At 51.6% G+C, this 136,708-nt stretch overlaps 1 pseudogene; it reads left to right on the top strand.

Annotated features, from left to right (window-relative positions):
* Nucleotides 1-450: 450 nt before the first annotated feature.
* Nucleotides 451-66,776, top strand: LOC142485589 (uncharacterized; annotated as a pseudogene).
* The last annotated feature ends 69,932 nt before the right edge of the window (nucleotides 66,777-136,708 follow it).

Raw genomic sequence — 136,708 nt, forward strand, 5'->3', positions numbered from 1 at the left:
TGTATTCTTTGATTAGTTAAAGTGGAAAACCAATTATCAACCCCTCCAGCATTATCCTCCTCCTTGCTCCCACCCCCTGCCCTCACCCCCCTCCCCCTTCCCCCCCCCCCTCTTCCCCCATCCCCCTTTCCCCCCCCCTCTTCCCCCATCCCCCACATGTGTATCTAATACACTGAGATTTTAATTCTTTTTTATCCATATCCTTTTATTTCATTCGGTTCCATCGACATCGGGAGGCCCGTGAGGTTTGCGCTGACTATCTTCACACCACAACTGTCCCGGTAGCCTGCCTGTCCCGGAAATGTCCCGGGTTTTGGCCTTTGTCCCGGTACTTAGATGTGATGTGGAGCGGGCGGCGGTGCGCTAGTCTGCGGCGGCGGAGCTGCGCGAGGAGGGTGCGGGACTCAGCTGGTGAGTTTTTTCACTTGTAGAATAGAATGCGGGGGGGGTTGGGCTTTAGACATCCTTCAACCAATCCCCTGCGTGCCGGCCGGAATTCTACAAAGCCCCGCCCCGGCATACTCCTTCATAGTAGAATGCTAAAATGCACGGGATTGGGTGAGAATGCCGAGAGCCGGGGGGCAGAGTATGAGCAGAGCACACCACACTACACTACCAGGGAGTAACGGTGCAGGAGATTGGTGGCCATTTGAGGAGGATAGGAGCAGCTCAGCAAGACGGCAGGGGATTGGACAGATGCCGGGTGGGAGGGGCCGCAGTGATCCATGGGATGGCAGTGATATCACTGACCTGTGACAGTGACTGCCACGAGGAGCACAGGAGAAGGTGTGTCAGACAGTCTGGAGCTGCTCAGAGGCAAAGCTGCCGCTGCACGTGTGACACAGTCTGTACAATAAGTACTGTAAGTGTAAGTAGCAACATATATATTTATAATAATGCACAACCATATTTCTGCTTTCCCCTGCTATTTATTTAGCACATTTTTATATTATATAAACAAGCCCCAAGGTCAGGTCAGGAATGACAATGAGGAATGTCCAATTAATGTCTTCATTTTTTATTTAATTTTAATTAATGTCAATAAATTATTTATATAATTTTCTGGGTGTGTGTCTCTGTCTGGGTGTGTGTGTGTGTCTCTCTCCCCCTCCCTGTCATCCTCTCCATACCTGTCACCTCTTCTCTCCACCTCCCTGTCACCTCTCACTCTCTCTCCCCTCCCTCCCTCCCTGTCACCTCCCTCCCTCCCTCCCTGTCACCTCCCTCCCTCTCTCCCTGTCACCTCTCTCCCTTTCACCCCTCTCCCCTCCCTGTCACCTCTCCCTCCCTCCCTGTTCGCCTCTCTCCCTCTCTCTCTCCCTCCCTCCCTGTCACCTCTCTCTCTCCCTCCCTGTCACCTCCCTCCCTTTCATCTCCCTCCTGTCACCTCTCTCCCTCCCTCCCTGTCACCTCTCGCACCCCCTCCCTCCGTCAGCTCCCTCCCTCCCCCCTCCCTGTCACCTCCCTACCTGCCTCCCCCCCTTTCACCTCCCCTCCCTCCCTGTCACCTCTATCTCTCCCTCCCTCCCAGTCACCTCTATCTCTCCCTCCCTCCCAGTCACCTCTATCTCTCCCTCCCTCCCTGTCACCTCTATCTCTCCCTCCCTCCCTGTCACCTCTATCTCTCCTCCCAGTCACTTCTATCTCTCCCTCCCTGTCGCCTCTCTCCCTCTCTCCCTCCCTCCCTCTCTCCCTCCCTCCCTGTCACCTCTCTCCTCCCTCCCTGTCACCTCCCCCCTCCCTGTCACCTCCCTACCTGCCTCCCTCCCTTTCACCTCCCTCCCTCCCAGTCACCTCTATCTCTTCCTCCCTCCCAGTCACCTCTCTCCCTCCCAGTCACCTCCCTCCCAGTCACCTCCCTCCCTCCCAGTCACCTCCCTCCCTCCCAGTCACCTCTATCTCTCCCTCCCAGTCACCTCTATCTCTCCCTCCCAGTCACCTCTATCTCTTCCTCCCAGTCACCTCTATCTCTCCCTCCCTCCCAGTCACCTCTATCTCTCCTTCCCAGTCACCTCTCTCCCTCCCTCCCAGTCACCTCTCTCCCTCCCTCCCTCCATCCCAGTCACCTCTCTCCCTCCCTCCCAGTCAATTTATTAAATATTTGAAAAATTGTGCTAATTATGCTGCTCCATACAAAATGTTCCTAATATTTCACTATACTGAGATAGATCCCTTAATTTCCCAGCGTTCTCGTGTGGTAACGGGGGAAGGGAGCAGCGCTGATTGAGACGACCCTAGGGAGCGATTCATGGTATGTTTATCATTTAAACTTTTACATCCTCATAACCTTTTATAAAACACAGAACAAATGCAAAGAAAGCTGCAGAATGGCCGGTGTGGGGATCAAACCCACGGCCGCGGCATTATTATCCCCACAACTGTGCTATCCAGCAAGCAAGCAACTGTATGTAGGGAAGGGGGAGAGAGGCACAGTGAGGGGAGGAGGGGATAGAGGCACAGTGAGGGGAGGGGGGGAGAGAGCACAGTGAGGGGGGGAGAGAGGCACAGTGAGGGGAGGGCCGGAGAGAGGCACAGTGAGGGGAGGGGAGAGAGGCACAGTGAGGAGAAGGGAGAGAAGCACAGTGAGGGAGTGGGGTGAGAGGCACAGTGAGGGGAGAGAGGCACAGTGAGGGGAGGGGGGAGAGGCACAGTGAGGGGAGGGGGGAGAGGCACAGTGAGGGGAAGGGAGAGAGGCACAGTGAGGGGAAGGGGAGAGAGGCACAGTGAGGGGAGGGGAGGGGGAGAGGCACAGTGAGTGGAGAGAGGCACAGTGAGGGGAGGGGGGAGAGAGGCACAGTGAGGGGGGGGAGAGGCACAGTGAGGGGAGAGGGGGAGAGAGACACAGTGAGGGGAGGGGGAGAGAGGCACAGTGAGGGGAGGGGGGAGAGAGGCACAGTGAGGGGAGGGGGAGAGAGGCAAAGTGAGGGGAGTGGGGGGGAGGAGAGAGGCACAGTGAGGGGGGAGAGGCAAAGTGAGGGAGTGGGGAGAGCACAGTGAGGGGAGGGAGAGAGGCACAGTGAGGGGGGGAGAGAGGCACAGTGAGGGGAGTGGGGGAGAGAGGCCACAGTGAGGGGAGTGGGGGAGAGAGGCACAGTGAGGGGAGAGGGGCAGAGAGGCACAGTGAGGGGAGGGGGGGAGTAAGTAAGGGAGAGAAAAAAATTAAGGCTGTGCCTATAGTGCCGTCGATGGCGACACGACGGGTGACGTCGCCGTCGCCACCGGCAAAAGTTATGTTTCGCCGGGCGGCGGGCAGTGCGGGATTCCGGCAATTTCATTTGTTCAAGTGACGTGACGGCCCTTGAAAAATCTAATTTTGCGGCTACCAGTTTCCGAACCGGCGACGTCGCTTTGTCGCCGTAGCGCGCACTATAAGCGCACGCGGCGGCAATGCTTCTGTTTTCGGCCGACGTCGCCAGTACTATATGCGCGGCCTAAGAATGTAGATTAAATATTTGAAAAATTGTGCTAATTATTCTGCTCCATACAAAATGTTCCTAATATTTCACTATACTGAGATAGATCCCTTAATTTCCCAGCGTTCTCGTGTGGTAACGGGGGAAGGGAGCAGCGCTGATTGAGACGACCCTAGGGAGCGATTCATGGTATGTTTATCAATTTAAACTTTTACATCCTCATAACATTTTATAAAACACAGAACAAATGCAAAGAAAGCTGCAGAATGGCCGGTGTGGGGATCAAACCCACGGCCGCGGCATTATTATCCCCACAACTGTGCTATCCAGCAAGCAAGCAACTGTAAGTAGGGAAGGGGGAGAGAGGCACAGTGAGGGGAGGAGGGGATAGAGGCACAGTGAGGGGAGGGGGGAGAGAGGCACAGAGAGGGGAGGATTGGATAGAGGCACAGTGAGGGGGGGGGGAGAGAGGCACAGTGAGGGGGGGGAGAGAGGCACAGTGAGGGGAGGGCCGGAGAGAGGCACAGTGAGGAGAGGGGAGAGAGGCACAGTGAGGAGAAGGGAGAGAAGCACAGTGAGGGAGGGGGGAGAGAGGCACAGTGAGGGGAGGGGGAGAGAGGCACAGTGAGGGGAGTGGGGGAGAGAGGCACAGTGAGGGGAGTGGGGGAGAGAGGCACAGTGAGGGGAGTGGGGGAGAGAGGCACAGTGAGGTAAGTGGGGGAGAGAGGCACAGTGAGGGGAGGGGGGGGAGCGATGCACAGTGAGGGGAGGGGGGGACAGAGGCACAGTGAGGGGAGAGAGGCACAGTGAGGGGAGAGGGGAGAGAGGCACAGTGAGGAGAAGGGAGAGAAGCACAGTGAGGGGAGGGGGGAGAGGCACAGTGAGGGGAGAGAGGCACAGTGAGGGGAGGGGGGAGAGGCACAGTGAGGGGAGGGGGGAGAGGCACAGTGAGGGGAAGGGAGAGAGGCACAGTGAGGGGAAGGGGAGAGAGGCACAGGGAGGGGAGGGGGAGAGGCACAGTGAGGGGAGAGAGGCACAGTGAGGGGAGGGGGAGGGAGAGAGGCACAGTGAGGGGAGTGGGGGAGAGAGGCACAGTGAGGGGAGTGGGGGAGAGAGCACAGTGAGGGGAGTGGGGGAGAGAGGCACAGTGAGGGGAGTGGGGAGAGAGGCACAGTGAGGGAAGAGGGGGAGAGGCACAGTGAGGGGGGGAGAGAGGCACAGTGAGGGAGGGGGGAGAGAGGCACAGTGAGGGGGGGAGAGAGGCAAAGTGAGGGGAGAGGGGCACAGTGAGGGGAGGGGAGAGAGGCACAGTGAGGGGAGTGGGGAGAGAGGCACAGTGAGGGGAAGGAGGGGAGAGAGGGCACAGTGAGGGGAAGGAGGGGAGAGAGGCACAGTGAGGGGAGGGGGAGAGAGGCACAGTGAGGGGAGGGGGGAGAGAGGCACAGTGAGGGGAGGGGAGAGAGGCACAGTGAGGGGAGTGGGGGAGAGAGGCACAGTGAGGAGTGGGGGAGAGAGGCACAGTGAGGGGGAGGAGGAGACAGGGAAGAATGGGGGGGGGGGAGGGGGCGCAGGGGAGGGGAGGTGGGGGGAGAGGGGAAAAGTGGGAGAGGGGGGTGAGGGGGGGGAGCGAGGCACAGTGAAGCAAGGGGGGGACAGAGGCACAGTGAGGGAGGAGGGGAGAGAGGCACAGTGAGGGGAGGGGGGGAGAGAGGCACAGTGAGGGGAGGGGGGGAGAGAGGCACAGTGAGGGGAGGGGGGGAGAGAGGCACAGTGAGGGGAGGGGCGGAGAGAGGCACAGTGAGGGAGGGGGGAGGAGGCACAGTGAGGAGAAGGGAGAGAAGCACAGTGAGGTGAGGGGGGAGAGGCACAGTGAGGGGAGAGAGGCACAGTGAGGGGAGGGTGGAGAGGCACAGTGAGGGGAGGAGGGAGAGGCACAGTGAGGGGAAGGGGAGAGAGGCACAGTGAGGGGAGGGAGAGAGGCACAGTGAGGGGAGGGGGGAGAGGCACAGTGAGGGGCAGGGAGAGAGGCACAGTAAGAGGAGGGGGAGAGTGAGGAAAGGGGGGAGAGACACAGTGAGGGAATGGGGAGAGAGAGGCACAGTGAGGGGAGAGGGGAGGAATGCACAATGAGGAGGGGGAGAGAGGCACAGTGAGGGGAGGGGAGGGGAAAGAGGCACAGTGAGGGGAGGGGGAGAGGCACGGGGAGGGGAGAGGCACAGGGAGAGGGAAGCGAGGCATATTGAGGGGAGCGAGGCACAGTGAGGGGAGAGGGGAGAGAGGCACAGTGAGGGGGAGAGAGGCACAGAGAAAGGAGGGAAGAGTGAGGAAAGGGGGGAGAGGCACAGTGAGGGGAGGGGGAGAGAGGCACAGTGAGGGATGGAGGAGAGAGAGGCTCAGTGAGGGAAGGGAGGAGAGAGGCACAGTGAGGGGAGGAAGGGAGAGAGGCACATTGAGGGAAGGAGGAGAGAGAGGCACAGTGAGGGAAGGAGGAGAGGCACAGTGATGGGAGGGAGGAGAGAGGCACAGTGAGGGGGGGAGAGCACAGTGAGGGGACAGGGAGAGGCACAGTGAGGGGAGGGGGGTGAGAGGCACAGTGAGGGGAGGAGGAGAGAGGCACAGTGAGGCAAGGGAGGAGAGAGGCACAGTGAGGGGGGATAGAGGCACAGTGAGGGGGGATAGAGGCACAGTGAGGGGGATAGAGGCACAGTGAGGGGAGGGGTGAGAGGCACAGTGAGGGGAGGGGGGAGAGAGGCACAGTGAGGGGGCAGAGGGCACAGTGAGGGGAGGGGGAGAGCCACGGGGAAGGGAGAGGCACAGCGAGAGGGGAGCGAGGCATATTGAGGGGAGCGAGTCACAGTGAGGGGAGAGGGGAGAGAGGCACAGTGAGGGGGAGAGAGGCACAGTGAAAGGAGGGGAGAGTGAGGAAAGGGGGGAGAGGCACAGTGAGGGGAGGGGGAGAGAGGCACAGTGAGGGAAGGGAGGAGTGAGGCACAGTGAGGGGAGGGGGGGAGAGAGGCACAGTGAGGGGAGGGGGGAGAGAGGCACATTGAGGGAAGGAGGAGAGAGAGGCACAGTGAGGGAAGGAGGAGAGGCACAGTGAGGGGAGGGAGGAGAGAGGCACAGTGAGGGGGGGGAGAAGCACAGTGAAAGGAGGGAAGAGTGAGGAAAGGGGGGAGAGGCACAGTGAGGGATGGAGGAGAGAGAGGCTCAGTGAGGGAAGGGAGGAGAGAGGCACAGTGAGGGGAGGGGGGGAGAGAGGCACATTGAGGGACGGAGGAGAGAGGCACAGTGAGGGGAGGGGGGGAGAGAGGCACAGTGAGGGAAGGAGGAGAGACACAGTGAGGGGAGGGAGGAGAGAGGCACATTGAGGGGGGGAAGCACAGTGAGGGGACAGGGAGAGGCACAGTGAGGGGACAGGGAGAGGCACAGTTAGGGGAGGGGGTGAGAGGCACAGTGAGGGGAGGGAGGAGAGAGGCACAGTGAGGGGGAGGGGAGGGAGGTGAGAGGCACAGTGAGGGAAGGGAGGAGAGAGGCACAGTGAGGGGGGGATAGAGGCACAGTGAGGGGAGGGGGGAGAGAGGCGCAGCGAGGGGAGGGGGGAGAGGCACAGTGAGGGGACTGGGGGAAGGGGGTATAGAGGCAGTGAGGGGGAGGGGGAGAGAGGCGCAGTGGGAGGAGGGGGAGAGAGGCGCAGTGGGGGGAGGGGAAGAGGTGCGCAGGGAGGGGGAAAAAGAGGCACAGTGAGGGGAGGGAGGAGAGGGACATGGGAGAGGCACAGCGAGGGGACGGGGGAGAGGCACAGTGAGGGCAGGGGGGAGAGGCACAGTGAGGGGGAGCGGTAGAGGCACAGTGATGGGGAGAGTTAGGCACAGTGATGGGGAGAGAGAGGCACAGTGATGGGGAGAGAGAGGCACAGTGATGGGGAGAGAGAGGCACAGTGATGGGGAGAAAGGCACAGTGAGGGGGGAGAGAGAGGCACAGTAAGGGAGAGAAAAAAATTAAGGCTGTGCCTATAGTGCCGTCGATGGCGACACGACCGGTGACGACGCCGTCGCCACCGGCAAAAGTTATGTTTCGCCGGGCGGCGGCAGTGCGGGATTCCGGCAATTTGATTTGTTCAAGTGACATGACGACCCTTGAAAAATCTAATTTTGCCGGCTACCAGTTTCCGAACCGGCGACGTCGCTTTGTCGCCGTAGCGCGCACTATAAGCGCACGCGGCGGCAATGCTTCTGTTTTCGGGCGACGTCGCCAGTACTATATGCGCGGCCTAAGAATGTAGATTAAATATTTGAAAAATTGTGCTAATTATTCTGCTCTATACAAAATGTTCCTAATATTTCACTATACTGAGATAGATCCCTTAATTTCCCAGCGTTCTCGTGTGGTAACGGGGGAAGGGAGCAGCGCTGATTGAGACGACCCTAGGGAGCGATTCATGGTATGTTTATCAATTTAAACTTTTACATCCTCATAACCTTTTATAAAACACAGAACAAATGCAAAGAAAGCTGCAGAATGGCCGTGTGTGGGGATCAAACCCACGGCCGCGGCATTATTATCCCACAACTGCGCTATCCAGCAAGCAAGCAACTGTATGTAGGGAAGGGGGAGAGAGGCACAGTGAGGGGAGGAGGGGATAGAGGCACAGTGAGGGGAGGGGGGCAGAGAGGCACAGTGAGGGGGGGAGAGAGGCACAGTGAGGGGGGGAGAGAGGCACAGTGAGGGGGGGAGAGAGGCACAGTGAGGGGGGGGGGAGAGAGGCACAGTGAGGGGGGGAGAGAGGCACAGTGAGGGGGGGAGAGAGGCACAGTGAGGGGAGGGCCGGAGAGAGGCACAGTGAGGGGAGAGAGAGGCACAGTGAGGAGAAGGGAGAGAAGCACAGTGAGGGGGGAGAGGCACAGTGAGGGGAGAGAAGCACAGTGAGGGGAGGGGGGAGAGGCACAGTGAGGGGAGGGGGGAGAGCACAGTGAGGGGAGGGGGAGAGGCACAGTGAGGGGAGGGGGAGAGGCACAGTGAGGGGGAAAGGGAGAGAGGCACAGTGAGGGGAAGGGAGAGAGGCACAGTGAGGGGAGGGGGGAGAGGCACAGTGAGGGGAGAGGGGAGAGAGACACAGTGAGGGGAGGGGGAGAGAGGCACAGTGAGGGGAGGGGGGGAGAGAGGCACAGTGAGGGGAGTGGGGGAGAGAGGCACAGTGAGGGGAGGGGAGAGAGGCACAGTGAGGGGAGTGGGGGAGAGAGGCACAGTGAGGGGAGGGGGAGAGAGGCACAGTGAGGGGAGGGGGAGAGAGGCACAGTGAGGGGAGGGGGAGAGAGGCACAGTGAGGGGGGGGGGAGAGAGGCAAAGTGAGGGGCAGGAGGGGAGAGAAGCACAGTGAGGGGAGGGGGGAGAGAGGCACAGTGAGGGGAGGGGGGAGAGAGGCACAGTGAGGGGAGGGGCGGACAGAGGCACAGTGAGGGGAGGAGGGGAGAGAGGCACAGTGAGGGGAGGGGGGGGGAGAGAGGCACAGTGAGGGAGGTGGGAGAGGCACAGTGAGGAGAAGGGAGAGAAGCACAGTGAGGGGAGGGGAGGGGGAGAGAGGCACAGTGAGGGGAGGAGGGAGAGGCACAGTGAGAGGAAGGGGAGAGAGGCACAGTGAGGGTAGGGGAGGGGGAGAGAGGCACAGTGAGGGGAGGGGGGGGAGAGGCACAGTGAGGGGAGGGGGAGAGTGAGGAAAGGGGGGAGAGGCACAGTGAGGGAATGGGGGGAGAGAGAGGCACAGTGAGGGGAGGGTGGAGGAATGCACAATGAGGAGGGGGAGAGAGGCACAGTGAGGGGAGGGGAAAGAGGCACAGTGAGGGGAGGGGGAGAGGCACGGGGAGGGGAGAGGCACAGGGAGAGGGGAGCGAGGCATATTGAGGGGAGCGAGGCACAGTGAGGGGGAGAGAGGCACAGTGAAAGGAGGGAAGAGTGAGGAAAGGGGGGAGAGGCACAGTGAGGGGGGGAGAGAGGCACAGTGAGGGGAGGGCCGGAGAGAGGCACAGTGAGGAGAGGGGAGAGAGGCACAGTGAGGAGAAGGGAGAGAAGCACAGTGAGGGGAGGGGGGAGAGAGGCACAGTGAGGGGAGGGGGAGAGAGGCACAGTGAGGGGAGTGGGGGAGAGAGGCACAGTGAGGGAGTGGGGAGAGAGGCACAGTGAGGGAAGTGGGGGAGAGAGGCACAGTGAGGGGAGGGGGGGGACAGAGGCACAGTGAGGGGAGGAGGGGAGAGAGGCACAGTGAGGGGAGAGGGGAGAGAGGCACAGTGAGGAGAAGGGAGAGAAGCACAGTGAGGGGGAGGGGGGAGAGGCACAGTGAGGGGAGAGAGGCACAGTGAGGGGAGGGGGGAGAGGCACAGTGAGGGGAGGGGGGAGAGGCACAGTGAGGGGAAGGGAGAGAGGCACAGTGAGGGGAAGGGGAGAGAGGCACAGGGAGGGGAGGGGGAGAGGCACAGTGAGGGGAGAGAGGCACAGTGAGGGGAGGGGGGAGAGAGGCACAGTGAGGGGAGTGGGGGAGAGAGGCACAGTGAGGGGAGTGGGGGGAGAGAGGCACAGTGAGGGAGTGGGGGAGAGAGGCACAGTGAGGGGAGTGGCGGAGAGAGGCACAGTGAGGGGAGAGGGGAGAGAGGCACAGTGAGGGGGGGAGAGAGGCACAGTGAGGGGAGGGGGGAGAGAGGCACAGTGAGGGGGGGAGAGAGGCAAAGTGAGGGGAGAGGGGCACAGTGAGGGGAGGGGAGAGAGGCACAGTGAGGGGAGTGGGGGAGAGAGGCACAGTGAGGGGAAGGAGGGGAGAGAGGCACAGTGAGGGGAAGGAGGGGAGAGAGGCACAGTGAGGGGAGGGGGGAGAGAGGCACAGTGAGGGGAGGGGGGAGAGAGGCACAGTGAGGGGAGGGGGGAGAGAGGCACAGTGAGGGGAGTGGGGAGAGAGGCACAGTGAGGAGTGGGGAGAGAGGCACAGTGAGGGGAGGAGGGAGCGAGGCACAGTGAAGCAAGGGGGGGACAGAGGCACAGTGAGGGGAGGAGGGGAGAGAGGCACAGTGAGGGAGGGGGGGAGAGAGGCACAGTGAGGGGAGGGGGGAGAGAGGCACAGTGAGGGGAGGGGGGGAGAGAGGCACAGTGAGGGGAGGGGGGGAGAGAGGCACAGTGAGGGGAGGGGCGGAGAGAGGCACAGTGAGGGAGGGGGGAGAGGCACAGTGAGGAGAAGGGAGAGAAGCACAGTGAGGTGAGGGGGGGAGAGGCACAGTGAGGGGAGAGAGGCCACAGTGAGGGGAGGGTGGAGAGGCACAGTGAGGGGAGGAGGGAGAGGCACAGTGAGGGGAAGGGGAGAGAGGCACAGTGAGGGGAGGGGAGAGAGGCACAGTGAGGGGAGGGGGGAGAGGCACAGTGAGGGGAGGGAGAGAGGCACAGTAAGAGGAGGGGGAGAGTGAGGAAAGGGGGGAGAGACACAGTGAGGGAATGGGGAGAGAGAGGGCACAGTGAGGGGAGAGGGGAGGAATGCACAATGAGGAGGGGGAGAGAGGCACAGTGAGGGGAGGGGAGGGGAAAGAGGCACAGTGAGGGGAGGGGGAGAGGCACGGGGGAGGGGAGAGGCACAGGGAGAGGGAAGCGAGGCATATTGAGGGGAGCGAGGCACAGTGAGGGGAGAGGGGAGAGAGGCACAGTGAGGGGGAGAGAGGCACAGAGAAAGGAGGGAAGAGTGAGGAAAGGGGGAGAGGCACAGTGAGGGGAGGGGGGAGAGAGGCACAGTGAGGGATGGAGGAGAGAGGCTCAGTGAGGGAAGGGAGGAGAGAGGCACAGTGAGGGGAGGAAGGGAGAGAGGCACATTGAGGGAAGGAGGAGAGAGAGGCACAGTGAGGGAAGGAGGAGAGGCACAGTGATGGGAGGGAGGAGAGAGGCACAGTGAGGGGGGGGAGAGCACAGTGAGGGGACAGGGAGAGGCACAGTGAGGGGAGGGAGGAGAGAGGCACAGTGAGGCAAGGGAGGAGAGAGGCACAGTGAGGGGGGGATAGAGGCACAGTGAGGGGGGGATAGAGGCACAGTGAGGGGGGATAGAGGCACAGTGAGGGGAGGGGGTGAGAGGCACAGTGAGGGGAGGGGGGGAGAGAGGCACAGTGAGGGGGCAGAGGGGCACAGTGAGGGGAGGGGGAGAGCCACGGGGAAGGGAGAGGCACAGCGAGAGGGGAGCGAGGCATATTGAGGGGAGCGAGTCACAGTGAGGGGAGAGGGGAGAGAGGCACAGTGAGGGGGAGAGAGGCACAGTGAAAGGAGGGGAGAGTGAGGAAAAGGGGGAGAGGCACAGTGAGGGGAGGGGGAGAGAGGCACAGTGAGGGAAGGGAGGAGTGAGGCACAGTGAGGGGAGGGGGGGAGAGAGGCACAGTGAGGGGAGGGGGGGAGAGAGGCACATTGAGGGAAGGAGGAGAGAGAGGCACAGTGAGGGAAGGAGGAGAGGCACAGTGAGGGGAGGGAGGAGAGAGGCACAGTGAGGGGGGGGAGAAGCACAGTGAAAGGAGGGAAGAGTGAGGAAAGGGGGGAGAGGCACAGTGAGGGATGGAGGAGAGAGAGGCTCAGTGAGGGAAGGGAGGAGAGAGGCACAGTGAGGGTAGGGGGGGAGAGAGGCACATTGAGGGACGGAGGAGAGAGGCACAGTGAGGGAAGGAGGAGAGGCACAGTGAGGGGAGGGAGGAGAGAGGCACATTGAGGGGGGGGAAGCACAGTGAGGGGACAGGGAGAGGCACAGTGAGGGGACAGGGAGAGGCACAGTTAGGGGAGGGGGGTGAGAGGCACAGTGAGGGGAGGGAGGAGAGAGGCACAGTGAGGGGAGGGAGGTGAGAGGCACAGTGAGGGAAGGGAGGAGAGAGGCACAGTGAGGGGGGGATAGAGGCACAGTGAGGGGAGGGGGGAGAGAGGCGCAGCGAGGGGAGGGGGGAGAGGCACAGTGAGGGGACTGGGGGAAGGGGGTATAGAGGCAGTGAGGGGAGGGGGAGAGAGGCGCAGTGGGAGGAGGGGGAGAGAGGCGCAGTGGGGGGATGGGGAAGAGGTGCGCAGTGAGGGGAGGGGGAAAAAGAGGCACAGTGAGGGGAGGGAGGAGAGGGACATGGGAGAGGCACAGCGAGGGGACGGGGGAGAGGCACAGTGAGGGCAGGGGGGAGAGGCACAGTGAGGGGAGCAGTAGAGGCACAGTGATGGGGAGAGTTAGGCACAGTGATGGGGAGAGAGAGGCACAGTGATGGGGAGAGAGAGGCACAGTGATGGGGAGAGAGAGGCACAGTGATGGGGAGAAAGGCACAGTGAGGGGGAGAGAGAGGCACAGTAAGGGAGAGAAAAAAATTAAGGCTGTGCCTATAGTGCCGTCGATGGCGACACGACCGGTGACGACGCCGTCGCCACCGGCAAAAGTTATGTTTCGCCGGGCGGCGGCAGTGCGGGATTCCGGCAATTTGATTTGTTCAAGTGACGTGACGACCCTTGAAAAATCTAATTTTGCCGGCTACCAGTTTCCGAACCGGCGACGTCGCTTTGTCGCCGTAGCGCGCACTATAAGCGCACGCGGCGGCAATGCTTCTGTTTTCGGGCGACGTCGCCAGTACTATATGCGCGGCCTAAGAATGTAGATTAAATATTTGAAAAATTGTGCTAATTATTCTGCTCTATACAAAATGTTCCTAATATTTCACTATACTGAGATAGATCCCTTAATTTCCCAGCGTTCTCGTGTGGTAACGGGGGAAGGGAGCAGCGCTGATTGAGACGACCCTAGGGAGCGATTCATGGTATGTTTATCAATTTAAACTTTTACATCCTCATAACCTTTTATAAAACACAGAACAAATGCAAAGAAAGCTGCAGAATGGCCGGTGTGGGGATCAAACCCACGGCCGCGGCATTATTATCCCCACAACTGCGCTATCCAGCAAGCAAGCAACTGTATGTAGGGAAGGGGGAGAGAGGCACAGTGAGGGGAGGAGGGGATAGAGGCACAGTGAGGGGAGGGGGGCAGAGAGGCACAGTGAGGGGGGGAGAGAGGCACAGTGAGGGGGGGAGAGAGGCACAGTGAGGGGGGGAGAGAGGCACAGTGAGGGGGGGAGAGAGGCACAGTGAGGGGGGGAGAGAGGCACAGTGAGGGGGGGGAGAGAGGCACAGTGAGGGGAGGGCCGGAGAGAGGCACAGTGAGGGGAGAGAGGCACAGTGAGGAGAAGGGAGAGAAGCACAGTGAGGGGGGAGAGGCACAGTGAGGGGAGAGAAGCACAGTGAGGGGAGGGGGGAGAGGCACAGTGAGGGGAGGGGGGAGAGGCACAGTGAGGGGAGGGGGAGAGGCACAGTGAGGGGAGGGGGAGAGGCACAGTGAGGGGAGGGGGAGAGGCACAGTGAGGGGAAGGGAGAGAGGCACAGTGAGGGGAAGGGAGAGAGGCACAGTGAGGGGAGGGGGGAGAGGCACAGTGAGGGGAGAGGGGAGAGAGACACAGTGAGGGGAGGGGGAGAGAGGCACAGTGAGGGGAGGGGGGAGAGAGGCACAGTGAGGGGAGTGGGGGAGAGAGGCACAGTGAGGGGAGGGGAGAGAGGCACAGTGAGGGGAGTGGGGGAGAGAGGCACAGTGAGGGGGGGGAGAGAGGCACAGTGAGGGGAGGGGGAGAGAGGCACAGTGAGGGGAGGGGGAGAGAGGCACAGTGAGGGGGGGGGGAGAGAGGCAAAGTGAGGGGCAGGAGGGGAGAGAAGCACAGTGAGGGGAGGGGGGAGAGAGGCACAGTGAGGGGAGGGGGGAGAGAGGCACAGTGAGGGGAGGGGCGGACAGAGGCACAGTGAGGGGAGGAGGGGAGAGAGGCACAGTGAGGGGAGGGGGGGAGAGAGGCACAGTGAGGGAGGTGGGAGAGGCACAGTGAGGAGAAGGGAGAGAAGCACAGTGAGGGGAGGGGAGAGAGGCACAGTGAGGGGAGGAGGGAGAGGCACAGTGAGAGGAAGGGGAGAGAGGCACAGTGAGGGTAGGGGAGGGGAGAGAGGCACAGTGAGGGGAGGGGGGAGAGGCACAGTGAGGGGAGGGGGAGAGTGAGGAAAGGGGGGAGAGGCACAGTGAGGGAATGGGGAGAGAGAGGCACAGTGAGGGGAGGGTGGAGGAATGCACAATGAGGAGGGGGAGAGAGGCACAGTGAGGGGAGGGGAAAGAGGCACAGTGAGGGGAGGGGGAGAGGCACGGGGAGGGGAGAGGCACAGGGAGAGGGGAGCGAGGCATATTGAGGGGAGCGAGGCACAGTGAGGGAGAGAGGCACAGTGAAAGGAGGGAAGAGTGAGGAAAGGGGGGAGAGGCACAGTGAGGGGAGGGCGGAGAGGCACAGTGAGGGATGGAGGAGAGAGAGGCTCAGTGAGGGAAGGGAGGAGAGAGGCACAGTGAGGGGAGGGGGGGAGAGAGGCACATTGAGGGAAGGAGGAGAGAGAGGCACAGTGAGGGAAGGAGGAGAGGCACAGTGAGGGGAGGGAGGAGAGAGGCACAGTGAGGGGACGGAGAGGCACAGTGACGGGAGGGGGTGAGAGGCACAGTGAGGGGAGGGAGGAGAGAGGCACAGTGAGGGGGGGATAGAGGCACAGTGAAGGGGGGGATAGAGGCACAGTGAGGGGAGGGGGGAGAGAGGCGCAGCAAGGGGAGGGGGGAGAGGCACAGTGAGGGGAGTGGGGGAAGGGGGTATAGAGGCAGTGAGGGGAGGGGGAGAGAGGCGCAGTGGGGGGAGGGGGAAGAAGTGCGCAGTGAGGGTAGGGGGAAAAAGAGGCACAGTGAGGTGAGGGAGGAGAGGGACATGGGAGAGGCACAGCGAGGGGACGGGGGAGAGGCACAGTGAGGGGAGGGGGGGAGAGAGGCACAGTGAGGGGAGGGGGGGAGAGAGGCACAGTGAGGGGAGGGGGGGAGAGAGGCACAGTGAGGGGGGGGGATAGAGGCACAGTGAGGGGAGGGCCGGAGAGAGGCACAGTGAGGGGAGAGGGGAGAGAGGCACAGTGAGGAGAAGGGAGAGAAGCACAGTGAGGGGAGGGGGGAGAGGCACAGTGAGGGGAGAGAGGCACAGTGAGGGGAGGGGGGAGAGGCACAGTGAGGGGAGGGGGGAGAGGCACAGTGAGGGGAAGGGAGAGAGGCACAGTGAGGGGAGGGGAGGGGGAGAGGCACAGTGAGGGGAGAGAGGCACAGTGAGGGGGGAGAGAGGCACAGTGAGGGGGGGAGAGGCACAGTGAGGGGAGAGGGGAGAGAGACACAGTGAGGGGAGGGGGAGAGAGGCACAGTGAGGGGAGGGGGGAGAGAGGCACAGTGAGGGGAGTGGGGGAAAGAGGCACAGTGAGGGGAGGGGTGAGAGAGGCACAGTGAGGGGAGGGGGGAGAGAGGCACAGTGAGGGGAGTGGGGGAGAGAGGCACAGTGAGGGGAGGGGGGAGCGAGGCACAGTGAGGGGAGGGGGGGACAGAGGCACAGTGAGGGGAGGAGGGGAGAGAGGCACAGTGAGGGGAGGGGGGGAGAGAGGCACAGTGAGGGGGGGAGAGAGGCACAGTGAGGGGGGGGAGAGAGGCACAGTGAGGGGAGGGGCGGAGAGAGGCACAGTGAGGGAGGGGGGAGAGGCACAGTGAGGGGAGCGGTAGAGGCACAGTGATGGGGAGAGTTAGGCACAGTGATGGGGAGAGTTAGGCACAGTGATGGGGAGAGAGAGGCACAGTGATGGGGAGAGAGAGGCACAGTGATGGGGAGAGAGAGGCACAGTGAGGGGGAGAGAGAGGCACAGTGAGGGGGAGAGAGAGGCACAGTAAGGGAGAGAAAAAAATTAAGGCTGTGCCTATAGTGCCGTCGATGGCGACACGACGGGTGACGACGCCGTCGCCACCGGCAAAAGTTATGTTTCGCCGGGCGGCGGCAGTGCGGGATTCCGGCAATTTGATTTGTTCAAGTGACGTGACGGCCCTTGAAAAATCTAATTTTGCCGGCTACCAGTTTCCGAACCGGCGACGTCGCTTTGTCGCCGTAGCGCGCACTATAAGCGCACGCGGCGGCAATGCTTCTGTTTTCGGGCGACGTCGCCAGTACTATATGCGCAGCCTAAGAATGTAGATTAAATATTTGAAAAATTGTGCTAATTATTCTGCTCCATACAAAATGTTCCTAATATTTCACTATACTGAGATAAATCCCTTAATTTCCCAGCGTTCTCGTGTGGTAACGGGGGAAGGGAGCAGCGCTTATTGAGACGACCCTAGGGAGCGATTCATGGTATGTTTATCAATTTAAACTTTTACATCCTCATAACCTTTTATAAAACACAGAACAAATGCAAAGAAAGCTGCAGAATGGCCGGTGTGGGGATCAAACCCACGGCCGCGGCATTATTATCCCCACAACTGCGCTATCCAGCAAGCAAGCAACTGTATGTAGGGAAGGGGGAGAGAGGCACAGTGAGGGGAGGAGGGGATAGAGGCACAGTGAGGGGAGGGGGGAGAGAGGCACAGTGAGGGGAGGGGGGAGAGAGGCACAGTGAGGGGAGGGGGGGAGAGAGGCACAGTGAGGGGAGGGGGGGAGAGAGGCACAGTGAGGGGGGGGAGAGAGGCACAGTGAGGGGGGGGGGAGAGAGGCACAGTGAGGGGAGGGCCGGAGAGAGGCACAGTGAGGGGAGAGGGGAGAGAGGCACAGTGAGGAGAAGGGAGAGAAGCACAGTGAGGGGAGGGGGGAGAGGCACAGTGAGGGGAGAGAGGCACAGTGAGGGGAGGGGGGAGAGGCACAGTGAGGGGAAGGGAGAGAGGCACGGGGAGGGGAGGGGGAGAGGCACAGTGAGGGGAGAGAGGCACAGTGAGGGGAGCGGGGCACAGTGAGGGGAGGGGAGAGAGGCACAGTGAGGGGAGTGGAGGAGAGAGGCACAGTGAGGGGAAGGAGGGGAGAGAGGCACAGTGAGGAGGGGGGAGAGGCACAGTGAGGGAAGGGGGGAGAGAGGCACAGTGAGGGGGGGGGGAGAGGCACAGTGAGGGGAGAGAGGCACAGTGAGGGGAGCGGGGCACAGTGAGGGGAGGGGGGAGAGGCACAGTGAGGGGAGGGGGGAGAGGCACAGTGAGGGGAGGGGGGAGAGGCACAGTGAGGGGAAGGGGGAGAGGCACAGTGAGGGGAAGGGAGAGGCACAGTGAGGGGAAGGGAGAGGCACAGTGAGGGGAAGGGGAGAGAGGCACAGTGAGGGGAGGGGAGGGGGAGAGGCACAGTGAGGGGAGAGAGGCACAGTGAGGGGGGGGAGAGACACAGTGAGGGGAGGGGGGAGAGACACAGTGAGGGGAGGGGAGAGAGAGCCACAGTGAGGGGAGTGGGGGAGAGAGGCACAGTGAGGGGGGGGGAGAGAGGCACAGTGAGGGGAGGGGAGAGAGGCACAGTGAGGGGAGTGGGGGAGAGAGGCACAGTGAGGGGAGGGGAGAGAGGCACAGTGAGGGGAGGGGGGAGAGAGGCACAGTGAGGGGGGGAGAGAGGCAAAGTGAGGGGAGCGGGGCACAGTGAGGGGAGAGGAGAGAGGCACAGTGAGGGGAGTGGAGGAGAGAGGCACAGTGAGGGGAAGGAGGGGAGAGAGGCACAGTGAGGAGGGGGGAGAGGCACAGTGAGGAGGGGGGAGAGGCACAGTGAGGGAAGGGGGGAGAGGCACAGTGAGGGGAGGGGGGAGAGGCACAGTGAGGGGAGGGGGGAGAGGCACAATGAGGGGAGGGGGGAGAGGCACAGTGAGGGGAGGGGGGAGAGGCACAATGAGGGGAAGGGGAGAGAGGCACAGTGAGGGGAAGGGGAGAGAGGCACAGTGAGGGGAAGGGGAGAGAGGCACAGTGAGGGGAGGGGAGGGGGAGAGGCACAGTGAGGGGAGAGAGGCACAGTGAGGGGGGGGAGAGACACCCACAGTGAGGGGAGTGGGGGAGAGAGGCACAGTGAGGGGAGGGGAGAGAGGCACAGTGAGGGGAGGGGAGAGAGGCACAGTGAGGGGAGTGGGGGAGAGAGGCACAGTGAGGGGAGAGGGGAGAGAGGCACAGTGAGGGGAGGGGGGAGGAGGCACAGTGAGGGGGGGAGAGAGGCACAGTGAGGGGAGGGGGAGAGAGGCACAGTGAGGGGGGGAGAGAGGCACAGTGAGGGGGGGAGAGAGGCAAAGTGAGGGGAGCGGGGCACAGTGAGGGGAGGGGAGAGAGGCACAGTGAGGGGAGTGGGGGAGAGAGGCACAGTGAGGGGAAGGAGGGGAGAGAGGCACAGTGAGGGGAGGGGGGAGAGAGGCACAGTGAGGGGAGGGGGGAGAGAGGCACAGTGAGGGGAGTGGGGGAGAGGCACAGTGAGGGGAGGGGGGAGCGAGGCACAGTGAGGGGATGGGGACAGAGGCACAGTGAGGGGAGGAGGGGAGAGAGGCACAGTGAAGGGAGGGGGGGGAGAGAGGCACAGTGAGAGGAGGGGCGGAGAGAGGCACAGTGAGGAGAAGGGAGAGAAGCACAGTGAGGGGAGGGGGGAGAGAGGCACAGTGAGGGGAGGGCCGGAGAGAGGCACGGAGAGGGGAGAGAGGCACAGTGAGGAGAAGGGAGAGAAGCACAGTTAGGGGAGGGGGAGAGGCACAGTGAGGGGGAGAGGCACAGTGAGGGGAGGGGAGAGAGGCACAGTGAGGGGAGGGGGGAGAGGCACAGTGAGGGGAGGGGGGAGCGGCACAGTGAGGGGAGGGGGGAGCGGCACAGTGAGGGGAGGGGGGAGAGGCACAGTTAGGGGAGGGGGGAGAGGCACAGTGAGGGGAAGGGAGAGGCACAGTGAGGGGAAGGGGGAGAGGCACAGTGAGGGGAGGGGGGGAGAGAGGCACAGTGAGGGGGGGAGAGAGGCACAGTGAGGGGGGGGAGAGAGGCACAGTGAGGGGAGGGGCGGAGAGAGGCACAGTGAGGGAGGGGGGAGAGGCACAGTGAGGGGAGCGGTAGAGGCACAGTGATGGGGAGAGTTAGGCACAGTGATGGGGAGAGTTAGGCACAGTGATGGGGAGAGAGAGGCACAGTGATGGGGAGAGAGAGGCACAGTGATGGGGAGAGAGAGGCACAGTGAGGGGGAGAGAGAGGCACAGTGAGGGGGAGAGAGAGGCACAGTAAGGGAGAGAAAAAAATTAAGGCTGTGCCTATAGTGCCGTCGATGGCGACACGACGGGTGACGACGCCGTCGCCACCGGCAAAAGTTATGTTTCGCCGGGCGGCGGCAGTGCGGGATTCCGGCAATTTGATTTGTTCAAGTGACGTGACGGCCCTTGAAAAATCTAATTTTGCCGGCTACCAGTTTCCGAACCGGCGACGTCGCTTTGTCGCCGTAGCGCGCACTATAAGCGCACGCGGCGGCAATGCTTCTGTTTTCGGGCGACGTCGCCAGTACTATATGCGCGGCCTAAGAATGTAGATTAAATATTTGAAAAATTATGCTTATGATGGGCTTTATTTTCCTGTTATTTTCCCTGTGCTAATTATTCTGCTCCATACAAAATGTTCCTAATATTTCACTATACTGAGATAAATCCCTTAATTTCCCAGCGTTCTCGTGTGGTAACGGGGGAAGGGAGCAGCGCTGATTGAGACGACTCTAGGGAGCGATTCATGGTATGTTTATCAATTTAAACTTTTACATCCTCGTAACCTTTTATAAAACACAGAACAAATGCAAAGAAAGCTGCAGAATGGCCGGTGTGGGGATCAAACCCACGGCCGCGGCATTATTATCCCCACAACTGCGCTATCCAGCAAGCAAGCAACTGTATGTAGGGAAGGGGGAGAGAGGCACAGTGAGGGGAGGGGGGAGAGAGGCACAGTGAGGGGAGGGGGGGAGAGAGGCACAGTGAGGGGAGGGGGGGAGAGAGGCACAGTGAGGGGAGGGGGGGAGAGAGGCACAGTGAGGGGAGGGGAGAGAGGCACAGTGAGGAGAAGGGAGAGAAGCACAGTGAGGGGAGGGGAGAGAGGCACAGTGAGGGGAGGGGGGAGAGGCACAATGAGGGGAGGGGGGAGAGGCACAGTGAGGGGAAGGGAGAGAGGCACAGTGAGGGGAAGGGGAGAGAGGCACAGTGAGGTGAGGGGAGGGGGAGAGGCACAGTGAGGGGAGAGAGGCACAGTGAGGGGAGGGGGGAGAGAGGCACAGTGAGGGGGGGGAGAGGCACAGTGAGGGGAGAGAGACACAGTGAGGGGAGGGGGAGAGAGGCACAGTGAGGGGAGGGGGGAGAGAAGCACAGTGATGGGAGGGGGGAGAGAGGCACAGTGAGGGGAGTGGGGGAGAGAGGCACAGTGAGGGGAGGGGAGAGAGGCACAGTGAGGGGAGTGGGGGAGAGAGGCACAGTGAGGGGAGAGGGGAGAGAGGCACAGTGAGGGGGGGGGAGAGAGGCACAGTGAGGGGAGGGGGGAGAGAGGCAAAGTGAGGGGAGTGGGGCACAGTGAGGGGAGGGGAGAGAGGCACAGTGAGGGGAGTGGGGGAGAGAGGCACAGTGAGGGGAAGGAGGGGAGAGAGGCACAGTGAGGGGAGGGGGGAGAGAGGCACAGTGAGGGGAGGGGGGAGAGAGGCACAGTGAGGGGAGTGGGGGAGAGAGGCACAGTGAGGGGAGGGGGAGCAAGGCACAGTGAGGGGAGGGGGGTACAGAGGCACAGTGAGGGGAGGAGGGGAGAGAGGTACAGTGAGGGGAGGGGGGAGAGAGGCACAGTGAGGGGAGGGGGAGAGGCACAGTGAGGGAAGGAGGAGAGGCACAGTGAGGGGAGGGAGGAGAGAGGCACAGTGAGGGGAGAGGGGAGAGAGGCACAGTGAGGGGAGGGGGAGGAGGCACAGTGAGGGGGGGGAGAGAGGCACAGTGAGGGGAGGGGGGAGAGAGGCAAAGTGAGGGGAGAGAGGCACAGTGAGGGGAGGGGAGAGAGGCACAGTGAGGGGAGGGGAGAGAGGCACAGTGAGGGGAGGGAGAGAGGCACAGTGAGGGGAGGGGGAGAGTTAGGAAAGGGGGGAGAGGCACAGTGAGGGAATGGGGAGAGAGAGGCACAGTGAGGGGAGGGGGGAGGAATGCACAATGAGGAGGGGGAGAGAGGCACAGTGAGGGGAGGGGAGGGGAAAGAGGCACAGTGAGGGGAGGGGGAGAGGCACGGGGAGGGGGAGAGGCACGGGGAGGGGAGGGGGAGAGGCACGGGGAGGGGAGAGGCACAGGGAGAGGGAAGCGAGGCATATTGAGGGGAGCGAGGCACAGTGAGGGGAGAGGGGAGAGAGGCACAGTGAGGGGGGGGAGAGGCACAGTGAGGGGAGAGGGGAGAGAGACAGAGTGAGGGGAGGGGGAGAGAGGCACAGTGAGGGGAGGGGGGAGAGAGGCACAGTGAGGGGAGGGGGGAGAGAGGCACAGTGAGGGGAGGGGGGAGAGAGGCACAGTGAGGGGAGTGGGGGAGAGAGGCACAGTGAGGGGAGGGAGGAGAGAGGCACAGTGAGGGGGGGATAGAGGCACAGTGAAGGGGGGGATAGAGGCACAGTGAGGGGAGGGGGGAGAGAGGCGCAGCAAGGGGAGGGGGGAGAGGCACAGTGAGGGGAGTGGGGGAAGGGGGTATAGAGGCAGTGAGGGGAGGGGGAGAGAGGCGCAGTGGGGGGAGGGGGAAGAAGTGCGCAGTGAGGGTAGGGGGAAAAAGAGGCACAGTGAGGTGAGGGAGGAGAGGGACATGGGAGAGGCACAGCGAGGGGACGGGGGAGAGGCACAGTGAGGGGAGGGGGGGAGAGAGGCACAGTGAGGGGAGGGGGGGAGAGAGGCACAGTGAGGGGAGGGGGGGAGAGAGGCACAGTGAGGGGGGGGGATAGAGGCACAGTGAGGGGAGGGCCGGAGAGAGGCACAGTGAGGGGAGAGGGGAGAGAGGCACAGTGAGGAGAAGGGAGAGAAGCACAGTGAGGGGAGGGGGGAGAGGCACAGTGAGGGGAGAGAGGCACAGTGAGGGGAGGGGGGAGAGGCACAGTGAGGGGAGGGGGGAGAGGCACAGTGAGGGGAAGGGAGAGAGGCACAGTGAGGGGAGGGGAGGGGGAGAGGCACAGTGAGGGGAGAGAGGCACAGTGAGGGGGGAGAGAGGCACAGTGAGGGGGGGAGAGGCACAGTGAGGGGAGAGGGGAGAGAGACACAGTGAGGGGAGGGGGAGAGAGGCACAGTGAGGGGAGGGGGGAGAGAGGCACAGTGAGGGGAGTGGGGGAAAGAGGCACAGTGAGGGGAGGGGTGAGAGAGGCACAGTGAGGGGAGGGGGGAGAGAGGCACAGTGAGGGGAGTGGGGGAGAGAGGCACAGTGAGGGGAGGGGGGAGCGAGGCACAGTGAGGGGAGGGGGGGACAGAGGCACAGTGAGGGGAGGAGGGGAGAGAGGCACAGTGAGGGGAGGGGGGGAGAGAGGCACAGTGAGGGGGGGAGAGAGGCACAGTGAGGGGGGGGAGAGAGGCACAGTGAGGGGAGGGGCGGAGAGAGGCACAGTGAGGGAGGGGGGAGAGGCACAGTGAGGGGAGCGGTAGAGGCACAGTGATGGGGAGAGTTAGGCACAGTGATGGGGAGAGTTAGGCACAGTGATGGGGAGAGAGAGGCACAGTGATGGGGAGAGAGAGGCACAGTGATGGGGAGAGAGAGGCACAGTGAGGGGGAGAGAGAGGCACAGTGAGGGGGAGAGAGAGGCACAGTAAGGGAGAGAAAAAAATTAAGGCTGTGCCTATAGTGCCGTCGATGGCGACACGACGGGTGACGACGCCGTCGCCACCGGCAAAAGTTATGTTTCGCCGGGCGGCGGCAGTGCGGGATTCCGGCAATTTGATTTGTTCAAGTGACGTGACGGCCCTTGAAAAATCTAATTTTGCCGGCTACCAGTTTCCGAACCGGCGACGTCGCTTTGTCGCCGTAGCGCGCACTATAAGCGCACGCGGCGGCAATGCTTCTGTTTTCGGGCGACGTCGCCAGTACTATATGCGCGGCCTAAGAATGTAGATTAAATATTTGAAAAATTGTGCTAATTATTCTGCTCCATACAAAATGTTCCTAATATTTCACTATACTGAGATAAATCCCTTAATTTCCCAGCGTTCTCGTGTGGTAACGGGGGAAGGGAGCAGCGCTTATTGAGACGACCCTAGGGAGCGATTCATGGTATGTTTATCAATTTAAACTTTTACATCCTCATAACCTTTTATAAAACACAGAACAAATGCAAAGAAAGCTGCAGAATGGCCGGTGTGGGGATCAAACCCACGGCCGCGGCATTATTATCCCCACAACTGCGCTATCCAGCAAGCAAGCAACTGTATGTAGGGAAGGGGGAGAGAGGCACAGTGAGGGGAGGAGGGGATAGAGGCACAGTGAGGGGAGGGGGGAGAGAGGCACAGTGAGGGGAGGGGGGAGAGAGGCACAGTGAGGGGAGGGGGGGAGAGAGGCACAGTGAGGGGAGGGGGGGAGAGAGGCACAGTGAGGGGGGGGAGAGAGGCACAGTGAGGGGGGGGGGAGAGAGGCACAGTGAGGGGAGGGCCGGAGAGAGGCACAGTGAGGGGAGAGGGGAGAGAGGCACAGTGAGGAGAAGGGAGAGAAGCACAGTGAGGGGAGGGGGGAGAGGCACAGTGAGGGGAGAGAGGCACAGTGAGGGGAGGGGGGAGAGGCACAGTGAGGGGAAGGGAGAGAGGCACGGGGAGGGGAGGGGGAGAGGCACAGTGAGGGGAGAGAGGCACAGTGAGGGGAGCGGGGCACAGTGAGGGGAGGGGAGAGAGGCACAGTGAGGGGAGTGGAGGAGAGAGGCACAGTGAGGGGAAGGAGGGGAGAGAGGCACAGTGAGGAGGGGGGAGAGGCACAGTGAGGGAAGGGGGGAGAGAGGCACAGTGAGGGGGGGGGGAGAGGCACAGTGAGGGGAGAGAGGCACAGTGAGGGGAGCGGGGCACAGTGAGGGGAGGGGGGAGAGGCACAGTGAGGGGAGGGGGGAGAGGCACAGTGAGGGGAGGGGGGAGAGGCACAGTGAGGGGAAGGGGGAGAGGCACAGTGAGGGGAAGGGAGAGGCACAGTGAGGGGAAGGGAGAGGCACAGTGAGGGGAAGGGGAGAGAGGCACAGTGAGGGGAGGGGAGGGGGAGAGGCACAGTGAGGGGAGAGAGGCACAGTGAGGGGGGGGAGAGACACAGTGAGGGGAGGGGGGAGAGACACAGTGAGGGGAGGGGAGAGAGAGCCACAGTGAGGGGAGTGGGGGAGAGAGGCACAGTGAGGGGGGGGGAGAGAGGCACAGTGAGGGGAGGGGAGAGAGGCACAGTGAGGGGAGTGGGGGAGAGAGGCACAGTGAGGGGAGGGGAGAGAGGCACAGTGAGGGGAGGGGGGAGAGAGGCACAGTGAGGGGGGGAGAGAGGCAAAGTGAGGGGAGCGGGGCACAGTGAGGGGAGAGGAGAGAGGCACAGTGAGGGGAGTGGAGGAGAGAGGCACAGTGAGGGGAAGGAGGGGAGAGAGGCACAGTGAGGAGGGGGGAGAGGCACAGTGAGGAGGGGGGAGAGGCACAGTGAGGGAAGGGGGGAGAGGCACAGTGAGGGGAGGGGGGAGAGGCACAGTGAGGGGAGGGGGGAGAGGCACAATGAGGGGAGGGGGGAGAGGCACAGTGAGGGGAGGGGGGAGAGGCACAATGAGGGGAAGGGGAGAGAGGCACAGTGAGGGGAAGGGGAGAGAGGCACAGTGAGGGGAAGGGGAGAGAGGCACAGTGAGGGGAGGGGAGGGGGAGAGGCACAGTGAGGGGAGAGAGGCACAGTGAGGGGGGGGAGAGACACCCACAGTGAGGGGAGTGGGGGAGAGAGGCACAGTGAGGGGAGGGGAGAGAGGCACAGTGAGGGGAGGGGAGAGAGGCACAGTGAGGGGAGTGGGGGAGAGAGGCACAGTGAGGGGAGAGGGGAGAGAGGCACAGTGAGGGGAGGGGGGAGGAGGCACAGTGAGGGGGGGAGAGAGGCACAGTGAGGGGAGGGGGAGAGAGGCACAGTGAGGGGGGGAGAGAGGCACAGTGAGGGGGGGAGAGAGGCAAAGTGAGGGGAGCGGGGCACAGTGAGGGGAGGGGAGAGAGGCACAGTGAGGGGAGTGGGGGAGAGAGGCACAGTGAGGGGAAGGAGGGGAGAGAGGCACAGTGAGGGGAGGGGGGAGAGAGGCACAGTGAGGGGAGGGGGGAGAGAGGCACAGTGAGGGGAGTGGGGGAGAGGCACAGTGAGGGGAGGGGGGAGCGAGGCACAGTGAGGGGATGGGGACAGAGGCACAGTGAGGGGAGGAGGGGAGAGAGGCACAGTGAAGGGAGGGGGGGGAGAGAGGCACAGTGAGAGGAGGGGCGGAGAGAGGCACAGTGAGGAGAAGGGAGAGAAGCACAGTGAGGGGAGGGGAGAGAGAGGCACAGTGAGGGGAGGGCCGGAGAGAGGCACGGAGAGGGGAGAGAGGCACAGTGAGGAGAAGGGAGAGAAGCACAGTTAGGGGAGGGGGAGAGGCACAGTGAGGGGGAGAGGCACAGTGAGGGGAGGGGAGAGAGGCACAGTGAGGGGAGGGGGGAGAGGCACAGTGAGGGGAGGGGGGAGCGGCACAGTGAGGGGAGGGGGGAGCGGCACAGTGAGGGGAGGGGGGAGAGGCACAGTTAGGGGAGGGGGGAGAGGCACAGTGAGGGGAAGGGAGAGGCACAGTGAGGGGAAGGGGGAGAGGCACAGTGAGGGGAGGGGGGGAGAGAGGCACAGTGAGGGGGGGAGAGAGGCACAGTGAGGGGGGGGAGAGAGGCACAGTGAGGGGAGGGGCGGAGAGAGGCACAGTGAGGGAGGGGGGAGAGGCACAGTGAGGGGAGCGGTAGAGGCACAGTGATGGGGAGAGTTAGGCACAGTGATGGGGAGAGTTAGGCACAGTGATGGGGAGAGAGAGGCACAGTGATGGGGAGAGAGAGGCACAGTGATGGGGAGAGAGAGGCACAGTGAGGGGGAGAGAGAGGCACAGTGAGGGGGAGAGAGAGGCACAGTAAGGGAGAGAAAAAAATTAAGGCTGTGCCTATAGTGCCGTCGATGGCGACACGACGGGTGACGACGCCGTCGCCACCGGCAAAAGTTATGTTTCGCCGGGCGGCGGCAGTGCGGGATTCCGGCAATTTGATTTGTTCAAGTGACGTGACGGCCCTTGAAAAATCTAATTTTGCCGGCTACCAGTTTCCGAACCGGCGACGTCGCTTTGTCGCCGTAGCGCGCACTATAAGCGCACGCGGCGGCAATGCTTCTGTTTTCGGGCGACGTCGCCAGTACTATATGCGCGGCCTAAGAATGTAGATTAAATATTTGAAAAATTATGCTTATGATGGGCTTTATTTTCCTGTTATTTTCCCTGTGCTAATTATTCTGCTCCATACAAAATGTTCCTAATATTTCACTATACTGAGATAAATCCCTTAATTTCCCAGCGTTCTCGTGTGGTAACGGGGGAAGGGAGCAGCGCTGATTGAGACGACTCTAGGGAGCGATTCATGGTATGTTTATCAATTTAAACTTTTACATCCTCGTAACCTTTTATAAAACACAGAACAAATGCAAAGAAAGCTGCAGAATGGCCGGTGTGGGGATCAAACCCACGGCCGCGGCATTATTATCCCCACAACTGCGCTATCCAGCAAGCAAGCAACTGTATGTAGGGAAGGGGGAGAGAGGCACAGTGAGGGGAGGGGGGAGAGAGGCACAGTGAGGGGAGGGGGGGAGAGAGGCACAGTGAGGGGAGGGGGGGAGAGAGGCACAGTGAGGGGAGGGGGGGGAGAGAGGCACAGTGAGGGGAGGGGAGAGAGGCACAGTGAGGAGAAGGGAGAGAAGCACAGTGAGGGGAGGGGAGAGAGGCACAGTGAGGGGAGGGGGGAGAGGCACAATGAGGGGAGGGGGGAGAGGCACAGTGAGGGGAAGGGAGAGAGGCACAGTGAGGGGAAGGGGAGAGAGGCACAGTGAGGTGAGGGGAGGGGGAGAGGCACAGTGAGGGGAGAGAGGCACAGTGAGGGGAGGGGGGAGAGAGGCACAGTGAGGGGGGGGAGAGGCACAGTGAGGGGAGAGAGACACAGTGAGGGGAGGGGGAGAGAGGCACAGTGAGGGGAGGGGGGAGAGAAGCACAGTGATGGGAGGGGGGAGAGAGGCACAGTGAGGGGAGTGGGGGAGAGAGGCACAGTGAGGGGAGGGGAGAGAGGCACAGTGAGGGGAGTGGGGGAGAGAGGCACAGTGAGGGGAGAGGGGAGAGAGGCACAGTGAGGGGGGGGGAGAGAGGCACAGTGAGGGGAGGGGGGAGAGAGGCAAAGTGAGGGGAGTGGGGCACAGTGAGGGGAGGGGAGAGAGGCACAGTGAGGGGAGTGGGGGAGAGAGGCACAGTGAGGGGAAGGAGGGGAGAGAGGCACAGTGAGGGGAGGGGGGAGAGAGGCACAGTGAGGGGAGGGGGGAGAGAGGCACAGTGAGGGGAGTGGGGGAGAGAGGCACAGTGAGGGGAGGGGGAGCAAGGCACAGTGAGGGGAGGGGGGTACAGAGGCACAGTGAGGGGAGGAGGGGAGAGAGGTACAGTGAGGGGAGGGGGGAGAGAGGCACAGTGAGGGGAGGGGGAGAGGCACAGTGAGGGAAGGAGGAGAGGCACAGTGAGGGGAGGGAGGAGAGAGGCACAGTGAGGGGAGAGGGGAGAGAGGCACAGTGAGGGGAGGGGGAGGAGGCACAGTGAGGGGGGGGAGAGAGGCACAGTGAGGGGAGGGGGGAGAGAGGCAAAGTGAGGGGAGAGAGGCACAGTGAGGGGAGGGGAGAGAGGCACAGTGAGGGGAGGGGAGAGAGGCACAGTGAGGGGAGGGAGAGAGGCACAGTGAGGGGAGGGGGAGAGTTAGGAAAGGGGGGAGAGGCACAGTGAGGGAATGGGGAGAGAGAGGCACAGTGAGGGGAGGGGGGAGGAATGCACAATGAGGAGGGGGAGAGAGGCACAGTGAGGGGAGGGGAGGGGAAAGAGGCACAGTGAGGGGAGGGGGAGAGGCACGGGGAGGGGGAGAGGCACGGGGAGGGGAGGGGGAGAGGCACGGGGAGGGGAGAGGCACAGGGAGAGGGAAGCGAGGCATATTGAGGGGAGCGAGGCACAGTGAGGGGAGAGGGGAGAGAGGCACAGTGAGGGGGGGGAGAGGCACAGTGAGGGGAGAGGGGAGAGAGACAGAGTGAGGGGAGGGGGAGAGAGGCACAGTGAGGGGAGGGGGGAGAGAGGCACAGTGAGGGGAGGGGGGAGAGAGGCACAGTGAGGGGAGGGGGGAGAGAGGCACAGTGAGGGGAGTGGGGGAGAGAGGCACAGTGAGGGGAGGGGAGAGAGGCACAGTGAGGGGAGTGGGGGAGAGAGGCACAGTGAGGGGAGAGGGGAGAGAGGCACAGTGAGGGGAGGGGGGAGGAGGCACAGTGAGGGGGGGGAGAGAGGCACAGTGAGGGGAGGGGGGAGAGAGGCAAAGTGAGGGGAGAGGGGCACAGTGAGGGGAGGGGAGAGGCACAGTGAGGGGAGTGGGGGAGAGAGGCACAGTGATGGGAAGGAGGGGAGAGAGGCACAGTGAGGGGAAGGAGGGGAGAGAGGCACAGTGAGGGGAGGGGGGGAGAGAGGCACAGTGAGGGGAGGGGGGAGAGAGGCACAGTGAGGGGAGGGGGGAGAGAGGCACAGTGAGGGGAGGGGGGAGAGAGGCACAGTGAGGGGAGTGGGGGAGAGAGGCACAGTGAGGGGAGGGGGGAGCGAGGCACAGTGAGGGGAGGGGGGTACAGAGGCACAGTGAGGGGAGGAGGGGAGAGAGGCACAGTGACGGGAGGGGAGAGCGAGGCACAGTGAGGGGAGGGGGGTACAGAGGCACAGTGAGGGGAGGAGGGGAGAGAGGCACAGTGAGCAGAGGGGGGAAAGAGAGGCACAGTGAGGGGGGGGAGAGAGGCACAGTGAGGGAGGGGGGAGAGGCACAGTGAGGAGAAGGGAGAGAAGCACAGTGAGGGGAGGGGGGAGAGGCACAGTGAGGGGAGAGAGGCACGGTGAGGGGAGGGGGGAGAGGCACGGTGAGGGGAGGGGGGAGAGGCACAGTGAGGGGAAGGGGAGAGAGGCACAGTGAGGGGAAGGGGAGAGAGGCACAGTGAGGGGAGGGGAGAGAGGCACAGTGAGGGGAGGGGAGAGAGGCAAAGTGAGGGGAGGGGGGAGAGGCACAGTGAGGGGAGGGAGAGAGGCACAGTGAGGGGAGGGGGAGAGTTAGGAAAGGGGGGAGAGGCACAGTGAGGGAATGGGGAGAGAGAGGCACAGTGAGGGGAGGGGGGAGGAATGCACAATGAGGAGGGGGAGAGAGGCACAGTGAGGGGAGGGGAGGGGAAAGAGGCACAGTGAGGGGAGGGGGAGAGGCACGGGGAGGGGGAGAGGCACGGGGAGGGGAGGGGGAGAGGCACGGGGAGGGGAGGGGGAGAGGCACGGGGAGGGGAGAGGCACAGGGAGAGGGAAGCGAGGCATATTGAGGGGAGCGAGGCACAGTGAGGGGAGAGGGGAGAGAGGCACAGTGAGGGGGAGAGAGGCACAGAGAAAGGAGGGAAGAGTGAGGAAAGGGTGGAGAGGCACAGTGAGGGGAGGGGGAGAGAGGCACGGTGGGGGATGGAGGAGAGAGAGGCTCAGTGAGGGAAGGGAGGAGAGAGGCACATTGAGGGAAGGAGGAGAGAGAGGCACAGTGAGGGAAGGAGGAGAGGCACAGTGAGGGGAGGGAGGAGAGAGGCACAGTGAGGGGAGGGAGGAGAGAGGCACAGTGAGGGGTGAGAGCACAGTGAGGGGACAGGGAGAGGCACAGTGAGGGGAGGGGGGTGAGAGGCACAGTGAGGGGAGGGAGGAGAGAGGCACAGTGAGGGAAGGGAGGAGAGAGGCACAGTGAGGGGGGGATAGAGGCACAGTGAGGGGGGGATAGAGGCACAGTGAGGGGGGATAGAGGCACAGTGAGGGGAGGGGGGGAGAGAGGCACATTGAGGGAAGGAGGAGAGAGAGGCACAGTGAGGGAAGGAGGAGAGGCACAGTGAGGGGAGGGAGGAGAGAGGCACAGTGAGGGGGGGAGAAGCACAGTGAAAGGAGGGAAGAGTGAGGGAAGGGAGGAGAGAGGCACAGTGAGGGGAGGGGGGGAGAGAGGCACATTGAGGGAAGGAGGAGAGAGAGGCACAGTGAGGGAAGGAGGAGAGAGAGGCACAGTGAGGGAAGGAGGAGAGGCACAGTGAGGGGAGGGAGGAGAGAGGCACAGTGAGGGGAGAGGGGAGAGAGGCACAGTGAGGGGAGGGGGAGGAGGCACAGTGAGGGGGGGGAGAGAGGCACAGTGAGGGGAGGGGGGAGAGAGGCAAAGTGAGGGGAGAGAGGCACAGTGAGGGGAGGGGAGAGAGGCACAGTGAGGGGAGGGGAGAGAGGCACAGTGAGGGGAGTGGTGGAGAGAGGCACAGTGAGGGGAAGGAGGGGAGAGAGGCACAGTGAGGGGAGGGGGGAGAGAGGCACAGTGAGGGGAGGGGGGAGAGAGGCACAGTGAGGGGAGGGGGGAGAGAGGCACAGTGAGGGGAGTGGGGGAGAGAGGCACAGTGAGGGGAGGGGGGAGTGAGGCACAGTGAGGGGAGGGGGGTTCAGAGGCACAGTGAGGGGAGGAGGGGAGAGAGGCACAGTGACGGGAGGGGAGAGCGAGGCACAGTGAGGGGAGGGGGGTACAGAGGCACAGTGAGGGGAGGAGGGGAGAGAGGCACAGTGAGCAGAGGGGGGAAAGAGAGGCACAGTGAGGGGGGGGAGAGAGGCACAGTGAGGGGGGGGAGAGAGGCACAGTGAGGGGGGGGGGAGAGGCACAGTGAGGAGAAGGGAGAGAAGCACAGTGAGGGGAGGGGGGAGAGGCACAGTGAGGGGAGAGAGGCACGGTGAGGGGAGGGGGGAGGCACAGTGAGGGGAGGAGGGAGAGGCACAGTGAGGGGAAGGGGAGAGAGGCACAGTGAGGGGAGGGGAGAGAGGCACAGTGAGGGGAGGGGAGAGAGGCACAGTGAGGGGAGGGGGGAGAGGCACAGTGAGGGGAGGGAGAGAGGCACAGTGAGGGGAGGGGGAGAGTTAGGAAAGGGGGGAGAGGCACAGTGAGGGAATGGGGAGAGAGAGGCACAGTGAGGGGAGGGGGGAGGAATGCACAATGAGGACGGGGAGAGAGGCACAGTGAGGGGAGGGGAGGGGAAAGAGGCACAGTGAGGGGAGGGGGAGAGGCACTGGGAGGGGAGGGGGAGAGGCACGGGGAGGGGAGAGGCACAGTGAGAGGGAAGCGAGGCATATTGAGGGGAGCGAGGCACAGTGAGGGGAGAGAGGCACAGTGAGGGGGAGAGAGGCACAGAGAAAGGAGGGAAGCGTGAGGAAAGGGTGGAGAGGCACAGTGAGGGGAGGGGGAGAGAGGCACAGTGGGGGATGGAGGAGAGAGAGGCTCAGTGAGGGAATGGAGGAGAGAGGCACATTGAGGGAAGGAGGAGAGAGAGGCACAGTGAGGGAAGGAGGAGAGGCACAGTGAGGGGAGGGAGGAGAGAGGCACAGTGAGGGGGGAGAGCACAGTGAGGGGACAGGGAGAGGCACAGTGAGGGGAGGGGGGTGAGAGGCACAGGGAGGAGAGAGGCACAGTGAGGGAAGGGAGGAGAGAGGCACAGTGAGGGGGGGAGAAGCACAGTGAAAGGAGGGAAGATTGAGGGAAGGGAGGAGAGAGGCACAGTGAGGGGAGGGGGGGAGAGAGGCACATTGAGGGAAGGAGGAGAGAGAGGCACAGTGAGGGAAGGAGGAGAGGCACAGTGAGGGGAGGGAGGAGAGAGGCACAGTGAGGGGGGGAGAAGCACAGTGAGGGGACAGGGAGAGGCACAGTGAGGGGACAGGGAGAGGCACAGTGAGGGGAGGGGGGTGAGAGGCACAGTGAGGGGAGGGAGGAGAGAGGCACAGTGAGGGGGGGGATAGAGGCACAGTGAGGGGAGGGGGGAGAGAGGCGCAGCGAGGGGAGGGGGGAGAGGCACAGTGAGGGGACTGGGGGAAGGGGGTATAGAGGCAGTGAGGGGAGGGGGAGAGAGGCGCAGTGGGAGTAGGGGGAGAGAGGCGCAGTGGGGGGAGGGGAAGAGGTGCGCAGTGAGGGGAGGGGGAAAAAGAGGCACAGTGAGGGGAGGGAGGAGAGGGACATGGGAGAGGCACAGCGAGGGGACGGGGAGAGGCACAGTGAGGGGAGGGGGGAGAGGCACAGTGAGGGGAGCGGTAGAGGCACAGTGATGGGGAGAGTTAGGCACAGTGATGGGGAGAGAGAGGCACAGTGATGGGGAGAGAGAGGCACAGTGATGGGGAGAGAGAGGCACAGTGATGGGGAGAGAGAGGCACAGTGATGGGGAGAAAGAGGCACAGTGATGGGGAGAGAGGCACAGTGAGGGGGAGAGAGAGGCACAGTGAGGGGGAGAGAGAGGCACAGTGATGGGGAGAGAGAGGCACAGTGATGGGGAGAGAGAGGCACAGTGATGGGGAGAGAGAGGCACAGTGATGGGGAGAGAGAGGCACAGTGAGGGGGAGAGTTAGGCACAGTGAGGGGGAGAGAGAGGCACAGTAAGGGAGAGAAAAAAATTAAGGCTGTGCCTATAGTGCCGTCGATGGCGACACGACGGGTGACGACGCCGTCGCCACCGGCAAAAGTTATGTTTCGCCGGGCGGCGGCAGTGCGGGATTCCGGCAATTTGATTTGTTCAAGTGACATGACGGCCCTTGAAAAATCTAATTTTGCCGGCTACCAGTTTCCGAACCGGCGACGTCGCTTTGTTGCCGTAGCGCGCACTATAAGCGCACGCGGCGGCAATGCTTCTGTTTTCGGGCGACGTCGCCAGTACTATATGCGCGGCCTAAGAATGTAGATTAAATATTTGAAAAATTGTGCTAATTATTCTGCTCCATACAAAATGTTCCTAATATTTCACTATACTGAGATAAATCCCTTAATTTCCCAGCGTTCTCGTGTGGTAACGGGGGAAGGGAGCAGCGCTGATTGAGACGACTCTAGGGAGCGATTCATGGTATGTTTATCAATTTAAACTTTTACATCCTCGTAACCTTTTATAAAACACAGAACAAATGCAAAGAAAGCTGCAGAATGGCCGGTGTGGGGATCAAACCCACGGCCGCGGCATTATTATCCCCACAACTGCGCTATCCAGCAAGCAAGCAACTGTATGTAGCAAGCGAGTCAGCGCAGGAGCTGCGGGAAAGTGTTTTACTCATCACTTAGTGCGTCCCTAGTATAGAACGGCTGGCTAACCACAGCCATATATAAGTGCCACGCGCGCACGCCGGAGCAAGCGCGCCCACTATATTACGTGCCGTAGTCTATATTTACAGACAGAAAGGAACAAATAACGTTTCCGGGCGGCAGCCCTTCCATCTGATCGCCCCTCAGTGTTACACAAATATAACATACAGACATTTATGTAACACTGACATTCGCCCCCACCCACTTGGCGCCAAAACGCCATTAAGCAGACCCCGTTCCAGGTGTGTGGAGGTCTCAAATTAGCCGGTAAGATCACGCGTGTCTGGTTGCCGGTGCTTCCGGGTTGTGACATCACGTGTCACGGCAAGGTCTGCCCCTCATAACGAGCGTCGTTGCCACGGGACCACAGGTGTATCATGCTTGTTACCATGGCAACAAAGGACGCTAGCGCACATTTATATATACAATGTAACAGACATTTAAAAGCCCATAATGAGAAATATAAGAACTGGAACCAAACTACTAGTGAAGAAGCTGGTTAAGGGATAAGAACTGAATAAACAATGTCGTGTGTGAGTGTGTGTGTGAGTGTGTGTGTGTGTGTGTGTGTGTAGGTGTGTGTGTGTGTGTGTGTAGGTGTGTGTGTGTAGGTGTGTGTGTGTGTGTGTGTGTAGGTGTGTGTGTGTGTGTGTAGGTGTGTGTGTGTGTGTGTGTGTAGGTGTGTGTAGGTGTGTGTGTGTGTGTGTGTGTGTGTGTGTAGGTGTGTGTGTGTGTGTGTAGGTGTGTGTGTAGGTGTGTGTGTAGGTGTGTGTGTAGACCCGGCGTTGCACGTGAGCTAAATTTCCAGCTAGGAGGGGGGGGGGGCAGTGGAGAGGAGGGGGGGACGGACAGTGGACAGGAGGGGGGAGCGGGAGAGGCACAGTGATGGGGACAGAGAGGCTCAGTAAGGGAGAGAAAAAATGATTAAGGCTGTGCCTATAGTGCCGTCGATGGCGACACGACGGGTGACGACGCCGTCGCCACCGGCGAAAGATGTTTCGCCGGGCGGTGGCAGTGCGGGATTCCGGCAATTTGATTTGTTCACGTGACAATGTCACTATAAGTGCACGCGGCAGCAATGCTTCTGTTTTCGGCCGACGTCGCCAGTACTATAAGCGCGGCCTAAGAATGTAGATTAAATATGTGAATAATTGTGCTTATGATGGACTTTATTTTCTTGTTGTTTTCCCTGTGCTAATTATTCTGCTCCATACAAAATGTTCCTAATATTTCACTATACTGCTATAAATCCCTTAATTTCCCAGCGTTCTCATGTGGTAACGGGGGAAGGGAGCAGCGCTGATTGAGACGACCCTAGGGAGCGATTCATGGTATGTTTATCAATTTAAACTTTTACATCCTCATAATCTTTTATAAAACACAGAACAAATGCAAAGAAAGCTGCAGAATGGCCGGTGTGGGGATCAAACCCACGGCCGCGGCATTATTATCCCCACAACTGCGCTATCCAGCAAGCAAGCAACTGTATGTAGCAAGCGAGTCAGCGCAGGAGCTGCGGGAAAGTATTTTACTCATCACTTAGGCTGCGGCCACGCTAGCGCTGAGCGTGCTGACCGCGCTGTGCTTGCCGAGTTTAGTTTTCACCCAGGCTTTAGAAAAAAGAGACTTTGAAGCGCGCTCAACTTGCCCGCAGCACTCCCCGCGTGAGCTTGCGAAATAGCCAGGACACCCGGCGCTCCTGCTTGGGGAGCTGGTGACGTCACTGCTCTGCTCATACACACACACAAACGCACACGCACACACACATACACACACACACACAAGCACACACAAACGCACACGCACACACACATATATATACATATATATATATATACAGTGTTCGACAATCCTATACATTTACACGCCCGGGGCGGGTGGATTTAACCCCTGGGCGAGTAAATATTGGCCCAAGCAGCACACGTGTTTATTTTTTTAAATTTCCCTGCTCGCGCTGAAATTTTCCCGCTCTAGCTGCCTGAAACAAACAAAAAAAAAAAAACTCCCCCTACCTGACTGCTGATTGGCGCGCGCTCCCAGGCTTTGTGGGCGCGCTGCCAGGCTCTATATGAGCCGGCCCCCAACGAATGGCCATTTTTTCTGGCCGGAGATCTGTTGGAGAGTACGAGCGTAAGTACTCTCCAATCCTCCATCCCCTCTGCTCCTTCCCTGCCTCCTGCAGTTCCCCCTTTCTCCCCCAACCCCCGATACCCGCGCGTGGCTGGATATGGTAGCGTGGGTGTTCCCCCTTCTCTCCCCGGCCCCCGCTTACCCCGGCTTCCCGCGCGGGGCAGAGGTGTCCCCCCCCTTCTCCCCCCCCCCCCCGGCTTCCCCCGATCCTTGGGTGATGGTAGTGGGTGTTCCCCGGCTTCCCGCGATACCCGCGGCGGGGCTGGTGATGGTAGTGGGGATGTTCCCCGCGATACCCTTGGGGGGCGGGTGATGGTAGTGGGGGGCTTCCCCACTTACCCCGGCTTCCCGCGATACCCTTGGGGGGCGGGTGATGGTAGTGGGGGTGTTCCACGCTTACCCCGGCTTCCCGCGCCGCTTCGCCTGATCCCCGCGCGGGGCTGGAGATGGTAGCGGGGGTTTTCCCCCCTTACCTACTTTGTCTCCGCTTCTCCACTGTCCCGTGGCTGTCCGCGCAGGGCGGGTGATGGTCGCAGGGGGGGGGGGGGGAGCGAGCGGGTCAGTGGTGGTGCTCGGTCGTGCGGCCTTTCCTCTTCTACCCCCTGTCGTGTGTGTGTGTGTGTGTGTGTGTGTGTGTGTGTGTGTGTGTGTGTGTGTGTGTGTGCGTGTGCGTGTGCGTGTGCATGCATGGGAGAGTGTGTGTATGTGTGTGCATGCATGCATGGGAGAGTGTGTGTGTGTGTGTCACCCCGTCACGGAGGTTATTTGGACTGGGGCGCTCCCTAAATTTTGTGGCTTAAAAAGTTGTTGTAACGCCTTACTCTGTTAAAAAATGATAAAATATAAAATATGATTTTGGTGTTTGTGGTGCAAAAGGGTGTGTAGAAAAACATATACTGGCCCTTTTAGTTGATTTTGTGGTTGCTGCTTGACCTTGGAGAAGGGAATCCCGTGTCCTTCTCAGCGTGGCAGTAGTGGTGTGAAGATGGTCAGCGCGAACCTCGTGGACCTCACGGATATAGTGGATCCGGATGCAGTATTAAGACAAGAATAAAAGAATAAAACACGATATTAGTGTATCATGTCCACATTGGGGGATTGGGGGGAAAAAAAGGGGAGGGGGGGAGTGGGAAGGGGGAGTAGGGGGGTGGGGTAGGAGTGGACGGTGGTGGGATGGATGGTGGGTTCCCACTAACTAATCACAGAATACATAGAATATATGGATCCAGTGACTCACACGGGCTTGTGTGGTGTCTCTCCCTCAACGCTGACTGGTGTGGGTAAATACAGACTCATATACTGGAGTCTCAGATATACATTAAACTCACACGGCCTGATGTGAGTCCTTGCCCTCAGAGGGTAATGTCCTGTATGGATGTTGTCCTGTTGTTTCAGCAGAGTTGTCCCCCGATGGGTGTGGTGTGTGAGTGTCTCCTCTCCCCGTATCACAAATGACCAAAAAGCAATGTGCAAACCAAAAGTCAAAATGAATTAAAAGGTCTTTAATGGGTTAACAGTGAAGACATGTGCATACACTATGCATACATGTTGTGGTGCTTAAAAGGTATAAAACAATATATGACGCGATAACACAATGAACTAAACAGTATGTGATGTACTGAAGCAAACACAAAAAAGGACTCTCACACTAAACGAATATACAAAATCACTTGCCCAGCATCATCCGCTCAGAGCACTCCTGCACGATCTCCTCCTCCTTTTTTTGCTCCAACTGGCGCGTCCGGCAGCGGAACCGGAAAGGGGGATCTGAACCAGATGTCCTGCAGTGTGCTGGGTCCCTCTGTCAATGAGCTCGGCAGGGAACTACGCGTTTCGCAATAAGCTTCGTCAGGTTCCTGCCGGAGGCTCATTGTGTGCTGCATTTATAGGTGCCCCCATTAGTTTAATTGGAGAAACACCTGGATTAGGGGCATGGTTTAAATTTAGACGGTTATATCTCTTTATAGGAGCTACCTTTGGAAGCCCCTAATGTCAGGGATAGTGAGATGTGCCTGTACATATAAATAATGGGTTAGATAAGCATATATTAAAATTAGATAAGCATATATTAAAATAAATCAATACATTATAAAAACTACATTTTAAAAAATACTTAGAGATGATCATTGTATTTGTCCTTAGAAGCATTTTAAGTTTAATAAAAAACGGTGGAAATTGGAATTTGATTGGGGTATTTGTGTGATTTGGAATCTTTTAGTTCCTCCGTGTGCAGTATTTTTAAAACCATTCTCTGTTGGTTAAAATCTTTACATATGTAATACAATAGTGCCACCATGTGGCTGGATGTGAAAATTACCTCAACACTGTCATAACCTAATGGTAAAAGTTAAGCAATCTTGGTAGTGTGGCACACATCCCTTTAAAGTAACTTAAAAATGTGCCAGAGTGTATTACAGCAAAAAATATATTTATGTGACAAAAGTTATAACGAATTACATATGTGACGGAAAAAATATAATATTATTATTATCAAGATGGTTAAAAAACCTTACTGTTTATAGCCACTACATCTGACATAAGGGTAGAACAACCTAGACACCCAAAATCTTGGTTTCCTCATTCAGCTATCTAAAATGTACCACTCAATATCTCCGTGTTAGTTAAAAGATATTTCATTTGTAATACAATGCTGCCACCAAGTGGCCGCATATCGAAATTGCTACTTCAAACCCCTAATATTATCTCTACCACACTCTGGATAGTGCGGTATTCAGTTAAGTGTAGAGTCATTGTTTAAAATATATTGCAAAAGTATATTCCAGCGGATGACGAGAGTATATCAAATATGCATGAGCATGGGTTTACACAGACATTTGATATTAGAAAAATACTTGTATAGGTGATTTCGACGCGGAGCTCTCATGTGGTGAAAAAGTTCAAAATGTTCAAAACGTATAGTCCAGATTCTTCATAACTCCTTTCTAACTTCAATTCATGTTGCAGAGGTTGTCGCAATGGTATGCATCATTTCTGGTCCTCAAGGGTTGGTTCGAGGTAGATTCATATTTGGGACGTGCGCCCTATTGGAGATTGGAGAGGAAGTGGATCAGTGTGTGTTAAAACAAAGAGGTAGATGTAAATGAAATTTAACAAAATAAAATAAAATAGTAGATGTTATAGAATAGTAGATGTTTATAAAATATTAAAAAATAAAAGTTGTTTAAAAATTGTTTACAAATGGGGGATTTGGAGCAGATTGATGGGTGTTCAGAGAAAGGCTGCAATGTCTATCTCTACATTGAGGCCTGTGGGTACCAGGCTTTTCAATTTGTAGATCCAAAACGTTTCTTTTCTTGATAGAGATGTCAGTCTGTCGCCTCCCCTCCAATGTGGGGGGACTACTTCACTGCCCCTAAATTCAAGGCCCGACGGATCTCCTTGGTGATGTAGTGCGAAATGCTTAGAGACACTATGTGTCATTAGTTTCCGTCTGATATTCCCTAGGTGTTCCAAAATACGCACCCGCAGGGGTCGACTGGTGCGCCCTACATATTGGAGTCCACAGGGGCAGTTTAAAAGGTAGACTACGAATTCTGATTTGCAATTAATGAAGATGCCGGTTTTGAACTGTTCTCCTGTTGTATTAGAGCTGAACTGAATTTTTTCCTTACTTCCCTGTTTGCATGCTTTGCATGTATTACATCTATGGAAACCTTTGGCTGTTTGTAGCCAGTTTGAGTCCTGGCCTGTTGTTCTATTCTCCATTCTAATGAGGCTTGGTGCTAACTTTCTTTTGATGTTATCTGCCCTTTTATAGATGACTTTCGGTTTTTCTGGGAGGTACTCTTTCAGGGTGGGGTCTCCCTGTAGGAGATGCCAGTGTTTATTCAGGATCTGTTGTATGCTTCCTGCATCCTGACTAAACTGTGTTAAGAAAGCGATGCTGAACTCTTCTTTGGGCTTAGGTGGATTAGTTTTAAGGATTTCACTACGTTCGAGCTCCCCTACTTCTCTTATTGCTATATCCATCTTATCGTTATCATAGTTTTTAGCAATGAAACGCTTCTTAAGAATATTGGATTGTTCCCTATAAATATGGTCATCGCTACAGTTTCTCCTAATTCGACGAAACTGTCCTGGGGGTATGTTCTTTAACCATTTTTTGTGGTGGCAGCTAGTGTTAAGTAGGTAGTTGTTACAGTCCACTTTTTTGAAGAACGTTTTAGTCTTTAGTTTGGTGTCTTCTATGTAAATAGTAAGGTCTAAGAAGTCTACCGTGTTATTTCCTATGCAAGTTGTAAAAGCCAAGTTCCTCTCATTAGTATTAATATAGTTTAAGAAATGGTTCAAGTTTTCACTACTACCTTTCCAGATGAAAAACACATCATCGATGTATCTTCGCCACAGCACGAGATCCACACCAAATTCATGCTCTGACCAGATGGTATCGGTCTCCCAATTGTCCATGAACAGATTGGCATAACTTGGTGCGAATTTCGTACCCATCGCTGTGCCACATTTTTGTAGGAAATATGTTCCATCAAATTTAAAAAGGTTATGCTTCAGAATAAAATTGATACTTTCTAAAATGAAGCGTCTTTGTTCTATTTTAACAGTTGGGTCTTTTGTTAATGTCCTATTGATGGCTTCAATTCCATCGTCGTGTTTTATGGATGTGTATAATGAAGTTACATCACAAGTGCACATTTTGTAGTCATCTTGCCAAATTACCTGTTCTAATACATTAAGAATTTGCGTGGTATCTCTTAGATAGGACCGCATCTCCGCAACATATGGTTGTAGAAAACCATCTATATATTCCGATAGTCGCGACGTGAGTGAGCCTATCCCAGAGATGATGGGTCTCCCTGGTGGTGCTTTAATATCCTTATGTATTTTGGGTAAAAAATAAAATATCGGCATAACTGGGAATTTTATAATTAAATAGTCGTATTCTTTTTCATTTAGGACTCCTGTTGTACTGCCTTTGTCTAGTAGGGTGAGGAATTCTATACAGAATTCTTTATGCGGATTCGTCTTAAGACGTGCATAGGTGATGTCGTCAGATAATATCCTCTCTGCTTCTCCCTTATAATATTCAGTGTCCATAATGACAACCCCCCCCCCCTTTGTCTGCTTGTTTGAATATGATATCCTTATCTTTCTCTAAGTTTTGCAAAGCGATTTTCTCTTTTAGTGTTAAATTGTTCTTCGTTATCTTTGTCGTACCTGAGGTCAGTTTGTCAAAGTCTTCCTGGATTTTTTGGTGGAACACTTCTAGATTATGGCCTTTTGCCCAGCTAGGATAGAATTTGGACTTGTTTTTAAGATTTGAATGTTTAAAATCACTCTCTATGTTTATGTTCGTATCATTACTTACTATCTCCCTAGTTTGTGCGTCTTTGGAAAGAAATTTTTTTTTAAGCGTAAGCTGTCTGATGTATTTGTGTGCGTCTATATACAGATTAAAACTATTCGCCTTAGCAACTGGCGCGAAATTCAGCCCCTTTTTTATAAGCTTACATTCATCTATGTTGAGTTCTTTTTTACTTAGATTAAATATATTGTTTACATCGCTGCTCTTTTCCTGTGTCCTTCTTCCTCCCCGCTTTCCTCGTGTGGTCTTTTTCTGAGTTTTGTGTTTGGTGTTTCTATTTCTTTCTGTTCTTCTACCACTAGAGTGCGATTCTGGGTGGCTATTGGTGGTGGTTTTGCTACTTGGGCCTGTTCTAAAAAATGACCTGTATGTGGTCTGGGTGATCGTTGTTCTCTCACGTGACCTTGCTCCTTATCATGTCTTTCTCTGTATGTTTGCCTCTGTTCCCTGTAAGGTGATTTGCGTTCCCGTCTTGGGCTCTGGTCCCTATATTGTTTGTGGGGTGACCAGTAGTGTCTCCTTTGGCTTTCTTCTCTCTCATAGCGTCTCTCTCTGTATTCCCGATTTGACCCATAGTGTTTGTAAGGTGATCTGTGGTCCCTATCTCTGCTCCTTTCTTTCTCATACCTGTTATCACGGCGTTCAAGTGGTGATCTAGTTCTGTAGTTATATGTTGTTGGCTTAGCAGTGTGATACCTTTCGTGATACTCTTTTGCTTTAGAATAGTATTTATTGTCCTGCCAATGTTCTTCTCTGTCTCTATCATTTTTCTTTGCCTCGTCCCTTTTGTGGCTTCCTGTGTCTTCAATAGTGTGCGTTTTAGTTTCTTTATTCTCTCTAGGGGTTTCTAGGACACCCGCCTCCTGCCTTCTTGGTGGAATTTGTCTAGCCTCTTTATTAAATGATACATTCTTATTGTTTTCATATTTGGGATAGTTCTTATGCCTCTCTGGATTCGTTGGATAGCTTAATGTGTTGGATCTTGAATTCTGGTTTTTATTACTATCTTCTCTACTCCTATATTTGAACATTTTCCTATCCCTTGGGGTGCTAGGTGGGACTAGTGAGACCCGTTGCCATTTGGGGTTTGACCCCACTACATAATCTTCCTCGTCTCGTCTGAATTTTTTGTTCTTTGACTCTATCAGGTTTTTTTCTATGGCGTCTATTTCATCCGCTAGTTTTCTGTCCCTACTTATGAAGGTGGGATTATCTATAGAGGTTTCTAATCTTTTCTGAATTAGTGTGACTTCTCGGTCAATTTCTATTAGTGTCTTTGTATGGTGTTTAATGATAAGTTTCATTAAAGTGAATGAACAGGCATCCATAGCTTCCTCCCATTGTACATTGTATTCTACATCTGCTAATTCAAAGGATGATTTTTTATCAAACCGTAAACCCCTAGGAATACGTTTGATGTCAATGTATTTTTCTAGGTAGACTTTGTCCCAGACCTTTTTGGTCTCCTTCTTAAGTAAATTCTCTAGTTTATCGAATTCATTATTTATTGTTTCTAAGTCTCCCATTTCCGCTGACTCAATTTCTCTCATTTTGTTCTCTATGTTGTTACTTCTAAAAATTCTTTTTGTGAAAACACTCTCCTTGATTTCGACCATATCTTCTATCTCTATGGTTGCTACTTCCATGTTGAGATTTCTAATGTGGGATGCTGCCACCAGGATGGGATTAGAGAAGTCTGGAGGTTATTTGGACTGGGGCGCTCCCTAAATTTTGTGGCTTAAAAAGTTGTTGTAACGCCTTACTCTGTTAAAAAATGATAAAATATAAAATATGATTTTGGTGTTTGTGGTGCAAAAGGGTGTGTAGAAAAACATATACTGGCCCTTTTAGTTGATTTTGTGGTTGCTGCTTGACCTTGGAGAAGGGAATCCCGTGTCCTTCTCAGCGTGGCAGTAGTGGTGTGAAGATGGTCAGCGCGAACCTCGTGGACTTCACGGATATAGTGGATCCGGATGCAGTATTAAGACAAGAATAAAAGAATAAAACACGATATTAGTGTATCATGTCCACATTGGGGGATTGGGGGGAAAAAAAGGGGAGGGGGGGAGTGGGAAGGGGGAGTAGAGGGGTGGGGTAGGAGTGGACGGTGGTGGGATGGATGGTGGGTTCCCACTAACTAATCACAGAATACATAGAATATATGGATCCAGTGACTCACACGGGCTTGTGTGGTGTCTCTCCCTCAACGCTGACTGGTGTGGGTAAATACAGACTCATATACTGGAGTCTCAGATATACATTAAACTCACACGGCCTGATGTGAGTCCTTGCCCTCAGAGGGTAATGTCCTGTATGGATGGTGTCCAGTTGTTTCAGCAGTGTTGTCCCCCGATGGGTGTGGTGTGTGAGTGTCTCCTCTCCCCGTATCCCAAATGACCAAAAAGAAATGTGCAAACCAAAAGTCAAAATGAATTAAAAGGTCTTTAATGGGTTAACAGTGAAGACATGTGCATACACTATGCATACATGTTGTGGTGCTTAAAAGGTATAAAACAATATATGACACGATAACACAATGTGATGTACTGAAGCAAACACAAAAAAGGACTCTCACACTAAACGAATATACGGGAATATAAGGGAATATCAGACGGAAACTAATGACACATAGTGTCTCTAAACATTTCGCACTACATCACCAAGGAGATCCGTCGGGCCTTGAATTTAGGGGCATTGAAGTAGTCCCCCCACATTGGAGGGGAGGCGACAGACTGACATCTCTATCAAGAAAAGAAACGTTTTGGATCTACAAATTGAAAAGCCTGGTACCCACAGGCCTCAATGTAGAGATAGACATTGCAGCCTTTCTCTGAACACCCATCAATCTGCTCCAAATCCCCCATTTTTAAACAACTTTTATTTTTTAATATTTTATAAACATCTACTATTCTATAACATCTACTATTTTATTTTATTTTGTTAAATTTCATTTACATCTACCTCTTTGTTTTAACACACACTGATCCACTTCCTCTCCAATCTCCAATAGGGCGCACGTCCCAAATATGAATCTACCTCGAACCAACCCTTGAGGACCAGAAATGATACATACCATCGCGACAACCTCTGCAACATGAATTGAAGTTAGAAAGGAGTTATGAAGAATCTGGACTATACGTTTTGAACATTTTGAACTTTTTCACCACATGAGAGCTCCGCGTCGAAATCACCTATACAAGTATTTTTCTAATATCAAATGTCTGTGTAAACCCATGCTCATGCATATTTGATATACTCTCGTCATCCGCTGGAATATACTTTTGCAATATATTTTAAACAATGACTCTACACTTAACTGAATACCGCACTATCCACAGTGTGGTAGAGATAATATTAGGGTTTTGAAGTAGCAATTTCGATATGCAGCCACTTGGTGGCAGCATTTGAAATATCTTTTAACTAACACGGAGATATTGAGTGGTACATTTTAGATAGCTGAATGAGGAAACCAAGATTTTGGGTGTCTAGGTTGTTCTACCCTTATGTCAGATGTAGTGGCTATAAACAGTAAGGTTTTTTAACCATCTTGATAATAATAATATTATATTTTTTCCGTCAAATATGTAATTCGTTATAACTTTTGTCACATAAATATATTTTTTGCTGTAATACACTCTGGCACATTTTTAAGTTACTTTAAAGGGATGTGTGCCACACTACCAAGATTGCTTAACTTTTACCATTAGGTTATGACAGTGTTGAGGTAATTTTCACATCCAGCCACATGGTGGCACTATTGTATTACATATGTAAAGATTTTAACCAACAGAGAATGGTTTTAAAAATACTGCACACGGAGGAACTAAAAGATTCCAAATCACACAAATACCCCAATCAAATTCCAATTTCCACCGTTTTTTATTAAACTTAAAATGCTTCTAAGGACAAATACAATGATCATCTCTAAGTATTTTTTAAAATGTAGTTTTTATAATGTATTGATTTATTTTAATATATGCTTATCTAATTTTAATATATGCTTATCTAACCCATTATTTATATGTACAGGCACATCTCACTATCCCTGACATTAGGGGCTTCCAAAGGTAGCTCCTATAAAGAGATATAACCGTCTAAATTTAAACCATGCCCCTAATCCAGGTGTTTCTCCAATTAAACTAATGGGGGCACCTATAAATGCAGCACACAATGAGCATCCGGCAGGAACCTGACGAAGCTTATTGCGAAACGCGTAGTTCCCTGCCGGAGCTCATTGACAGAGGGACCCAGCACACTGCAGGACATCCGGTTCAGATCCCCCTTTCCGGTTCCGCTGCCGGACGCGCCAGTTGGAGCAAAAAACGGAGGAGGAGATCGTGCAGGAGTGCTCTGAGCGGATGATGCTGGGCAAGTGATTTTGTATATTCGTTTAGTGTGAGAGTCCTTTTTTGTGTTTGCTTCAGTACATCACATACTGTTTAGTTCGTTGTGTTATCGTGTCATATATTGTTTTATACCTTTTAAGCACCACAACATGTATGCATAGTGTATGCACATGTCTTCACTGTTAACCCATTAAAGACCTTTTAATTCATTTTGACTTTTGGTTTGCACATTGTTTTTTGGTCATTTGGGATACGGGGAGAGGAGACACTCACACACCACACCCATCGGCGGACAACTCTGCTGAAACAACAGGACACCATCCATACAGGACATTACCCTCTGAGGGCAAGGACTCACATCAGGCCGTGTGAGTTTAATGTATATCTGAGACTCCAGTATATGAGTCTGTATTTACCCACACCAGTCAGCGTTGAGGGAGAGACACCACACAAGCCCGTGTGAGTCACTGGATCCATATATTCTATGTATTCTGTGATTAGTTAGTGGGAACCCACCATCCATCCCACCACCGTCCACTCCTACCCCACCCCCCTACTCCCCCTTCCCACTCCCCCCCTCCCCTTTTTTTCCCCCCAATCCCCCAATGTGGACATGATACACTAATATCGTGTTTTATTCTTTTATTCTTGTCTTAATACTGCATCCGGATCCACTATATCCGTGAGGTCCACGAGGTTCGCGCTGACCATCTTCACACCACTACTGCCACGCTGAGAAGGACACGGGATTCCCTTCTCCAAGGTCAAGCAGCAACCACAAAATCAACTAAAAGGGCCAGTATATGTTTTTCTACACACCCTTTTGCACCACAAACACCAAAATCATATTTTATATTTTATCATTTTTTAACAGAGTAAGGCGTTACAACAACTTTTTAAGCCACAAAATTTAGGGAGCGCCCCAGTCCAAATAACCTCCAGACTTCTCTAATCCCATCCTGGTGGCAGCACCCCACATTAGAAATCTCAACATGGAAGTAGCAACCATAGAGATAGAAGATATGGTCGAAATCAAGGAGAGTGTTTTCACAAAAAGAATTTTTAGAAGTAACAACATAGAGAACAAAATGAGAGAAATTGAGTCAGCGGAAATGGGAGACTTAGAAACAATAAATAATGAATTCGATAAACTAGAGAATTTACTTAAGAAGGAAGGAGACCAAAAAGGTCTGGGACAAAGTCTACCTAGAAAAATACATTGACATCAAACGTATTCCTAGGGGTTTACGGTTTGATAAAAAATCATCCTTTGAATTAGCAGATGTAGAATACAATGTACAATGGGAGGAAGCTATGGATGCCTGTTCATTCACTTTAATGAAACTTATCATTAAACACCATACAAAGACACTAATAGAAATTGACCGAGAAGTCACACTAATTCAGAAAAGATTAGAAACCTCTATAGATAATCCCACCTTCATAAGTAGGGACAGAAAACTAGCGGATGAAATAGACGCCATAGAAAAAAACCTGATAGAATCAAAGAACAAAAAATTCAGACGAGACGAGGAAGATTATGTAGTGGGGTCAAACCCCAAATGGCAACGGGTCTCACTAGTCCTACCTAGCACCCCAAGGGATAGGAAAATGTTCGAATATAGGAGTAGAGAAGATAGTAATAAAAACCAGAATTCAAGATCCAACACATTAAGCTATCCAACGAATCCAGAGAGGCATAAGAACTATCCCAAATATGAAAACAATAAGAATGTATCATTTAATAAAGAGGCTAGACAAATTCCATCAAGAAGGCAGGAGGCGGGTGTCCTAGAAACCCCTAGAGAGAATAAAGAAACTAAAACGCACACTATTGAAGACACAGGAAGCCACAAAAGGGACGAGGCAAAGAAAAATGATAGAGACAGAGAAGAACATTGGCAGGACAATAAATACTATTCTAAAGCAAAAGAGTATCACGAAAGGTATCACACTGCTAAGCCAACAACATATAACTACAGAACTAGATCACCACTTGAACGCCGTGATAACAGGTATGAGAAAGAAAGGAGCAGAGATAGGGACCACAGATCACCTTACAAACACTATGGGTCAAATCGGGAATACAGAGAGAGACGCTATGAGAGAGAAGAAAGCCAAAGGAGACACTACCGGTCACCCCACAAACAATATAGGGACCAGAGCCCAAGACGGGAACGCAAATCACCTTACAGGGAACAGAGGCAAACATACAGAGAAAGACATGATAAGGAGCAAGGTCACGTGAGAGAACAACGATCACCCAGACCACATACAGGTCATTTTTTAGAACAGGCCCAAGTAGCAAAACCACCACCAATAGCCACCCAGAATCGCACTCTAGTGGTAGAAGAACAGAAAGAAATAGAAACACCAAACACAAAACTCAGAAAAAGACCACACGAGGAAAGCGGGGAGGAAGAAGGACACAGGAAAAGAGCAGCGATGTAAACAATATATTTAATCTAAGTAAAAAAGAACTCAACATAGATGAATGTAAGCTTATAAAAAAGGGGCTGAATTTCGCGCCAGTTGCTAAGGCGAATAGTTTTAATCTGTATATAGACGCACACAAATACATCAGACAGCTTACGCTTAAAAAAAAATTTCTTTCCAAAGACGCACAAACTAGGGAGATAGTAAGTAATGATACGAACATAAACATAGAGAGTGATTTTAAACATTCAAATCTTAAAAACAAGTCCAAATTCTATCCTAGCTGGGCAAAAGGCCATAATCTAGAAATGTTCCACCAAAAAATCCAGGAAGACTTTGACAAACTGACCTCAGGTACGACAAAGATAACGAAGAACAATTTAACACTAAAAGAGAAAATCGCTTTGCAAAACTTAGAGAAAGATAAGGATATCATATTCAAACAAGCAGACAAAGGGGGGGGGGTTGTCATTATGGACACTGAATATTATAAGGGAGAAGCAGAGAGGATATTATCTGACGACATCACCTATGCACGTCTTAAGACGAATCCGCATAAAGAATTCTGTATAGAATTCCTCACCCTACTAGACAAAGGCAGTACAACAGGAGTCCTAAATGACAAAGAATACGACTATTTAAATATAAAATTCCCAGTTATGCCGATATTTTATTTTTTACCCAAAATACATAAGGATATTAAAGCACCACCAGGGAGACCCATCATCTCTGGGATAGGCTCACTCACGTCGCGACTATCGGAATATATAGATGGTTTTCTACAACCATATGTTGCGGAGATGCGGTCCTATCTAAGAGATACCACGCAAATTCTTAATGTATTAGAACAGGTAATTTGGCAAGATGACTACAAAATGTGCACTTGTGATGTAACTTCATTATACACATCCATAAAACACGACGATGGAATTGAAGCCATCAATAGGACATTAACAAAAGACCCAACTGTTAAAATAGAACAAAGACGCTTCATTTTAGAAAGTATCAATTTTATTCTGAAGCATAACCTTTTTAATTTTGATGGAACATATTTCCTACAAAAATGTGGCACAGCGATGGGTACGAAATTCGCACCAAGTTATGCCAATCTGTTCATGGACAATTGGGAGACCGATACCATCTGGTCAGAGCATGAATTTGGTGCGGATCTCGTGCTGTGGCGAAGATACATCGATGATGTGTTTTTCATCTGGAAAGGTAGTAGTGAAAACTTGAACCATTTCTTAAACTATATTAATACTAATGAGAGGAACTTGGCTTTTACAACTTGCATAGGAAATAACACGGTAGACTTCTTAGACCTTACTATTTACATAGAAGACACCAAACTAAAGACTAAAACTTTCTTCAAAAAAGTGGACTGTAACAACTACCTACTTAACACTAGCTGCCACCACAAAAAATGGTTAAAGAACATACCCCCAGGACAGTTTCGTCGAATTAGGAGAAACTGTAGCGATGACCATATTTATAGGGAACAATCCAATATTCTTAAGAAGCGTTTCATTGCTAAAAACTATGATAACGATAAGATGGATATAGCAATAAGAGAAGTAGGGGAGCTCGAACGTAGTGAAATCCTTAAAACTAATCCACCTAAGCCCAAAGAAGAGTTCAGCATCGCTTTCTTAACACAGTTTAGTCAGGATGCAGGAAGCATACAACAGATCCTGAATAAACACTGGCATCTCCTACAGGGAGACCCCACCCTGAAAGAGTACCTCCCAGAAAAACCGAAAGTCATCTATAAAAGGGCAGATAACATCAAAAGAAAGTTAGCACCAAGCCTCTTTAGAATGGAGAATAGAACAACAGGCCAGGACTCAAACTGGCTACAAACAGCCAAAGGTTTCCATAGATGTAATACATGCAAAGCATGCAAGCAGGGAAGTAAGGAAAAAATTCAGTTCAGCTCTAATACAACAGGAGAACAGTTCAAACCGGCAGCTTCATTAATTGCAAATCAGAATTCGTAGTCTACCTTTTAAACTGCCCCTGTGGACTCCAATATGTAGGGCGCACCAGTCGACCCCTGCGGGTGCGTATTTTGGAACACCTAGGGAATATCAGACGGAAACTAATGACACATAGTGTCTCTAAGCATTTCGCACTACATCACCAAGGAGATCCGTCGGGCCTTGAATTTAGGGGCATTGAAGTAGTCCCCCCACATTGGAGGGGAGGCGACAGACTGACATCTCTATCAAGAAAAGAAACGTTTTGGATCTACAAATTGAAAAGCCTGGTACCCACAGGCCTCAATGTAGAGATAGACATTGCAGCCTTTCTCTGAACACCCATCAATCTGCTCCAAATCCCCCATTTGTAAACAATTTTTAAACAACTTTTATTTTTTAATATTTTATAAACATCTACTATTCTATAACATCTACTGTACTATTTTATTTTATTAAATTTCATTTACATCTACCTCTTTGTTTTAACACACACTGATCCACTTCCTCTCCAATCTCCAATAGGGCGCACGTCCCAAATATGAATCTACCTCGAACCAACCCTTGAGGACCAGAAATGATACATACCATCGCGACAACCTCTGCAACATGAATTGAAGTTAGAAAGGAGTTATGAAGAATCTGGACTATACGTTTTGAACATTTTGAACTTTTTCACCACATGAGAGCTCCGCGTCGAAATCACCTATACAAGTATTTTTCTAATATCAAATGTCTGTGTAAACCCATGCTCATGCATATTTGATATACACTACCGACACACCTTATTGCTCATCGGCCAGATCCGCAAGCCGGGAGATTTCCCGGCTTGCTAGTGGCCGCCCCTCGGCGTGCCGCGCGGTCACGCGTCATCGGGAGCCTGCGCCCCCTGCACGCGTGTCCAGGGCTCCCCGAGGGAGCCCTGGTGTCCCGCGATGTGGGGGACGGCGGCAGGGGGTTCCGGCGGACCCGGCAGCGGGAGGGAGAGCGCCCTGATCGGAGGGCGCTCTTCCGCTGCTTCGGCGCGCGCCCGTCACCCTCCGGCGCGCGCCAGGCTACTGCTGCGGCCGAGAACGGGGAAATGCTCGAATAAACTCGGCCGCAGCAGTGCTCTCGTCATCCGCTGGAATATACTTTTGCAATATATTTTAAACAATGACTCTACACTTAACTGAATACCGCACTATCCACAGTGTGGTATAGATAATATTAGGGTTTTTGAAGTAGCAATTTCGATATGCGGCCACTTGGTGGCAGCATTGTATTACAAATGAAATATCTTTTAACTAACACGGAGATATTGAGTGGTACATTTTAGATAGCTGAATGAGGAAACCAAGATTTTGGGTGTCTAGGTTGTTCTACCCTTATGTCAGATGTAGTGGCTATAAACAGTAAGGTTTTTTTAACCATCTTGATAATAATAATATTATATTTTTTCCGTCAAATATGTAATTCGTTATAACTTTTGTCACATAAATATATTTGTTGCTGTAATACACTCTGGCACATTTTTAAGTTACTTTAAAGGGATGTGTGCCACACTACCAAGATTGCTTAACTTTTACCATTAGGTTATGACAGTGTTGAGGTAATTTTAACATCCAGCCACATGGTGGCACTATTGTATTACATATGTAAAGATTTTAACCAACAGAGAATGGTTTTAAAAATACTGCACACGGAGGAACTAAAAGATTCCAAATCACACAAATACCCCAATCAAATTCCAATTTCCACCGTTTTTTATTAAACTTAAAATGCTTCTAAGGACAAATACAATGATCATCTCTAAGTATTTTTTAAAATGTAGTTTTTATAATGTATTGATTTATTTTAATATATGCTTATCTAATTTTAATATATGCTTATCTAACCCATTATTTATATTTACAGGCACATCTCACTATCCCTGACATTAGGGGCTTCCAAAGGTAGCTCCTATAAAGAGATATAACTGTCTAAATTTAAACCATGCCCTTAATCCAGGTGTTTCTCCAATTAAACTAATGGGGGCACCTATAAATGCAGCACACAATGAGCATCCGGCAGGAACCTGACGAAGCTTATTGCGAAATGCGTAGTTCCCTGCCGGAGCTCATTGACAGAGGGACCCAGCACACTGCAGGACATCCGGTTCAGATCCCCCTTTCCGGTTCCGCTGCCGGACGCGCCAGTTGGAGCAAAAAACGGAGTAGGAGATCGTGCAGGAGTGCTCTGAGCGGATGATGCTGGGCAAGTGATTTTGTATATTCGTTTAGTGTGAGAGTCCTTTTTTGTGTTTGCTTCAGTACATCACATACTGTTTAGTTCGTTGTGTTATCGTGTCATATATTGTTTTATACCTTTTAAGCACCACAACATGTATGCATAGTGTATGCACATGTCTTCACTGTTAACCCATTAAAGACCTTTTAATTCATTTTGACTTTTGGTTTGCACATTGCTTTTTGGTCATTTGGGATACGGGGAGAGGAGACACTCACACACCACACCCATCGGGGAAAACTCTGCTGAAACAACAGGACACCATCCATACAGGACATTACCCTCTGAGGGCAAGGACTCACATCAGGCCGTGTGAGTTTAATGTATATCTGAGACTCCAGTATATGAGTCTGTATTTACCCACACCAGTCAGCGTTGAGGGAGAGACACCACACAAGCCCGTGTGAGTCACTGGATCCATATATTCTATGTATTCTGTGATTAGTTAGTGGGAACCCACCATCCATCCCACCACCGTCCACTCCTACCCCACCCCCCTACTCCCCCTTCCCACTCCCCCCCTCCCCTTTTTTTGCCCCCAATCCCCCAATGTGGACATGATACACTAATATCGTGTTTTATTCTTTTATTCTAGTCACCCCGTCACCCCAGTCAGTCACCCCGTCACCCCCCCCCAGTCAGTCACCCCCCCCCAGTCAGCCACCCCCCCCAGTCAGTCACCCCCCCCCCCAGTCAGTCATGCCTCCCCCCCCAGTCAGTCATGCCTCCCCCCCCCAGTCAGGCCACCAGCGCCCCAGTCAGTCACCCACCCTCTCTCTCTCTGTGTATCACCCACCCTCTGTGTGTGTCACCCACCGTTTCTCCCCTCTGTGTCTCCCCCCTCTGTCTCTCCACTCTCTCTCCCCCCCCACACTCTCACCCCCACACTCTCTCACCCCCACACTCTCTCCCCCCAAACTCTCTCTCTCTCCCCCCCACACTCTCTCTCCCCCCCACACTCTCTCTCCCCCCCACACTCTCTCTCCCCCCCACACTCTCTCTCCCCCCCACACTCTCTCCCCCCCCACACTCTCTCTCCCCCCCCACACTCTCTCCCCCCCACACTCTCTCTCCCCCACACTCTCTCCCCCCCCACACTCTCTCTCTCTCCCCCCACACTCTCTCTCTCTCCCCCCACACTCTCTCTCTCTCCCCCCACACTCTCTCTCTCTCCCCCCCACACTCTCTCTCTCCCCCCCACACTCTCTCCCCCCCACACTCTCTCTCTCCCCCCCACACTCTCTCTCTCCCCCCACACTCTCTCCCCCCACACTCTCTCTCCCCCCCACACTCTCTCTCCCCCCCACACTCTCTCTCCCCCCACACTCTCTCTCTCTCCCCCCCACACTCTCTCTCTCTCTCCCCCACACTCTCTCTCTCTCTCCCCCCCACACTCTCTCTCCCCCCCCAGTCTCTCCCCCCCACACTCTCTCCCCCCCACACTCTCTCCCCCCCACACTCTCTCCCCCTCACACTCTCTCCCCCCACACTCTCTCCCTCTCCCCCCACACTCCCTCCCTCTCCCCCCCACATTCCCTCCCTCTCCCCCCACACTCTCTCTCTCCCCCCACACTCTCTCTCTCCCCCCCCACACTCTCTCCCTCTCCCCCCCACATTCCCTCCCTCTCCCCCCCACATTCCCTCCCTCTCCCCCCACACTCTCTCTCTCCCCCCCACACTCTCTCACTCCCCCCCCACACTCTCTCTCTCCCCCCCCACACTCTCTCTCTCCCCCCCCACACTCTCTCCCTCTCCCCCCCACACTGTCTCCCCCCCACACTGTCTCCCCACCCACACTCTCTCCCCACCCACACTCTCTCTCTCCCACACACTCTCTCCCACACTCTCTCTCTCCCCCACACTCTCTCTCTCCCCCACACTCTCTCTCCCCCACACTCTCTCTCTCCCCCACACACTCTCTCTCCCCCACACACTCTCTCTCCCCCACACACTCTCTCTCTCTCCCCCACACACTCTCTCTCTCGCTCTCTCGCTCTCTCTCTCCCACGCGCGCTCTCTCTCCTACGCGCTCTCTCCCCCCCACACTTTCTCTCTCCCCCCACACTCTCTCTCTCCCCCACACTCTCTCCCCCACACTCTCTCTCCCCCACACTCTCTCTCTCTCCCCCACACTCTCTCTCTCCCCCACACTCTCTCTCTCCCCCCACACTCTCTCTCTCTCCCCCACACTCTCTCTCTCTCTCTCCCCCACACTCTCTCTCTCTCTCCCCCACACTCTCTCTCTCTCCCCCACACTCTCTCTCTCTCCCCCACACACTCTCTCTCTCCCCCACACACTCTCTCTCTCCACCACACACACTCTCTCTCTCCCCCACACACACTCTCTCTCTCCCCCACACTCTCTCTCTCTCTCTCCCGCACACTCTCTCTCTCCCCCCCACACTTTCTCTCTCCCCCCACACTTTCTCTCTCCCCCACACTCTCTCTCCCCCTCACTCTCTCCCCCACACTCGCTCTCTCACACTCGCTCTCTCTCCCCCACACTCTCTCTCGCTCTCTCTCTCCCACGCGCGCTCTCTTTCCCACGCGCGCTCTCTCTCCCACGCGCTCTCTCTCTCCCACGCGCTCTCTCTCTCCCACGCTCTCTCCCCCACGCTCTCTCTCTCTCTCCCCCACACACTCTCTCTCTCTCCCCCACACTCTCTCTCTCTCTCCCGCACACTCTCTATCTCCCCCCCACACTTTCTCTCTCCCCCCCACACTTTCTCTCTCCCCCCCACACTTTCTCTCTCCCCCACACTCTCTCTCTCCCCCACACTCTCTCCCCCACACTCTTTCTCTCTCCCCCACACTCTCTCTCTCTCCCCCACACTCTCTCTCTCCCCCACACTCTCTCTCTCCCCCCACACTCTCTCTCTCTCCCCCCACACTCTCTCTCTCCCCCCACACTCTCTCTCTCTCCCCCACTCTCTCTCTCTCTCTCCCCCACACTCTCTCTCTCCCCCACACTCTCTCTCTCTCCCCCACACTCTCTCTCTCTCCCCCACACTCTCTCTCTCTCCCCCACACTCTCTCTCTCTCCCCCACACTCTCTCTCTCCCCCACACTCTCTCTCTCTCCCCCACACTCTCTCTCTCGCCCCCACACTCTCTTTCTCCCCCACACTCTCTTTCTCCCCCACTCTCTTTCTCCCCCACACTCTCCCCCACACTCTCTCTCTCCCCACACTCTCTCTCCCCCACACTTTCTCTCTCGCTCTCCCCCGCACTCTCTCTCGCTCTCCCCCACACTCTCTCTCGCTCTCCCCCACACTCTCTCTCGCTCTCCCCCACACTCTCTCGCTCTCCCCCACACTCTCTCTTTCCCCCACACTCTCTCTCTCTCCCACACTCTCTCTCTCCCACACTCTCTCTCTCCCACACTCTCTCTCTCTCCCACACATTCTCTCTCTGTCCCCCACACTCTCTCTCTCTCTGTCCCCCACACTCTCTCTCTCTCTGTCCCCCACACTCTCTCTCTCTCTCTGTCCCCCACACTCTCTCACACTCTGGATCTCTTATTAACCCTATATCTGTGTCTCCCCCCTCTGTGTCTCTCCACTCTCTCTCCCCCCCACACTCTCTCACCCCCAAACTCTCTCTCTCCCCCCTACACTCTCTCTCTCTCCCCCCTACACTCTCTCTCTCTCCCCCCTACACACTCTCTCTCCCCCCCCACACTCTCTCCCCCCCACACTCTCTCCCCCACACTCTCTCTCCCCCACACTCTCTCTCCCCCACACTCTCTCTCCCCCACACTCTCTCTCTCCCCCACACTCTCTCTCTCCCCCACACTCTCTCTCTCCCCCACACTCTCTCTCTCCCCAACACTCTCTCTCTTCCCCACACTCTCTCTCTCCCCCACACTCTCTCTCTCCCCCACACTCTCTCTCTCCCCCACACTCTCTCTCTCCCCCACACTCTCTCTCTCCCACACACTCTCTCTCCCCCCCACACTCTCTCTCTCCCCCACACACTCTCTCTCCCCCACACACTCTCTCTCCCCCACACACTCTCTCTCTCGCTCTCTCGCTCTCTCTCTCCCACGCGCGCTCTCTCTCCTACGCGCTCTCTCCCCCCCACACTTTCTCTCTCCCCCACACTTTCTCTCTCCCCCACACTCTCTCTCTCCCCCACACTCTCTCCCCCACACTCTCTCCCCCACACTCTCTCTCTCTCCCCCACACTCTCTCTCTCCCCCACACTCTCTCTCCCCCCACACTCTCTCTCTCCCCCCACACTCTCTCTCTCTCTCTCCCCCACACTCTCTCTCTCTCCCCCACACTCTCTCTCTCCCCCACACTCTCTCTCTCTCCCCCACACTCTCTCTCTCCCCCACACACTCTCTCTCTCCCCCACACACACTCTCTCTCTCTCCCCCACACACACTCTCTCTCTCCCCCACACTCTCTCTCTCTCTCTCCCGCACACTCTCTCTCTCCCCCCCACACTTTCTCTCCCCCCCCCACACTTTCTCTCTCCCCCACACTCTCTCTCCCCCACACTCTCTCCCCCACACTCGCTCTCTCTCCCCCACACTCTCTCTCGCTCTCTCTCTCCCACGCGCGCTCTCTCTCTCCCACGCGCGCTCTCTCTCTCCCACGCGCGCGCTCTCTCTCCCACGCGCTCTCTCTCTCCCACGCGCTCTCTCTCTCCCACGCGCTCTCTCTCTCCCACGCTCTCTCTCCCCCACGCTCTCTCTCTCCCCCACACACTCTCTCTCTCTCCCCCACACTCTCTCTCTCTCTCCCGCACACTCTCTATCTCACCCACACTCTCTCTCTCTCCCACACACTCTCTCTCCCACACACTCTCTCTCCCACTCTCTCTCTCTCTCTCCCACACTCTCTCTCTCTCTCCCACACTCTCTCTCTCTTCCCCACACTTTCTCTCTCTCCCCTTCACTCTCTCTCTCCCCCCCCACACTCTCTCTCCCCCCCACACTCTCTCCCCCACACTCTCTCTCTCTCCCCCACACACTCTCTCTCTCCCCCACACACTCTCTCTCTCCCCCACACACACTCTCTCTCCCCCACACTCTCTCTCTCCCCCCACACTCTCTCTCTCTCTCTCCCGCACACTCTCTCTCTCCCCCCCACACTTTCTCTCTCTCTCCCCCACACTCTCTCTCTCTCCCCCACACTCTCTCTCTCTCCCCCACACTCTCTCTCTCTCCCCCACACTCTCTCTCTCTCCCCCACACTCTCTCCCCCACACTCTCTCTCTCTCCCCCACACTCTCTCTCTCTCGCCCCCACACTCTCTCTCGCCCCCACGCTCTCTCTCTCACCCACACTCTCTCTCTCTCACCCACACTCTCTCTCTCACCCACACTCTCTCTCTCACCCACACTCTCTCTCTCACCCACACTCTCTCTCTCTCCCACACACTCTCTCTCCCACACACTCTCTCTCCCACTCTCTCTCTCTCTCTCCCACACTCTCTCTCTCTCTCCCACACTCTCTCTCTCTTCCCCACACTCTCTCCCCCCCACACTCTCTCTCTCCCCCCCCACACTCTCTCTCCCCCCCACACTCTCTCTCCCCCACACTCTCTCTCTCCCCCACACTCTCTCTCTCCCCCACACGCTCTCTCTCCCCCACTCTCTCTCTCGCCCCCACACTCTCTCTCTCCCCCACACTCTCTCTCTCCCCCACACTCTCTTTCTCCCCCACACTCTCTTTCTCCCCCACTCTCTTTCTCCCCCACACTCTCTCTCCCCCACACTCTCTCCCCCACACTCTCTCTCTCCCCCACACTCTCTCCCCCACACTTTCTCTCTCGCTCTCCCCCGCACTCTCTCTCGCTCTCCCCCACACTCTCTCTCGCTCTCCCCCACACTCTCTCTCGCTCTCCCCCACACTCTCTCGCTCTCCCCCACACTCTCTTTCCCCCACACTCTCTCTCTCTCCCACACTCTCTCTCTCTCTCCCACACTCTCTCTCTCCCACACTCTCTCTCTCCCACACATTCTCTCTCTGTCCCTCACACTCTCTCTCTCTCTGTCCCCCACACTCTCTCTCTCTCTGTCCCCCACACTCTCTCTCTCTCTCTGTCCCCCACACTCTCTCACACTCTGGATCTCTTATTAACCCTATATCTGTGTCTCCCCCCTCTGTGTCTCTCCACTCTCTCTCCCCCCCACACTCTCTCACCCCCAAACTCTCTCTCTCTCCCCCTACACTCTCTATCTCTCTCCCCCCTACACTCTCTCTCTCTCCCCCCCCCACACTCTCTCCCCCCCACACTCTCTCCCCCACACTCTCTCTCTCCCCCACACTCTCTCTCCCCCACACTCTCTCTCTCCCCCACACTCTCTCTCTCCCCCACACTCTCTCTCTCCCCCACACTCTCTCTCTCCCCAACACTCTCTCTCTCCCCAACACTCTCTCTCTCCCCCACACTCTCTCTCTCCCCCACACTCTCTCTCTCCCCCACACTCTCTCTCTTTCTCCCACACTCTCTCACACTCTGGATCTGGATCTCTTATTAACCCTATATATCTTAACTGCCCTATACTGCACCGAAATAACCTATACTGCTTTCTTCCAGATCTGACTCAAGCTTCACACGGAAGACATCGGAGCCCCCCCTAACCCAGAAGACAGGTAGGGAACACATCCCCTCCAATGTATAACATTGCGGGAATGAGGGTACCTGGACATTGAGGGACTGCGGATCAGGTAAGATCCCAGGCGGGATTGCTGCTTTAGATATTGTGCAAGCGGGGACGTCCAGACACTGGTTAATGGGTTCAAGAAATACACACACGTAACAAGGACTAATTGTAGTATAATGTAATACAATAAATACATTTATGTCAAAAACGAATGTTCTGACTAGGAATTTATTAAATGTATTTTATTTATATATTTTATTTTAAAGCGGGACTGGGGGCGGAGTTGGGGGCGGGACTAGGTGGCGAGTAGATTTTTTTGTTGGGCGAGTAGATTTTTGGGTGATTTGTCGAACACTGTATATATATATATAGCTTATTGCTGCAGCAAAGGTTATTCCCACCTTTCTCCTAGGGCAGGGATATCCAAACAATGTAATTCCAGCGCACAGCAAAAAGAGAGTCGGGTTAATAAAAAATAAAATAATTTATTTAAACCGCATTAAAAAAATAGAGGGTGCAACCTTTCAAGGATGAGTTGTGTATGTATATATATGTGTGTGTGTATGTATATACAGTATATGTGTGTGTGTATATATATACTTTTATTTTATTTTTAATTATTTTATTTTTTATTAACCCGACTCTCTTTTTGCTGTGCGCTGGAATTACATTGTTTGGATATCCCTGCCCTAGGAGAAAGGTGGGAATAACCTTTGCTGCAGCAATAAGCTTGAGAAGTATATTATTTATATTTTTTCTTACATTTTCTTTTGAAGATTTTTTGCACCATAATGTATGGCACTTTTTGTTAAACTGTTTTAATTGCTGTGTAGCACAAATCAGGAAAAATGATGTAATTACGGCAGAAAACGTCGGTTCCTATTTTAATCAACCAAGTTAAGTCTACTGTAAGCTGTATATTTACCCATTTTTGGACATTAGTGGTGTCAAGTGTGGGGGTTTTGGCCCAGGATTACAGGGGTTAAACCCCATTAGGCCACCCTCTACTCTCACCTGGGAAGCAAGGGTTAACTGGGCTGGAGTCCAGTAATGTGGTTTTGCCTTGCTTCAGCCATCCAACTGTTTATTCCCCTGTATGTATGTATGTATGTATGTCTTTATTTGTATAGCGCCATAAAATGTACATACAGTAGCGCTTCACAGTAGTAATACATGTCATATAAATAACAAATATAAATAACACATCATGGGAATAAGTGCTTCAGACATACTGTAAAAGTAACATTAAGGAAGAAGTCCCTGCTCCGAGGAGCTTACAATCTAATTGGTAGGTAGGGAGAACGTACAGAGACAGTAGGAGGGAATACTAGTAAGTGCGTCTGCAGGAGGCCAAGCTTTGTATCATGTGTCCATGATTATCCAGTGCTACTCATATGCTTCTTTAAGCAGATGTGTCTTAAGGTGGGTCTTAAAGGTGGATAGCGAGGGGGCTAGTCGGGTATTGAGGGGAAGAGCATTCCAGAGGTGTGGGGCAGAAAGTGAGAAAGGTTTAAGGCGGGAGAGAGCTTTAGATACAAAGGGGGTAGAAAGAAGACATCCTTGAGAAGAACGCAAGAGTCGTGATGGTGCATAGCGAGAAATTAGGGCTGAGATGTAATGAGGGGCAGAAGAATGTAAAGCTTTAAAAGTGAGCAGTAGAATTGAGTGTGAGATACGCGATTTAATCGGAAGCCAGGAGAGGGATTTCAGCAGGGAGACGCTGAGACAGATTTAGGAAAGAGTAGAGTGATTCTGGCAGCAGTGTTTAGGATAGATTGTAGGGGAGACAGGTGAGAGGTAGGAAGCCGGACAGCAGGAGGTTGCAGTAATCGAGACGTGAGAGAATGAGGGCCTGAGTCAGAGTTTTAGCAGTTGAGTAACAGAGGAAAGGGCGTATCTTTGTGATATTGCGGAGGAAAAAGCGACAAGTTTAGAAACGTTTTGAATATGAGAGGAGAATGAGAGAGAGGAATCAAGTGTGACCCTAGGCAGCGTGCTTGGGCTACTGGGTGAATGATCGTATTTCCAATAGCAATGTGGAAGGATGTAGTAGGGCCAGGTTTGGGAGTAGTATAAGGAGCTCTGTTTTTGCCATGTTAAGGTTTCAGTCGGCGGATGGCCATCCAGGATGATATTCCAGAGAGGCATTCAGAAACTTTGGTCTGTATAGCAGGTGTAAGGTCAGGGGTTGAAAGGTAAATTTGTGTGTCGTCAGCATAGAGGTGATATTTAAACCCAAAAGATGTGATTAGGTCACCTAGAGAGAGTGTGTAGAGAGAAAAGAGAAGGGGTCCCAGGACAGAGCCCCACAGAGAGATCAATAGAGGAGGAGGAGGTGTTAGCAAAAGAGACACTGAAGGTACGATGGGAGAGGTAAGAGGAGATCCAGGATAAAGCTTTGTCCGAATACCAAGAGTATGGAGAATGTGAAGGAGAAGAGGGTGGTCCACGGTGTCGAATGCTGCAGAGAGGTCGAGTAATATGAGCAGAGTGTAATGACCTCTGTCTTTGGCAGCGTGGAGGTCGTCAGTTATTTTAGTGAGGGCTGTTTCAGTAGAGTGAGCAGTGCGGAAGCCAGATTGTAGAGGTCTAGTACAGAATAGGTGTTGAGAAAGTGTAGCAATCGAGAGAATACAAGACGTTCAAGGAGTTTGGAGGCAAAAGGCAGGAGGGAGACAGGTCGATAGTTTGAAGGACAGGTAGGGTCAAGCGTGCTGTTTTTGAGTAATGGTATAACGGTTGCATGCTTGAAGGATGAAGGAAAGGTACCAGAGTAGAGGGAAGAGTTAAAGATCTGTGTGAGCATAGGGATTATAGAAGGAGCAAGAAGTTTTAGGAGATGGGAGGGAATGGGATCAAGAGGGCAAGTGGTAGAGGGAGAAGAGGAGATCAGCAGTGATACATCCTCCTCCGAGATAGCAGAAAAAGAGTCAAGAAAGACAGGAGGAGAGTTGGGAAGCATTGTGGGATGGGAGGAGGCAACAGATGGGATGTTGTGCCGTATGGACTCCACCTTTTTCTTAAAAAGTCAGCAAAGTCCTGAGGTGAGATGGAGGAAGAAGAGGAGGCAGCTGAGGGTGGTCTGAGTAGAGAGTCAAGACAGAAAAGAGACGGCGTGGGTTAGACTTGTGTGTGTTGATTAGTGATGAAAAGTAGGTTTGTTTAGCCTGAAAGAGGGCAGAGTTGAAACAGGATAGCATAAATTTGTAGTGAATGAAGTCTGCGAGCGTATGAGATTTCCTCAGAGGCGTTCAGAGGAACGAGTGGAGGAACGCAGCATGCGTGTGTGGGAGTTTAGCCAGGGTCTGGGGTTAGAAGGGCGAGGACGGCAGAGAGAAAGTGGGGCATGAAGATCAAGAGAGGAAGATAAGGCAGAGTTGTAGTTCCTGACCAGGTTGTCAGGGTCTGAAGCGGAACTGAGAGAGGAGAGGGAGGAGCGTAAAGTGGAATCAAGAGCTGGTAGGTTAATAGAGTGCAGGTTTCTGCAAAAACGAGGGCGAGATGGAGATGGAGAGAAGCGAGAGAGAGAAAATGAGATGAGGTGATGGTCAGAGAGAGGAAAAGGGGAAATGGAGAAGTCGGAGAGAGAGAAGTTTTTAGTGAAAACCAGGTCTAAGTAGTGGCCATCCTTGTGGGTGCTGGCTGCAGTCCACTGTTGAAGGCCAAAAGAAGAGGTTAGAGAAAGAAAGCGGGAAGCCCAAGGGAGAGAGGGGTCATCAATGTGGCAGTTGAAGTCCCCAAGGAGAAGAACAGGGGAGTCTGAGGAGAGAAAGAAAGAGAGCCAGGATTCAAAGTGAGAGAGAAAGGCAGAAGGGGGATGAGTAGAGGAAGGTGGGCGATAGATGACCGCCACATGGACCGGGAGAGGAGAGAAGATCTGGACTGTGTGAGCCTCGAAGGAGGGAAAAGCAAGAGAGGGGGGAATAGAAACTGTTCTGTAACGGCAGAGAGAGGAGAGCAGGAGCCCCACGCCTCCACCCCTGCCACCAGGGCGTGGAGTGTGGGAGAAGGAAAGGCCACCGTAGGAGAGGGCAGCTTCCAGAGCAGAGTCAGACTGAGTGAGCCAGGTCTCAGTTATAGCAAAGAGAAGCAGGGAGTGAGAGAGAAAGAAGTCATGCACAGAGAGGAACTTGTTAGAGAGGGAGCGAGCATTCCAAAGTGCACAGGAGAAAGGGAGAGAGGAGGGAGGGTGGCATGGGATGGGTATGAGGTTAGAGGGGTTGACACCAGAAGGAGTAGAAGTTGCATGTGGAAGGCGAGGACGAGAGCAAGTAGAAATAAGGCAGGGACCAGGATTGGGAGAGATATCCCCAGAAGCAAGGAGGAGAAGCATGGACAGAAAGAGGATGTGTGAGGATGATTTGTAGGGGTGTGTTTTAGTGCAGGCGGCATAACTGTGTGGTGACAGAGGGCGCAGGTAAGAGAGGAGTTCATGTGAACTGAGAAGTGGTGAAGTAAGGAGAGATGGCGAAATATGAATTGAGTTAGAGACATGAGGCTGGTGGAGGGAAGTGCATAATTTGAAAATAAGTGAGGTTACAGTAAATATAAAAAGTATAAAAAAAAATGTATTGTTTCTGTTCCAGTGACTGCACCACACAAACACTGGAATCCATCCGGGAGGGCAAGGGTTAATAGTTGAATAGTGATTCTAGCCCTTTGTTTAAGTTACCCTCAAAGATGCCTGCCTACTAAGGAATGCGACCAAATGTTTAGGAAGCTGGAGTGGTTGGTGAGTGTTAAAACTCACACTTACAAACCATAGTATCCTGCCAGACACTCAATTTGGTAGACTTGCCAAACGCCCCTGATTTAGGAGTGGGGCTACAGAATGAGTGACCTTATTAAATATAAGAATATTATGAGATGTCCTCGGCTGAACATGCTATAAGTTACATATGTGTAAGCGGGGGGCCGAGCCGCAAATAATGATTACAGACACCTGCTGTTTAGCAGGTCCTATGAGACAGATATTAATATCTCTCTTAATTTTAGTATTACACTGTAATATTTAGTCTTATTGGGAGCGTCATGCGTGTCGGAATGTATTAATATGGCTCGCGTGCCAGTAAGTACCACTGAACTGAAGTTATGACGTTATTTAGATAGGAAAAGCAGTTTTTAAACGTCCTTGGGTGGGAGGAGTTTTACTCTGAGGAAAACTGTCAACCTCACCACTGATTTATGAGAGGGGCTGGGTTTAGGTTGTGTTCAATGGGAAATAATTGTATAAGAACCAGGCTCAGCCTATGGCTATTGTCTTTCGTGTCTTGATGATTATGAAGATTGCTGTATGAACTGCCAGTCCAGATGTGACTGTTTCATCATTCCATCTTAAGTGAGTGTCCATATTTTGTCTGTCATTTGTATATCTCGTGTGTTCACCTTTTTCAAGGAATAAATTATATTTTATCATATCTAAGTCTCGTCCAGTTCAACCCAGTTATATTTTGGTGTGTATTATTAATAGCCTGTCTCAAAGCTACCGTCACAAGTGGTCAGATACTCGTGGGATGCCAATGGCTAGCTGGCCCCTTGAGCCACTAAAGGGTTAATATATCACAAAGTACAACAAAAGTTATTTGATAAGAACAATATATGAAGAACATTGATACAGGGAGTAATGTGATTTCTTTTACTGGCGTGAGGAGAAAATATTTATTTCCATTTATGAGACATAATTGTAACATGATTAATTGGGGTGTTTTTTTTGCCTTCCTCTGGGTGAATGTAACGATAACAATGTAGCTTTAATTATGTTCAGTATGTTGCACGAGTAGAATTTTATAAAGGTTCAACTCAATGAACATATATCTCTCATCCAAATCTTCTCTGATGCATTGCAATGTTACATTAATACATTTTCTCACCATAGATGTATCTTCAGCACATGACTCGTCTGTGAGCAAGAAGCAACGTAAGAAATGTCCCAAACATCAAATTACATGAGGGGTTAATGGAAATATGTTTTAAGGACTTCAACATTGCATAAGTCTGTATGAGAATTGGAACAAGATTACCAGAAACTCGGCAGAGCATTCCTATACATCAACAGCCTTTTACTAAACTTACAGACACCGCAAGACAAGGAGAGGGTTTAAAGAACAGAGACATGAACCCCTACTGTGGGACATACGGTAATGTTATACCGCAGATAATCCATACAGGGAAGAAATCCTATAACTGCTCTGAATGTGGGAAAAGCTTCAATAAGAAATATCATCTTGTTACACACCAAATAATCCACACAGGGGTGAAGCCTTATAACTGCTCTGAATGTGGGAAAAGCTTCAGTCAGAAATCAAATCTTGTTAAACACCAAATAATCCATACAGGGGTGAAGCCTTATAACTGCTCTGAATGTGGGAAAAGCTTCAGTCATTAATCAGGTCTTGTTACACACCAAAGAATCCACACAGGGGTGAAGCCTTATAACTGCTCTGAATGTGGGACTAGTTTCCATGATCAATCAAGTTTTTGTAGACACCAAAGAATCCACACAGGGGAGAGACCCTATAACTGCTCTGAATGTGGGAAAAGCTTCATTAAGAAATCGCATCTTGTTACACACCAAAGAATCCACACAGGCGTGAGACTTTATAACTGCTCTGAATGTGGGAAAAGCTTCAGTAACAAATGGCTCTTGTTACACACCAAAGAATCCACACAGATGTGAGACCTTTTAACTGCTCTGAATGTGGGAAAAGCTTCAAGCAGAAATCAATTCTTGTTACACACCAAAGAATCCACACAGGGGTGAGACCTTATAAATGCTCTGAATGTGGGAAAAGCTTCTGTCAAAAATCAAGTCTTGTTACACACCAAAGAATCCACACAGGGGAGAAGCCTTATGATTGCTCTGAATGTGGGAAAAGCTTCAGTCGGAAATCGCATCTTGTTACACACCAAAGAATCCACACAAGGGAGAGGCCCTATAACTGCTCTGAATGTGGGAAAAGCTTCAGTCGGAAATCGCATCTTGTTAGACACCAAACAATCCACACAGAGATGACACCCTATAAACTGCCCTGAATGTGGAAAAAGCTTCAGTAAGAAATCACATCTTATCTCGGGAGATCTCAGACTTCTCTGCTGTCGATGCCGGCTCCATTCTTGATCAAAATCTCACTCCTACTCTGTACTCTGAACAGTCACGACTTTGGACTCCTTCCCCCCCTCGTACATAGATACACATTCTCTACTGTTTAAAATGCATTCAATTTGTATTAATTATGGGGTATATTTTAGTGCAATTCACTAAGGCTTCTTCAGGAGTTAATGTGGGTATATCTGTCCCTACCTTCTTTATAGGCACTTCCCTGTTTCTATTGGTTCCCATAAGCGCAATCCAATTGATTGAGAAACATCTTGATGTAATATTTCTCTTCTACATTGAGTTTGTATACTATGTAACATACTTTGTGTATCTGCACTATTCTATATAGATTATAAAATATAACTTGTGTGATTATAGATAACCAGATCTGTGTCTTTAACATTCAGAGATTAGTTATATCTCTATTTAACACTTCTCTTTGCATTAAGTTTATGCTATGGATTCTGTGTTATATTGTACTATTTGGGGTTTCAGTATATTCCCACTGCTATATGTATTACTCTGTGTATTAGATTTTAAGTAAAGAATTGTGCAAATTAAGATAACCCCGATCTGTGTCTTTAATTATTAGACACATTAGACAGTGAATCTCTTTCCCCTCTATATACACTATTTGAGGGACTATATGTGTCTGATTATTTAAGATGTCTTTTTTCAACAAATGTAGTTCATCAATATTTGTTGATTTAAATTCTTTCCTTTACATTCAAATTATGAGTGATATGTGTGATTTAAGATATTCCTATCTAGGTCTTTATTAGACATAGATGGACTATATATCTTTCTTTATTAAATTCAGTGTGATTTAAGATATTCCTATGTCTTTATTTATCAGACATAGATGGACTATATCTTTCTGAGGTTCGTTACTGTATTAAATTCAGTGTGTGATTTAAGATAATCATTCTTTGTCTCTAATTAGATATGTCTTTCTATACATATATAAGTGATACTTATTCCTAATGGGGATAGTAACATTCTCTATTGAATATATTCATCCTTTCTTTAAGGGTGTAATTTCCAATAAGCTGCCACTCTTAGTTTGTGAATTAAACCAACTTTATTCTAAGTAGTGATACCATGTTAAATATGCATCAAATTGTCTGCCCTTTATTAACATGGCTGCAAAGTAACAGTATACTGTATACCCAGCGGAGTTTGTATTGATTTATATGTGTGGGACAAGGAATCAGATGGTGGTTATCTTATGATATAACAGTAAATCCTTCTCCTGAATGTATACTGATTATTGTTAGGAGTACCAATTACATTTCAGTGCACAGTATTACAACTGTCACACACACGATGCACAGCTATCTCACTCCCTGACACACACACGATGCACAGCTATCTCTCCCTGTCACACACACACACGATGCACAGCTATCTCTCATTCCCTGACACACACACACGATGCACAGCTATTTCTCACTATCACACACACACGATGCAAAGCTATCTCTCCATGTCACACACACGATGCACAGCTATCTCTCCCTGTCACACACACACACGATGAACAGTAATCTCTCACTATCACACACACGATGCACAGCTATCTCTCCGTCACACACACACGATGCACAGCTATCTCTCTCTGTCACACACACACAATGCACAGCTATCTCTCACTCCCTGACACACACACGATGCACAGCTATCTCTCCCTGTCACACACACACACAATGCACAGCTATCTCTCCGTCACACACACACGATGCACAGCTATCTCTCACTGTCACACACACATGATGCACAGCTATCTCTCCCTGTCACACACACACACGATGCACAGCTATCTCTCCCTGTCACACACACACGATACACAGCTATCTCTCCCTGTCATACACACATGATGCACAGCTATCTCTCCCTGTCACACACACGATGCACAGCTATCTCACTGTCACACACACACACAATGCACAGCTATCTCTCACTGTCACACACACACATGATGCACAGCTATCTCTCCCTGTCACACACACACACACGATGCACAGCTATCTTTGACTGTCACACACACACGATGCACAGCTATTTCTCACTGTCACACACACAAACGATGCACAGCTATCTCACACTGTCACACACACACGATGCACAGCTATCTCACACTGTCACACACACACGATGCACAGCTCTCACTCCGCCACACACGATGCACAGCTATCTCTCCCTGTCACATACACACGATGCACAGCTATCTCTCCCTGTCATACACACACGATGCACAGCTCTCTCTCCCTGTCTCACACACATGCTGCACAGCTATCTCTCACTCCCTGTCACACACAAGGCACAGCTATCTCTCACTCCCTGTCACACATGAGGCACAGTTATCTCTCCCTCCGTGTCACACACGAGGCACAGTGATCTGTGCTGATTATTGAGTGACAGCTGCTCCGCCTGCAACAAAACTCGCTAATTAAAGAGAAGCATCTGGCTCAGCGGAGAGATCCTCTGCCCCTCACTCATTGCCCCGGGGGGCGGCCCGGGGTACGTCAGGCACTGCCACCTGCCAATATGTAACACCAGCATCTAATATAGAGCAGGGCCGAGTATCATTCCTGCAGGAATTCCTCTCCTGGAGACTTAACCCCTTTTGTGATATACTGTAGAGGCCATAGTCCCATTGTGAACGTTAATGCGGGGTATGCCTGTGTAACTCAGGCCTGTTAGCTTAGTCCCATTGTGTACGTTAATGCAGGGTATGCCTGTAGTTACTCAGGCCTGTTAGCTTAGTCCCATTGCGTACGTTAATGCGGGGAATGCCTTTAGTTACTCAGGCCTATTAGATTGTCCCATTGCGTACGTTAATGCGGGGTATGCCTGTGTTACTCAAGCCTGTTAGCTTAGTCCCATTGCGTACGTTACTGCGGGGTATGCCTGTGTTACTCAGGCCTGAGAGAGAGAAGTAACCCCTGCCTCACCACATAGTAACCCCTGCCTCACCCCATAGTAACCCCTGCCGCACCCCATAGTAACCCCTGCCTCACCCCATAGTAACCCCTGCCTCACCCCATAGTAACCCCTGCCTCACCCCATAGTAACCCCTGCCTCACCCCATAGTAACCCCTGCCTCACCCCATAGTAACCCCTGCCTCACACCATAGTAACCCCTGCCGCACCCCATAGTAACCCCTGCCTCACCCCATAGTAACCCCTGCCTCACCCCATAGTAACCCCTGCCTCACCCCATAGTAACCCCTGCCTCACCCCATAGTAACCCCTGCCTCACACCATAGTAACCCCTGCCGCACCCCATAGTAACCCCTGCCTCACCCCATAGTAACCCCTGCCGCACCCCATAGTAAACCCTGCCTCAACCCATAGTAACCCCTGCCTCACCCAATATTAACCCCGCCTCACCCCATACTAAACCCTACCTCACCCCATATTAACCCCTGCCTCACCCCATAGTAACCCCTGCCTCACCCCATATTAACCCCTGCCTCACCCCATAGTAAACCCTGCCTCACCCCATAGTAAACCCTGCCTCACCCCATAGTAAACCCTGCCTCACCCCATAGTAAACCCTGCCTCACCCCATAGTAACCCCTGCCTCACCCCATAGTAAACCCTGCCTCACCCCATAGTAAACCCTGCCTCACCCCATAGTAAACCCTGCCTCACCCCATAGTAAACCCTGCCTCACCCCATAGTAAACCCTGCCTCACCCCATAGTAACCCCTGCCTCACCCCATAGTAACACCTGCCTCACCCCATAGTAAACCCTGCCTCACCCCATAGTAACCCCTGCCTCACCCCATATAACCCCTGCCTCATCCCATAGTAACCCCTGCCTCACACCATATTAACCCCTGCCTCACCCCATAGTAACCCCTGCCTCACCCCCTAGTAACCCCTGCCTCACCCCATAGTAACCCTTGCCTCACCCCATATTAACCCCTGCCGCACCCCATAGTAACCCCTGCCTCACCCCATAGTAACCCCTGCCTCACCCTCATAGCACTGACAGTGACGCGGCGCATTGTGTGCGTGTGTCAGGGAGTGAGAGATAGCTGTGCATCGTGTGTGTGACAGTGAGAGATAGCTGTCCATTGTGTGTGTGTGTGTGACAGTGAGAGATAGCTGTGCATCGTGTGTATGTGACAGGGAGAGATAGCTGTGCCTAGTGTGTGTGTGTGTGTGTGACAGTGTGAGATAGCTGTGCATCGTGTGTGTGTGACGGAGAGATAGCTGTGCATCGTATGTGTGACAGTGAGAGATGCACACACGATGCACAACTATCTCTCCCTGTCACACACACACATGATGCACAGCTATCTCTCACTGTCACACACACACGATGCACAGCTATCTCTCACTCCCTGAAACACACACACGATGCACAGCTATCTCTCACTCCCTGACACACACACGATGCACAACTATCTCTCACTCCTTGACACACACACACACGATGAACAGCTATCTCTCCCTGTCACACACACACGATGCACAGCTATCTCTCACTCCCTGACACACACACGATGCACAGCTATCTCTCCCTGTCACACACACATGATGCACAGCTATCTCTCACTCCCTGACACACACGATGCACATCTATCTCTCCCTGTCACACACACACAATGCACAGCTAACTCTCACTGTCACACTCACACGATGCACAGCTATCTATCACTCCCTGAAACACTCACACGATGCACAGCTATCTCTCACTCCCTGACACACACACACACACACGATGAACAGCTATCTCTCCCTGTCACACACACACACGATGCACAGCTATCTCTCACTGTCACACACACATGATGCACAGCTATCTCTCACTCCCTGACACACACGATGCACAGCTATCTCTCCGTCACACACACACGATGCACAGCTATCTATCACTGTCACACACACACACGATGCACAGCTATCTCCCTGTCACACACACACACACACACGATGCACAGCTATCTCTCACTGTCACATACACACGATGCACAGCTATCTCCCTGTCACACACACACGATACCCAGCTATCTCTCCCTGTCATACACACATGATGCACAGATATCTCTCCCTGTCACACACACACGATGCACAGCTATCTCTCACTGTCACACACACACACACGATACACAGCTATCTCTCCCTGTCACACACACACGATGCACAGCTATCTCTCACTCCCTGACACTCACACGATTCACAACTATCTCTCACTCCTTGACACACACACACACACGATGAACAGCTATCTCTCCCTGTCACACACACACGATGCACAGCTATCTCTCACTGTCACACACACACGATGCACAGCTATCTATCACTGTCACACACACACACGATGCACAGCTATCTCTCCCTGTCACACACATACACACGATGCACAGCTATCTCCCTGTCACACACACACGATACCCAGCTATCTCTCCCTGTCATACACACATGATGCACAGATATCTCTCCCTGTCACACACACACGATGCACAGCTATCTCTCACTGTCACACACACACACACGATACACAGCTATCTCTCCCTGTCACACACACACGATGCACAGCTATCTCTCACTCCCTGACACTCACACGATTCACAACTATCTCTCACTCCTTGACACACACACACACACGATGAACAGCTATCTCTCCCTGTCACACACACACGATGCACAGCTATCTCTCACTGTCACACACACACGATGCACAGCTCTCTCCCTGTCACACACACGATGCACATCTATCTCTCCCTGTCACACACACACGATGCACAGCTAACTCTCACTGTCACACTCACACGATGCACAGCTATCTCACTGTCACACACACACACGATGCACAGCTATCTATCACTCCCTGAAACACTCACACGATGCACAGCTAGCTCTCACTCCCTGACACACACAAGATTCACAACTATCTCTCACTCCTAGACACACACACACACACGATGCACAGCTATCTCTCACTGTCACACACACACGATGCACAGCTCTCTCCCTGTCAAACACACGATGCACATCTATCTCTCCCTGTCACACACACACGATGCACAGCTATCTCTCCCTGTCACACACACACGATGCACAGCTATCTATCACTGTCACACACACACACGATGCACAGCTATCTCTCACTGTCACACACACATGATGCACAGCTATCTCTCCCTGTCACACATACACACACACACACACGATGCACAGCTATCTCTCACTGTCACATACACACGATGCACAGCTATCTCTCCCTGTCACACACACACGATGCACAGCTATCTCTCCCTGTCACACACACACGATGCACAGCTATCTCTCACTGTCACACACACACACACGATGCACAGCTATCTCTCACTGTCACACACACACACGATGCACAGCTATCTTTCACTGTCACACACACACACGATGCACAGCTATCTCTCCCTGTCACACACACACGATGCATAGCTATCTTTCACTGTCACACACACACGATGCACAGCTATTTCTCACTGTCACACACACACACACACGATGCACAGCTATCTCTCACTGTCACACACACACACACACGATGCACAGCTATCTCTCACTGTCAACACATACGATGCACAGCTATCTCTCACTGTCACACACGATGCACAGATATCTCTCCCTGTCTCACACATACAATGCACAGCTCTCTCTCACTGTCACACACACAAACGATGCACAGCTCTCTCACTAGCTGTGCATCGTGTGTGTGTGTGACAGGGAGAGATAGCTGTGCATCGTGTGTGTGTCAGGGAGTGAGAGATAATTGTGCATCGTGTGTGTGAGACAATGAGAGGAAGCAGGGCATTCTGGCAGCCAAGTGGCTTGACCTTTATTAGTGAGCCTGGTTACCCCCTCTCGGAACCACAGACTTAGAAATCACCAGCTCATATACAGTGCATAAAATATATTTATATATAAACCCTTATACACCATTTTAATAAAAAATATCACAAAATTCTTCTAAGTCCCTCGTGAAGAGTGAAAGACGCGCACGTTCATTTTCAGAGCTCCTAGACATTCCTATAAGAAGTTAGCCAAATAGTAGCTTCGAAAAACGCTTAGGTTAAGTTTGAGAGTTGCTTCTAATGTACCAAAGCTGGACTTAGACATAATTTCACTCTCACAACATTATGGCTGGTTGGAGACAGTCCGAACCACAAGTACCGGGTCCATGGTTCTGGGCGTATACTGGGGGGACGGGCGCAGAGAGAGAGAGAAATTGCGCAGAGAGAGAGAAAGAAAGAGCGCAGAGAGAGAGAGAAAGAAAGAGCGCAGAGAGAGAGAGAAAGAAAGAGCGCAGAGAGAGAAAGAAAGAGCGCAGAGAGAGAGAGCGCGCAGAGAGAGAGGAAGAAAGAGCGCAGAGAGAGAGAGAAAGAGCGCAGAGAGAAAGAGAGCGCAGACAGAGAGAGAGAGAGCGCAGAGAAAGAAAGAGCGCAGAGAGAGAGAAAGAAAGAGTGCAGAGAGAGAGAGCGCAGAGAGAGAGAGAGAGCGCAGAGAGAGAGAAAGAGCGCAGAGAGAGAGAGAGCGCAGAGAGAGAAAGAAAGAGCGCAGAGAGAGAGAAAGAAAGAGCGCAGAGAGAGAGAAAGTGCGCAGACAGAAAGAAAGAGCGCAGAGAGAAAGAAAGAAAGAGCGCAGAGAGAGAAAGAAAGAGCGCAGAGAGAGAAAGAAAGAACGCAGAGAGAGAGAAAGAAAGAGCGCAGAGAGAGAGAAAGAAAGAGCGCAGAGAGAGAGAAAGAAAGAGCGCAGAGAGAGAGAAAGAAAGAGCGCAGAGAGAGAAAGAAAGAGCGCAGAGAGAGAAAGAGAGCGCAGAGAGAGAGAGAGAGCGCAGAGAGAGAAAGAAAAAGCGCAAAGAGAGGGAAAGAAAGAGCGCAGAGAGAGAGAAAGAAAGAGCGCAGAGAGAGAGAGAGAGCGCAGAGAGAGGAAGAAAGAGCGCAGAGAGAGCGCAGAGAGAGAGAGAAAGAGCGCAGAGAGAAAGAGAGCGCAGACAGAAAGAGAGCGCAGAGAGAAAGAGAGCGCAGAGAGAAAGAGAGCGCAGACAGAGAGAGAGCGCAGACAGAGAGAGAGCGCAGAGAGAGAAAAAAAGTGCGCAGAGAGAAAGAAAGAGCGCAGAGAGAGAGAAAGAAAGAGCACAGAGAAAGAGAGAGCGCAGAGAGAGAGAGCGCAGAGAGAGAGAAATAAAGAGCGCAGAGAGAGAAATAAAGAGCGCAGAGAGAAAGAAAGAGCGCAGAGAGAGAGAAAGAGCGCAGAGAGAAATAAAGAGCGCAGAGAGAGAAATAAAGAGCACAGAGAGAGAAATAAAGAGCGCAGAGAAAGAAAGAGCGCAGAGAGAGAGAAAGAAAGAGCGCAGAGAGAGAGAAAGAAAGAGCGCAGAGAGAGAGAAAGAAAGAGCGCAGAGAGAGAGAAAGAAAGAGCGCAGAGAGAGAAAGAAAGAGCGCAGAGAGAGAGAAAGAAAGAGCGCAGAGAGAGAAAGAAAGAGCGCAGAGAGAGAGAGAAAGAGCGCAGAGAGAGAGAAAGAGCGCAGAGAGAGAAATAAAGAGCGCAGAGAGAGAAATAAAGAGCGCAGTGAGAGAAATAAAGAGCGCAGAGAAAGAAAGAGCGCAGAGAGAGAGAAAGAAAGAGCGCAGAGAGAGAGAAAGAAAGAGCGCAGAGAGAGAGAAAGAAAGAGCGCAGAGAGAGAAAGAAAGAGCGCAGAGAGAGAAAGAAAGAGCGCAAAGAGAGAAAGAAAGAGCGCAAAGAGAGAAAAAAAGAGCGCAAAGAGAGAAAGAAAGAAAGAGCGCAGAGAGAAAGAAAGAGCGCAGAGAGAGAGAGCGCAGAGAGAGAGAAAGAGAAAGAAAGTGCGCAGAGAGAGAGAGCGCAGAGAGAAAGAAAGAAAGAGCGCAGAGAGAGAGAGAAAGAGCGCAGAGAGAGAGCGTAGAGAGAGAAAGAGAAAGAAAGAGCACAGAGAGAGAAAGAGCGCAGAGAGAGAGAGCGCAGAGAGAGAGAGCGCAGAGAGAAAGAAAGAGCGCAGAGAGAAAGAAAGAGCGCAGAGAGAGAGAGCGCAGAGAGAGAGCGCAGAGAGAGAGAAAGAAAGAGCGCAGAGAGAGAAAGAAAGAGCGCAGAGAGAGAGAAAGAAAGAGCGCAGAGAGAGAGCGCAGAGAGAGAAATAAAGAGCGCAGAGAGAGAAAGAAAGCGCAGAGAGAGAAAGAAAGAGCGCAAAGAGAAAAAAAGAGCGCAGAGAGAAAGAAAGAGTGCAGAGAGAAAGAGAGCGCAGAGAGAGAGAGCGCAGAGAGAGAGAGCGCAGAGAGAGAAAGAGAACGCAGAGAGAGAGAAAGAAATAGCGCAGAGAGAGAGAAAGAAAGAGCGCAGAGAGAGAGAAAGAAAGAGCGCAGAGAGAGAAAGAAAGAGCGCAGAGAGAGAAAGAGAGCGCAGAGAGAGAGAGAGAGAGCGCAGAGAGAGAGAAAGAAAAAGCGCAGAGAGAGAGAAAGAAAGAGCGCAGAGAGAGAGAAAGAAAGAGCGCAGAGAGAGAGAAAGAAAGAGCGCAGAGAGAGAGCGCAGAGAGAGAGAGAAAGAGCGCAGAGAGAAAGAGAGCGCAGACAGAGAGAGAGCGCAGAGAGAGAAAGAAAGTGCGCAGAGAGAAAGAAAGAGCGCAGAGAGAGAGAGAAAGAGCACAGAGAGAGAGAGAGCGCAGAGAGAGAGAGAGCGCAGAGAGAGAAATAAAGAGCGCAGAGAGAGAAATAAAGAGCGCAGAGAGAGAAATAAAGAGCGCAGAGAGAGAAAGAAAGAGCGCAGAGAGAGAGAGAAAGAGCGCAGAGAGAGAAATAAAGAGCGCAGAGAGAGAAATAAAGAGCGCAGAGAGAGAAATAAAGAGCACAGAGAGAGAAATAAAGAGCGCAGAGAGAGAAATAAAGAGCGCAGAGAAAGAAAGAGCGCAGAGAGAGAGAAAGAAAGAGCGCAGAGAGAGAGAAAGAAAGAGCGCAGAGAGAGAGAAAGAAAGAGCGCAGAGAGAGAAAGAAAGAGCGCAGAGAGAGAGAGAAAGAGCGCAAAGAGAGAAATAAAGAGCGCAGAGAGAGAAATAAAGAGCGCAGAGAGAGAAATAAAGAGCGCAGAGAAAGAAAGAGCGCAGAGAGAGAGAAAGAAAGAGCGCAGAGAGAAAGAAAGAGCGCAGAGAGAAAGAAAGAGCGCAGAGAGAGAAAGAAAGAGCGCAGAGAGAGAAAGAAAGAGCGCAAAGAGAGAAAAAAAGAGCGCAAAGAGAGAAAAAAAGAGCGCAGAGAGAAAGAAAGAAAGAGCGCAGAGAGAAAGAAAGAGCGCAGAGAGAGAGAGCGCAGAGAGAGAGAGAAAGAAAGAGCGCCGAGAGAGAGAGAGAGCGCAGAGAGAGAGAAAGAGAAAGAAAGTGCGCAGAGAGAGAGAGCGCAGAGAGAAAGAAAGAGCGCAGAGAGAGAGAGAGAAAGAGCGCAGAGAGAGAGAGCGTAGAGAGAGAAAGAGAAAGAAAGAGCGCAGAGAGAGAGAGCGCAGAGAGAGAGAGCGCAGAGAGAGAGAGCGCAGAGAGAGAGAGCGCAGAGAGAGAGAGCGCAGAGAGAGAAAGAGCGCAGAGAGAGAAAGCGCAGAGAGAAAGAAAGAGCGCAGAGAGAAAGAAAGAGCGCAGAGAGAAAGAAAGAGCGCAGAGAGAAAGAAAGAGCGCAGAGAGAGAGCGCAGAGAGAAAGAAAGAGCGCAGAGAGAGAGAGAGAGCGCAGAGAGAGAAAAAAAGAGTGCAGAGAGAGAAAGAAAAAGCGCAGAGAGAGACAAAGAGCGCATAGAGAGAGAGACAAAGAGCGCATAGAGAGAGAAAGAAAGAGCGCAGAGAGAGAAAGAAAGAGCGCAGAGAGAGAAAGAAAGAGCGCAGAGAGAGAGAGCGCAGAGAGAGAGAGCGCAGAGAGAAAGAGAGAGCGCAGAGAGAGAGAAAGAGCGTAGAGAAAAAAAGAGCGCAAAGAGAGAGAGAGGAAGAAAGAGCGCAGACAGAGAAAGAAAGAGCGCAGAGAGAGAAAGAAAGAGCGAAGAGAGAGAGAGAGCGCAGAGAGAGAAAGAGCGCAGAGAGAGAGAGAGCACAGAGAGAGAGAAAGAAAGAGCGCAGAGAGAAAGAGAGAGCGCAGAGAGAGAAATAAAGAGCGCAGAGAGAGAAAGAAAGAGCGCAGAGAGAGAAAGAAAGAGCGCAAAGAGAAAAAAAGAGCGCAGAGAGAAAGAAAGAGTGCAGAGAGAAAGAGAGCGCAGAGAGAGAGAGCGCAGAGAGAGAAAGAGAAAGAAAGAGCGCAGAGAAAGAGAAAGAAAGAGCGCAGAGAGAGAGAGAGCGCAGAGAGAGAAAGAAAGAGCGCAGAGAGAGAGAAAGTAAGAGTGCAGAGAGAAAGAAAGAGCGCAGAGAGAAAGAAAGAAAGAGCGCAGAGAGAGAGAAAGAAAGAGCGCAGAGAGAGAGAGCGCAGAGAGAGAAAGAAAGAGCGCAGAGAAAGAAAGAGCGCAGAGAAAGAAAGAGCGCAGAGAGAGAAAGAAAGAGCGCAGAGAGAGAAAGAAAGAGCGCAATGAGAGAAAAAAAGAGCGCAGAGAGAAAGAAAGAGCGCAGAGAGAGAAAGAAAGAGCGCAGAGAGAGAGAGGAAGAAAGAGCGCAGAGAGAGAGAAAGAAAGAGCGCTTAGAGAGAGAGCGCAGAGAGAGAGAGAAAGAAAGAGCGCAGAGAGAGAAAGTAAGAGTGCAGAGAGAAAGAAAGAGCGCAAAGAGAGAGAGAGGAAGAAAGAGCGCAGAGAGAAAAAGAAAGAGCGCAGAGAGAGAGAGAGCGCAGAGAGAGAAAGAGCGCAGAGAGAGAAAGAGCGCAGAGAGAGAGAGAGCACAGAGAGAGAGAGAGAGAGCACAGAGAGAGAGAAAGAAAGAGCGCAGAGAGAGAAAGAAAGAGCGCAGAGAGAAAGAAAGAGCGCAGAGAGAGAGAAAGAAAGAGCGCAGAGAGAGAGCGCAGAGAGAGAAATAAAGAGCGCAGAGAGAGAAAGAAAGAGCGCAGAGAGAGAAAGAGAGCGCAGAGAGAGAAAGAGAGCGCAGAGAGAGAGAGAGAGCGCAGAGAAAGAAAGAGCACAGAGAGAGAGAGAGCGCAGAGAGAGAGAAATAAAGAGCGCAGAGAGAGAAATAAAGAGCGCAGAGAGAGAGAAATAAAGAGCGCAGAGAGAGAGAAAGAAAGAGCGCAGAGAGAGAGCGCAGAGAGAGAGAGAGAGCGCAGAGAGAGAGAGAGAGAGCGCAGAGAGAGAAATAAAGAGCGCAGAGTGAGAAATAAAGAGCGCAGAGAGAGAAATAAAGAGCGCAGAGAGAGAAATAAAGAGCGCAGAGAGAGAGAAAGAAAGAGCGCAGAGAGAGAGAAAGAAAGAGCGCAGAGAGAGAAAGAAAGAGCGCAGAGAGAGAAAGAAAGAGCGCAAAGAGAGAAAAAAAGAGCGCAAAGAGAGAAAAAAAGAGCGCAGAGAGAAAGAAAGAAAGAAAGAGCGCAGAGAGAAAGAAAGAGCGCAGAGAGAGAAAGAGAAAGAAAGAGCGCCGAGAGAGAGAGAGAGCGCAGAGAGAGAGAAAGAGAAAGAAAGTGCGCAGAGAGAGAGAGCGCAGAGAGAAAGAAAGAGCGCAGAGAGAGAGAGAGAGAGAAAGAGCGCAGAGAGAGAGAGAGCGCAGAGAGAGAAAGAGCGCAGAGAGAGAAAGAGCACAGAGAGAGAGAAAGAGCACAGAGAGAGAGAAAGAGCACAGAGAGAGAAAGAAAGAGCGCAGAGAGAGAGAGAGCGCAGAGAGAGAAAGAGCGCAGAGAGAGAAAGAGCGCAGAGAGAGAAAGAGCGCAGAGAGAGAAAGAGCACAGAGAGAGAGAAAGAAAGAGCGCAGAGAGAGAAAGAAAGAGCGCAGAGAGAAAGAAAGAGCGCAGAGAGAGAAAGAGAGCGCAGAGAGAGAGCGCAGAGAGAGAAAGAACGAGCGCAGAGAGAGAAAGAAAGAGCGCAGAGAGAGAAAGAAAGAGCGCAGAGAGAGAAAGAAAGAGCGTAGAGAAAAAAAGAGCGCAAAGAGAGAGAGAGGAAGAAAGAGCGCAGACAGAGAAAGAAAGAGCGCAGAGAGAGAGAGAGCGCAGAGAGAGAAAGAGCGCAGAGAGAGAAAGAGCGCAGAGAGAGAAAGAGCACAGAGAGAGAGAAAGAGCACAGAGAGAGAGAAAGAAAGAGCGCAGAGAGAGAAAGAAAGAGCGCAGAGAGAAAGAAAGAGCGCAGAGAGAGAGAAAGAAAGAGCGCAGAGAGAGAGCGCAGAGAGAGAAAGAAAGAGCGCAGAGAGAGAAAGAAAGAGCGCAGAGAGAGAAAGAAAGAGCGCAAAGAGAAAAAAAGAGCGCAGAGAGAAAGAAAGAGTGCAGAGAGAAAGAGAGCGCAGAGAGATAGAGCGCAGAGAGATAGAGCGCAGAGAGAGAAAGAGAAAGAAAGAGCGCAGAGAAAGAGAAAGAAAGAGCGCAGAGAGAGAGAGAGAGCGCAGAGAGAGAGAGAAAGAAAGAGCGCAGAGAGAGAGAAAGTAAGAGTGCAGAGAGAAAGAAAGAGCGCAGAGAGAAAGAAAGAAAGAGCGCAAAGAGAGAGAAAGAAAGAGCGCAGAGAGAGAGAGCGCAGAGAGAAAGAGCGCAGAGAGAGAAAGAAAGAGCGCAGAGAAAGAAAGAGCGCAGAGAGAGAAAGAAAGAGCGCAGAGAGAGAAAGAAAGAGCGCAGAGAGAGAAAGAAAGAGCGCAGAGAGAGAGAAAGAAAGAGCGCAGAGAGAGAGCGCAGAGAGAGAAATAAAGAGCGCAGAGAGAGAAAGAAAGCGCAGAGAGAGAAAGAAAGAGCGCAGAGAGAGAGAGAAAGAAAGAGCGCAGAGAGAAAGAAAGAAAGAGCGCAGAGAGAGAGAGAGAGAGCGCGCAGAGAGAGAGGAAGAAAGAGCGCAGAGAGAGAGAGAAAGAGCGCAGAGAGAAAGAGAGCGCAGACAGAGAGAGAGCACAGAGAAAGAAAGTGCGCAGAGAGAGAGAAAGAAAGAGCGCAGAGAGAGAGAAAGAGTGCAGAGAGAGAGAGCGCAGAGAGAGAGAAAGAGCGCAGAGAGAGAGAGAAAGAAAGAGCGCAGAGAGAAAGAGTGCAGAGAGAGAGAAAGTGCGCAGACAGAAAGAAAGAGCGCAGAGAGAAAGAAAGAGCGCAGAGAGAGAAAGAGAGCGCAGAGAGAGAAAGAAAGAGCGCAGAGAGAGAAAGAAAGAACGCAGAGAGAGAGAAAGAAATAGCGCAGAGAGAGAGAAAGAAAGAGCGCAGAGAGAGAGAAAGAAAGAGCGCAGAGAGAGAAAGAAAGAGCGCAGAGAGAGAAAGAGAGCGCAGAGAGAGAGAGAGAGAGCGCAGAGAAAGAAAGAGCGCAGAGAGAGAGAGAAAGAAAAAGCGCAGAGAGAGAGAAAGAAAGAGCGCAGAGAGAGAGAAAGAAAGAGCGCAGAGAGAGAGAGAGAGCGCAGAGAGAGGAAGAAAGAGCGCAGAGAGAGAGCGCAGAGAGAAAGAGAGCGCAGAGAGAAAGAGAGCGCAGAGAGAAAGAGAGCGCAGACAGAGAGAGAGCGCAGAGAGAGAAAGAAAGTGCGCAGAGAGAAAGAAAGAGCGCAGAGAGAGAGAAAGAAAGAGCACAGAGAGAGAGAGAGAGCGCAGAGAGAGAGAGCGCAGAGAGAGAGAAATAAAGAGCGCAGAGAGAGAAATAAAGAGCGCAGAGAGAGAAATAAAGAGCGCAGAGAGAGAGAAAGAAAGAGCGCAGAGAGAGAGAGAAAGAGCGCAGAGAGAGAAATAAAGAGCGCAGAGAGAGAAATAAAGAGCGCAGAGAGAGAAATAAAGAGCGCAGAGAAAGAAAGAGCGCAGAGAGAGAGAAAGAAAGAGCGCAGAGAGAGAGAAATAAAGAGCGCAGAGAGAGAGAAAGAAAGAGCGCAGAGAGAGAGAAAGAGCGCAGAGAGAGAAATAAAGAGCGCAGAGAGAGAAATAAAGAGCGCAGAGAGAGAAATAAAGAGCGCAGAGAAAGAAAGAGCGCAGAGAGAGAGAAAGAAAGAGCGCAGAGAGAGAGAAAGAAAGAGCGCAGAGAGAGAGAAAGAAAGAGCGCAGAGAGAGAGAAAGAAAGAGCGCAGAGAGAGCAAGAAAGAGCGCAGAGAGAGAAAGAAAGAGCGCAAAGAGAGAAAAAAAGAGCGCAAAGAGAGAAAAAAAGAGCGCAGAGAGAAAGAAATAAAGAGCGCAGAGAGAAAGAAAGAGCGCAGAGAGAGAGCGCAGAGAGAGAGAGAAAGAAAGAGCGCCGAGAGAGAGAGAGAGAGCGCAGAGAGAGAGAAAGAGAAAGAAAGTGCGCAGAGAGAGAGAGCGCAGAGAGAAAGAAAGAGCGCAGAGAGAGAGAGAAAGAGCGCAGAGAGAGAGAGCGTAGAGAGAGAAAGAGAAAGAAAGAGCGCAGAGAGAGAGAGCGCAGAGAGAGAGAGCGCAGAGAGAGAGAGCGCAGAGAGAGAGAGCGCAGAGAGAGAGAGCGCAGAGAGAGAGCGCAGAGAGAGAGCGCAGAGAGAGAGAGCGCAGAGAGAGAGAGAGCGCAGAGAGAGAAAGAGCGCAGAGAGAGAAAGAGCGCAGAGAGAAAGAAAGAGCGCAGAGAGCGCAGAGAGAAAGAAAGAGCGCAGAGAGAAAGAGAGCGCAGAGAGAAAGAGAGCGCAGAGAGAAAGAGAGCGCAGAGAGAAAGAAAGAGCGCAGAGAGAGAGAGCGCAGAGAGAAAGAAAGAGCGCAGAGAGAGAAAGAAAAAGCGCAGAGAGAGACAAAGAGCGCATAGAGAGAGAGACAAAGAGCGCATAGAGAGAGAAAGAAAGAGCGCAGAGAGAGAAAGAAAGAGCGCAGAGAGAGAAAGAAAGAGCGCAGAGAGAGAAAGAAATAGCGCAGAGAGAGAGAGCGCAGAGAGAGAGAGCGCAGAGAGAGAGAACGCAGAGAGAGAGCGCAGAGAGAAAGAGAGAGCGCAGAGAGAGAGAAAGAGCGTAGAGAAAAAAAGAGCGCAAAGAGAGAGAGAGGAAGAAAGAGCGCAGACAGAGAAAGAAAGAGCGCAGAGAGAGAAAGAAAGAGCGCAGAGAGAGAGAGCGCAGAGAGAGAAAGAGCGCAGAGAGAGAAAGAGCGCAGAGAGAGAGAAAGAGCACAGAGAGAGAGAAAGAAAGAGCGCAGAGAGAGAAAGAAAGAGCGCAGAGAGAAAGAAAGAGCGCAGAGAGAGAGAAAGAAAGAGCGCAGAGAGAGAGAGCGCAGAGAGAGAGAAAGAGAAAGAAAGTGCGCAGAGAGAGAGAGCGCAGAGAGAAAGAAAGAAAGAGCGCAGAGAGAGAGAGAAAGAGCGCAGAGAGAGAGCGTAGAGAGAGAAAGAGAAAGAAAGAGCACAGAGAGAGAAAGAGCGCAGAGAGAGAGAGCGCAGAGAGAGAGAGCGCAGAGAGAAAGAAAGAGCGCAGAGAGAAAGAAAGAGCGCAGAGAGAGAGAGCGCAGAGAGAGAGCGCAGAGAGAGAGAAAGAAAGAGCGCAGAGAGAGAAAGAAAGAGCGCAGAGAGAGAGAAAGAAAGAGCGCAGAGAGAGAGCGCAGAGAGAGAAATAAAGAGCGCAGAGAGAGAAAGAAAGCGCAGAGAGAGAAAGAAAGAGCGCAAAGAGAAAAAAAGAGCGCAGAGAGAAAGAAAGAGTGCAGAGAGAAAGAGAGCGCAGAGAGAGAGAGCGCAGAGAGAGAGAGCGCAGAGAGAGAAAGAGAACGCAGAGAGAGAGAAAGAAATAGCGCAGAGAGAGAGAAAGAAAGAGCGCAGAGAGAGAGAAAGAAAGAGCGCAGAGAGAGAAAGAAAGAGCGCAGAGAGAGAAAGAGCGCAGAGAGAGAGAGAGAGAGCGCAGAGAAAGAAAGAGCGCAGAGAGAGAGAAAGAAAAAGCGCAGAGAGAGAGAAAGAAAGAGCGCAGAGAGAGAGAAAGAAAGAGCGCAGAGAGAGAGAAAGAAAGAGCGCAGAGAGAGAGCGCAGAGAGAGAGAGAAAGAGCGCAGAGAGAAAGAGAGCGCAGACAGAGAGAGAGCGCAGAGAGAGAAAGAAAGTGCGCAGAGAGAAAGAAAGAGCGCAGAGAGAGAGAGAAAGAGCACAGAGAGAGAGAGAGCGCAGAGAGAGAGAGAGCGCAGAGAGAGAAATAAAGAGCGCAGAGAGAGAAATAAAGAGCGCAGAGAGAGAAATAAAGAGCGCAGAGAGAGAAAGAAAGAGCGCAGAGAGAGAGAGAAAGAGCGCAGAGAGAGAAATAAAGAGCGCAGAGAGAGAAATAAAGAGCGCAGAGAGAGAAATAAAGAGCACAGAGAGAGAAATAAAGAGCGCAGAGAGAGAAATAAAGAGCGCAGAGAAAGAAAGAGCGCAGAGAGAGAGAAAGAAAGAGCGCAGAGAGAGAGAAAGAAAGAGCGCAGAGAGAGAGAAAGAAAGAGCGCAGAGAGAGAAAGAAAGAGCGCAGAGAGAGAGAGAAAGAGCGCAAAGAGAGAAATAAAGAGCGCAGAGAGAGAAATAAAGAGCGCAGAGAGAGAAATAAAGAGCGCAGAGAAAGAAAGAGCGCAGAGAGAGAGAAAGAAAGAGCGCAGAGAGAAAGAAAGAGCGCAGAGAGAAAGAAAGAGCGCAGAGAGAGAAAGAAAGAGCGCAGAGAGAGAAAGAAAGAGCGCAAAGAGAGAAAAAAAGAGCGCAAAGAGAGAAAAAAAGAGCGCAGAGAGAAAGAAAGAAAGAGCGCAGAGAGAAAGAAAGAGCGCAGAGAGAGAGAGCGCAGAGAGAGAGAGAAAGAAAGAGCGCCGAGAGAGAGAGAGAGCGCAGAGAGAGAGAAAGAGAAAGAAAGTGCGCAGAGAGAGAGAGCGCAGAGAGAAAGAAAGAGCGCAGAGAGAGAGAGAGAAAGAGCGCAGAGAGAAAGAGCGTAGAGAGAGAAAGAGAAAGAAAGAGCGCAGAGAGAGAGAGCGCAGAGAGAGAGCGCAGAGAGAGAGAGCGCAGAGAGAGAGAGCGCAGAGAGAGAGAGCGCAGAGAGAGAAAGAGCGCAGAGAGAGAAAGCGCAGAGAGAGAAAGCGCAGAGAGAAAGAAAGAGCGCAGAGAGAAAGAAAGAGCGCAGAGAGAAAGAAAGAGCGCAGAGAGAAAGAAAGAGCGCAGAGAGAAAGAAAGAGCGCAGAGAGAGAGCGCAGAGAGAAAGAAAGAGCGCAGAGAGAGAGAGAGAGCGCAGAGAGAGAAAAAAAGAGTGCAGAGAGAGAAAGAAAAAGCGCAGAGAGAGACAAAGAGCGCATAGAGAGAGAGACAAAGAGCGCAGAGAGAGAAAGAAAGAGCGCAGAGAGAGAAAGAAAGAGCGCAGAGAGAGAGAACGCAGAGAGAGAGAGCGCAGAGAGAGAGAGCGCAGAGAGAAAGAGAGAGCGCAGAGAGAGAGAAAGAGCGTAGAGAAAAAAAGAGCGCAAAGAGAGAGAGAGGAAGAAAGAGCGCAGACAGAGAAAGAAAGAGCGCAGAGAGAGAAAGAAAGAGCGAAGAGAGAGAGAGAGCGCAGAGAGAGAAAGAGCGCAGAGAGAGAGAGAGCACAGAGAGAGAGAAAGAAAGAGCGCAGAGAGAAAGAGAGAGCGCAGAGAGAGAAATAAAGAGCGCAGAGAGAGAAAGAAAGAGCGCAGAGAGAGAAAGAAAGAGCGCAAAGAGAAAAAAAGAGCGCAGAGAGAAAGAAAGAGTGCAGAGAGAAAGAGAGCGCAGAGAGAGAGAGCGCAGAGAGAGAAAGAGAAAGAAAGAGCGCAGAGAAAGAGAAAGAAAGAGCGCAGAGAGAGAGAGAGCGCAGAGAGAGAGAGAAAGAAAGAGCGCAGAGAGAGAGAAAGTAAGAGTGCAGAGAGAAAGAAAGAGCGCAGAGAGAAATAAAGAAAGAGCGCAGAGAGAGAGAAAGAAAGAGCGCAGAGAGAGAGAGCGCAGAGAGAGAAAGAAAGAGCGCAGAGAAAGAAAGAGCGCAGAGAAAGAAAGAGCGCAGAGAGAGAAAGAAAGAGCGCAGAGAGAGAAAGAAAGAGCGCAATGAGAGAAAAAAAGAGCGCAGAGAGAAAGAAAGAGCGCAGAGAGAGAAAGAAAGAGCGCAGAGAGAGAGAGGAAGAAAGAGCGCAGAGAGAGAGAAAGAAAGAGCGCTTAGAGAGAGAGCGCAGAGAGAGAGAGAAAGAAAGAGCGCAGAGAGAGAAAGTAAGAGTGCAGAGAGAAAGAAAGAGCGCAAAGAGAGAGAGAGGAAGAAAGAGCGCAGAGAGAAAAAGAAAGAGCGCAGAGAGAGAGAGAGCGCAGAGAGAGAAAGAGCGCAGAGAGAGAAAGAGCGCAGAGAGAGAGAGAGCACAGAGAGAGAGAGAGAGAGCACAGAGAGAGAGAAAGAAAGAGCGCAGAGAGAGAAAGAAAGAGCGCAGAGAGAAAGAAAGAGCGCAGAGAGAGAGAAAGAAAGAGCGCAGAGAGAGAGCGCAGAGAGAGAAATAAAGAGCGCAGAGAGAGAAAGAAAGAGCGCAGAGAGAGAAAGAGAGCGCAGAGAGAGAAAGAGAGCGCAGAGAGAGAGAGAGAGCGCAGAGAAAGAAAGAGCACAGAGAGAGAGAGAGCGCAGAGAGAGAGAAATAAAGAGCGCAGAGAGAGAAATAAAGAGCGCAGAGAGAGAGAAATAAAGAGCGCAGAGAGAGAGAAAGAAAGAGCGCAGAGAGAGAGCGCAGAGAGAGAGAGAGAGCGCAGAGAGAGAGAGAGAGAGCGCAGAGAGAGAAATAAAGAGCGCAGAGAGAGAAATAAAGAGCGCAGAGAGAGAAATAAAGAGCGCAGAGAGAGAAATAAAGAGCGCAGAGAGAGAGAAAGAAAGAGCGCAGAGAGAGAGAAAGAAAGAGCGCAGAGAGAGAAAGAAAGAGCGCAGAGAGAGAAAGAGCGCAAAGAGAGAAAAAAAGAGCGCAAAGAGAGAAAAAAAGAGCGCAGAGAGAAAGAAAGAAAGAAAGAGCGCAGAGAGAAAGAAAGAGCGCAGAGAGAGAAAGAGAAAGAAAGAGCGCCGAGAGAGAGAGAGAGCGCAGAGAGAGAGAAAGAGAAAGAAAGTGCGCAGAGAGAGAGAGCGCAGAGAGAAAGAAAGAGCGCAGAGAGAGAGAGAGAGAGAAAGAGCGCAGAGAGAGAGAGAGCGCAGAGAGAGAAAGAGCGCAGAGAGAGAAAGAGCACAGAGAGAGAGAAAGAGCACAGAGAGAGAGAAAGAGCACAGAGAGAGAAAGAAAGAGCGCAGAGAGAGAGAGAGCGCAGAGAGAGAAAGAGCGCAGAGAGAGAAAGAGCGCAGAGAGAGAAAGAGCGCAGAGAGAGAAAGAGCACAGAGAGAGAGAAAGAAAGAGCGCAGAGAGAGAAAGAAAGAGCGCAGAGAGAAAGAAAGAGCGCAGAGAGAGAAAGAAAGAGCGCAGAGAGAGAGCGCAGAGAGAGAAAGAACGAGCGCAGAGAGAGAAAGAAAGAGCGCAGAGAGAGAAAGAAAGAGCGCAGAGAGAGAAAGAAAGAGCGTAGAGAAAAAAAGAGCGCAAAGAGAGAGAGAGGAAGAAAGAGCGCAGACAGAGAAAGAAAGAGCGCAGAGAGAGAGAGAGCGCAGAGAGAGAAAGAGCGCAGAGAGAGAAAGAGCGCAGAGAGAGAAAGAGCACAGAGAGAGAGAAAGAGCACAGAGAGAGAGAAAGAAAGAGCGCAGAGAGAGAAAGAAAGAGCGCAGAGAGAAAGAAAGAGCGCAGAGAGAGAGAAAGAAAGAGCGCAGAGAGAGAGCGCAGAGAGAGAAAGAAAGAGCGCAGAGAGAGAAAGAAAGAGCGCAGAGAGAGAAAGAAAGAGCGCAAAGAGAAAAAAAGAGCGCAGAGAGAAAGAAAGAGTGCAGAGAGAAAGAGAGCGCAGAGAGATAGAGCGCAGAGAGATAGAGCGCAGAGAGAGAAAGAGAAAGAAAGAGCGCAGAGAAAGAGAAAGAAAGAGCGCAGAGAGAGAGAGAGAGCGCAGAGAGAGAGAGAAAGAAAGAGCGCAGAGAGAGAGAAAGTAAGAGTGCAGAGAGAAAGAAAGAGCGCAGAGAGAAAGAAAGAAAGAGCGCAAAGAGAGAGAAAGAAAGAGCGCAGAGAGAGAGAGCGCAGAGAGAAAGAGCGCAGAGAGAGAAAGAAAGAGCGCAGAGAAAGAAAGAGCGCAGAGAGAGAAAGAAAGAGCGCAGAGAGAGAAAGAAAGAGCGCAGAGAGAGAAAGAAAGAGCGCAGAGAGAGAGAAAGAAAGAGCGCAGAGAGAGAGCGCAGAGAGAGAAATAAAGAGCGCAGAGAGAGAAAGAAAGCGCAGAGAGAGAAAGAAAGAGCGCAGAGAGAGAGAGAAAGAAAGAGCGCAGAGAGAAAGAAAGAAAGAAAGAGCGCAGAGAGAGAGAGAGAGAGCGCGCAGAGAGAGAGGAAGAAAGAGCGCAGAGAGAGAGAGAAAGAGCGCAGAGAGAAAGAGAGCGCAGACAGAGAGAGAGCACAGAGAAAGAAAGTGCGCAGAGAGAGAGAAAGAAAGAGCGCAGAGAGAGAGAAAGAGTGCAGAGAGAGAGAGCGCAGAGAGAGAGAAAGAGCGCAGAGAGAGAGAGAAAGAAAGAGCGCAGAGAGAAAGAGTGCAGAGAGAGAGAAAGTGCGCAGACAGAAAGAAAGAGCGCAGAGAGAAAGAAAGAGCGCAGAGAGAGAAAGAGAGCGCAGAGAGAGAAAGAAAGAGCGCAGAGAGAGAAAGAAAGAACGCAGAGAGAGAGAAAGAAATAGCGCAGAGAGAGAGAAAGAAAGAGCGCAGAGAGAGAGAAAGAAAGAGCGCAGAGAGAGAAAGAAAGAGCGCAGAGAGAGAAAGAGAGCGCAGAGAGAGAGAGAGAGAGCGCAGAGAAAGAAAGAGCGCAGAGAGAGAGAGAAAGAAAAAGCGCAGAGAGAGAGAAAGAAAGAGCGCAGAGAGAGAGAAAGAAAGAGCGCAGAGAGAGAGAGAGAGCGCAGAGAGAGGAAGAAAGAGCGCAGAGAGAGAGCGCAGAGAGAAAGAGAGCGCAGAGAGAAAGAGAGCGCAGAGAGAAAGAGAGCGCAGACAGAGAGAGAGCGCAGAGAGAGAAAGAAAGTGCGCAGAGAGAAAGAAAGAGCGCAGAGAGAGAGAAAGAAAGAGCACAGAGAGAGAGAGAGAGCGCAGAGAGAGAGAGAGAGCGCAGAGAGAGAGAAATAAAGAGCGCAGAGAGAGAAATAAAGAGCGCAGAGAGAGAAATAAAGAGCGCAGAGAGAGAGAAAGAAAGAGCGCAGAGAGAGAGAGAAAGAGCGCAGAGAGAGAAATAAAGAGCGCAGAGAGAGAAATAAAGAGCGCAGAGAGAGAAATAAAGAGCGCAGAGAAAGAAAGAGCGCAGAGAGAGAGAAAGAAAGAGCGCAGAGAGAGAGAAATAAAGAGCGCAGAGAGAGAGAAAGAAAGAGCGCAGAGAGAGAGAAAGAGCGCAGAGAGAGAAATAAAGAGCGCAGAGAGAGAAATAAAGAGCGCAGAGAGAGAAATAAAGAGCGCAGAGAAAGAAAGAGCGCAGAGAGAGAGAAAGAAAGAGCGCAGAGAGAGAGAAAGAAAGAGCGCAGAGAGAGAGAAAGAAAGAGCGCAGAGAGAGAGAAAGAAAGAGCGCAGAGAGAGCAAGAAAGAGCGCAGAGAGAGAAAGAAAGAGCGCAAAGAGAGAAAAAAAGAGCGCAAAGAGAGAAAAAAAGAGCGCAGAGAGAAAGAAATAAAGAGCGCAGAGAGAAAGAAAGAGCGCAGAGAGAGAGCGCAGAGAGAGAGAGAAAGAAAGAGCGCCGAGAGAGAGAGAGAGAGCGCAGAGAGAGAGAAAGAGAAAGAAAGTGCGCAGAGAGAGAGAGCGCAGAGAGAAAGAAAGAGCGCAGAGAGAGAGAGAGAAAGAGCGCAGAGAGAGAGAGCGTAGAGAGAGAAAGAGAAAGAAAGAGCGCAGAGAGAGAGAGCGCAGAGAGAGAGAGCGCAGAGAGAGAGAGCGCAGAGAGAGAGAGCGCAGAGAGAGAGAGCGCAGAGAGAGAGAGCGCAGAGAGAGAGCGCAGAGAGAGAGAGCGCAGAGAGAGAGAGAGCGCAGAGAGAGAAAGAGCGCAGAGAGAAAGAAAGAGCGCAGAGAGCGCAGAGAGAAAGAAAGAGCGCAGAGAGAAAGAGAGCGCAGAGAGAAAGAGAGCGCAGAGAGAAAGAGAGCGCAGAGAGAAAGAAAGAGCGCAGAGAGAGAGAGCGCAGAGAGAAAGAAAGAGCGCAGAGAGAGAGAGAAAGAGCGCAGAGAGAGAAAAAAAGAGTGCAGAGAGAGAAAGAAAAAGCGCAGAGAGAGACAAAGAGCGCATAGAGAGAGAGACAAAGAGCGCATAGAGAGAGAAAGAAAGAGCGCAGAGAGAGAAAGAAAGAGCGCAGAGAGAGAAAGAAAGAGCGCAGAGAGAGAAAGAAATAGCGCAGAGAGAGAGAGCGCAGAGAGAGAGAGCGCAGAGAGAGAGAACGCAGAGAGAGAGCGCAGAGAGAAAGAGAGAGCGCAGAGAGAGAGAAAGAGCGTAGAGAAAAAAAGAGCGCAAAGAGAGAGAGAGGAAGAAAGAGCGCAGACAGAGAAAGAAAGAGCGCAGAGAGAGAAAGAAAGAGCGCAGAGAGAGAGAGCGCAGAGAGAGAAAGAGCGCAGAGAGAGAAAGAGCGCAGAGAGAGAGAAAGAGCACAGAGAGAGAGAAAGAAAGAGCGCAGAGAGAGAAAGAAAGAGCGCAGAGAGAAAGAAAGAGCGCAGAGAGAGAGAAAGAAAGAGCGCAGAGAGAGAGCGCAGAGAGAGAAATAAAGAGCGCAGAGAGAGAAAGAAAGAGCGCAGAGAGAGAAAGAAAGAGCGCAAAGAGAAAAAAAGAGCGCAGAGAGAAAGAAAGAGTGCAGAGAGAAAGAGAGCGCAGAGAGAGAGAGCGCAGAGAGAGAAAGAGAAAGAAAGAGCGCAGAGAAAGAGAAAGAAAGAGCGCAGAGAGAGAGAGAGAAAGAAAGAGCGCAGAGAGAGATAAAGTAAGAGTGCAGAGAGAAAGAAAGAGCGCAGAGAGAAAGAAAGAAAGAGCGCAAAGAGAGAAAAAAAGAGCGCAGAGAGAAAGAAAGAGCGCAGAGAGAGAAAGAAAGAGCGCAGAGAGAGAGAGGAAGAAAGAGCGCAGAGAGAGAGAAAGAAAGAGCGCTTAGAGAGAGAGCGCAGAGAGAGAGAAAGAAAGAGCGCAGAGAGAGAGAAAGTAAGAGTGCAGAGAGAAAGAAAGAGCGCAAAGAGAGAGAGAGGAAGAAAGAGCGCAGACAGAGAAAGAAAGAGCGCAGAGAGAGAAAGAAAGAGCGCAGAGAGAGACAGAGCGCAGAGAGAGACAGAGCGCAGAGAGAGACAGAGCGCAGAGAGAGACAGAGCGCAGAGAGAGAAAGAGCGCAGAGAGAGAAAGAGCGCAGAGAGAGAAAGAGCGCAGAGAGAGAAAGAGCGCAGAGAGAGAAAGAGCGCAGAGAGAGAAAGAGCGCAGAGAGAGAAAGAGCACAGAGAGAGAAAGAGCACAGAGAGAGAGAAAGAAAGAGCGCAGAGAGAGAAAGAAAGAGCGCAGAGAGAAAGAAAGAGCGCAGAGAGAGAGAAAGAAAGAGCGCAGAGAGAGAGCGCAGAGAGAGAAATAAAGAGCGCAGAGAGAGAAAGAAAGAGCGCAGAGAGAGAAAGAAAGAGCGCAGAGAGAGAAAGAAAGAGCGCAGAGAGAGAAAGAAAGAGCGCAGAGAGAGAAAGAAAGAGCGCAGAGAGAGAAAGAGAGCGCAGAGAGAGAAAGAGAGCGCAGAGAGAGAGAGAGAGAGCGCAGAGAGAGAGAGCGCAGAGAGAGAGAGCGCAGAGAGAGAGAGCGCAGAGAGAGAGCGCAGAGAGAGAGAGCGCAGAGAGAGAGAGCGCAGAGAGAGAAAGAGCGCAGAGAGAGAAAGAGCGCAGAGAGAAAGAAAGAGCGCAGAGAGAAAGAAAGAAAGAAAGAGCGCAGAGAGAGAGAGAGAGAGCGCGCAGAGAGAGAGGAAGAAAGAGCGCAGAGAGAGAGAGAAAGAGCGCAGAGAGAAAGAGAGCGCAGACAGAGAGAGAGCACAGAGAAAGAAAGTGCGCAGAGAGAGAGAAAGAAAGAGCGCAGAGAGAGAGAAAGAGTGCAGAGAGAGAGAGCGCAGAGAGAGAGAAAGAGCGCAGAGAGAGAGAGAAAGAAAGAGCGCAGAGAGAAAGAGTGCAGAGAGAGAGAAAGTGCGCAGACAGAAAGAAAGAGCGCAGAGAGAAAGAAAGAGCGCAGAGAGAGAAAGAGAGCGCAGAGAGAGAAAGAAAGAGCGCAGAGAGAGAAAGAAAGAACGCAGAGAGAGAGAAAGAAATAGCGCAGAGAGAGAGAAAGAAAGAGCGCAGAGAGAGAGAAAGAAAGAGCGCAGAGAGAGAAAGAAAGAGCGCAGAGAGAGAAAGAGAGCGCAGAGAGAGAGAGAGAGAGCGCAGAGAAAGAAAGAGCGCAGAGAGAGAGAGAAAGAAAAAGCGCAGAGAGAGAGAAAGAAAGAGCGCAGAGAGAGAGAGAGAGCGCAGAGAGAGGAAGAAAGAGCGCAGAGAGAGAGCGCAGAGAGAAAGAGAGCGCAGAGAGAAAGAGAGCGCAGAGAGAAAGAGAGCGCAGACAGAGAGAGAGCGCAGAGAGAGAAAGAAAGTGCGCAGAGAGAAAGAAAGAGCGCAGAGAGAGAGAAAGAAAGAGCACAGAGAGAGAGAGAGAGCGCAGAGAGAGAGAGAGAGCGCAGAGAGAGAGAAATAAAGAGCGCAGAGAGAGAAATAAAGAGCGCAGAGAGAGAAATAAAGAGCGCAGAGAGAGAGAAAGAAAGAGCGCAGAGAGAGAGAGAAAGAGCGCAGAGAGAGAAATAAAGAGCGCAGAGAGAGAAATAAAGAGCGCAGAGAGAGAAATAAAGAGCGCAGAGAAAGAAAGAGCGCAGAGAGAGAGAAAGAAAGAGCGCAGAGAGAGAGAAATAAAGAGCGCAGAGAGAGAGAAAGAAAGAGCGCAGAGAGAGAGAAAGAGCGCAGAGAGAGAAATAAAGAGCGCAGAGAGAGAAATAAAGAGCGCAGAGAGAGAAATAAAGAGCGCAGAGAAAGAAAGAGCGCAGAGAGAGAGAAAGAAAGAGCGCAGAGAGAGAGAAAGAAAGAGCGCAGAGAGAGAGAAAGAAAGAGCGCAGAGAGAGAGAAAGAAAGAGCGCAGAGAGAGCAAGAAAGAGCGCAGAGAGAGAAAGAAAGAGCGCAAAGAGAGAAAAAAAGAGCGCAAAGAGAGAAAAAAAGAGCGCAGAGAGAAAGAAATAAAGAGCGCAGAGAGAAAGAAAGAGCGCAGAGAGAGAGCGCAGAGAGAGAGAGAAAGAAAGAGCGCCGAGAGAGAGAGAGAGAGCGCAGAGAGAGAGAAAGAGAAAGAAAGTGCGCAGAGAGAGAGAGCGCAGAGAGAAAGAAAGAGCGCAGAGAGAGAGAGAGAAAGAGCGCAGAGAGAGAGAGCGTAGAGAGAGAAAGAGAAAGAAAGAGCGCAGAGAGAGAGAGCGCAGAGAGAGAGAGCGCAGAGAGAGAGAGCGCAGAGAGAGAGAGCGCAGAGAGAGAGAGCGCAGAGAGAGAGAGCGCAGAGAGAGAGCGCAGAGAGAGAGAGCGCAGAGAGAGAGAGAGCGCAGAGAGAGAAAGAGCGCAGAGAGAAAGAAAGAGCGCAGAGAGCGCAGAGAGAAAGAAAGAGCGCAGAGAGAAAGAGAGCGCAGAGAGAAAGAGAGCGCAGAGAGAAAGAGAGCGCAGAGAGAAAGAAAGAGCGCAGAGAGAGAGAGCGCAGAGAGAAAGAAAGAGCGCAGAGAGAGAGAGAAAGAGCGCAGAGAGAGAAAAAAAGAGTGCAGAGAGAGAAAGAAAAAGCGCAGAGAGAGACAAAGAGCGCATAGAGAGAGAGACAAAGAGCGCATAGAGAGAGAAAGAAAGAGCGCAGAGAGAGAAAGAAAGAGCGCAGAGAGAGAAAGAAAGAGCGCAGAGAGAGAAAGAAATAGCGCAGAGAGAGAGAGCGCAGAGAGAGAGAGCGCAGAGAGAGAGAACGCAGAGAGAGAGCGCAGAGAGAAAGAGAGAGCGCAGAGAGAGAGAAAGAGCGTAGAGAAAAAAAGAGCGCAAAGAGAGAGAGAGGAAGAAAGAGCGCAGACAGAGAAAGAAAGAGCGCAGAGAGAGAAAGAAAGAGCGCAGAGAGAGAGAGCGCAGAGAGAGAAAGAGCGCAGAGAGAGAAAGAGCGCAGAGAGAGAGAAAGAGCACAGAGAGAGAGAAAGAAAGAGCGCAGAGAGAGAAAGAAAGAGCGCAGAGAGAAAGAAAGAGCGCAGAGAGAGAGAAAGAAAGAGCGCAGAGAGAGAGCGCAGAGAGAGAAATAAAGAGCGCAGAGAGAGAAAGAAAGAGCGCAGAGAGAGAAAGAAAGAGCGCAAAGAGAAAAAAAGAGCGCAGAGAGAAAGAAAGAGTGCAGAGAGAAAGAGAGCGCAGAGAGAGAGAGCGCAGAGAGAGAAAGAGAAAGAAAGAGCGCAGAGAAAGAGAAAGAAAGAGCGCAGAGAGAGAGAGAGAAAGAAAGAGCGCAGAGAGAGATAAAGTAAGAGTGCAGAGAGAAAGAAAGAGCGCAGAGAGAAAGAAAGAAAGAGCGCAAAGAGAGAAAAAAAGAGCGCAGAGAGAAAGAAAGAGCGCAGAGAGAGAAAGAAAGAGCGCAGAGAGAGAGAGGAAGAAAGAGCGCAGAGAGAGAGAAAGAAAGAGCGCTTAGAGAGAGAGCGCAGAGAGAGAGAAAGAAAGAGCGCAGAGAGAGAGAAAGTAAGAGTGCAGAGAGAAAGAAAGAGCGCAAAGAGAGAGAGAGGAAGAAAGAGCGCAGACAGAGAAAGAAAGAGCGCAGAGAGAGAAAGAAAGAGCGCAGAGAGAGACAGAGCGCAGAGAGAGACAGAGCGCAGAGAGAGACAGAGCGCAGAGAGAGAAAGAGCGCAGAGAGAGAAAGAGCGCAGAGAGAGAAAGAGCGCAGAGAGAGAAAGAGCGCAGAGAGAGAAAGAGCGCAGAGAGAGAAAGAGCACAGAGAGAGAAAGAGCACAGAGAGAGAGAAAGAAAGAGCGCAGAGAGAGAAAGAAAGAGCGCAGAGAGAAAGAAAGAGCGCAGAGAGAGAGAAAGAAAGAGCGCAGAGAGAGAGCGCAGAGAGAGAAATAAAGAGCGCAGAGAGAGAAAGAAAGAGCGCAGAGAGAGAAAGAAAGAGCGCAGAGAGAGAAAGAAAGAGCGCAGAGAGAGAAAGAGAGCGCAGAGAGAGAAAGAGAGCGCAGAGAGAGAAAGAGAGCGCAGAGAGAGAGAGAGAGAGCGCAGAGAGAGAGAGCGCAGAGAGAGAGAGCGCAGAGAGAGAGAGCGCAGAGAGAGAGCGCAGAGAGAGAGAGCGCAGAGAGAGAAAGAGCGCAGAGAGAGAAAGAGCGCAGAGAGAAAGAAAGAGCGCAGAGAGCGCAGAGAGAAAGAAAGAGCGCAGAGAGAAAGAGAGCGCAGAGAGAAAGAGAGCGCAGAGAGAAAGAGAGCGCAGAGAGAAAGAAAGAGCGCAGAGAGAGAGAGCGCAGAGAGAAAGAAAGAGCGCAGAGAGAGAGAGAAAGAGCGCAGAGAGAGACAAAGAGCGCATAGAGAGAGAGACAAAGAGCGCATAGAGAGAGAAAGAAAGAGCGCAGAGAGAGAAAGAAAGAGCGCAGAGAGAGAAAGAAAGAGCGCAGAGAGAGAAAGAAATAGCGCAGAGAGAGAGAGCGCAGAGAGAGAGAACGCAGAGAGAGAGAGCGCAAAGAGAGAGCGCAGAGAGAAAGAGAGAGCGCAGAGAGAGAGAAAGAGCGTAGAGAAAAAAAGAGCGCAAAGAGAGAGAGAGGAAGAAAGAGCGCAGACAGAGAAAGAAAGAGCGCAGAGAGAGAAAGAAAGAGCGCAGAGAGAGAGAGAGCGCAGAGAGAGAAAGAGCGCAGAGAGAGAAAGAGCGCAGAGAGAGAAAGAGCGCAGAGAGAGAGAAAGAGCACAGAGAGAGAGAAAGAAAGAGCGCAGAGAGAGAAAGAAAGAGCGCAGAGAGAAAGAAAGAGCGCAGAGAGAGAGAAAGAAAGAGCGCAGAGAGAGAGCGCAGAGAGAGAAATAAAGAGCGCAGAGAGAGAAAGAAAGAGCGCAGAGAGAGAAAGAAAGAGCGCAAAGAGAAAAAAAGAGCGCAGAGAGAAAGAAAGAGTGCAGAGAGAAAGAGAGCGCAGAGAGAGAAAGAGAAAGAAAGAGCGCAGAGAAAGAGAAAGAAAGAGCGCAGAGAGAGAAAGAGAAAGAAAGAGCGCAGAGAAAGAGAAAGAAAGAGCGCAGAGAGAGAGAGAGAAAGAAAGAGCGCAGAGAGAGATAAAGTAAGAGTGCAGAGAGAAAGAAAGAGCGCAGAGAGAAAGAAAGAAAGAGCGCAAAGAGAGAAAAAAAGAGCGCAGAGAGAAAGAAAGAGCGCAGAGAGAGAAAGAAAGAGCGCAGAGAGAGAGAGGAAGAAAGAGCGCAGAGAGAGAGAAAGAAAGAGCGCTTAGAGAGAGAGCGCAGAGAGAGAGAAAGAAAGAGCGCAGAGAGAGAGAAAGTAAGAGTGCAGAGAGAAAGAAAGAGCGCAAAGAGAGAGAGAGGAAGAAAGAGCGCAGACAGAGAAAGAAAGAGCGCAGAGAGAGAAAGAAAGAGCGCAGAGAGAGACAGAGCGCAGAGAGAGACAGAGCGCAGAGAGAGACAGAGCGCAGAGAGAGACAGAGCGCAGAGAGAGACAGAGCGCAGAGAGAGAAAGAGCGCAGAGAGAGAAAGAGCGCAGAGAGAGAAAGAGCGCAGAGAGAGAAAGAGCGCAGAGAGAGAAAGAGCGCAGAGAGAGAAAGAGCACAGAGAGAGAAAGAGCACAGAGAGAGAGAAAGAAAGAGCGCAGAGAGAGAAAGAAAGAGCGCAGAGAGAAAGAAAGAGCGCAGAGAGAGAGAAAGAAAGAGCGCAGAGAGAGAGCGCAGAGAGAGAAATAAAGAGCGCAGAGAGAGAAAGAAAGAGCGCAGAGAGAGAAAGAAAGAGCGCAGAGAGAGAAAGAAAGAGCGCAGAGAGAGAAAGAAAGAGCGCAGAGAGAGAAAGAGAGCGCAGAGAGAGAAAGAGAGCGCAGAGAGAGAGAGAGAGCGCAGAGAAAGAAAGAGCGCAGAGAGAGAGAGAAAAAGCGCAGAGAGGGAGAAAGAAAGAGCGCAGAGAGAGAGAAAGAAAGAGCGCAGAGAGAGAGAGAGCGCAGAGAGAGGAAGAAAGAGCGCAGAGAGAGAGAGAAAGAGCGCAGAGAGAAAGAGAGCGCAGAGAGAAAGAGAGCGCAGACAGAGAGAGAGCGCAGAGAGAGAAAGAAAGTGCGCAGAGAGAAAGAAAGAGCGCAGAGAGAAAGAAAGAGCGCAGAGAGAGAGAAAGAAAGAGCACAGAGAGAGAGAGAGAGCGCAGAGAGAGAGAGAGAGCGCAGAGAGAGAGAAATAAAGAGCGCAGAGAGAGAAATAAAGAGCGCAGAGAGAGAGAAATAAAGAGCGCAGAGAGAGAGAAAGAAAGAGCGCAGAGAGAGAGCGCAGAGAGAGAGAGAGAGAGCGCAGAGAGAGAGAGAGAGAGCGCAGAGAGAGAAATAAAGAGCGCAGAGAGAGAAATAAAGAGCGCAGAGAGAGAAATAAAGAGCGCAGAGAGAGAAATAAAGAGCGCAGAGAGAGAGAAAGAAAGAGCACAGAGAGAGAGCGCAAAGAGAGAGAGAGAGCGCAGAGAGAGAGAAATAAAGAGCGCAGAGAGAGAAATAAAGAGCGCAGAGAGAGAGAAATAAAGAGCGCAGAGAGAAAGAAAGAGCGCAGAGAGAGAGCGCAGAGAGAGAGAGAGAGAGCGCAGAGAGAGAAATAAAGAGCGCAGAGAGAGAAATAAAGAGCGCAGAGAGAGAAATAAAGAGCGCAGAGAGAGAAATAAAGAGCGCAGAGAAAGAAAGAGCGCAGAGAGAGAGAAAGAAAGAGCGCAGAGAGAGAGAAAGAAAGAGCGCAGAGAGAGAAAGAAAGAGCGCAAAGAGAGAAAAAAAGAGCGCAAAGAGAGAAAGAAAGAGCGCAGAGAGAAAGAAAGAGCGCAGAGAGAGAGAGTGCAGAGAGAAAGAAAGAGCGCCGAGACAGAGAGAGCGCAGAGAGAGAGAAAGAGAAAGAAAGTGCGCAGAGAGAGAGAGCGCAGAGAGAAAGATAGAGCGCAGAGAGAGAGAGAGAAAGAGCGCAGAGAGAGAGAGAGAGCGTAGAGAGAGAAAGAGAAAGAAAGAGCGCAGAGAGAGAAAGAGCGCAGAGAGAGAAAGAGCGCAGAGAGAGAGAGCGCAGAGAGAGAAAGAGCGCAGAGAGAGAAAGAAAGAGCGCAGAGAGAAAGAAAGAGCGCAGAGAGAGAGAAAGAAAGAGCGCAGAGAGAGAGCGCAGAGAGAGAAATAAAGAGCGCAGAGAGAGAAAGAAAGAGCGCAGAGAGAGAAAGAAAGAGCGCAAAGAGAAAAAAAGAGCGCAGAGAGAAAGAGAGCGCAGAGAGATAGAGCGCAGAGAGATAGAGCGCAGAGAGAGAAAGAGAAAGAAAGAGCGCAGAGAAAGAGAAAGAAAGAGCGCAGAGAGAGAGAGAGCGCAGAGAGAGAGAGAAAGAAAGAGCGCAGAGAGAGAAAGAAAGAGCGCAGAGAGAAAGAAAGAGCGCAGAGAGAGAGAAAGAAAGCGCAGAGAGAGAGCGCAGAGAGAGAAAGAACGAGCGCAGAGAGAGAAAGAAAGAGCGCAGAGAGAGAAAGAAAGAGCGCAGATAGAGAAAGAAAGAGCGTAGAGAAAAAAAGAGCGCAAAGAGAGAGAGAGGAAGAAAGAGCGCAGACAGAGAAAGAAAGAGCGCAGAGAGAGAGAGAGAGCAGAGAGAGAGAGCGCAGAGAGAGAGAGCGCAGAGAGAGAAAGAGCACAGAGAGAGAGAAAGAGCACAGAGAGAGAGAAAGAAAGAGCGCAGAGAGAGAAAGAAAGAGCGCAGAGAGAAAGAAAGAGCGCAGAGAGAGAGAGCGCAGAGAGAGAGAGCGCAGAGAGAGAGAGCGCAGAGAGAGAGCGCAGAGAGAGAGAGCGCAGAGAGAGAGAGAGCGCAGAGAGAGAAAGAGCGCAGAGAGAGAAAGAGCGCAGAGAGAAAGAAAGAGCGCAGAGAGCGCAGAGAGAAAGAAAGAGCGCAGAGAGAAAGAGAGCGCAGAGAGAAAGAGAGCGCAGAGAGAAAGAGAGCGCAGAGAGAAAGAAAGAGCGCAGAGAGAGAGAGCGCAGAGAGAAAGAAAGAGCGCAGAGAGAGAGAGAAAGAGCGCAGAGAGAGAAAAAAAGAGTGCAGAGAGAGAAAGAAAAAGCGCAGAGAGAGACAAAGAGCGCATAGAGAGAGAGACAAAGAGCGCATAGAGAGAGAAAGAAAGAGCGCAGAGAGAGAAAGAAAGAGCGCAGAGAGAGAAAGAAAGAGCGCAGAGAGAGAAAGAAATAGCGCAGAGAGAGAGAGCGCAGAGAGAGAGAGCGCAGAGAGAGAGAACGCAGAGAGAGAGCGCAGAGAGAAAGAGAGAGCGCAGAGAGAGAGAAAGAGCGTAGAGAAAAAAAGAGCGCAAAGAGAGAGAGAGGAAGAAAGAGCGCAGACAGAGAAAGAAAGAGCGCAGAGAGAGAAAGAAAGAGCGCAGAGAGAGAGAGCGCAGAGAGAGAAAGAGCGCAGAGAGAGAAAGAGCGCAGAGAGAGAGAAAGAGCACAGAGAGAGAGAAAGAAAGAGTGCAGAGAGAGAAAGAAAGAGCGCAGAGAGAAAGAAAGAGCGCAGAGAGAGAGAAAGAAAGAGCGCAGAGAGAGAGCGCAGAGAGAGAAATAAAGAGCGCAGAGAGAGAAAGAAAGAGCGCAGAGAGAGAAAGAAAGAGCGCAAAGAGAAAAAAAGAGCGCAGAGAGAAAGAAAGAGTGCAGAGAGAAAGAGAGCGCAGAGAGAGAGAGCGCAGAGAGAGAAAGAGAAAGAAAGAGCGCAGAGAAAGAGAAAGAAAGAGCGCAGAGAGAGAGAGAGAAAGAAAGAGCGCAGAGAGAGATAAAGTAAGAGTGCAGAGAGAAAGAAAGAGCGCAGAGAGAAAGAAAGAAAGAGCGCAAAGAGAGAAAAAAAGAGCGCAGAGAGAAAGAAAGAGCGCAGAGAGAGAAAGAAAGAGCGCAGAGAGAGAGAGGAAGAAAGAGCGCAGAGAGAGAGAAAGAAAGAGCGCTTAGAGAGAGAGCGCAGAGAGAGAGAAAGAAAGAGCGCAGAGAGAGAGAAAGTAAGAGTGCAGAGAGAAAGAAAGAGCGCAAAGAGAGAGAGAGGAAGAAAGAGCGCAGACAGAGAAAGAAAGAGCGCAGAGAGAGAAAGAAAGAGCGCAGAGAGAGACAGAGCGCAGAGAGAGACAGAGCGCAGAGAGAGACAGAGCGCAGAGAGAGAAAGAGCGCAGAGAGAGAAAGAGCGCAGAGAGAGAAAGAGCGCAGAGAGAGAAAGAGCGCAGAGAGAGAAAGAGCGCAGAGAGAGAAAGAGCGCAGAGAGAGAAAGAGCGCAGAGAGAGAAAGAGCACAGAGAGAGAAAGAGCACAGAGAGAGAGAAAGAAAGAGCGCAGAGAGAGAAAGAAAGAGCGCAGAGAGAAAGAAAGAGCGCAGAGAGAGAGAAAGAAAGAGCGCAGAGAGAGAGAAAGAAAGAGCGCAGAGAGAGAGCGCAGAGAGAGAAATAAAGAGCGCAGAGAGAGAAAGAAAGAGCGCAGAGAGAGAAAGAAAGAGCGCAGAGAGAGAAAGAAAGAGCGCAGAGAGAGAAAGAGAGCGCAGAGAGAGAAAGAGAGCGCAGAGAGAGAGAGAGAGAGCGCAGAGAGAGAGAGCGCAGAGAGAGAGAGCGCAGAGAGAGAGAGCGCAGAGAGAGAGCGCAGAGAGAGAGAGCGCAGAGAGAGAAAGAGCGCAGAGAGAGAAAGAGCGCAGAGAGAAAGAAAGAGCGCAGAGAGCGCAGAGAGAAAGAAAGAGCGCAGAGAGAAAGAGAGCGCAGAGAGAAAGAGAGCGCAGAGAGAAAGAGAGCGCAGAGAGAAAGAAAGAGCGCAGAGAGAGAGAGCGCAGAGAGAAAGAAAGAGCGCAGAGAGAGAGAGAAAGAGCGCAGAGAGAGACAAAGAGCGCATAGAGAGAGAGACAAAGAGCGCATAGAGAGAGAAAGAAAGAGCGCAGAGAGAGAAAGAAAGAGCGCAGAGAGAGAAAGAAAGAGCGCAGAGAGAGAAAGAAATAGCGCAGAGAGAGAGAGCGCAGAGAGAGAGAACGCAGAGAGAGAGAGCGCAAAGAGAGAGCGCAGAGAGAAAGAGAGAGCGCAGAGAGAGAGAAAGAGCGTAGAGAAAAAAAGAGCGCAAAGAGAGAGAGAGGAAGAAAGAGCGCAGACAGAGAAAGAAAGAGCGCAGAGAGAGAAAGAAAGAGCGCAGAGAGAGAGAGAGCGCAGAGAGAGAAAGAGCGCAGAGAGAGAAAGAGCGCAGAGAGAGAGAAAGAGCACAGAGAGAGAGAAAGAAAGAGCGCAGAGAGAGAAAGAAAGAGCGCAGAGAGAAAGAAAGAGCGCAGAGAGAGAGAAAGAAAGAGCGCAGAGAGAGAGCGCAGAGAGAGAAATAAAGAGCGCAGAGAGAGAAAGAAAGAGCGCAGAGAGAGAAAGAAAGAGCGCAAAGAGAAAAAAAGAGCGCAGAGAGAAAGAAAGAGTGCAGAGAGAAAGAGAGCGCAGAGAGAGAGAGCGCAGAGAGAGAAAGAGAAAGAAAGAGCGCAGAGAAAGAGAAAGAAAGAGCGCAGAGAGAGAGAGAGAAAGAAAGAGCGCAGAGAGAGATAAAGTAAGAGTGCAGAGAGAAAGAAAGAGCGCAGAGAGAAAGAAAGAAAGAGCGCAAAGAGAGAAAAAAAGAGCGCAGAGAGAAAGAAAGAGCGCAGAGAGAGAAAGAAAGAGCGCAGAGAGAGAGAGGAAGAAAGAGCGCAGAGAGAGAGAAAGAAAGAGCGCTTAGAGAGAGAGCGCAGAGAGAGAGAAAGAAAGAGCGCAGAGAGAGAGAAAGTAAGAGTGCAGAGAGAAAGAAAGAGCGCAAAGAGAGAGAGAGGAAGAAAGAGCGCAGACAGAGAAAGAAAGAGCGCAGAGAGAGAAAGAAAGAGCGCAGAGAGAGACAGAGCGCAGAGAGAGACAGAGCGCAGAGAGAGACAGAGCGCAGAGAGAGACAGAGCGCAGAGAGAGAAAGAGCGCAGAGAGAGAAAGAGCGCAGAGAGAGAAAGAGCGCAGAGAGAGAAAGAGCGCAGAGAGAGAAAGAGCACAGAGAGAGAAAGAGCACAGAGAGAGAGAAAGAAAGAGCGCAGAGAGAGAAAGAAAGAGCGCAGAGAGAAAGAAAGAGCGCAGAGAGAGAGAAAGAAAGAGCGCAGAGAGAGAGCGCAGAGAGAGAAATAAAGAGCGCAGAGAGAGAAAGAAAGAGCGCAGAGAGAGAAAGAAAGAGCGCAGAGAGAGAAAGAAAGAGCGCAGAGAGAGAAAGAAAGAGCGCAGAGAGAGAAAGAGAGCGCAGAGAGAGAAAGAGAGCGCAGAGAGAGAGAGAGAGCGCAGAGAAAGAAAGAGCGCAGAGAGAGAGAGAAAAAGCGCAGAGAGGGAGAAAGAAAGAGCGCAGAGAGAGAGAAAGAAAGAGCGCAGAGAGAGAGAGAGCGCAGAGAGAGGAAGAAAGAGCGCAGAGAGAGAGAGAAAGAGCGCAGAGAGAAAGAGAGCGCAGAGAGAAAGAGAGCGCAGACAGAGAGAGAGTGCAGAGAGAGAAAGAAAGTGCGCAGAGAGAAAGAAAGAGCGCAGAGAGAAAGAAAGAGCGCAGAGAGAGAGAAAGAAAGAGCACAGAGAGAGAGAGAGAGCGCAGAGAGAGAGAGAGAGCGCAGAGAGAGAGAAATAAAGAGCGCAGAGAGAGAAATAAAGAGCGCAGAGAGAGAGAAATAAAGAGCGCAGAGAGAGAGAAAGAAAGAGCGCAGAGAGAGAGCGCAGAGAGAGAGAGAGAGAGCGCAGAGAGAGAAATAAAGAGCGCAGAGAGAGAAATAAAGAGCGCAGAGAGAGAAATAAAGAGCGCAGAGAGAGAAATAAAGAGCGCAGAGAGAGAGAAAGAAAGAGCACAGAGAGAGAGCGCAAAGAGAGAGAGAGAGCGCAGAGAGAGAGAAATAAAGAGCGCAGAGAGAGAAATAAAGAGCGCAGAGAGAGAGAAATAAAGAGCGCAGAGAGAAAGAAAGAGCGCAGAGAGAGAGCGCAGAGAGAGAGAGAGAGAGCGCAGAGAGAGAAATAAAGAGCGCAGAGAGAGAAATAAAGAGCGCAGAGAGAGAAATAAAGAGCGCAGAGAGAGAAATAAAGAGCGCAGAGAAAGAAAGAGCGCAGAGAGAGAGAAAGAAAGAGCGCAGAGAGAGAGAAAGAAAGAGCGCAGAGAGAGAAAGAAAGAGCGCAAAGAGAGAAAAAAAGAGCGCAAAGAGAGAAAGAAAGAGCGCAGAGAGAAAGAAAGAGCGCAGAGAGAGAGAGTGCAGAGAGAAAGAAAGAGCGCCGAGACAGAGAGAGCGCAGAGAGAGAGAAAGAGAAAGAAAGTGCGCAGAGAGAGAGAGCGCAGAGAGAAAGATAGAGCGCAGAGAGAGAGAGAGAAAGAGCGCAGAGAGAGAGAGAGAGCGTAGAGAGAGAAAGAGAAAGAAAGAGCGCAGAGAGAGAAAGAGCGCAGAGAGAGAGAGCGCAGAGAGAGAAAGAGCGCAGAGAGAGAAAGAAAGAGCGCAGAGAGAAAGAAAGAGCGCAGAGAGAGAGAAAGAAAGAGCGCAGAGAGAGAGCGCAGAGAGAGAAATAAAGAGCGCAGAGAGAGAAAGAAAGAGCGCAGAGAGAGAAAGAAAGAGCGCAAAGAGAAAAAAAGAGCGCAGAGAGAAAGAGAGCGCAGAGAGATAGAGCGCAGAGAGATAGAGCGCAGAGAGAGAAAGAGAAAGAAAGAGCGCAGAGAAAGAGAAAGAAAGAGCGCAGAGAGAGAGAGAGCGCAGAGAGAGAGAGAAAGAAAGAGCGCAGAGAGAGAAAGAAAGAGCGCAGAGAGAAAGAAAGAGCGCAGAGAGAGAGAAAGAAAGCGCAGAGAGAGAGCGCAGAGAGAGAAAGAACGAGCGCAGAGAGAGAAAGAAAGAGCGCAGAGAGAGAAAGAAAGAGCGCAGATAGAGAAAGAAAGAGCGTAGAGAAAAAAAGAGCGCAAAGAGAGAGAGAGGAAGAAAGAGCGCAGACAGAGAAAGAAAGAGCGCAGAGAGAGAGAGAGCGCAGAGAGAGAGAGCGCAGAGAGAGAGAGCGCAGAGAGAGAAAGAGCACAGAGAGAGAGAAAGAGCACAGAGAGAGAGAAAGAAAGAGCGCAGAGAGAGAAAGAAAGAGCGCAGAGAGAAAGAAAGAGCGCAGAGAGAGAGAAAGAAAGAGCGCAGAGAGAGAGCGCAGAGAGAGAAAGAAAGAGCGCAGAGAGAGAAAGAAAGAGCGCAGAGAGAGAAAGAAAGAGCGCAAAGAGAAAAAAAGAGCGCAGAGAGAAAGAAAGAGTGCAGAGAGAAAGAGAGCGCAGAGAGATAGAGCGCAGAGAGATAGAGCGCAGAGAGATAGAGCGCAGAGAGAGAAAGAGAAAGAAAGAGCGCAGAGAAAGAGAACGAGCGCAGAGAGAGAGAGAGCGCAGAGAGAGAGAGAAAGAAAGAGCGCAGAGAGAGAGAAAGTAAGAGTGCAGAGAGAAAGAAAGAGCGCAGAGAGAAAGAAAGAAAGAGCGCAGAGAGAGAAAGAAAGAGCGCAGAGAGAGAAAGAAAGAGCGCAGAGAGAGAAAGAAAGAGCGCAGAGAGAGAAAGAAAGAGCGCAGAGAGAGAGCGCAGAGAGAGAGCGCAGAGAGAGAGCGCAGAGAGAGAAATAAAGAGCGCAGAGAGAGAAAGAAAGAGCGCAGAGAGAGAGAGAAAGAAAGAGCGCAGAGAGAGAGAAAGAAAGAGCGCAGAGAGAGAAAGAGAGCGCAGAGAGAGAAAGAGAGCACAGAGAGAGAGAGAGAGAGAGCGCAGAGAAAGAAAGAGCGCAGAGAGAGAGAGAAAAAGCGCAGAGAGGGAGAAAGAAAGAGCGCAGAGAGAGAGAAAGAAAGAGCGCAGAGAGAGAGAGAGCGCAGAGAGAGAGAGAGCGCAGAGAGAGGAAGAAAGAGCGCAGAGAGAGAGAGAAAGAGCGCAGAGAGAAAGAGCGCAGAGAGAAAGAGAGCGCAGAGAGAAAGAGAGCGCAGAGAGAAAGAGAGCGCAGACAGAGAGAGAGCGCAGAGAGAGAAAGAAAGTGCGCAGAGAGAAAGAAAGAGCGCAGAGAGAGAGAAAGAAAGAGCACAGAGAGAGAGAAAGAAAGAGCACAGAGAGAGAGAGAGAGCGCAGAGAGAGAGAGAGAGCGCAGAGAGAGAGAAATAAAGAGCGCAGAGAGAGAAATAAAGAACGCAGAGAGAGAGAAATAAAGAGCGCAGAGAGAGAGAAAGAAAGAGCGCAGAGAGAGAGCGCAGAGAGAGAGAGAGAGCGCAGAGAGAGAAATAAAGAGCGCAGAGAGAGAAATAAAGAGCGCAGAGAGAGAAATAAAGAGCGCAGAGAGAGAAATAAAGAGCGCAGAGAGAGAAATAAAGAGCGCAGAGAGAGAAATAAAGAGCGCAGAGAAAGAAAGAGTGCAGAGAGAGAGAAAGAAAGAGCGCAGAGAGAGAGAAAGAAAGAGCGCAGAGAGAGAAAGAAAGAGCGCAAAGAGAGAAAAAAAGAGCGCAAAGAGAGAAAGAAAGAGCGCAGAGAGAAAGAAAGAGCGCAGAGAGAGAGAGCGCAGAGAGAGAAAGAGAAAGAAAGAGCGCCGAGAGAGAGAGCGCAGAGAGAGAGAAAGAGAAAGAAAGTGCGCAGAGAGAGAGAGCGCAGAGAGAAAGATAGAGCGCAGAGAGAGAGAGAGAAAGAGCGCAGAGAGAGAGAGAGAGAGCGTAGAGAGAGAAAGAGAAAGAAAGAGCGCAGAGAGAGAAAGAGCGCAGAGAGAGAGAGCGCAGAGAGAGAGAGCGCAGAGAGAGAGAGCGCAGAGAGAGAGAGCGCAGAGAGAGAGAGCGCAGAGAGAGAGAGCGCAGAGAGAGAAAGAGCGCAGAGAGAGAAAGAAAGAGCGCAGAGAGAGAGAAAGAGCGCAGAGAGAGAGAAAGAAAGAGCGCAGAGAGAGAGCGCAGAGAGAGAAATAAAGAGCGCAGAGAGAGAAAGAAAGAGCGCAGAGAGAGAAAGAAAGAGCGCAAAGAGAAAAAAAGAGCGCAGAGAGAAAGAAAGAGTGCAGAGAGAAAGAGAGCGCAGAGAGATAGAGCGCAGAGAGATAGAGCGCAGAGAGAGAAAGAGAAAGAAAGAGCGCAGAGAAAGAGAAAGAAAGAGCGCAGAGAGAGAGAGAGAGCGCAGAGAGAGAGAGAAAGAAAGAGCGCAGAGAGAGAAAGAAAGAGCGCAGAGAGAAAGAAAGAGCGCAGAGAGAGAGAAAGAAAGAGCGCAGAGAGAGAGCGCAGAGAGAGAAAGAACGAGCGCAGAGAGAGAAAGAAAGAGCGCAGAGAGAGAAAGAAAGAGCGCAGAGAGAGAAAGAGAGCGCAGAGAGAGAGAGAGAGAGCGCAGAGAAAGAAAGAGCGCAGAGAGAGAGAGAAAGAAAAAGCGCAGAGAGAGAGAAAGAAAGAGCGCAGAGAGAGAGAAAGAAAGAGCGCAGAGAGAGAGAGAGAGCGCAGAGAGAGGAAGAAAGAGCGCAGAGAGAAAGAGAGCGCAGAGAGAAAGAGAGCGCAGAGAGAAAGAGAGCGCAGAGAGAAAGAGAGCGCAGAGAGAAAGAGAGCGCAGACAGAGAGAGAGCGCAGAGAGAGAGAGATAGAGCGCAGAGAGAGAAATAAAGAGCGCAGAGAGAGAAATAAAGAGCGCAGAGAGAGAAATAAAGAGCGCAGAGAAAGAAAGAGCGCAGAGAGAGAAATAAAGAGCGCAGAGAGAGAGAAAGAAAGAGCGCAGAGAGAGAGAGAGAGCGCAGAGAGAGAGAGAAAGAGCGCAGAGAGAGAAATAAAGAGCGCAGAGAGAGAAATAAAGAGCGCAGAGAGAGAAATAAAGAGCGCAGAGAAAGAAAGAGCGCAGAGAGAGAGAAAAAAAGAGCGCAGAGAGAGAGAAAGAAAGAGCGCAGAGAGAGAGAAAGAAAGAGCGCAGAGAGAGAGAAAGAAAGAGCGCAGAGAGAGAAAGAAAGAGCGCAGAGAGAGAAAGAAAGAGCGCAAAGAGAGAAAAAAAGAGCGCAAAGAGAGAAAAAAAGAGCGCAGAGAGAAAGAAATAAAGAGCGCAGAGAGAAAGAAAGAGCGCAGAGAGAGAGAGCGCAGAGAGAGAGAGAAAGAAAGAGTGCCGAGAGAGAGAGAGAGAGCGCAGAGAGAGAGAAAGAGAAAGAAAGTGCGCAGAGAGAGAGAGCGCAGAGAGAAAGAAAGAGCGCAGAGAGAGAGAGAGAAAGAGCGCAGAGAGAGAGAGCGTAGAGAGAGAAAGAGAAAGAAAGAGCGCAGAGAGAGAAAGAGCGCAGAGAGAGAGAGCGCAGAGAGAGAGAGCGCAGAGAGAGAAAGAGCGCAGAGAGAGAAAGAGCGCAGAGAGAAAGAAAGAGCGCAGAGAGCGCAGAGAGAAAGAAAGAGCGCAGAGAGAAAGAAAGAGCGCAGAGAGAAAGAGAGCGCAGAGAGAAAGAGAGCGCAGAGAGAAAGAAAGAGCGCAGAGAGAAAGAAAGAGCGCAGAGAGAGAGAGAAAGAGCGCAGAGAGAGAAAAAAAGAGTGCAGAGAGAGAAAGAAAAAGCGCATAGAGAGAGAGACAAAGAGCGCATAGAGAGAGAGACAAAGAGCGCATAGAGAGAGAAAGAAAGAGCGCAGAGAGAGAAAGAAAGAGCGCAGAGAGAGAAAGAAAGAGCGCAGAGAGAGAAAGAAATAGCGCAGAGAGAGAGAGCGCAGAGAGAGAGAGCGCAAAGAGAGAGCGCAGAGAGAAAGAGAGAGCGCAGAGAGAGAGAAAGAGCGTAGAGAAAAAAAGAGCGCAAAGAGAGAGAGAGGAAGAAAGAGCGCAGACAGAGAAAGAAAGAGCGCAGAGAGAGAAAGAAAGAGCGCAGAGAGAGAGAGAGCGCAGAGAGAGAAAGAGCGCAGAGAGAGAAAGAGCGCAGAGAGAGAGAAAGAGCGCAGAGAGAGAAAGAAAGAGCGCAGAGAGAGAGAAAGAAAGAGCGCAGAGAGAGAGCGCAGAGAGAGAAATAAAGAGCGCAGAGAGAGAAATAAAGAGCGCAGAGAGAGAAAGAAAGAGCGCAGAGAGAGAAAGAAAGAGCGCAAAGAGAAAAAAAGAGCGCAGAGAGAAAGAAAGAGTGCAGAGAGAAAGAGAGCGCAGAGAGAGAGAGCGCAGAGAGAGAAAGAGAAAGAAAGAGCGCAGAGAAAGAGAAAGAAAGAGCGCAGAGAGAGAGAGAGAAAGAAAGAGCGCAGAGAGAGAGAAAGTAAGAGTGCAGAGAGAAAGAAAGAGCGCAGAGAGAAAGAAAGAAAGAGCGCAAAGAGAGAAAAAAAGAGCGCAGAGAGAAAGAAAGAGCGCAGAGAGAGAAAGAAAGAGCGCAGAGAGAGAGAGGAAGAAAGAGCGCAGAGAGAGAGAAAGAAAGAGCGCTTAGAGAGAGAGCGCAGAGAGAGAGAAAGAAAGAGCGCAGAGAGAGAGAAAGTAAGAGTGCAGAGAGAAAGAAAGAGCGCAAAGAGAGAGAGAGGAAGAAAGAGCGCAGACAGAGAAAGAAAGAGCGCAGACAGAGAAAGAAAGAGCGCAGAGAGAGAAAGAAAGAGCGCAGAGAGAGACAGAGCGCAGAGAGAGACAGAGCGCAGAGAGAGACAGAGCGCAGAGAGAGACAGAGCGCAGAGAGAGAAAGAGCGCAGAGAGAGAAAGAGCGCAGAGAGAGAAAGAGCGCAGAGAGAGAAAGAGCGCAGAGAGAGAAAGAGCGCAGAGAGAGAAAGAGCACAGAGAGAGAAAGAGCACAGAGAGAGAGAAAGAAAGAGCGCAGAGAGAGAAAGAAAGAGCGCAGAGAGAAAGAAAGAGCGCAGAGAGAGAGAAAGAAAGAGCGCAGAGAGAGAGCGCAGAGAGAGAAATAAAGAGCGCAGAGAGAGAAAGAAAGAGCGCAGAGAGAGAAAGAGAGCGCAGAGAGAGAAAGAGAGCGCAGAGAGAGAGAGAGAGAGCGCAGAGAGAGAGAGAGAGAGCGCAGAGAAAGAAAGAGCGCAGAGAGAGAGAGAAAAAGCGCAGAGAGGGAGAAAGAAAGAGCGCAGAGAGAGAGAAAGAAAGAGCGCAGAGAGAGAGAGAGCGCAGAGAGAGAGAGAGCGCAGAGAGAGGAAGAAAGAGCGCAGAGAGAGAGAGAAAGAGCGCAGAGAGAAAGAGAGCGCAGAGAGAAAGAGAGCGCAGAGAGAAAGAGAGCGCAGACAGAGAGAGAGCGCAGAGAGAGAAAGAAAGTGCGCAGAGAGAAAGAAAGAGCGCAGAGAGAGAGAAAGAAAGAGCACAGAGAGAGAGCGCAGAGAGAGAGAGAGAGCGCAGAGAGAGAGAAATAAAGAGCGCAGAGAGAGAAATAAAGAGCGCAGAGAGAGAGAAATAAAGAGCGCAGAGAGAGAGAAAGAAAGAGCGCAGAGAGAGAGCGCAGAGAGAGAGAGAGAGAGCGCAGAGAGAGAAATAAAGAGCGCAGAGAGAGAAATAAAGAGCGCAGAGAGAGAAATAAAGAGCGCAGAGAGAGAAATAAAGAGCGCAGAGAAAGAAAGAGCGCAGAGAGAGAGAAAGAAAGAGCGCAGAGAGAGAAAGAAAGAGCGCAAAGAGAGAAAAAAAGAGCGCAAAGAGAGAAAGAAAGAGCGCAGAGAGAAAGAAAGAGCGCAGAGAGAGAGAGCGCAGAGAGAAAGAAAGAGCGCCGAGAGAGAGAGCGCAGAGAGAGAGAAAGAGAAAGAAAGTGCGCAGAGAGAGAGAGCGCAGAGAGAAAGATAGAGCGCAGAGAGAGAGAGAGAAAGAGCGCAGAGAGAGAGAGAGAGCGTAGAGAGAGAAAGAGAAAGAAAGAGCGCAGAGAGAGAAAGAGCGCAGAGAGAGAGAGCGCAGAGAGAGAAAGAGCGCAGAGAGAGAAAGAAAGAGCGCAGAGAGAAAGAAAGAGCGCAGAGAGAGAGAAAGAAAGAGCGCAAAGAGAAAAAAAGAGCGCAGAGAGAAAGAAAGAGTGCAGAGAGAAAGAGAGCGCAGAGAGATAGAGCGCAGAGAGATAGAGCGCAGAGAGAGAAAGAGAAAGAAAGAGCGCAGAGAAAGAGAAAGAAAGAGCGCAGAGAGAGAGAGAGCGCAGAGAGAGAGAGAAAGAAAGAGCGCAGAGAGAGAAAGAAAGAGCGCAGAGAGAAAGAAAGAGCGCAGAGAGAGAAAGAAAGAGCGCAGAGAGAGAGCGCAGAGAGAGAAAGAACGAGCGCAGAGAGAGAAAGAACGAGCGCAGAGAGAGAAAGAAAGAGCGCAGAGAGAGAAAGAAAGAGCGTAGAGAAAAAAAGAGCGCAAAGAGAGAGAGCGGAAGAAAGAGCGCAGACAGAGAAAGAAAGAGCGCAGAGAGAGAGAGAGCGCAGAGAGAGAGAGAGCGCAGAGAGAGAAAGAGCGCAGAGAGAGAAAGAGCGCAGAGAGAGAAAGAGCACAGAGAGAGAGAAAGAGCACAGAGAGAGAGAAAGAGCACAGAGAGAGAGAAAGAAAGAGCGCAGAGAGAGAAAGAAAGAGCGCAGAGAGAAAGAAAGAGCGCAGAGAGAGAGAAAGAAAGAGCGCAGAGAGAGAGCGCAGAGAGAGAAAGAAAGAGCGCAGAGAGAGAAAGAAAGAGCGCAGAGAGAGAAAGAAAGAGCGCAAAGAGAAAAAAAGAGCGCAGAGAGAAAGAAAGAGTGCAGAGAGAAAGAGAGCGCAGAGAGATAGAGCGCAGAGAGATAGAGCGCAGAGAGAGAAAGAGAAAGAAAGAGCGCAGAGAAAGAGAACGAGCGCAGAGAGAGAGAGAGCGCAGAGAGAGAGAGAAAGAAAGAGCGCAGAGAGAGAGAAAGTAAGAGTGCAGAGAGAAAGAAAGAGCGCAGAGAGAAAGAAAGAAAGAGCGCAGAGAGAGAAAGAAAGAGCGCAGAGAGAGAAAGAAAGAGTGCAGAGAGAGAGAAAGAAAGAGCGCAGAGAGAGAGCGCAGAGAGAGAAATAAAGAGCGCAGAGAGAGAAAGAAAGAGCGCAGAGAGAGAGAGAAAAAAGAGCGCAGAGAGAGAGAGAAAGAAAGAGCGCAGAGAGAGAAAGAGAGCGCAGAGAGAGAAAGAGAGCGCAGAGAGAGAGAGAGAGAGCGCAGAGAAAGAAAGAGCGCAGAGAGAGAGAGAAAAAGCGCAGAGAGGGAGAAAGAAAGAGCGCAGAGAGAGAGAAAGAAAGAGCGCAGAGAGAGAGAGAGCGCAGAGAGAGAGAGAGCGCAGAGAGAGAGAGAGCGCAGAGAGAGAGAGAGCGCAGAGAGAGGAAGAAAGAGCGCAGAGAGAGGAAGAAAGAGCGCAGAGAGAGAGAGAAAGAGCGCAGAGAGAAAGAGAGCGCAGAGAGAAAGAGAGCGCAGACAGAGAGAGAGTTCAGAGAGAGAAAGAAAGTGCGCAGAGAGAAAGAAAGAGCGCAGAGAGAGAGAAAGAAAGAGCACAGAGAGAGAGAGAGAGCGCAGAGAGAGAGAGAGAGCGCAGAGAGAGAGAAATAAAGAGCGCAGAGAGAGAAATAAAGAGCGCAGAGAGAGAGAAATAAAGAGCGCAGAGAGAGAGAAAGAGCGCAGAGAGAGAGAGAGAGAGAGCGCAGAGAGAGAAATAAAGAGCGCAGAGAGAGAAATAAAGAGCGCAGAGAGAGAAATAAAGAGCGCAGAGAGAGAAATAAAGAGCGCAGAGAAAGAAAGAGCGCAGAGAGAGAGAAAGAAAGAGCGCAGAGAGAGAGAAAGAAAGAGCGCAGAGAGAGAAAGAAAGAGCGCAAAGAGAGAAAAAAAGAGCGCAAAGAGAGAAAGAAAGAGCGCAGAGAGAAAGAAAGAGCGCAGAGAGAGAGAGCGCAGAGAGAGAAAGAGAAAGAAAGAGCGCCGAGAGAGAGAGCGCAGAGAGAGAGAAAGAGAAAGAAAGTGCGCAGAGAGAGAGAGCGCAGAGAGAAAGAGAGCGCAGAGAGAGAGAGAGAAAGAGCGCAGAGAGAGAGAGAGAGCGTAGAGAGAGAAAGAGAAAGAAAGAGCGCAGAGAGAGAAAGAGCGCAGAGAGAGAGAGCGCAGAGAGAGAGAGCGCAGAGAGAGAGAGCGCAGAGAGAGAGAGCGCAGAGAGAGAGAGAGCGCAGAGAGAGAGAGAGCGCAGAGAGAGAGAGCACAGAGAGAGAGCGCAGAGAGAGAGAGCGCAGAGAGAGAAAGAAAGAGCGCAGAGAGAAAGAAAGAGCGCAGAGAGAGAGAAAGAAAGAGCGCAGAGAGAGAAAGAAAGAGCGCAAAGAGAAAAAAAGAGCGCAGAGAGAAAGAAAGAGTGCAGAGAGAAAGAGAGCGCAGAGAGATAGAGCGCAGAGAGATAGAGCGCAGAGAGAGAAAGAGAAAGAAAGAGCGCAGAGAAAGAGAAAGAAAGAGTGCAGAGAGAGAGAGAGCGCAGAGAGAGAGAGAAAGAAAGAGCGCAGAGAGAAAGAAAGAGCGCAGAGAGAGAGAAAGAAAGAGCGCAGAGAGAGAGCGCAGAGAGAGAGAGAACGAGCGCAGAGAGAGAGAGAACGAGCGCAGAGAGAGAAAGAAAGAGCGCAGAGAGAGAAAGAAAGAGCGCAGAGAGAGAAAGAAAGAGCGCAGAGAGAGAAAGAAAGAGCGTAGAGAAAAAAAGAGCGCAAAGAGAGAGAGAGGAAGAAAGAGCACAGACAGAGAAAGAAAGAGCGCAGAGAGAGAGAGAGCGCAGAGAGAGAAAGAGCGCAGAGAGAGAAAGAGCGCAGAGAGAGAAAGAGCGCAGAGAGAGAAAGAGCGCAGAGAGAGAAAGAGCACAAAGAGAGAGAAAGAGCACAGAGAGAAAGAAAGAGCGCAGAGAGAGAAAGAAAGAGCGCAGAGAGAAAGAAAGAGCGCAGAGAGAGAGAAAGAAAGAGCGCAGAGAGAGAGCGCAGAGAGAGAAAGAAAGAGCGCAGAGAGAGAAAGAAAGAGCGCAGAGAGAGAAAGAAAGAGCGCAAAGAGAAAAAAAGAGCGCAGAGAGAAAGAAAGAGTGCAGAGAGAAAGAGAGCGCAGAGAGATAGAGCGCAGAGAGATAGAGCGCAGAGAGAGAAAGAGAAAGAACGAGCGCAGAGAGAGAGAGAGCGCAGAGAGAGAGAGAAAGAAAGAGCGCAGAGAGAGAGAAAGTAAGAGTGCAGAGAGAAAGAAAGAGCGCAGAGAGAAAGAAAGAAAGAGCGCAGAGAGAGAGAAAGAAAGAGCGCAGAGAGAGAGAGCGCAGAGAGAAAGAGCGCAGAGAGAGAAAGAAAGAGCGCAGAGAGAGAAAGAAAGAGCGCAGAGAGAGAAAGAAAGAGCGCAGAGAGAGAGAAAGAAAGAGCGCAGAGAGAGAGCGCAGAGAGAGAGCGCAGAGAGAGAAATAAAGAGCGCAGAGAGAGAAAGAAAGAGCGCAGAGAGAGAGAGAAAGAAAGAGCGCAGAGAGAGAGAGAAAGAAAGAGCGCAGAGAGAAAGAAAGAAAGAGCGCAGAGAGAGAGAGAGAGAGAGCGCGCAGAGAGAGAGGAAGAAAGAGCGCAGAGAGAGAAAGAGAGCGCAGACAGAGAGAGAGAGAGCGCAGAGAAAGAAAGTGCGCAGAGAGAGAAAGAAAGAGCGCAGAGAGAGAGAAAGAGTGCAGAGAGAGAGAGCGCAGAGAGAGAGAAAGAGCGCAGAGAGAGAAAGAAAGAGCGCAGAGAGAAAGAGAGCGCAGAGAGAAAGAGAGCGCAGAGAGAAAGAGAGCGCAGAGAGAAAGAAAGAGCGCAGAGAGAGAGAGCGCAGAGAGAAAGAAAGAGCGCAGAGAGAGAGAGAAAGAGCGCAGAGAGAGACAAAGAGCGCATAGAGAGAGAGACAAAGAGCGCATAGAGAGAGAAAGAAAGAGCGCAGAGAGAGAAAGAAAGAGCGCAGAGAGAGAAAGAAAGAGCGCAGAGAGAGAAAGAAATAGCGCAGAGAGAGAGAGCGCAGAGAGAGAGAACGCAGAGAGAGAGAGCGCAAAGAGAGAGCGCAGAGAGAAAGAGAGAGCGCAGAGAGAGAGAAAGAGCGTAGAGAAAAAAAGAGCGCAAAGAGAGAGAGAGGAAGAAAGAGCGCAGACAGAGAAAGAAAGAGCGCAGAGAGAGAAAGAAAGAGCGCAGAGAGAGAGAGAGCGCAGAGAGAGAAAGAGCGCAGAGAGAGAAAGAGCGCAGAGAGAGAGAAAGAGCACAGAGAGAGAGAAAGAAAGAGCGCAGAGAGAGAAAGAAAGAGCGCAGAGAGAAAGAAAGAGCGCAGAGAGAGAGAAAGAAAGAGCGCAGAGAGAGAGCGCAGAGAGAGAAATAAAGAGCGCAGAGAGAGAAAGAAAGAGCGCAGAGAGAGAAAGAAAGAGCGCAAAGAGAAAAAAAGAGCGCAGAGAGAAAGAAAGAGTGCAGAGAGAAAGAGAGCGCAGAGAGAGAGAGCGCAGAGAGAGAAAGAGAAAGAAAGAGCGCAGAGAAAGAGAAAGAAAGAGCGCAGAGAGAGAGAGAGAAAGAAAGAGCGCAGAGAGAGATAAAGTAAGAGTGCAGAGAGAAAGAAAGAGCGCAGAGAGAAAGAAAGAAAGAGCGCAAAGAGAGAAAAAAAGAGCGCAGAGAGAAAGAAAGAGCGCAGAGAGAGAAAGAAAGAGCGCAGAGAGAGAGAGGAAGAAAGAGCGCAGAGAGAGAGAAAGAAAGAGCGCTTAGAGAGAGAGCGCAGAGAGAGAGAAAGAAAGAGCGCAGAGAGAGAGAAAGTAAGAGTGCAGAGAGAAAGAAAGAGCGCAAAGAGAGAGAGAGGAAGAAAGAGCGCAGACAGAGAAAGAAAGAGCGCAGAGAGAGAAAGAAAGAGCGCAGAGAGAGACAGAGCGCAGAGAGAGACAGAGCGCAGAGAGAGACAGAGCGCAGAGAGAGACAGAGCGCAGAGAGAGAAAGAGCGCAGAGAGAGAAAGAGCGCAGAGAGAGAAAGAGCGCAGAGAGAGAAAGAGCGCAGAGAGAGAAAGAGCACAGAGAGAGAAAGAGCACAGAGAGAGAGAAAGAAAGAGCGCAGAGAGAGAAAGAAAGAGCGCAGAGAGAAAGAAAGAGCGCAGAGAGAGAGAAAGAAAGAGCGCAGAGAGAGAGCGCAGAGAGAGAAATAAAGAGCGCAGAGAGAGAAAGAAAGAGCGCAGAGAGAGAAAGAAAGAGCGCAGAGAGAGAAAGAAAGAGCGCAGAGAGAGAAAGAAAGAGCGCAGAGAGAGAAAGAGAGCGCAGAGAGAGAAAGAGAGCGCAGAGAGAGAGAGAGAGCGCAGAGAAAGAAAGAGCGCAGAGAGAGAGAGAAAAAGCGCAGAGAGGGAGAAAGAAAGAGCGCAGAGAGAGAGAAAGAAAGAGCGCAGAGAGAGAGAGAGCGCAGAGAGAGGAAGAAAGAGCGCAGAGAGAGAGAGAAAGAGCGCAGAGAGAAAGAGAGCGCAGAGAGAAAGAGAGCGCAGACAGAGAGAGAGTGCAGAGAGAGAAAGAAAGTGCTCAGAGAGAAAGAAAGAGCGCAGAGAGAAAGAAAGAGCGCAGAGAGAGAGAAAGAAAGAGCACAGAGAGAGAGAGAGAGCGCAGAGAGAGAGAGAGAGCGCAGAGAGAGAGAAATAAAGAGCGCAGAGAGAGAAATAAAGAGCGCAGAGAGAGAGAAATAAAGAGCGCAGAGAGAGAGAAAGAAAGAGCGCAGAGAGAGAGCGCAGAGAGAGAGAGAGAGAGCGCAGAGAGAGAAATAAAGAGCGCAGAGAGAGAAATAAAGAGCGCAGAGAGAGAAATAAAGAGCGCAGAGAGAGAAATAAAGAGCGCAGAGAGAGAGAAAGAAAGAGCACAGAGAGAGAGCGCAAAGAGAGAGAGAGAGCGCAGAGAGAGAGAAATAAAGAGCGCAGAGAGAGAAATAAAGAGCGCAGAGAGAGAGAAATAAAGAGCGCAGAGAGAAAGAAAGAGCGCAGAGAGAGAGCGCAGAGAGAGAGAGAGAGAGCGCAGAGAGAGAAATAAAGAGCGCAGAGAGAGAAATAAAGAGCGCAGAGAGAGAAATAAAGAGCGCAGAGAGAGAAATAAAGAGCGCAGAGAAAGAAAGAGCGCAGAGAGAGAGAAAGAAAGAGCGCAGAGAGAGAGAAAGAAAGAGCGCAGAGAGAGAAAGAAAGAGCGCAAAGAGAGAAAAAAAGAGCGCAAAGAGAGAAAGAAAGAGCGCAGAGAGAAAGAAAGAGCGCAGAGAGAGAGAGTGCAGAGAGAAAGAAAGAGCGCCGAGACAGAGAGAGCGCAGAGAGAGAGAAAGAGAAAGAAAGTGCGCAGAGAGAGAGAGCGCAGAGAGAAAGATAGAGCGCAGAGAGAGAGAGAGAAAGAGCGCAGAGAGAGAGAGAGAGCGTAGAGAGAGAAAGAGAAAGAAAGAGCGCAGAGAGAGAAAGAGCGCAGAGAGAGAGAGCGCAGAGAGAGAAAGAGCGCAGAGAGAGAAAGAAAGAGCGCAGAGAGAAAGAAAGAGCGCAGAGAGAGAGAAAGAAAGAGCGCAGAGAGAGAGCGCAGAGAGAGAAATAAAGAGCGCAGAGAGAGAAAGAAAGAGCGCAGAGAGAGAAAGAAAGAGCGCAAAGAGAAAAAAAGAGCGCAGAGAGAAAGAGAGCGCAGAGAGATAGAGCGCAGAGAGATAGAGCGCAGAGAGAGAAAGAGAAAGAAAGAGCGCAGAGAAAGAGAAAGAAAGAGCGCAGAGAGAGAGAGAGCGCAGAGAGAGAGAGAAAGAAAGAGCGCAGAGAGAGAAAGAAAGAGCGCAGAGAGAAAGAAAGAGCGCAGAGAGAGAGAAAGAAAGCGCAGAGAGAGAGCGCAGAGAGAGAAAGAACGAGCGCAGAGAGAGAAAGAAAGAGCGCAGAGAGAGAAAGAAAGAGCGCAGATAGAGAAAGAAAGAGCGTAGAGAAAAAAAGAGCGCAAAGAGAGAGAGAGGAAGAAAGAGCGCAGACAGAGAAAGAAAGAGCGCAGAGAGAGAGAGAGCGCAGAGAGAGAGAGCGCAGAGAGAGAGAGCGCAGAGAGAGAAAGAGCACAGAGAGAGAGAAAGAGCACAGAGAGAGAGAAAGAAAGAGCGCAGAGAGAGAAAGAAAGAGCGCAGAGAGAAAGAAAGAGCGCAGAGAGAGAGAAAGAAAGAGCGCAGAGAGAGAGCGCAGAGAGAGAAAGAAAGAGCGCAGAGAGAGAAAGAAAGAGCGCAGAGAGAGAAAGAAAGAGCGCAAAGAGAAAAAAAGAGCGCAGAGAGAAAGAAAGAGTGCAGAGAGAAAGAGAGCGCAGAGAGATAGAGCGCAGAGAGATAGAGCGCAGAGAGATAGAGCGCAGAGAGAGAAAGAGAAAGAAAGAGCGCAGAGAAAGAGAACGAGCGCAGAGAGAGAGAGAGCGCAGAGAGAGAGAGAAAGAAAGAGCGCAGAGAGAGAGAAAGTAAGAGTGCAGAGAGAAAGAAAGAGCGCAGAGAGAAAGAAAGAAAGAGCGCAGAGAGAGAAAGAAAGAGCGCAGAGAGAGAAAGAAAGAGCGCAGAGAGAGAAAGAAAGAGCGCAGAGAGAGAGAAAGAAAGAGCGCAGAGAGAGAGCGCAGAGAGAGAGCGCAGAGAGAGAGCGCAGAGAGAGAAATAAAGAGCGCAGAGAGAGAAAGAAAGAGCGCAGAGAGAGAGAGAAAGAAAGAGCGCAGAGAGAGAGAAAGAAAGAGCGCAGAGAGAGAAAGAGAGCGCAGAGAGAGAAAGAGAGCACAGAGAGAGAGAGAGAGAGAGCGCAGAGAAAGAAAGAGCGCAGAGAGAGAGAGAAAAAGCGCAGAGAGGGAGAAAGAAAGAGCGCAGAGAGAGAGAAAGAAAGAGCGCAGAGAGAGAGAGAGCGCAGAGAGAGAGAGAGCGCAGAGAGAGGAAGAAAGAGCGCAGAGAGAGAGAGAAAGAGCGCAGAGAGAAAGAGCGCAGAGAGAAAGAGAGCGCAGAGAGAAAGAGAGCGCAGAGAGAAAGAGAGCGCAGACAGAGAGAGAGCGCAGAGAGAGAAAGAAAGTGCGCAGAGAGAAAGAAAGAGCGCAGAGAGAGAGAAAGAAAGAGCACAGAGAGAGAGAAAGAAAGAGCACAGAGAGAGAGAGAGAGCGCAGAGAGAGAGAGAGAGCGCAGAGAGAGAGAAATAAAGAGCGCAGAGAGAGAAATAAAGAACGCAGAGAGAGAGAAATAAAGAGCGCAGAGAGAGAGAAAGAAAGAGCGCAGAGAGAGAGCGCAGAGAGAGAGAGAGAGCGCAGAGAGAGAAATAAAGAGCGCAGAGAGAGAAATAAAGAGCGCAGAGAGAGAAATAAAGAGCGCAGAGAGAGAAATAAAGAGCGCAGAGAGAGAAATAAAGAGCGCAGAGAGAGAAATAAAGAGCGCAGAGAAAGAAAGAGTGCAGAGAGAGAGAAAGAAAGAGCGCAGAGAGAGAGAAAGAAAGAGCGCAGAGAGAGAAAGAAAGAGCGCAAAGAGAGAAAAAAAGAGCGCAAAGAGAGAAAGAAAGAGCGCAGAGAGAAAGAAAGAGCGCAGAGAGAGAGAGCGCAGAGAGAGAAAGAGAAAGAAAGAGCGCCGAGAGAGAGAGCGCAGAGAGAGAGAAAGAGAAAGAAAGTGCGCAGAGAGAGAGAGCGCAGAGAGAAAGATAGAGCGCAGAGAGAGAGAGAGAAAGAGCGCAGAGAGAGAGAGAGAGAGCGTAGAGAGAGAAAGAGAAAGAAAGAGCGCAGAGAGAGAAAGAGCGCAGAGAGAGAGAGCGCAGAGAGAGAGAGCGCAGAGAGAGAGAGCGCAGAGAGAGAGAGCGCAGAGAGAGAGAGCGCAGAGAGAGAAAGAGCGCAGAGAGAGAAAGAAAGAGCGCAGAGAGAGAGAAAGAGCGCAGAGAGAGAGAAAGAAAGAGCGCAGAGAGAGAGCGCAGAGAGAGAAATAAAGAGCGCAGAGAGAGAAAGAAAGAGCGCAGAGAGAGAAAGAAAGAGCGCAAAGAGAAAAAAAGAGCGCAGAGAGAAAGAAAGAGTGCAGAGAGAAAGAGAGCGCAGAGAGATAGAGCGCAGAGAGATAGAGCGCAGAGAGAGAAAGAGAAAGAAAGAGCGCAGAGAAAGAGAAAGAAAGAGCGCAGAGAGAGAGAGAGAGCGCAGAGAGAGAGAGAAAGAAAGAGCGCAGAGAGAGAAAGAAAGAGCGCAGAGAGAAAGAAAGAGCGCAGAGAGAGAGAAAGAAAGAGCGCAGAGAGAGAGCGCAGAGAGAGAAAGAACGAGCGCAGAGAGAGAAAGAAAGAGCGCAGAGAGAGAAAGAAAGAGCGCAGAGAGAGAAAGAGAGCGCAGAGAGAGAGAGAGAGAGCGCAGAGAAAGAAAGAGCGCAGAGAGAGAGAGAAAGAAAAAGCGCAGAGAGAGAGAAAGAAAGAGCGCAGAGAGAGAGAAAGAAAGAGCGCAGAGAGAGAGAGAGAGCGCAGAGAGAGGAAGAAAGAGCGCAGAGAGAAAGAGAGCGCAGAGAGAAAGAGAGCGCAGAGAGAAAGAGAGCGCAGAGAGAAAGAGAGCGCAGAGAGAAAGAGAGCGCAGACAGAGAGAGAGCGCAGAGAGAGAGAGATAGAGCGCAGAGAGAGAAATAAAGAGCGCAGAGAGAGAAATAAAGAGCGCAGAGAGAGAAATAAAGAGCGCAGAGAAAGAAAGAGCGCAGAGAGAGAAATAAAGAGCGCAGAGAGAGAGAAAGAAAGAGCGCAGAGAGAGAGAGAGAGCGCAGAGAGAGAGAGAAAGAGCGCAGAGAGAGAAATAAAGAGCGCAGAGAGAGAAATAAAGAGCGCAGAGAGAGAAATAAAGAGCGCAGAGAAAGAAAGAGCGCAGAGAGAGAGAAAAAAAGAGCGCAGAGAGAGAGAAAGAAAGAGCGCAGAGAGAGAGAAAGAAAGAGCGCAGAGAGAGAGAAAGAAAGAGCGCAGAGAGAGAAAGAAAGAGCGCAGAGAGAGAAAGAAAGAGCGCAAAGAGAGAAAAAAAGAGCGCAAAGAGAGAAAAAAAGAGCGCAGAGAGAAAGAAATAAAGAGCGCAGAGAGAAAGAAAGAGCGCAGAGAGAGAGAGCGCAGAGAGAGAGAGAAAGAAAGAGTGCCGAGAGAGAGAGAGAGAGCGCAGAGAGAGAGAAAGAGAAAGAAAGTGCGCAGAGAGAGAGAGCGCAGAGAGAAAGAAAGAGCGCAGAGAGAGAGAGAGAAAGAGCGCAGAGAGAGAGAGCGTAGAGAGAGAAAGAGAAAGAAAGAGCGCAGAGAGAGAAAGAGCGCAGAGAGAGAGAGCGCAGAGAGAGAAAGAGCGCAGAGAGAGAAAGAGCGCAGAGAGAGAAAGAGCGCAGAGAGAGAAAGAAAGAGCGCAGAGAGAGAAAGAAAGAGCGCAGAGAGAAAGAGAGCGCAGAGAGAAAGAGAGCGCAGAGAGAAAGAAAGAGCGCAGAGAGAGAGAGAAAGAGCGCAGAGAGAGAAAAAAAGAGTGCAGAGAGAGAAAGAAAAAGCGCATAGAGAGAGAGACAAAGAGCGCATAGAGAGAGAGACAAAGAGCGCATAGAGAGAGAAAGAAAGAGCGCAGAGAGAGAAAGAAAGAGCGCAGAGAGAGAAAGAAAGAGCGCAGAGAGAGAAAGAAATAGCGCAGAGAGAGAGAGCGCAGAGAGAGAGAGCGCAAAGAGAGAGCGCAGAGAGAAAGAGAGAGCGCAGAGAGAGAGAAAGAGCGTAGAGAAAAAAAGAGCGCAAAGAGAGAGAGAGGAAGAAAGAGCGCAGACAGAGAAAGAAAGAGCGCAGAGAGAGAAAGAAAGAGCGCAGAGAGAGAGAGAGCGCAGAGAGAGAAAGAGCGCAGAGAGAGAAAGAGCGCAGAGAGAGAGAAAGAGCGCAGAGAGAGAAAGAAAGAGCGCAGAGAGAGAGAAAGAAAGAGCGCAGAGAGAGAGCGCAGAGAGAGAAATAAAGAGCGCAGAGAGAGAAATAAAGAGCGCAGAGAGAGAAAGAAAGAGCGCAGAGAGAGAAAGAAAGAGCGCAAAGAGAAAAAAAGAGCGCAGAGAGAAAGAAAGAGTGCAGAGAGAAAGAGAGCGCAGAGAGAGAGAGCGCAGAGAGAGAAAGAGAAAGAAAGAGCGCAGAGAAAGAGAAAGAAAGAGCGCAGAGAGAGAGAGAGAAAGAAAGAGCGCAGAGAGAGAGAAAGTAAGAGTGCAGAGAGAAAGAAAGAGCGCAGAGAGAAAGAAAGAAAGAGCGCAAAGAGAGAAAAAAAGAGCGCAGAGAGAAAGAAAGAGCGCAGAGAGAGAAAGAAAGAGCGCAGAGAGAGAGAGGAAGAAAGAGCGCAGAGAGAGAGAAAGAAAGAGCGCTTAGAGAGAGAGCGCAGAGAGAGAGAAAGAAAGAGCGCAGAGAGAGAGAAAGTAAGAGTGCAGAGAGAAAGAAAGAGCGCAAAGAGAGAGAGAGGAAGAAAGAGCGCAGACAGAGAAAGAAAGAGCGCAGACAGAGAAAGAAAGAGCGCAGAGAGAGAAAGAAAGAGCGCAGAGAGAGACAGAGCGCAGAGAGAGACAGAGCGCAGAGAGAGACAGAGCGCAGAGAGAGACAGAGCGCAGAGAGAGAAAGAGCGCAGAGAGAGAAAGAGCGCAGAGAGAGAAAGAGCGCAGAGAGAGAAAGAGCGCAGAGAGAGAAAGAGCGCAGAGAGAGAAAGAGCACAGAGAGAGAAAGAGCACAGAGAGAGAGAAAGAAAGAGCGCAGAGAGAGAAAGAAAGAGCGCAGAGAGAAAGAAAGAGCGCAGAGAGAGAGAAAGAAAGAGCGCAGAGAGAGAGCGCAGAGAGAGAAATAAAGAGCGCAGAGAGAGAAAGAAAGAGCGCAGAGAGAGAAAGAGAGCGCAGAGAGAGAAAGAGAGCGCAGAGAGAGAGAGAGAGAGCGCAGAGAGAGAGAGAGAGAGCGCAGAGAAAGAAAGAGCGCAGAGAGAGAGAGAAAAAGCGCAGAGAGGGAGAAAGAAAGAGCGCAGAGAGAGAGAAAGAAAGAGCGCAGAGAGAGAGAGAGCGCAGAGAGAGAGAGAGCGCAGAGAGAGGAAGAAAGAGCGCAGAGAGAGAGAGAAAGAGCGCAGAGAGAAAGAGAGCGCAGAGAGAAAGAGAGCGCAGAGAGAAAGAGAGCGCAGACAGAGAGAGAGCGCAGAGAGAGAAAGAAAGTGCGCAGAGAGAAAGAAAGAGCGCAGAGAGAGAGAAAGAAAGAGCACAGAGAGAGAGCGCAGAGAGAGAGAGAGAGCGCAGAGAGAGAGAAATAAAGAGCGCAGAGAGAGAAATAAAGAGCGCAGAGAGAGAGAAATAAAGAGCGCAGAGAGAGAGAAAGAAAGAGCGCAGAGAGAGAGCGCAGAGAGAGAGAGAGAGAGCGCAGAGAGAGAAATAAAGAGCGCAGAGAGAGAAATAAAGAGCGCAGAGAGAGAAATAAAGAGCGCAGAGAGAGAAATAAAGAGCGCAGAGAAAGAAAGAGCGCAGAGAGAGAGAAAGAAAGAGCGCAGAGAGAGAGAAAGAAAGAGCGCAGAGAGAGAAAGAAAGAGCGCAAAGAGAGAAAAAAAGAGCGCAAAGAGAGAAAGAAAGAGCGCAGAGAGAAAGAAAGAGCGCAGAGAGAGAGAGCGCAGAGAGAAAGAAAGAGCGCCGAGAGAGAGAGCGCAGAGAGAGAGAAAGAGAAAGAAAGTGCGCAGAGAGAGAGAGCGCAGAGAGAAAGATAGAGCGCAGAGAGAGAGAGAGAAAGAGCGCAGAGAGAGAGAGAGAGCGTAGAGAGAGAAAGAGAAAGAAAGAGCGCAGAGAGAGAAAGAGCGCAGAGAGAGAGAGCGCAGAGAGAGAAAGAGCGCAGAGAGAGAAAGAAAGAGCGCAGAGAGAAAGAAAGAGCGCAGAGAGAGAGAAAGAAAGAGCGCAAAGAGAAAAAAAGAGCGCAGAGAGAAAGAAAGAGTGCAGAGAGAAAGAGAGCGCAGAGAGATAGAGCGCAGAGAGATAGAGCGCAGAGAGAGAAAGAGAAAGAAAGAGCGCAGAGAAAGAGAAAGAAAGAGCGCAGAGAGAGAGAGAGCGCAGAGAGAGAGAGAAAGAAAGAGCGCAGAGAGAGAAAGAAAGAGCGCAGAGAGAAAGAAAGAGCGCAGAGAGAGAAAGAAAGAGCGCAGAGAGAGAGCGCAGAGAGAGAAAGAACGAGCGCAGAGAGAGAAAGAACGAGCGCAGAGAGAGAAAGAAAGAGCGCAGAGAGAGAAAGAAAGAGCGTAGAGAAAAAAAGAGCGCAAAGAGAGAGAGCGGAAGAAAGAGCGCAGACAGAGAAAGAAAGAGCGCAGAGAGAGAGAGAGCGCAGAGAGAGAAAGAGCGCAGAGAGAGAAAGAGCACACAGAGAGAGAAAGAGCACAGAGAGAGAGAAAGAGCACAGAGAGAGAGAAAGAAAGAGCGCAGAGAGAGAAAGAAAGAGCGCAGAGAGAAAGAAAGAGCGCAGAGAGAGAGAAAGAAAGAGCGCAGAGAGAGAGCGCAGAGAGAGAAAGAAAGAGCGCAGAGAGAGAAAGAAAGAGCGCAGAGAGAGAAAGAAAGAGCGCAAAGAGAAAAAAAGAGCGCAGAGAGAAAGAAAGAGTGCAGAGAGAAAGAGAGCGCAGAGAGATAGAGCGCAGAGAGATAGAGCGCAGAGAGAGAAAGAGAAAGAAAGAGCGCAGAGAAAGAGAACGAGCGCAGAGAGAGAGAGAGCGCAGAGAGAGAGAGAAAGAAAGAGCGCAGAGAGAGAGAAAGTAAGAGTGCAGAGAGAAAGAAAGAGCGCAGAGAGAAAGAAAGAAAGAGCGCAGAGAGAGAAAGAAAGAGCGCAGAGAGAGAAAGAAAGAGTGCAGAGAGAGAGAAAGAAAGAGCGCAGAGAGAGAGCGCAGAGAGAGAAATAAAGAGCGCAGAGAGAGAAAGAAAGAGCGCAGAGAGAGAGAGAAAAAAGAGCGCAGAGAGAGAGAGAAAGAAAGAGCGCAGAGAGAGAAAGAGAGCGCAGAGAGAGAAAGAGAGCGCAGAGAGAGAGAGAGAGAGAGAGCGCAGAGAAAGAAAGAGCGCAGAGAGAGAGAGAAAAAGCGCAGAGAGGGAGAAAGAAAGAGCGCAGAGAGAGAGAAAGAAAGAGCGCAGAGAGAGAGAGAGCGCAGAGAGAGAGAGAGCGCAGAGAGAGAGAGAGCGCAGAGAGAGAGAGAGCGCAGAGAGAGAGAGAGCGCAGAGAGAGGAAGAAAGAGCGCAGAGAGAGGAAGAAAGAGCGCAGAGAGAGAGAGAAAGAGCGCAGAGAGAAAGAGAGCGCAGAGAGAAAGAGAGCGCAGACAGAGAGAGAGTTCAGAGAGAGAAAGAAAGTGCGCAGAGAGAAAGAAAGAGCGCAGAGAGAGAGAAAGAAAGAGCACAGAGAGAGAGAGAGAGCGCAGAGAGAGAGAGAGAGCGCAGAGAGAGAGAAATAAAGAGCGCAGAGAGAGAAATAAAGAGCGCAGAGAGAGAGAAATAAAGAGCGCAGAGAGAGAGAAAGAGCGCAGAGAGAGAGCGCAGAGAGAGAGAGAGAGAGAGCGCAGAGAGAGAAATAAAGAGCGCAGAGAGAGAAATAAAGAGCGCAGAGAGAGAAATAAAGAGCGCAGAGAGAGAAATAAAGAGCGCAGAGAAAGAAAGAGCGCAGAGAGAGAGAAAGAAAGAGCGCAGAGAGAGAGAAAGAAAGAGCGCAGAGAGAGAAAGAAAGAGCGCAAAGAGAGAAAAAAAGAGCGCAAAGAGAGAAAGAAAGAGCGCAGAGAGAAAGAAAGAGCGCAGAGAGAGAGAGCGCAGAGAGAGAAAGAGAAAGAAAGAGCGCCGAGAGAGAGAGCGCAGAGAGAGAGAAAGAGAAAGAAAGTGCGCAGAGAGAGAGAGCGCAGAGAGAAAGAGAGCGCAGAGAGAGAGAGAGAAAGAGCGCAGAGAGAGAGAGAGAGCGTAGAGAGAGAAAGAGAAAGAAAGAGCGCAGAGAGAGAAAGAGCGCAGAGAGAGAGAGCGCAGAGAGAGAGAGCGCAGAGAGAGAGAGCGCAGAGAGAGAGAGCGCAGAGAGAGAGAGCGCAGAGAGAGAGAGCACAGAGAGAGAGCGCAGAGAGAGAGAGCGCAGAGAGAGAAAGAAAGAGCGCAGAGAGAAAGAAAGAGCGCAGAGAGAGAGAAAGAAAGAGCGCAGAGAGAGAAAGAAAGAGCGCAAAGAGAAAAAAAGAGCGCAGAGAGAAAGAAAGAGTGCAGAGAGAAAGAGAGCGCAGAGAGATAGAGCGCAGAGAGATAGAGCGCAGAGAGAGAAAGAGAAAGAAAGAGCGCAGAGAAAGAGAAAGAAAGAGTGCAGAGAGAGAGAGAGCGCAGAGAGAGAGAGAAAGAAAGAGCGCAGAGAGAAAGAAAGAGCGCAGAGAGAGAGAAAGAAAGAGCGCAGAGAGAGAGCGCAGAGAGAGAGAGAACGAGCGCAGAGAGAGAGAGAACGAGCGCAGAGAGAGAAAGAAAGAGCGCAGAGAGAGAAAGAAAGAGCGCAGAGAGAGAAAGAAAGAGCGCAGAGAGAGAAAGAAAGAGCGTAGAGAAAAAAAGAGCGCAAAGAGAGAGAGAGGAAGAAAGAGCACAGACAGAGAAAGAAAGAGCGCAGAGAGAGAGAGAGCGCAGAGAGAGAAAGAGCGCAGAGAGAGAAAGAGCGCAGAGAGAGAAAGAGCGCAGAGAGAGAAAGAGCGCAGAGAGAGAAAGAGCACAAAGAGAGAGAAAGAGCACAGAGAGAAAGAAAGAGCGCAGAGAGAGAAAGAAAGAGCGCAGAGAGAAAGAAAGAGCGCAGAGAGAGAGAAAGAAAGAGCGCAGAGAGAGAGCGCAGAGAGAGAAAGAAAGAGCGCAGAGAGAGAAAGAAAGAGCGCAGAGAGAGAAAGAAAGAGCGCAAAGAGAAAAAAAGAGCGCAGAGAGAAAGAAAGAGTGCAGAGAGAAAGAGAGCGCAGAGAGATAGAGCGCAGAGAGATAGAGCGCAGAGAGAGAAAGAGAAAGAACGAGCGCAGAGAGAGAGAGAGCGCAGAGAGAGAGAGAAAGAAAGAGCGCAGAGAGAGAGAAAGTAAGAGTGCAGAGAGAAAGAAAGAGCGCAGAGAGAAAGAAAGAAAGAGCGCAGAGAGAGAGAAAGAAAGAGCGCAGAGAGAGAGAGCGCAGAGAGAAAGAGCGCAGAGAGAGAAAGAAAGAGCGCAGAGAGAGAAAGAAAGAGCGCAGAGAGAGAAAGAAAGAGCGCAGAGAGAGAGAAAGAAAGAGCGCAGAGAGAGAGCGCAGAGAGAGAGCGCAGAGAGAGAAATAAAGAGCGCAGAGAGAGAAAGAAAGAGCGCAGAGAGAGAGAGAAAGAAAGAGCGCAGAGAGAGAGAGAAAGAAAGAGCGCAGAGAGAAAGAAAGAAAGAGCGCAGAGAGAGAGAGAGAGAGAGCGCGCAGAGAGAGAGGAAGAAAGAGCGCAGAGAGAGAAAGAGAGCGCAGACAGAGAGAGAGAGAGCGCAGAGAAAGAAAGTGCGCAGAGAGAGAAAGAAAGAGCGCAGAGAGAGAGAAAGAGTGCAGAGAGAGAGAGCGCAGAGAGAGAGAAAGAGCGCAGAGAGAGAGAGAGAGTGCAGAGAGAGAGAGAAAGAGCGCAGAGAGAGAGAGAAAGAAAGAGCGCAGAGAGAAAGAGTGCAGAGAGAGAGAAAGTGCGCAGACAGAAAGAAAGAGCGCAGAGAGAAAGAAAGAAAGAGCGCAGAGAGAGAAAGAGAGCGCAGAGAGAGAAAGAAAGAGCGCAGAGAGAGAAAGAAAGAACGCAGAGAGAGAGAAAGAAATAGCGCAGAGAGAGAAAGAAAGAGCGCAGAGAGAGAGAAAGAAAGAGCGCAGAGAGAGAAAGAAAGAGCGCAGAGAGAGAAAGAGAGCGCAGAGAGAGAGAGAGAGCGCAGAGAAAGAAAGAGCGCAGAGAGAGAGAGAAAGAGCGCAGAGAAAGAAAGAGCGCAGAGAGAGAGAGAAAGAGCGCAGAGAGAGAAAGAGAGCGCAGAGAGAGAGAGAGAGCGCAGAGAAAGAAAGAGCGCAGAGAGAGAGAGAAAGAGCGCAGAGAAAGAAAGAGCGCAGAGAGAGAGAGAGCGCAGAGAGAGAGAGAAAGAAAGAGCGCAGAGAGAGAAAGAAAGAGCGCAGAGAGAAAGAAAGAGCGCAGAGAGAGAGAAAGAAAGAGCGCAGAGAGAGAGCGCAGAGAGAGAGAGAACGAGCGCAGAGAGAGAAAGAAAGAGCGCAGAGAGAGAAAGAAAGAGCGCAGAGAGAGAAAGAAAGAGCGTAGAGAAAAAAAGAGCGCAAAGAGAGAGAGAGGAAGAAAGAGCGCAGACAGAGAAAGAAAGAGCGCAGAGAGAGAGAGAGCGCAGAGAGAGAAAGAGCGCAGAGAGAGAAAGAGCGCAGAGAGAGAAAGAGCGCAGAGAGAGAAAGAGCGCAGAGAGAGAAAGAGCACAGAGAGAGAGAAAGAGCACAGAGAGAAAGAAAGAGCGCAGAGAGAGAAAGAAAGAGCGCAGAGAGAAAGAAAGAGCGCAGAGAGAGAGAAAGAAAGAGCGCAGAGAGAGAGCGCAGAGAGAGAAAGAAAGAGCGCAGAGAGAGAAAGAAAGAGCGCAGAGAGAGAAAGAAAGAGCGCAAAGAGAAAAAAAGAGCGCAGAGAGAAAGAAAGAGTGCAGAGAGAAAGAGAGCGCAGAGAGATAGAGCGCAGAGAGATAGAGCGCAGAGAGAGAAAGAGAAAGAACGAGCGCAGAGAGAGAGAGAGCGCAGAGAGAGAGAGAAAGAAAGAGCGCAGAGAGAGAGAAAGTAAGAGTGCAGAGAGAAAGAAAGAGCGCAGAGAGAAAGAAAGAAAGAGCGCAGAGAGAGAGAAAGAAAGAGCGCAGAGAGAGAGAGCGCAGAGAGAAAGAGCGCAGAGAGAGAAAGAAAGAGCGCAGAGAAAGAAAGAGCGCAGAGAGAGAAAGAAAGAGCGCAGAGAGAGAAAGAAAGAGCGCAGAGAGAGAGAAAGAAAGAGGGCAGAGAGAGAGCGCAGAGAGAGAGCGCAGAGAGAGAAATAAAGAGCGCAGAGAGAGAAAGAAAGAGCGCAGAGAGAGAGAGAAAGAAAGAGCGCAGAGAGAGAGAGAAAGAAAGAGCGCAGAGAGAAAGAAAGAAAGAGCGCAGAGAGAGAGAGAGAGAGCGCGCAGAGAGAGAGGAAGAAAGAGCGCAGAGAGAGAGAAAGAGCGCAGAGAGAAAGAGAGCGCAGACAGAGAGAGAGAGAGCGCAGAGAAAGAAAGTGCGCAGAGAGAGAAAGAAAGAGCGCAGAGAGAGAGAAAGAGTGCAGAGAGAGAGAGCGCAGAGAGAGAGAGAGAGTGCAGAGAGAGAGAGAAAGAGCGCAGAGAGAGAGAGAAAGAAAGAGCGCAGAGAGAAAGAGTGCAGAGAGAGAGAAAGTGCGCAGACAGAAAGAAAGAGCGCAGAGAGAAAGAAAGAAAGAGCGCAGAGAGAGAAAGAGAGCGCAGAGAGAGAAAGAAAGAGCGCAGAGAGAGAAAGAAAGAACGCAGAGAGAGAGAAAGAAATAGCGCAGAGAGAGAAAGAAAGAGCGCAGAGAGAGAGAAAGAAAGAGCGCAGAGAGAGAAAGAAAGAGCGCAGAGAGAGAAAGAGAGCGCAGAGAGAGAGAGAGAGAGCGCAGAGAAAGAAAGAGCGCAGAGAGAGAGAGAAAGAGCGCAGAGAAAGAAAGAGCGCAGAGAGAGAGAGAAAGAAAAAGCGCAGAGAGAGAGAAAGAAAGAGCGCAGAGAGAGAGAAAGAAAGAGCGCAGAGAGAGAGAGCGCAGAGAGAGGAAGAAAGAGCGCAGAGAGAGAGCACAGAGAGAAAGAGAGCGCAGAGAGAAAGAGAGCGCAGAGAGAAAGAGAGCGCAGACAGAGAGAGAGAAATAAAGAGCGCAGAGAGAGAGAAAGAGAGAGCGCAGAGAGAGAGAGAGAGAGCGCAGAGAGAGAAATAAAGAGCGCAGAGAGAGAAATAAAGAGCGCAGAGAGAGAAATAAAGAGCGCAGAGAGAGAAATAAAGAGCGCAGAGAAAGAAAGAGCGCAGAGAGAGAGAAAGAAAGAGCGCAGAGAGAGAGAAAGAAAGAGCGCAGAGAGAGAAAGAAAGAGCGCAAAGAGAGAAAAAAAGAGCGCAAAGAGAGAAAGAAAGAGCGCAGAGAGAGAGAGCGCAGAGAGAGAAAGAGAAAGAAAGAGCGCCGAGAGAGAGAGCGCAGAGAGAGAGAAAGAGAAAGAAAGTGCGCAGAGAGAGAGAGCGCAGAGAGAAAGATAGAGCGCAGAGAGAGAGAGAGAAAGAGCGCAGAGAGAGAGAGAGAGCGTAGAGAGAGAAAGAGAAAGAAAGAGCGCAGAGAGAGAAAGAGCGCAGAGAGAGAGAGAGTGCAGAGAGAGAGAGCGCAGAGAGAGAGAGCGCAGAGAGAGAGAGCGCAGAGAGAGAGAGCGCAGAGAAAGAAAGAGCGCAGAGAGAAAGAAAGAGCGCAGAGAGAGAGAAAGAAAGAGCGCAGAGAGAGAGCGCAGAGAGAGAAATAAAGAGCGCAGAGAGAGAAAGAAAGAGCGCAGAGAGAGAAAGAAAGAGCGCAGAGAGAGAGAAAGTAAGAGTGCAGAGAGAAAGAAAGAGCGCAGAGAGAAAGAAAGAAAGAGCGCAAAGAGAGAAAAAAAGAGCGCAGAGAGAAAGAAAGAGCGCAGAGAGAGAAAGAAAGAGCGCAGAGAGAGAGAGGAAGAAAGAGCGCAGAGAGAGAGAAAGAAAGAGCGCTTAGAGAGAGAGCGCAGAGAGAGAGAAAGAAAGAGCGCAGAGAGAGAGAAAGTAAGAGTGCAGAGAGAAAGAAAGAGCGCAAAGAGAGAGAGAGGAAGAAAGAGCGCAGACAGAGAAAGAAAGAGCGCAGAGAGAGAAAGAAAGAGCGCAGAGAGAGAAAGAAAGAGCGCAGAGAGAGACAGAGCGCAGAGAGAGACAGAGCGCAGAGAGAGACAGAGCGCAGAGAGAGACAGAGCGCAGAGAGAGAGCGCAGAGAGAGAAATAAAGAGCGCAGAGAGAGAAATAAAGAGCGCAGAGAGAGAAAGAAAGAGCGCAAAGAGAAAAAAAGAGCGCAGAGAGAAAGAAAGAGTGCAGAGAGAAAGAGAGCGCAGAGAGAGAGAGCGCAGAGAGAGAAAGAGAAAGAAAGAGCGCAGAGAAAGAGAAAGAAAGAGCGCAGAGAGAGAGAGAGAAAGAAAGAGCGCAGAGAGAGAGAAAGTAAGAGTGCAGAGAGAAAGAAAGAGCGCAGAGAGAAAGAAAGAAAGAGCGCAAAGAGAGAAAAAAAGAGCGCAGAGAGAAAGAAAGAGCGCAGAGAGAGAAAGAAAGAGCGCAGAGAGAGAGAGGAAGAAAGAGCGCAGAGAGAGAGAAAGAAAGAGCGCTTAGAGAGAGAGCGCAGAGAGAGAGAAAGAAAGAGCGCAGAGAGAGAGAAAGTAAGAGTGCAGAGAGAAAGAAAGAGCGCAAAGAGAGAGAGAGGAAGAAAGAGCGCAGACAGAGAAAGAAAGAGCGCAGAGAGAGAAAGAAAGAGCGCAGAGAGAGACAGAGCGCAGAGAGAGACAGAGCGCAGAGAGAGACAGAGCGCAGAGAGAGACAGAGCGCAGAGAGAGAAAGAGCGCAGAGAGAGAAAGAGCGCAGAGAGAGAAAGAGCGCAGAGAGAGAAAGAGCGCAGAGAGAGAAAGAGCACAGAGAGAGAAAGAGCACAGAGAGAGAGAAAGAAAGAGCGCAGAGAGAGAAAGAAAGAGCGCAGAGAGAAAGAAAGAGCGCAGAGAGAGAGAAAGAAAGAGCGCAGAGAGAGAGCGCAGAGAGAGAAATAAAGAGCGCAGAGAGAGAAAGAAAGAGCGCAGAGAGAGAAAGAAAGAGCGCAGAGAGAGAAAGAGAGCGCAGAGAGAGAAAGAGAGCGCAGAGAGAGAGAGAGAGAGCGCAGAGAGAGAGAGAGAGAGCGCAGAGAAAGAAAGAGCGCAGAGAGAGAGAGAAAAAGCGCAGAGAGGGAGAAAGAAAGAGCGCAGAGAGAGAGAAAGAAAGAGCGCAGAGAGAGAGAGGGCGCAGAGAGAGAGAGAGCGCAGAGAGAGGAAGAAAGAGCGCAGAGAGAGAGAGAAAGAGTGCAGAGAGAAAGAGAGCGCAGAGAGAAAGAGAGCGCAGAGAGAAAGAGAGCGCAGACAGAGAGAGAGCGCAGAGAGAGAAAGAAAGTGCGCAGAGAGAAAGAAAGTGCGCAGAGAGAAAGAAAGAGCGCAGAGAGAGAGAAAGAAAGAGCACAGAGAGAGAGCGCAGAGAGAGAGAGAGAGCGCAGAGAGAGAGAAATAAAGAGCGCAGAGAGAGAAATAAAGAGCGCAGAGAGAGAGAAATAAAGAGCGCAGAGAGAGAGAAAGAAAGAGCGCAGAGAGAGAGCGCAGAGAGAGAGAGAGAGAGCGCAGAGAGAGAAATAAAGAGCGCAGAGAGAGAGAGAGAGAGCGCAGAGAGAGAAATAAAGAGCGCAGAGAGAGAAATAAAGAGCGCAGAGAAAGAAAGAGCGCAGAGAGAGAGAAAGAAAGAGCGCAGAGAGAGAGAAAGAAAGAGCGCAGAGAGAGAAAGAAAGAGCGCAAAGAGAGAAAAAAAGAGCGCAAAGAGAGAAAGAAAGAGCGCAGAGAGAAAGAAAGAGCGCAGAGAGAGAGAGCGCAGAGAGAAAGAAAGAGCGCCGAGAGAGAGAGCGCAGAGAGAGAGAAAGAGAAAGAAAGTGCGCAGAGAGAGAGAGCGCAGAGAGAAAGATAGAGCGCAGAGAGAGAGAGAGAAAGAGCGCAGAGAGAGAGAGAGCGTAGAGAGAGAAAGAGAAAGAAAGAGCGCAGAGAGAGAAAGAGCGCAGAGAGAGAGAGCGCAGAGAGAGAGAGCGCAGAGAGAGAAAGAAAGAGCGCAGAGAGAAAGAAAGAGCGCAGAGAGAGAGAAAGAAAGAGCGCAGAGAGAGAAAGAAAGAGCGCAAAGAGAAAAAAAAGAGCGCAGAGAGAAAGAAAGAGTGCAGAGAGAAAGAGAGCGCAGAGAGATAGAGCGCAGAGAGATAGAGCGCAGAGAGAGAAAGAGAAAGAACGAGCGCAGAGAGAGAGAGAGCGCAGAGAGAGAGAGAAAGAAAGAGCGCAGAGAGAGAGAAAGTAAGAGTGCAGAGAGAAAGAAAGAGCGCAGAGAGAAAGAAAGAAAGAGCGCAGAGAGAGAGAAAGAAAGAGCGCAGAGAGAGAGAGCGCAGAGAGAAAGAGCGCAGAGAGAGAAAGAAAGAGCGCAGAGAAAGAAAGAGCGCAGAGAGAGAAAGAAAGAGCGCAGAGAGAGAAAGAAAGAGCGCAGAGAGAGAGAAAGAAAGAGGGCAGAGAGAGAGCGCAGAGAGAGAGCGCAGAGAGAGAAATAAAGAGCGCAGAGAGAGAAAGAAAGAGCGCAGAGAGAGAGAGAAAGAAAGAGCGCAGAGAGAGAGAGAAAGAAAGAGCGCAGAGAGAAAGAAAGAAAGAGCGCAGAGAGAGAGAGAGAGAGCGCGCAGAGAGAGAGGAAGAAAGAGCGCAGAGAGAGAGAAAGAGCGCAGAGAGAAAGAGAGCGCAGACAGAGAGAGAGAGAGCGCAGAGAAAGAAAGTGCGCAGAGAGAGAAAGAAAGAGCGCAGAGAGAGAGAAAGAGTGCAGAGAGAGAGAGCGCAGAGAGAGAGAGAGAGTGCAGAGAGAGAGAGAAAGAGCGCAGAGAGAGAGAGAAAGAAAGAGCGCAGAGAGAAAGAGTGCAGAGAGAGAGAAAGTGCGCAGACAGAAAGAAAGAGCGCAGAGAGAAAGAAAGAAAGAGCGCAGAGAGAGAAAGAGAGCGCAGAGAGAGAAAGAAAGAGCGCAGAGAGAGAAAGAAAGAACGCAGAGAGAGAGAAAGAAATAGCGCAGAGAGAGAAAGAAAGAGCGCAGAGAGAGAGAAAGAAAGAGCGCAGAGAGAGAAAGAAAGAGCGCAGAGAGAGAAAGAGAGCGCAGAGAGAGAGAGAGAGAGCGCAGAGAAAGAAAGAGCGCAGAGAGAGAGAGAAAGAGCGCAGAGAAAGAAAGAGCGCAGAGAGAGAGAGAAAGAAAAAGCGCAGAGAGAGAGAAAGAAAGAGCGCAGAGAGAGAGAAAGAAAGAGCGCAGAGAGAGAGAGAGCGCAGAGAGAGGAAGAAAGAGCGCAGAGAGAGAGCACAGAGAGAAAGAGAGCGCAGAGAGAAAGAGAGCGCAGAGAGAAAGAGAGCGCAGACAGAGAGAGAGAAATAAAGAGCGCAGAGAGAGAGAAAGAGAGAGCGCAGAGAGAGAGAGAGAGAGCGCAGAGAGAGAAATAAAGAGCGCAGAGAGAGAAATAAAGAGCGCAGAGAGAGAAATAAAGAGCGCAGAGAGAGAAATAAAGAGCGCAGAGAAAGAAAGAGCGCAGAGAGAGAGAAAGAAAGAGCGCAGAGAGAGAGAAAGAAAGAGCGCAGAGAGAGAAAGAAAGAGCGCAAAGAGAGAAAAAAAGAGCGCAAAGAGAGAAAGAAAGAGCGCAGAGAGAGAGAGCGCAGAGAGAGAAAGAGAAAGAAAGAGCGCCGAGAGAGAGAGCGCAGAGAGAGAGAAAGAGAAAGAAAGTGCGCAGAGAGAGAGAGCGCAGAGAGAAAGATAGAGCGCAGAGAGAGAGAGAGAAAGAGCGCAGAGAGAGAGAGAGAGCGTAGAGAGAGAAAGAGAAAGAAAGAGCGCAGAGAGAGAAAGAGCGCAGAGAGAGAGAGAGTGCAGAGAGAGAGAGCGCAGAGAGAGAGAGCGCAGAGAGAGAGAGCGCAGAGAGAGAGAGCGCAGAGAAAGAAAGAGCGCAGAGAGAAAGAAAGAGCGCAGAGAGAGAGAAAGAAAGAGCGCAGAGAGAGAGCGCAGAGAGAGAAATAAAGAGCGCAGAGAGAGAAAGAAAGAGCGCAGAGAGAGAAAGAAAGAGCGCAGAGAGAGAGAAAGTAAGAGTGCAGAGAGAAAGAAAGAGCGCAGAGAGAAAGAAAGAAAGAGCGCAAAGAGAGAAAAAAAGAGCGCAGAGAGAAAGAAAGAGCGCAGAGAGAGAAAGAAAGAGCGCAGAGAGAGAGAGGAAGAAAGAGCGCAGAGAGAGAGAAAGAAAGAGCGCTTAGAGAGAGAGCGCAGAGAGAGAGAAAGAAAGAGCGCAGAGAGAGAGAAAGTAAGAGTGCAGAGAGAAAGAAAGAGCGCAAAGAGAGAGAGAGGAAGAAAGAGCGCAGACAGAGAAAGAAAGAGCGCAGAGAGAGAAAGAAAGAGCGCAGAGAGAGAAAGAAAGAGCGCAGAGAGAGACAGAGCGCAGAGAGAGACAGAGCGCAGAGAGAGACAGAGCGCAGAGAGAGACAGAGCGCAGAGAGAGAGCGCAGAGAGAGAAATAAAGAGCGCAGAGAGAGAAATAAAGAGCGCAGAGAGAGAAAGAAAGAGCGCAAAGAGAAAAAAAGAGCGCAGAGAGAAAGAAAGAGTGCAGAGAGAAAGAGAGCGCAGAGAGAGAGAGCGCAGAGAGAGAAAGAGAAAGAAAGAGCGCAGAGAAAGAGAAAGAAAGAGCGCAGAGAGAGAGAGAGAAAGAAAGAGCGCAGAGAGAGAGAAAGTAAGAGTGCAGAGAGAAAGAAAGAGCGCAGAGAGAAAGAAAGAAAGAGCGCAAAGAGAGAAAAAAAGAGCGCAGAGAGAAAGAAAGAGCGCAGAGAGAGAAAGAAAGAGCGCAGAGAGAGAGAGGAAGAAAGAGCGCAGAGAGAGAGAAAGAAAGAGCGCTTAGAGAGAGAGCGCAGAGAGAGAGAAAGAAAGAGCGCAGAGAGAGAGAAAGTAAGAGTGCAGAGAGAAAGAAAGAGCGCAAAGAGAGAGAGAGGAAGAAAGAGCGCAGACAGAGAAAGAAAGAGCGCAGAGAGAGAAAGAAAGAGCGCAGAGAGAGACAGAGCGCAGAGAGAGACAGAGCGCAGAGAGAGACAGAGCGCAGAGAGAGACAGAGCGCAGAGAGAGAAAGAGCGCAGAGAGAGAAAGAGCGCAGAGAGAGAAAGAGCGCAGAGAGAGAAAGAGCGCAGAGAGAGAAAGAGCACAGAGAGAGAAAGAGCACAGAGAGAGAGAAAGAAAGAGCGCAGAGAGAGAAAGAAAGAGCGCAGAGAGAAAGAAAGAGCGCAGAGAGAGAGAAAGAAAGAGCGCAGAGAGAGAGCGCAGAGAGAGAAATAAAGAGCGCAGAGAGAGAAAGAAAGAGCGCAGAGAGAGAAAGAAAGAGCGCAGAGAGAGAAAGAGAGCGCAGAGAGAGAAAGAGAGCGCAGAGAGAGAGAGAGAGAGCGCAGAGAGAGAGAGAGAGAGCGCAGAGAAAGAAAGAGCGCAGAGAGAGAGAGAAAAAGCGCAGAGAGGGAGAAAGAAAGAGCGCAGAGAGAGAGAAAGAAAGAGCGCAGAGAGAGAGAGAGCGCAGAGAGAGAGAGAGCGCAGAGAGAGGAAGAAAGAGCGCAGAGAGAGAGAGAAAGAGTGCAGAGAGAAAGAGAGCGCAGAGAGAAAGAGAGCGCAGAGAGAAAGAGAGCGCAGACAGAGAGAGAGCGCAGAGAGAGAAAGAAAGTGCGCAGAGAGAAAGAAAGTGCGCAGAGAGAAAGAAAGAGCGCAGAGAGAGAGAAAGAAAGAGCACAGAGAGAGAGCGCAGAGAGAGAGAGAGAGCGCAGAGAGAGAGAAATAAAGAGCGCAGAGAGAGAAATAAAGAGCGCAGAGAGAGAGAAATAAAGAGCGCAGAGAGAGAGAAAGAAAGAGCGCAGAGAGAGAGCGCAGAGAGAGAGAGAGAGAGCGCAGAGAGAGAAATAAAGAGCGCAGAGAGAGAGAGAGAGAGCGCAGAGAGAGAAATAAAGAGCGCAGAGAGAGAAATAAAGAGCGCAGAGAAAGAAAGAGCGCAGAGAGAGAGAAAGAAAGAGCGCAGAGAGAGAGAAAGAAAGAGCGCAGAGAGAGAAAGAAAGAGCGCAAAGAGAGAAAAAAAGAGCGCAAAGAGAGAAAGAAAGAGCGCAGAGAGAAAGAAAGAGCGCAGAGAGAGAGAGCGCAGAGAGAAAGAAAGAGCGCCGAGAGAGAGAGCGCAGAGAGAGAGAAAGAGAAAGAAAGTGCGCAGAGAGAGAGAGCGCAGAGAGAAAGATAGAGCGCAGAGAGAGAGAGAGAAAGAGCGCAGAGAGAGAGAGAGCGTAGAGAGAGAAAGAGAAAGAAAGAGCGCAGAGAGAGAAAGAGCGCAGAGAGAGAGAGCGCAGAGAGAGAAAGAGCGCAGAGAGAGAAAGAAAGAGCGCAGAGAGAAAGAAAGAGCGCAGAGAGAGAGAAAGAAAGAGCGCAGAGAGAGAAAGAAAGAGCGCAAAGAGAAAAAAAGAGCGCAGAGAGAAAGAAAGAGTGCAGAGAGAAAGAGAGCGCAGAGAGATAGAGCGCAGAGAGATAGAGCGCAGAGAGAGAAAGAGAAAGAAAGAGCGCAGAGAAAGAGAAAGAAAGAGCGCAGAGAGAGAGAGAGCGCAGAGAGAGAGAGAAAGAAAGAGCGCAGAGAGAGAAAGAAAGAGCGCAGAGAGAAAGAAAGAGCGCAGAGAGAGAAAGAAAGAGCGCAGAGAGAGAGCGCAGAGAGAGAAAGAACGAGCGCAGAGAGAGAAAGAACGAGCGCAGAGAGAGAAAGAAAGAGCGCAGAGAGAGAAAGAAAGAGCGTAGAGAAAAAAAGAGCGCAAAGAGAGAGAGAGGAAGAAAGAGCGCAGACAGAGAAAGAAAGAGCGCAGAGAGAGAGAGAGCGCAGAGAGAGAAAGAGCGCAGAGAGAGAGAGAGCGCAGAGAGAGAAAGAGCGCAGAGAGAGAAAGAGCGCAGAGAGAGAAAGAGCGCAGAGAGAGAAAGAGCGCAGAGAGAGAGAAAGAGCACAGAGAGAGAGAAAGAAAGAGCGCAGAGAGAGAGAAAGAAAGAGCGCAGAGAGAGAAAGAAAGAGCGCAGAGAGAAAGAAAGAGCGCAGAGAGAGAGAAAGAAAGAGCGCAGAGAGAGAGCGCAGAGAGAGAAAGAAAGAGCGCAGAGAGAGAAAGAAAGAGCGCAGAGAGAGAAAGAAAGAGCGCAAAGAGAAAAAAAGAGCGCAGAGAGAAAGAAAGAGTGCAGAGAGAAAGAGAGCGCAGAGAGATAGAGCGCAGAGAGATAGAGCGCAGAGAGAGAAAGAGAAAGAAAGAGCGCAGAGAAAGAGAACGAGCGCAGAGAGAGAGAGAGCGCAGAGAGAGAGAGAAAGAAAGAGCGCAGAGAGAAAGTAAGAGTGCAGAGAGAAAGAAAGAGCGCAGAGAGAAAGAAAGAAAGAGCGCAGAGAGAGAAAGAAAGAGCGCAGAGAGAGAAAGAAAGAGCGCAGAGAGAGAGAAAGAAAGAGCGCAGAGAGAGAGCGCAGAGAGAGAGCGCAGAGAGAGAAATAAAGAGCGCAGAGAGAGAAAAAGAAAGAGCGCAGAGAGAGAGAGAAAAAAGAGCGCAGAGAGAGAGAGAAAGAAAGAGCGCAGAGAGAGAAAGAGAGCGCAGAGAGAGAAAGAGAGCGCAGAGAGAGAGAGAGAGAGAGCGCAGAGAAAGAAAGAGCGCAGAGAGAGAGAGAAAAAGCGCAGAGAGGGAGAAAGAAAGAGCGCAGAGAGAGAGAAAGAAAGAGCGCAGAGAGAGAGAGAGCGCAGAGAGAGAGAGAGCGCAGAGAGAGAGAGAGCGCAGAGAGAGAGAGAGCGCAGAGAGAGGAAGAAAGAGCGCAGAGAGAGGAAGAAAGAGCGCAGAGAGAGAGAGAAAGAGCGCAGAGAGAAAGAGAGCGCAGAGAGAAAGAGAGCGCAGACAGAGAGAGAGCGCAGAGAGAGAAAGAAAGTGCGCAGAGAGAAAGAAAGAGCGCAGAGAGAGAGAAAGAAAGAGCACAGAGAGAGAGAGAGAGCGCAGAGAGAGAGAGAGAGCGCAGAGAGAGAGAAATAAAGAGCGCAGAGAGAGAAATAAAGAGCGCAGAGAGAGAGAAATAAAGAGCGCAGAGAGAGAGAAAGAGCGCAGAGAGAGAGCGCAGAGAGAGAGAGAGAGAGAGCGCAGAGAGAGAAATAAAGAGCGCAGAGAGAGAAATAAAGAGCGC

Source organism: Ascaphus truei, unplaced genomic scaffold (genome assembly GCF_040206685.1).
Source record: "Ascaphus truei isolate aAscTru1 unplaced genomic scaffold, aAscTru1.hap1 HAP1_SCAFFOLD_606, whole genome shotgun sequence".
Taxonomy (NCBI): domain Eukaryota; kingdom Metazoa; phylum Chordata; class Amphibia; order Anura; family Ascaphidae; genus Ascaphus; species Ascaphus truei.